The following is a 129165-nucleotide window of genomic DNA, read 5'->3' as shown; positions in this document are numbered from 1 at the left end:
AAACAAGCGAAATATTTAGCCCCGCTATGTAAGTTTTTATTTTTCTAGAATATTGATTCTATAGCAAATAATACAAGACCTTATAAGTTAAACAGAACTTAATAATCGTGGCATGCGTATGATAGAGAAAACAGCTCGGCTTTGCCTTTCTCAATTCTGATTTCTATGCTGCTTATCCACTGCCAATATTGAGGTGTGCACTGCTTTCGTAATACTCACCCCAAAGTTTCTGGCATCTTAGTTGCACTAATATTGATCTCACAAGGTCTAAATCTGCTTATGCCGATAAGTGACGGTAACTACACGACACAGACAGGCCCGGAGGACGCAGCTGGACGGCCCTGTGGAGGCCACTGAGGCCGACTCCCCCACCGACGGGGTCACCAACAAATGAAGAGGGGGGAGAAGAAAGTGGATGAAGAGGGGGGAGAGCCAGGTCCTGTGCACCTCGGGCGAGGCGTGGTGGGATCGGACAGGAAGCTCTCTGCACAGGCTTTCTGTAGACCCACACATGATCTGAGCAGAGCTCAGAAAACTTGGGGGTCTACCAAAACAAATGAAAATGGAGCTATTTACCTCTGGCTGCTCTAGAGATGGGCAGACCCTGTCTAAAGGTCATAGATTCAGACCCAGAAATGAGTAACAAAGCAAAGGGAAATACTACACGGTCTAAAAGGAATCCTTCAAAACCAACAGCAAAAGCACAGTGAGAAGAAAAAGTAACATTTCCTTCAACTCTTAACTTTATTTTTTTAATTTTTTTGTGGTACCGGGGATGGAACCCAGGGGCCTTCAACTTCCAGACTACACCTCCGACCTATTTTATATTTTATCTGGAAACAGAGTCTCACTAAGTTGCTGAGAGCCTCAGTAAGTAGCTGAGGCTGGCTTCACACCTATGCGATCCTCCTGTATCAGTCTCCCAAACGCGGGGATTACAAGCGTGCACCACCACTCCCGGCTCTAACTCTTAACATTTTTTTTCTTTTCTTTCTTTCTTTTTTTTTTTTTTTGGTGCTGGGGGTAGAACCCAGGGACTTTCTGCCTTCGAGCTACACTCCCAGACCTGTTTTCTATTTTATTTGGAAACAGGGTCTCACTAAGTTGCTGAGAGCCTCACTAAGTAGCTGAGGCTGGCTTCGAACCTGTACGGTCCTCCCGTCTCAGCCTCCCAAGCGTGGGGACGACAAGCGTGCGCCACCACACCCATCTTAACTTTAATATGAGATTAGTCATTACTTATTAAAGTTAGGTAAGATAACAGAGAAAAAAATTTTTAAAAAAGGGCAGCACGGTGGCCATTCGTGAGCTGACTCATACAGGGCGCCCATGAGACTGAGACCTGGCGGCCGCCTCTGCGGCTCCAGCCAGGCGCCGCTGCCCCTCACTAGGCACCGTGCAGCTCTGTGGTGCCCGAGAGTAGCTGCTAGAAACTGAGGGTCATGGGAAGAGTCCCCGTGTGCAGATGCGCATCTGCGTCCAGCGGAGCGCGACCAGTTATCGCTCCGGATGCGGGCCGGCGCCGAGCCCCTCTGTAAGCGCCGGCTGAGGTCTTGGTCAGCGCACAGATGTTGCTACTTTGAGTCATCCGTTAAGCTGGATGTAGCATCTTACTGGTTTCCCTGTTGATAAATGAGTTAAATATAATCTTCGACATATGTTCACTCATATCTCCATGAAGGCCACGATTACATCTTCTTTTAAAACTTATCCTTTTAAAAGGCTTTGATTTGAATATCCTAATGTAAAATAATTAGCCTAAAATGCTCCACATGGGAATGGGATATGAGCATGGGAATATCCACTACAGGAAGATGGGCACGTTGGGCACCGCTGTTCTTCGTCCAGGTACATTAAGTAGCAGATAACGGTCCCTGTGTTTCCGAAGCAGCAGCCCATTAAAAACTATTCTTGGGTTAGAACTGTGGTGACACGGCTTATAGCTTAAGTAAAGCAAAATGAGCTTCTGAACTTCAATTTAAAAATTAATTCAAGCCGGGCGTGGTGGCGCACGCTTGTAATCCCCGCGCTTGGGAGGCGGAGACAGGAGGATCGCGCAGGTTCGAAGCCAGCCGTGCTGGCGTAAGAGACCCTGTTTCAAAAATATAAAATAGGTCTGGGAGTGTAGCCCGGAGGAAGAAGGGCTTCCAGGAACCCCAGTACCACCAAAAAATAAATAAATAAATAAATAAATAAAAAAATAAAAATTAATTCAAAGATTATCATTTTGGAGGTTATATTCCAACCACGCAGGTAGAAATTCTGTCAAATAAACTTGACGCCTGCTCTCTGAGCGCCCACAGTTGGCTAGGTGCCAGGTACCGATGGGCACTGGCACTGGGAAGACAGAGATGGACATACAGGATGCCTGGCCCCGAGGCCCTGTCCACACAACCTGTGCGGACAAAGGCCACATGGGGGCTGAGAGAGGTACGCTCTGGCACAGCGGGCAGGTGATTGTAGATAGGCAAAGGTGAGCGCGGGGCACCCTCGCGCTGTGCCGGAGTGCGCAGAGGGCCCCAGGGTAGGGAGGCCCTGAGGAGGGGACAGGGCCAGGGAGTGTCCCAGACACTGAGAAGATACTGGCGAACACGACCCACAGGAACGAGCCCTGGGCGGCTTCCCTCCCCTCGCCCCAACCAACTGCCGACTTGGAGAAATGGAAACTCCAGAAGCCCAGGCATCTGAGGCTGACGGGTGCAAATTTGAGCTGCCATTCCAAAGCAACAGACTCGTGAACGCAAAACTTCACAAGTGATGGGGAAAGTGTATTAAGAAGTGAGTCAGCAATTACAACTGGCAAAACTTCACACACCCAAAATTTCTCAGTGGCTTCTTGTCCAACGGCATGACGAATATCGCCAACATTTGTAGTGCACACCTTAAAAAGGGAAAAGGCATGCCCATTATGCTTATCTTTTTGTCTTAACAAACTGTAAAACTAACAAGCAAGAATCTTGAGAGCAATTATCGCCCAAGCCGGGCAGCTGACGAGCCTCCCGCACCCGCTGCCCACACAGCGCCAGCTCGGTGCCTCCGCCGCGCTCAACACAGAAGACCCGCGAGGAGATGGCAAGTCCTAGGACTTCCTGGCTTCTAATTGATCTTGATACATATGCATTTGGTTAGCAACGGGCAGAGAGGCCCGAACGCCTCTGCACGGCAAATGAGGCTCACTGCCTTGCCCCGGCAGCGGGAGGGGACCAGAGCGGGCTGGGAAGGTGCGAGGCGGGCACTCCAGAGGGGACGATCTGCGGGAAGTGCCAAGCAGGGCGAAGGGGAGCTCAGGCGAGCAGAGTGTGGGGCAGACAAGAAGGGCCAGGCACACCCAGGACATGAAGGTCCCGCGTCTGGGCAGGGATCGCTCCCCGCAGCCAGCCACTCTCTCCGCCGGGTTCTGTCCTTTCCAACTTCAGGAGCTGTGGCGCTGTTCCACTCTTGCCTCGCAAGAGTGCGCTGGCCACGCTTCCCCAGATGTGACTGACCACTGAAGACGCGCACAGAGGCTTTGGGAGTCTGCTTTGAACTGTTCAACGGAGAGTTGTGAAACTATTATGCTCCTAACTTGAAAGAGCTTCCCGGCCGCACAGCTCTCAGAACCCGGGAGCAGCGGGCGCTCCGCCGTGCTCTGACTTAGCATCGACGCTATTTTGCAGATTATCTGGAAATAACGAGAACATCAGGTCACTTGAATCCTAGAACATCGACGTCACTTGCACCACTGACAAGAGAGAGTCCAAAAGCAAACACTGCCCAAACACCCGAAGCAAAACCAGAAAACACCTTCTGAATGTTGTCGAGTTATATGATCAACAGAAGTCCTGCCTAAAGCTCAAGTTACCCTTCGGCAGGTACCAAACGTGTGCCCAATCCATACACAGCTCAAGCACCCCGGCTCATTTTACCTTCCAAAGAGCCCCGGGCCATGGGTGTCATGTAGCCCATTTTCCAGATGAGGAAACTAACACTGAAGAGGGTTAGGACTGAAGATACGCGGTGGGGAGGCAGGCCACAGAGCACAGCAGGCTACCGCAGAGTCAAGAAACACACCCACAGAAACATCCAGATGCTGCAATCTGCAGACTCTAAAAGGAATCTCAAGTAGCTATTATAAATATGCTCAAGGGCTAAAAGGAAAAGACAGGCACAGCAAATGAGCAGATCAGGAATCTCATCAAAGAAATGGAAACAATAAGAAAAAAGCCAGTAATAACAGAGTAGCCTAGGTGGACTGACCTTCTACAGATAATAATTACCGAATCTTAACAAACAGAAAGAAGCCATTTGAAAGCAGAGGGGGAGAAACCCAAAGGCAGAAACTAGAGGGAACCGCCCTGAAAACATAACACCGCCACAGAAGAGATGTTCACCTAAGGACCACAGTCTGTGTATGGAAGCCGCTTAGGATTTTGGCTGACTGCTGAACTCTGTGTGCGGGGCTCCTAGAGGATCCTAGAGGACAGGAGCGGAAATTAAACACACCGAGTAGACTCCTCAGCCACTGCTCACCAAAGGGAGACAGTTTGCAGCTGAAGATCAGTCAAGGTAGCTGCCTGGTGGGACGAAATCACATCAGACGCACAGGAGACTCCAGAGGCCCCGCAGTGTCTCACTTGGAACGTCCAGGGTCCAGTCAAAAGTCACAACTCCCGCATTATCAGGAAAGGTGACCACAATACCAGTAGCCCGTGAAGGTCCACACCAAGGGCGGCCCAAATGTTGCAACCACCAGGAAAAGACCTTGAAGGAGCTATTTCAGGCCGGGGGTGGGGGATCTACCTGTAATCCCTCTGTGTGGGAGGCTGAGGCAGGAGGATCGCAGGTTCAAAGGCAGCCTCAGCAACCTAGTGAGACCCTGTTTCCAAATAAAAAATAAAATGCGGCTGGAGGTGTAACCCAGAAGTAGAATGCCTCTGGGTTCAATTTCTAGTACCACAAAAAAACAAAAAAGGGAACTATTTTACATATTTTTAAGGATTTAAAGGACAGATAGGAGTCAGACGTGGTGGCGCACGCTTGCAATCCCAGTGCTTGGGAGGCTGAAACAGGAGGATCGCAGCTTTACAGCCAGCCTCGTCAATTTAGAGAGCCCTCTGCAACTTAATGAGACCCTGTTTCCAAATCAATTGGGCTGAAGGTGTAGCTCAGAGGTGGAGTGCCCCTGGGTTCAATCCCTGGTACTACAAATAAATAAATAAATAAAAACAGATAGGGGCTCCCTATACCACAGAACTCAGCGTCTATAAAGATGACAGGAAAGATCAAAACAGAACTCTAAAGCTGTCAAGTACAATAACGGAAATTAAAAATGTGTAGATTGGTAATGACAAGTCGTCGAAATTAAGATAAGTAAAAATGATGAACTCTAAACGTCAGAGAGAGAAAGAAAAAGATTAAAGAAAATAAACAGAGCCTTAAAGACCTGTGGGACAATGTGAAGGTCAAGACTCCATGTAAAGCCGTGCATGGGGCACAGCCCAGGAGGAGCACAGGCTAGAGGGCAGCCTCTATGAGCACGGAGACACTCATCAACCCAGAGACCCTACCTCAAAATGAGAACAAAGTAGAGCCAGGCCTGGTGGCGTACACTTGTAACCCCCACGCTTCGGAGGCAGAGACAGGAGGATCACGCAGGTTCAAAGCCAGCCTCCCTGGCTCAAGAGACCCTGTTTCCAAATAAATATATAAAAAAAATAGGTGTCTGGGAGTGTAGCCCGGAGGTAGAAGGGTTTCCAGGAACCCCAGTACCACCAAAAAAGAAGAAGAAAGAAGAAAGAAGAAAGAAGGAAGAAGGAAGAAGAAGAAGAAGAAGAAGAAGAAGAAGAAGAAAGTAGATCTGGGGATGCAGTGGAGAGGTCCCTGGATTCAATCCCCAGCACTACAAAAAAAGAAAAGAAAAAGGAAGCCGGGCGTGGTGGCGCACGCTTGTAATCCCCGCGCTTGGGAGGCAGAGACAGGAGGATCGCGCAGGTTCGAAGCCAGCCGCGTGCGCTGGCTTAGGAGACCCTGTTTCCAAATACAAAATGTAAAAAGAGGTCTGGGAGTGTGGCCTGGAGGTAGAAGGGCTTCCAGGAAAAAAAAAAAAAAAAAAAAAAAAAAGAAAAAGGAAAAGGAAAAAAAGAAAAGACGTGTGCAGTCCAAGTCTTCCAGTAAAAGAATAGCCAAGAAAAAAGTAGTTAAAGGAACAACAGCCAGAAACATCCCAAATTGTGCAAAGGGTATTAGCACAATTAGCACAAATCCCAAAAGCTCAATAAACAGCAGGATAAACGCTCTGCTAAAATCCAAAGATAAAAGAGAGAGAAAAATCTCAAAGGCAGCCAGAGAAAAAAGGATATTGTGTATACAATAGGCGTGACAGCTGACTTCTATAAGAAACAAAGAGGCCAAAGGTGCAGAGTGATTTTCACCATGACAGCAGAAGAGAAAGCACACCTGTGAACCCATAATTCTACATCCAGGAAAACGATCACTCAAAACTGAAGGAAAATACAGACACTGCCAGATAGACGGAGACTGGGATTCCATCACTAGCTGACCTGTGCTATATAAAATACTGAGGGAAGCTCTTCAGGCTGAAAAACTCAGAGTCAGGAAAAGAAGGGGTAGTGATCATCAGAAACAAGAAACACGAGGTACAAAAGCTATTTTTCTCTTAATTTAACCTCTTCAAAAGATAGAGCCCTAAGAAGTCATGAAACTGCACTTCTGCATTCATAATGTGATATGTATGAAAACCCCAGCACAAAGGACAGAGCGAGCGGGCGAGAGGACGCTGTTACCAGCTCCTATGTTTCTAAAAACACTTACTAGAGAAATTAAAACACAGCCCTACAATAGCCCCACTTAACTGCGTACGCGACACACACCCAGAGTCCTGGCGTTCGGGGCAGACAGGAGGACCGCGGGCTGGAGACCAGCACGTCACAGCGAGGCCCTGTTGCTGGGTGGAGCTCAGAGGTACAGCGTCCCTGGGGTGCGATCCCTGCACAACCATAGATAAACAAAGAAATACATTCAATTAACACACAGAAAGAAGGAAAAATTGAGATGCAAAAACTGATAAAAAATAGAATGCAAATAGCGAAATGTCAGAAATAAGCCCAAGCATACCAGTAGTTAAGTATAAACGTACTGTACACTCCAATTAAAAGGCAGAAAGTACCAGAGTAAATACAGAAGCAAGACTCAGCTATTTACTGAGCTAAGACACTATAAACACAAATGCATTTGGGTTGATGGTAAGAGAATGTCATCAACAAACAGTAAACAGTCAGCAGCAGAACACTGGAGTAGCCGTATTACCACAGCGGACTGCAACATACAGATAGGAGCCGATGCCTAACAGAGGCATCCTTAAACGTACACCTTTAAATGCTCAAAATGGAGAATAAAGTAAGCTTTAAACGACTGTTTCCCCTTTATGAAGCTAGGAAAATACAAGCAATTGAATTTGAGAGCGCAGAAGAGGAAGAAAGTAGACAGTAGCAATCTCTAACAAAGAAAACAACCGGTGAACATCAGTAAGGCCAAAAACTGCTTGGACAACATGAAACTGATAAACCCAGAGCAAAGTCTCACTTAAGAACCCTAAGGGGGCAAAGTACCAACTGCTACACACAGGGCAGCACTACAGATCTTAGAGACGCACAAGGGCACACCGAAAGACAATCCAACTAATCGGGTCAAAACAGTCAACATACTGACGGGCAAGGAGGAAATACCAAAAACGAAGCCCTAGAGCTGAACCCAACCTGCTATCAAAAATACCTCACAAACAAAACTCTAGAATCAGAAATTTTACTGGTGAATTTGAATTACCTAAAAACTGTATGTGTGTGTGTATGTGTATATATATATATTTTTTGTACTGGGGATTGACGCTAGGAGCATTATATATATATATATATATATATATATATATATATATATATATATATATATGTCAAACCAGTATTTGGCTCTTTTGATTTTCATCGTTGCCTATTTCTTGTCAGAGATCTACTATTTAGTTTCTTCCTCTTCTATTTTCTTGAATTCCATTAATGAGCTATACCCCAACTCTTTTATTATTTTGAAAGAAGGCCTCTAATTATGGAGGGCCTCACTAAGCTGCTGAGGTTGACCTTAAACCTATAATCATCCTGCCTCCGCCTCCAAAGTACTGGGATAACAGGTATGCACCAGTAAGCTCAGCTTGAGCAAATATTTAAGGAGAAAAATAATTCCAATCATAAACAAAATCTCTCTGAAAACAGAAGAGGAAGCTGGGCGTGGTGGCGCACGCTTGTCATCCCAGTACTTGGGAGGCTGAGACAGGAGGATCTAGGTTTGCCGACAGCCTCAGCTACTCAGTGAGGCCCTCCGCAACTTAGTGAGAGACCCTGTTTCGAAATAAAGAATAAAAAATTGGGGTGTAGCTCAGAGGTAGAAAGTCCCTGGGTTCCATCCCTAGCACAGAGAGAGAGAGAGAGAGAGAGAGAGAGAGAGAGAGAGAGAGAGAAGAGAAGAGAAGAGAAGAGAAGAGGGAAGGAAGGAAGGAAATAGAAGAGGAGGGCATATTTTTCCAACTCATTTTTTGAGGCCAGAAAAACTGATTCCAAAACCTAACAAAGACATAACAGGAAAAGAAAATTGCCTGCAATACCCCTCTTGAATATAGATGTGAAATTCTTCCAACAAACTATTAACAAAAAATGGGGAAGGGGCCTCTTCCCAGTAGAATCCCAAGTAGATCATTAATCAGCACTAGGACCAGTGGTGGGATCTGCTGAGAGAGTACACTCTCCCTGCTGCAGGACAGGTCTCCTTAGCACTTCCAGAGGAACGAGCAGCACGCTGGAGAATGTGCAGGTTCCGCCCGTCTGCTAAGCAGTGGAAATCAGCACCAATGTGCGCAGCCCTGCCCTCCTGCCCCGGCACACGGAGAGCATTTCCGCAGCCTTCCTGCCTCGGCACAGTCTGCATCCAGTCCTGAGGGGACACAAGGCCACGCCGGGAACATTCTACAGAAGAACGGCCTCTGCCTCTCCAGTACGATACCGTCACACAGCTCAAAGACTCGGGGCTGCTCCAGGCTGGTGGGGCCACAGAGACGGCTGTGCAGCGAGGGCCCTGCGCAGTGGCAGCACTGAATATCAACTGTTCATAGGAGATATTTTTTATTTTAATTTGTTTTTTTGCGGGTCTGGGGATGGAATCCAGGGGCATTCGACCTCTGAGTTACACCCCCTGCCCTATTTTTTATTCTTTATTTTGAAACCGGGTCTCACTGAGTTGCAGAGGGCCTCGCTAAGTAGCTGAGGCTGTCCGCGAACCGCGGTCCTCCTGTCTCGGCCTCCCGAATGCTGGGATGACAAGCGCGCGCCACCGCGCCCGGCTTAATAGGTGCAATTAACAGAGCATCAGAGCTGAAGTCCCTGACTTTGATCATTGTGCTGTGCATGTGATGTAAAGAGAATTTTCTTGTTTCTAAGCCACACAGAAGTACTTAGATCTCCAATGACTCAGAAAAAAATATATATATATTTGTGTATATACATGTATATATGTATGTATGTACGTATGTATGTATATCCCTGTGGTACACAGGCATGTGTGTAAAGGGGAGGAAATGATGAACAGATGGAACGGAACACACTACTAGGTGAACTGGATGGAGGGTGCATAAGAGTTCACATTACTATTCTTGTGACTCTTCTGCAAGTTTGTAACTACAAAAAAAAAAAAAAAAGAAGTTGCCCAAGAAATTTTTTTTACAAAAGAACTCTCAGCCGGGTATAGGCTTGTAATCTCAGTAAGTGGGAGGCTGAGATGGGAGGATCGCAGGTTCTCAGCCAGCCTCAGCTACTTAGTGAGATTCACCACGTAGTGAGACCCTGTTTCAAAAATACGGAGTAAAAAATCGGGCTGGAGGCAGAATACCTCTGGGTTCCACCCCCAGTACTGAGAACAAAAAAAACCCTCTCAGCCAGGCCCACTGGTCTGTAATCCTAATGACTTAGGAAGCTGAGACAGGAGGATCTCAAGTTCAAGGCCAGATTCAGCAACTTAGCAAACTCTGTCTCAAAATAAAAAGGCATGGTTGTACACTCCTGTAATCCCAGTACTTAGGAGGCTGAGACAGGAGGTTGCCAGGTTCAAGGCTAGCCTCGCAACTCTTTAGAGAGGCTCTCAGCAACTTAGTGAGACCCTGTTTCAAAATAAAAATAAAAGGGCTGAGGGTGTGGCTCAGAGGTAGAATGTCCATCCCCAGTACCACCAATAAATAAATAAAGGTCTCAGACATCTTTATCTAAGTGCATAAACACACACAAGAAGAACAGAGGAAGGAAGGGGCTCCTGTCTCAGAAGCCTGTGGCGCCCAGCGTATGCGCGGCCTTGCTACGCCTACCGTAGGAAAAGACCACGGGCAGGTAACCAGCCACCGCTCGGTGGGGGATTTCAGACAGAGGAAAAAACCCTAATCAGAGAGTGTGCGTGTGTGTGTGTGTGGGGGGGAACCAGCCCCAAAAACAAGTACGGAAAAGGCATGTGTCTTCAAACTTAGAAGGCACATATTTCCGACCTGGTTCTCAGCAGAGGGGTGGAAAGTGATGGCTACTCTGACGAGGGCAGGCGCTCCGGTATCCAGGGCAACGGGCAGCAGGAGAGTGCCTGTGTCTCCTTCCACCCTGTCTCTCCTCCGCCACACCCCCTGACCTTATCACTGCCCGGGACAGAACATGCCGGGGATCATTAGGAGTCAGCGCACAGCCGGCCAGGCAGAGCCCGGCCCTGGAACACTGCACGGAATGGCGGCCTCTACGCAGTTGCCCAGCACCCAGTGTTCTTCACAGCACACCACCACAGCATTCCTCTTAAATAAATGCACAAATAAAAATGAGATTAAAAATAGGGACGACGGCGAAAAATGAGGAAGCCTTAATGTGAAAACGTGTTGCGAGGGAAAAATAGGCTTCTGACAATTAGTTATAATCTCAGAATGCTAATGGCCTCCCTGCAAGCAAGAGGAATTATAATTGGTCTCTGGTGGCCTGTTTATCCTGTCTAGATATAATTACAAGATACAGCTCTTGCAGTTTTTAACCAATCCATTCATCCAACAACTAACATTTGTTCAGTGCTGACTCTGGGCCGCGCACGGTGCTGGGTGCTGATGGTGAGCGCGGCCACCGCCCCACGTTCAGCTCGGCATCTCCAGAGAGGAGAGAACTTCACAACTCAATTGCTAAGTGACACGAGATACACACCAACCCTTCTGACTGCAAAAAGGAGAGTCACTGTGGCTGCACGGCGTCTGGAGGGGAGGCGCGTGCGGGGGGCGCCGGCGTCTGCCCCGGGAGCTGTGCCGCGTGACTGGGGCCGTGGCTCGTTCTCGACCGTGCCGATTACGGCTGCACGGCTGCCGGCTCAGTCAAGGGGCTGCGACCCCCGCGGAAGCCGCGGCCTAATGAAGAGGCATGTGCGGCCTGCGGCCTCCTGGGGACCGAGGGACCAGTGCTCCTGGCGCACACTTCTGAACGGCCACGCAGATACAGATGCGGCGACACTCACACAACGAGGGCCAAGAGCCCCAGCACAGCGAGCGTCTCTCTTCCCTGCTTGGCACCCAAGTGCCAAGCATGCACCTGGCTCTGGGGGCCATCCACGGAGCGGGGCTCTGAACCCGCTCTCCTGGAGGGCTCTAGCCACGGCTGGCCTCCCCCTCCTTGGCTGAGCAGCTCCCACCCCACCACACCTCCTTTCCCAGCCAACCAGAGCGGGCCCTGCAGGTCTGCAGCTCCTGGGGTGGCCCCTTGACCCAAAGCAGACACAGCCACACCAGAGAGCCACCTGCTGCCCACCAGGGCTCCCAGAGAAGAGAAGAAAGGAAGAATCCTCAGAAACACAGGGAGGACACAGACGTGGGCCTGGCCCGGGGCGGGCGGCGGGCCAAGACCCTCAGCTCTCAGGACCTCATCTGCGAGCTCGGCCATCAAGCCTTGGGACCAGCAACTCGCTTTGAATGAGACGAGATTTATGTGAACTCATTTGTTCTGCAAGTGATTTGTGGAGAGAGCTTTTGGAAGGTTGTTAGATTTTCCAAACAATTTGACAAAAAAAGGAGGAGGAGGAGGAGGAGGAGGAGGAGGAGGAGGAGGAGGAGGAGGAGGAGGAGGAGGAGGAGGAGAAGAAGGTTGCTGACAAGAATGGAGCGTTTGTGAACAAAATAAAAATCATGCAAAAATGCCATTAGCATTACTTTTCATGATGCTATCCGTCTTTAGGGATAAGATATTTGGTCGTCAGTTGTAACCTTAGAAACTCGCCTAAGTGCTGAATGAAAAGGAAGAGCTGGTTGGCCAAGTTCACCGCCCAGCTGCCGGGCACCCCAACTAAATGCTATTATCCAGGTTCAGTTTGCACAACAAATTTAATTTCTCATAGAGAAACCTGAAGTTTATAAAAGAACTCTGGAGAATTTGAATTTTAACAATCAATTACTCTTCAGCCTGATTCATCTTATAAACATATGGAATATGCAAAAATTAAATTAGTTTAAAAAGCCAGACCTTTAACGCATAGTTGAAGACAACTTTTACATAAATGAAGAATAATTGCCAAATGTTCTGAAGCTGCGGTATAATTTTTTAGCTCCACGAAATATGTTTTCACACTTGGAAAAAGAAAATAATTCCTCTTTCTAACGTTATTTTTTTCTAAGCAAAAAAACAACTATCCTCTACCTTTTATTTTTCTCATAATTATGGCTTGTGAGTTTTTAAATCCTTTATGTGCAGATTTTCCCTAAAATATTGTGATAATCCTGGAGCTGTGCACTTGTGTAATCACGACAGCGGGGCCGTGCCGTGCCCCCTCGTCGGCACGGGCTGCAGGGAGCGCGCCTGGAGGACACAGGCCACCCCTGGGCCGCAGAGGAGGCAGGCCAGGCGAGTGCTCAGGCCGGCAGGGCAACTGGACTGGCTCAGCAAGGCGAATCTGCAAGTGTGTTTTGCAGCCAGCAGGAAGTCAGGGTGGTACTGCCACTTAGCAGTGGGCACAGGGCCTCACACACCTGAGGGACCATGAGATTTCCTAGGAAATGCGGAGGACACGGAGCCCTCCAGCTATTCCTTTCTTTGTATATCTTTACCTGAGAGAAGCACCAACAATCTTGATATCATTTCCCAGGCTGCTACAAATATGTTGCCTATCTCTGTATTTTCACTGTGCCTCCTTTATTATTATTATTATTATTATTATTATTATTATTATTAATTTTGGTGGTACTGGGGTTCCTGGAAGCCCTTCTACCTCCAGGCCACACTCCCAGACCTATTTTTACATTTTTTTTTGGAAACAGGGTCTCCTAAGCCAGCGTGCACGGCTGGCTTCGAACCTGCGCGATCCTTCTGTCTCCGCCTCCCAAGCGCGGGGATTACAAGCGTGCGCCACCATGCCTGGCTTCATCATCATCATTATTATTATTATTACTTTCAGTACTGGGGATTGAACCCAGGAGCATTCTACCACGAAGCTACACTCCTTGTCCATTTTTTTATTTCTTATTTTGAGACAGGGTCTCGCTGAATTGCTCAGGATCTTGCTAAGTTGCTGAGGCTGGACTTGAACCTATGATCCTCCTATATCAGCCTCCTAATCAGTAACTCTTATTTGCTTGCCTATCTACTTTAGTCTTGCCCTAAATTATAAAACAGATGTGCTGGTCAATTAATTGCTGGGGGGGGGGACTACTGGGGATTGAACCCAGGGGCAGTCTACCTTCCTGCTATGCCCCAGTCCATTTTATTTTTTATTTGGAAACAGGATCTTGCTAGGTTAATAAGAGTCTCACTACTTGCAGAAGCTGTCCTCGAACCTGCGATCCTCCTGTCTCAGCCTCTCACGTACTGGGATTACACGGCATGTGTCATCACGCCCAGCTTAAATGTCTTTTAATTGTCTAAATACTACCCAAAATTACCTTAAATACCATGCTAGGTCCTTTACTTTAAAAAATAAGACCCATGCCGGGCGTGGTGGCGCATGCTTGTAATCCCCGCGCTTGGGAGGCTGAGACAGGAGGATCGCACAGGTTCGAAGTCAGCCTCAGCTACTTAGTGAGGCTCTCAGCAACTTAGTGAGACCCTGTTTCCATATAAAATATAAAAAAGGTCTGGGAGTATAGCCCGGAGGTAGAAAGCCTCTGGGTTCCACCCCCAGTACCACCAAAAAAAAAAAAAAAAAGAAGAAGACCCATGAGCCTCACAGGCTAAAGCACTGGCCTCCTGCTCATCAGAGCCTACGCCAGCTGCGCGGCTCCCCACGTCTCTCTGATTTCTAGAGTTTTGCCTTCTTAAAACTGGTGCTCTAAGAATTATCACTTCGACAACAGGCTCGGCGCTGCACGGCGAGCTTGCACTGGGCTAGGCTGACGTACTGGCTTTCCCGTTTATGGGAAGGTGTCGGCCCAAATCGAGCGTGCGATTCTGTGGTCCTGCGCAAGCCGTCCCAGCAGGCGTCACTCCACGGACAGACTTATGCTCACGGCTTCGGCTCTGCACCCGTCATCGCCGTCGGGGGCGGACAGCTCCAGCAGGTGGGACACGCCCTGTGTTCAATATCATGCTGGAAAATTAAGTCTTGTTCAAGAAGAGTCAAGAGAACTTCCTGACTGGATTTTCTAACCTAGAGGGGAAGGGCAGAAGGCTTAGCACACGGCAACAACGGCGGCCTCTGCCTTCCCAGGCCGCACACCAGCCCAGTGCCGCCCGCGCCTGCGGCACCTGGCCCCGCCGAGCAGCACCCACTCAATGGAGCCTCCTTCAGAGCAGCCCAGGTCTGACTCGTCTTGATGCTCCAGCACGTCCTCAGGTCTGCCATGTGAGGCACAGCACTTCTCACTCTGCTTAGACCTGCTGAATGAAGGGTGACAGTGCCTTCCCCTCCGCGGGCTCAGGAGCTAGAAACGTGGCCCCTCTCCCTGCTACTCTGCCAACGCTGGCGCGCCACCCCGACGCCCGAGCCACAGCAGAATGCTGCAGGCGGGACACCGGGGAGACGCTCCCGCGGAGAAGAGTCCCCGGCCGACGGAAGACAGGTGGAGGGCTCTAGTCCTTGGGCGTCACCACGAGCGAGCGAGCACTAGGGCCCGGAAGGTCGCAAGGAGCAGCCATCGTCAGGGAAGCCCACTCAGAGAGAAAGTCATGGCACACACGGCCCACTGCGCGATGGGCGGGAAGGCGGGTCCAGAGGTGGGCCAGAGGTGTGTAGACAGTCAGAGGTGACTCAGCAGCAGGCTGCGAGAGGGCAGGCCTGGACGACCGGGGCCAGGGAGACGACGGGACGCCAGAACTCCAACCAGCCTTGGGGAGGGGTCTGGGGAAGGGCATCCTGACGGGGATGACAGGGAGGCCAGGAGGGCTGCGCCCAGGCTGGCTACCTGCCAGAGGGAGGACAGGCGCTTCCCCACTGAGAAGGAGAGAGCCTCCATAATGGCCCCCATGTCGGGCTCTGATCAAGGGTCTGGCATGTGTCGGGAGCTGAGGATAGGAGGGGATACCCCGGAGAGACGGCCGCTGCTCTGCACAGATTCTCCCTGGGCCACAGTGGCAGATGAGACTGTGCAGTGAACCCTGGCACTGTGGGAAAACAAGACCGAAGGCAAAACCTGAAGAACCCCAGCCCGGGAGGACGGGCACAGGACGGGCTGGCGACGGGCAGAGCCCGGGAGGATGGGCACAGGACGGGCTGGCGACGGGCAGAGCCCAGGAGGACGGGCACAGGACGGGCTGGCGACGGGCAGAGCCCGGGAGGACGGGCACAGGACGGGCTGGCGACGGGCAGAGCCCGGGAGGACGGGCACAGGACGGGCTGGCGACGGGGCAGAGCCCGGGAGGACGGGCACAGGACGGGCTGGCGACGGGCCGAGCCCGGGAGGACGGGCACAGGATGGGCTGGCGACGGGCCCGGCCCAGGAGGCCTGCAGTGATGGGACCTAGAGCAATGCAGGCAAGCCCAGGGAAGAGGCGGGAGGAGGCCCTGACCCAGGCATCAGAGGGCTCACCCCAGACACCTGGTGCGCCTCACAGGTGCGCCTCGGGACCAGGACTGCCGCCCGGCCTGGCGGTCCCCGACACCTCCACCTGCTTGCCTGCACCTCGGTCCCTCATCCCAAGTCAAGACTGTGTTGAGGAGTGTCCTTCGCCATACTACAGGGCAAGGCAGAAAGACCAAAGGGCCCACCATGCTGGCCCCGGAGCTCGTGACAGTGGTCCTCACAGAGGGCGGTGTCGCCCCAGCACTGGGAAGGGCACACCTCGCCTGAGTGACGGGGTTCAGACTACTAGTGAACCAGCTGTCCTGAGAGGCAGGTGCCCGGCGGACCTGCCAGTGTGCACAGAACAAGCTGCGTGTGGACAGAGCTGGATGCCTGACCCACCGGGACCACGGGGCCGCCCGGCAGCCCGCACTGTGGGTCTGCAAGGTGAGCGTCTGTGGGCGTGGGAACAGGGATGGGGCGCTGGGAAGAGCAGGTGGGTCCGAATGGGCAGGCCCTGTGGGGCAATGGTGTGTTGGGAGGTCCAAAAGGAGTCGGGGCTCAGCCAAGGGCATTGAAGGGCCTGAGGGAGCTCAGGGAGCTGACTTCCTCACAGGAAAGGGGTGTGCACTTATGACAGAAACAGGAGGATGTGGCTCGGGTCTCACCAGACGTGGGGGGAAGAGGGAAGGATTCTGATGGCTCCAGGCTGTGGCTCAGGACACTGAATAGCGGGCGGCGGTCCCGCTCGCAGAGCTGGGGTGAAGACCGAGGCCTCTATTTTCTCAGGGATGTAAAGGTCACCTGTTTACGTTTCAGTGATGTAAAGGGCCACGAGGTGAGGGGTCTGAGAGCTGCCAAGGCCACATGAAGAGCACCTGGCCAGGGACAGCGAAGGGGCCGCCGCGCCGCCATCCAGGCACGAGAGGAACCCATAAACTTGCACTGGCACCAGTCAGTGCACAGCAGGCTCCCCCACAAGCTCGGCAGCCCGAGCCAGGCAGAGAGGGGGCCAGGCAGGCAAGCCAAGCCAGGGGCACTGCCAAAAGGGCAAACCCCAGAACCCCAGAGGTGACGCTGGGGTGCTCCTGAGAGGGGCACGAGGAGGGAGCGGCCAAGAAGAACAGGAAAAGCGGCGGCAGGCAGCTGTTGGGCTGTGCAGCCTCGGGCTCGGGGGCAAGCGGGCCAGGTCGGCGGCAGAGCCACGCAGGCAGGCGGGTGCTGGCCAGAGTGGGAGGCCAGCGGGCGGCAAGCAGCCACCGGGGTGGGGCGAGGAGGCGGAGGGCAGGCCGAGGCACCGAGGGCGGAAGGCACCAGCTGCCTCTTCAGCAAGCAGAGCAGGTCAGGCTCCGCAAGGACCCTGGAACGAAGGACCCACATTTCCTCCCTCTGCCCTTCCAGGAGAGAATGTATGTCAACAACAGATGACAGAGGTCAAGGAAACTGCAAATCCCCGGACACAGCTGAAGATCATTTTCACGAATGTCTCCGAAGAAAAAAGTCAACAGAGGAATAAAACTGCATCCTGTATGATCTTCACTGTATCTCTAGCACAAAAGAGGCGTGGAACGACACTAAGCATTGAATGAATTAACAAGACGAGGATGATGAAGACACAGAGGGAGCGTCTATGGCCCGCAGAGGGGCTTCCTTGGGCAGAAAACCTGTCCTGCTGTCTTTATCCCCAGGCACAAAGCGCCGTGCGTGGCTCCTGACGGGCACTCAGAGCGTGCCTCAGTGAATGAATGGATGGGAGAGATGGCGTGCACGGCATTATGATCAGACCATGTGGGAAATGCAAGCACCTAGAGAGGAGAATGCAGAAATGATCAAGATACCCGGGTTGGCAGAGCAGACATCAGGTGAGTTTTTCCTTATTTGAAAACTCCATTTAGCCCTGTCGCCCGTTTAACAGTTAAAAATGAGCGTCTGCTCCTTTAAAACACTGGATCAGGGAAGCAATACAAGCCAAAATGTTAGACGTTCTTGAAAATAATGATAATGAAAACATGGCATATCATTAAAAATTGAATACGTCTGCCCTTTGTGGAAAGCCCCCCCCCACACACACACAGGCACACACAGAAAGGTTTGCAAGGCTAGTCCTCATAGCAATTTAAAAGTGGCAAGATGAGAAATAACCCCGATGTCCAATAAACTATGCCCCCCAAGGACACTGCGGGCGAAGGGAGTGCCGGGAAAGCGAGGGGGGCCGGAGCCGTGGCGGGGCCACCGACAAGGACTGGACGGGATCTGCGAGCCGGGAGGCAAGGCAGACAAAACCTACAGCGTCGCAAGGACTGAAGCCGCCCGGGCCCCAGAGCCGGCCCGTGAACGACCCCAGGCCCCGCTCGGCGGCAAAGGGCCTCGCGCTAACACCCAGCGCGGCGCCAAACACAACAGAACACTTCTGCTTCTAGGTTTTTATATATAAGTGTTTAAGATGTTTACACTTGATTGCAAAGTCAAAACAAAATCTACCCGGACAGGGCTGATTCCCATTCCTATCCCTGCTGCCTGCTCTCTCCCTCCTCTCTAGGTAACCATTTCGTTTAGGTTTGGGCTCATTCTTTCCCAGTAATGCTCCTGGAAATTTTATTTATTTATTTATTATTTTTTCAGTGCTGGAGATTGAACCCAGGGATGTTCTACCTCTAACCTTATTTTTTTAATTATTATTTATTTTGAAACAAGCTCTCAATAAGTAGCTGAGGCTGACCGCAAACCTGTGATCCTCCTGTCTCAGACTCCCAAGTACTGAGATTACAAGTGTGTACACAGCTGGGGATTTTATTTTCACACATGCTAGTGCCTTTATAAAGCAAGATTTAAATTGCATAAGGTTTTTATTTATTTATTTATTTTGGTGGTACTGGGGTTCCTGGAAGCCCTTCTACCTCCGGGCTACGCTCCCAGACCTATTTTATATTTTTGAAACAGGGTCTCTTACGCCAGCGCCGCTGGCTTCGAACCTGCGCGATCCTCCTGTCTCCGCCTCCCAAGCGCGGGGATTACAAGCGTGCGCCACCACGCCCGGCGCATAAGGTTTTTAAAAAGACACAAATATAAAATCAAGGAAATAAACCCTATAATCCGAAATCTGACTTGGAAATATTGACATAAATTCATGAGAGATTTTATTTTAAGAAGAACTTGCTCCCTTACTAGAAGCAAAGAAAGACCTCGTAGTTATGAGCACCTACTCCCTTCTTATCATCTTATTATCATCCCCTATAAAGATAACCTGGACTTCCTGGAGAAACATCAATTCCAGGTAGAGGTGCACCATCAAAGTGTGCTGGGTCATACCAAGAAGATCTAGAGTCACCAGGCTTCGGAGGCTGAGACAGGAGAACCCCAGTTTGTGGACAACCTCAACTAATTAGTGAGGCCTTCTGCAACTTAGTGAAACCTTATTTCAAAATAAAGAATAAAAAAATTGGGCTGAGGGTATAGTTCTGAGGTAGAATGCCCCTGGGTTTCATCCCCAGTGCTGAAGAAAGAAAAGAAAAGAAAAGAAAAGAGAGAGAGAGAAAGAAAGAAAAAAAAAGAAAGAAAGAAGAAAAAGAAAGAAAGAAAGAAAGAAAGAAAGAAAGAAAGAAGGAAGGAAGGAAGGAAGGAAGGAAGGAAGGAAGGAAGGAAAACTCTAGAGTCAATTTGAAGAGCTCCCACTCATCAAAGCTGGAACAGAGTGTGTGTGTATGTTTTGCTGGGGATTGAACTCAGGAACATTCCACTCCGAGCTACACCCCTAGCCCTATTTTTTATTCTTTATTTTGAAACAGAGTCTCAGTAAGCAGCCCAGGCTGGCTTTGAACCTGTGGTCCTCCTCATTCAGCCTCCCAAGTACTTGGATTACAAGTGTTTGCCACCACAACTAGCTAGGTTGGGACAATTTGATCATCAAAAGAACAATGGCCAGCAGGGTGTGGTGATGCACACCTGTATTCCCAGTCTTGGGAGGCTGAGACAAGAGGATCACAAGTTTGAAACCAGCCTCAGCAACTTGGTGAGACCCTGTTTCAAAATAAAATATAAAATAGGGCTGGGGATGTAGCCTGGAGGTAGAATGTCCCTGGATTCAATCCCTAGTAACACACACACACACACACACACACACACACACACACACCCATAAAGTGAGGCCCTCTGCAACTTAATGAGACCCTGTTTCAAAATAAAAAATAAAACAGAGGTGTAACTCAAAGATAGAATGTCTCTTGGTTCAATCCCCAACACCACAACACAAATAAACAAAACCCACCTAATTTGTAGCCTTTATAGAATAATAGGACACCAACTAATTATTCTGGAAACTGGAAAATAATGAGAAAAATAAAGCATTTATCTTGTGTTTCTACAAAGAGATATTTTCGGGGTTAACCAAATAGCTGGTTGGGAAGGTTGTTCACAGAAGATTTCTAGCCACTAAGCCCAGAAGAAGCAAAGGGATTCGAGCATCGGGATTGTACGGCCTTCACTGCGCCGCTGGGTCCTGGCGAGGACATCAACGGCGGCTCCCAGGGGAGCGGGGAGCTTCCCACGAGAGGGCCAGACCGTCAGCACCCGCCCACACCCAGGAGCCAGACTTGACATCAGAAAAGAGACCCATCCAGCGCATCTGTGTGTCCCGACTAAGGTAGCCCGAAAACACAGGCCCATCTGCAAAGCCTCCCCCACGGAAACTAAGACACTCTTGTTTAATAAGCCGCTAGTGTGGAGCCAGTTTATAGAAAATACCTGGAATAGAAGGGTATCTTGACATCAGAGTTGCAACCAGCCAGACTAAAATGGAAGAAATTCTACAGGACTAACCTCATTTCCTTAATCATCAGTAACAAGGAGAAGGGTGAGGGGCGACTGTGAGCAACTCAGAGATGTAGAAGAGGGGCCAGCCAGTCAGGACGCGGACCGTCTGTATTCCGATGCAAACACACCTGCAAGAACCACAATGATGGGAAATTCGAGACAATCTGACCAATGACTAGATATTACATGATATAAATAATTATTGATAATTTTAAAATTATATTAATGGTACTGTCATTATATTTTTTAAAAAGGGTTTTTATTTCTCTGAGAGCCACACTAAAGTCTTTGCAGCTGCAGCGACAGTGTATCTTGAATGGCTTTTATCTGGGATGAATTTTATCCGGCTAAGAGAAATGAAAAATGACTGGTCAAGTGTTAATGATGGCTGCGGCGCGAGGGAGAGGGGCATTCATTTTAATATTCTCTCTACTGCTACGTATGTTTGAAAATTTCCATAATAAAACCTAAAACAATCAAAGAACTCTCCCGCCGACAGGAAGGAGCGCTGCCTCTCTTCCTGCAGGAAGAGAGGAATGGGCACGAGCACACCTTTTGTTCCTGCGTCAATTACCTCCAAGAAGCTGTTTTCTGAATTATGAGTATCAGCTAAAATAAAGCTAAAGGGAATTTGCTAGAGATACCTTGAGATGACAATTTTCAAACCTGATTATCGGGATCGGTGAGGTCCCTCGCCACAACAGGTATGAAGTGCTCAGAGAACACGGAATACCGCTGGAAAGTCGGGTCTGTTTTCCCGCAAAAAAGCGGCAAGGGGAGGGCTCTGCTCCATCCGCTGGGGCCGCACCGTGGGCTCTACAGCAGTGGGAAACAGAAGGACTACATTAAGAACAAGCCAAGTGTCTTAGATAGTATATGCTGCTAGTTTTTAGCTTTTCTTACTAAAATACTTCATCAAGCAAATTAGACAAATGCAGTTTAAAAATCATTTCCCATTTAGACTATTTATGCTGCAGACAGGCTTAAAAAGCTAATAAGCTATACGGCAATATAAAAACATAAAAAGAAGAGAGAATGACAACTCTATTATAAGAAGCCATATATAAATCGAGGAAGGAGCAAGACGCCTGTGTGCTGGGCCGGCGTCCAAAAGCCATTACGACTAATGGCTTCTACGCCAGGCCTAGGGGTTGCGCTTATTTAAATTCCAGCCGGAATGTATACATTATAAATAATTCCTTCATAAATACACTCCCCCGCAATCCACGCACCCCAATTATTTCTAAGGCAAAGCATTAAACAAAAGCGCGGCTCGGGCGCCAACACGCCACATTAAATCTAACACAAACGTGCGCTTGCTGCGGCCCTGTAAGTAAATGGTGATTCGTTTACAGAGAGAATCCACTTAAAGACTCAAAACATCCACTTGGGTCTTTTTAAAAGGGTTGTGTCATATTCACATGAATATTTTAAACTAATACGGGGGCTACACGGAAGGCTCATTTTTCTATTTTCAGATAAAATGATCAAACTCTAAGGCCCGCGACTCTCGAAACTTGCGCCACTCATTCCAGGCGCGAGAGGGGCGCGGAGGGGCCGCAGTAGGCCCACCGCCCATTCATCTGGCTCGGCTCCCCGGGCGGGTGGGGGTGGGGAGGCGGGCCAGGCCGCGCCGTCTGCCGCACAGCACAGCAATGTGCTTGTCCTCCAGAATAGCAATCATGGAGCGGCAGGAAGAGAAAGGAAAATCAAGATGAGCCCACAGAGATCAGAGGTGAGAGAAACTAATGGCTGGCCCGTTCTCGTCCAAAGGACCGCTTTTGATTTGGTATTTCTTAGCAACCGATAGTCTGGCAAAACTCAAGGAATACAAAAGGCCTAACTGCCAGGGCAAATGGCGTTCGTCATCATTAGTCATTGTAATTTTCTAAAAATAAGGACAATGTGAGTCATTTTCAAATAAGACACCCATTCTTTATGACAAAATCCATTCATGGTCAGGTATGGCTTAAAGTTGATTGATTAATAAACAGATTTTTTTTTACATTTAGCTACCACTGGCTATATATCTTACAAACATACAGGTAAAAAATATATATAAAATTATCTACCACTTCTACAAACCTGCATCTTCTGACAGTCGGACTACAACCTCCACTACTACCGTCAAGAAGTCTTCCTCGTCGTCCCGGAAGTTATCAAGCAGTCCTCTGGCGATCCTCTGACACTGGAGACAAGAAACGAAGGCACGCCGTCCCGGGAGAAGGAGGCCGCGTTCCAGGCGCCGTGCGAAGACCAGGCAGCGCACCACGGAGCAAAGGGCAGGCAGCAGCCTGTCCAGGAGGAGGACAGCGACCGCCAAGAACCCTCCGGAGCAGGCGCTCCAGTGCGGGTCAGCACCTGCACTGGACGAGGACCCACGGCCAGCGATGTGGGACCCATATCTCCCCATCTGGCAGTCATGAGTGTGAAAGTCTCCACCTTCTTTTTGGCTGGTTGTTCCTCAAGCCTCCCGTGATAACAGGAGGGATTAAGCAGCCACAAACGCAGAAGGCCGAGGCCAGGAGGGCACCGGCCTTGCTCAGGGATGGAGGAGGAGGGACTACAGATCCCCGCTGTCTAGGAGGAACCAGGGGTGGCAGCCCACGCCGGGATCCCAGGACTTTGGAGGCGGAGAAGGGAGGAGTGCAGGTTTGAGGCCGGCCTAAACAACTTGGGAGACACTCGACAACCCAGCAAGATCCTGCTCCAAACTAAAAAAATTATATAAAGGGTTGGGGGGGGGTGTTGCTCAATCTTCAGTACCAATGAATAAATAAATCATGGCTAGGGGTGTAGCTCGGTGGTAGAACCCCACCAGATTCGATCTTTAAAGAGAGGCTGGGCGTGGTGGGCACGCTTGTAATCCCAGTACCTGGGGGGCTGAGACAGGAGAATTGCAGGTTCACGACCAGCCTCAGCTGCTTAGTGAGACTCTGCAAATTAGCGAGACCCTGTTTCAAAATGAAGAATAAAAAAATAGGGCTGAGGGTATAGCTCAGAGGTAGAATGCCCCTGGGTTCCATCCCCAGTGCTGAAGAAAGAAAGAAAGAAAGAAAGAAAGAAAGAAAGAAAGAAAGAAAGAAAGAAAGAAAGAAAGAAAGAAAGAGGGAGGAAGGCTTCCTTGAAATGTCACATGCTTACAATCCCAGTACTTGAGAGGTTGAGACAGGAGAATCACAGATTCAAGGCTAGCACCAGCAACTTAGCACAACCTATTCAAACTAAAAAATAAAAAGGGCTGGAGGTACAGCTCAAAAGTAGAATGCTCCTGGGTTCAATCCCTGGTACGGAGGGAGGGAGGGAGGGAGGGAGGGAGGGAAGGTCTGGATTAAATTTTTAAAAATCCAGACACTGCCCCACATTTTATTTTTACCTCCCCATCGTTCAGCGCTGATTACCTACAAAAGCCATACAATGAGAAGAAGGATGGTGCTTACTTTGAGGGCGCAAGAAAAGCTGCAGGTGGGCCTGGCCATGCGACCACAAGCCTGCTGTCATGGCCGCAGCCGCCCAAGGCAGGGCTCGGCCCTAGGCACAGGCCTTGGCTGCAGAGGAGCCTGCAGCTGAGGAGCCAAGGGCACCAGGGCAGCTCCCCGCGGGGTGGCAGGAACGGAGGCACTGCATGGCACTCCAGAGAGCGGAGGCCCTGGCGCTCAGAAGGAGATGCTCCGTCGTGGAAGGGCCTCTGGGCGAAGTGTCCAGGTCTCAGCTGAGGCTCAGCCTAACAGCAAGCTGAATGGCTCCTCACCAGTGGCAGCCATCACGTGCAGAGGCTGCTGACAGAGTGGACCCACGAGCCCAGGCGGCCAGCGTGGATGGTGCTGCCCTTGGGCTCCCCGGGGTTGGGCCATCAAACCCAGACTCCATCACCAGCAGATCTGGGCCACAAGAAATGATAAAGGAAACTCTTCCAGAGGAAGAAAGAGTCAGCAGATCGAAATCTGAATCTACATAAAGGGACAAAGAGCTCGGCAAGGTGACACACACCCTAATCCCAGCAATGTGGGAGGCTGAGGCAGGAGGATCAGAAGTTTACGTCCAGCCCGGGCAACCAAGCATGTGCTGTCCCTCACCTCCACCCACCAGCCCAGCAGCATTCCCTGCCCCGGAGGTGTGCCAGCCAAAACTGTCGAGACACCACCGAAGGACCTTGGGGGGGCAGCGCTGCCCTGGTCCAAAGCCGCTCGTTAGGAGAGGTTGGGTAAAGGTAATACGGAAAATCCTTTTACCACCCTTTACAACTGTTCTGTAAATCTAAACATATCTCAAAACAAGAATTTTAAAGATAAAACAAAGACTGAAAAATAAGCCACACTGAGATAAGGACACAACCACTGGCAAGGACAGGCATAAAGACATACCCAGTGCTGGTGAAGAAGCGGAGCCCGGGGGCCCCAGACAGCACGGTAGGAACACAGGGCCCCAGAGACCCGGAAGGGAGCCGGCAGCTCCTCACACAGCCGGACACCCTTACCATTCAACCCGGCAATTCCACTCTTAGGTATTTACCCAGATGAAACGAAAATACACGTCCCTACAAAGAGGTCTGAGAATGCTCACGGCCAGTGTTCTTCCTGACAGCCACAAAATGGGAACACCCAGCACCCTGATCCTGGGAAGTGCCCACAGAACCCAGGACACCTGTGCCTGGAATCCTCTCGAAATAAAAGGGACACACTGCTGGTCGTCAGAGGACACTTTCTAATGCCTTTTGCTGAGGGAAAGAGGCGGACAGGTAAGACTATATGCTGTATGACTCCATTTATATGAAACTCGAGGAAAGGAAAATCTGAAAACATCAGAAGCCAGGTCAGCGGCGTCTGGGCCCAGGGCGGGGGGGGGGGTCCCACAAACAGGAAGCCCTGCTGAGCGACAGGAACCTGAAGATTCGACGTGGTCATGGCTGCATGGGTACGCGCGTTTCTAAACCCACCAACTGGACACTTACAGCGGTGGATTGTATTGCATGAAAAATAATGCCTCAAAAACCGTCTCAGCAAAGACAAGAACTGAGGGGAAAGGGCCAGTGTCCGGCAGCCCCGTGGCCAGCGTGTTAAGAGGAGCCAGGGTTCCCAAGCTCCCTCGGAGCAAGAGGGAGGGCCCAGCCTGCTCGTGTCCACTTCCCCCAGCAGCTGACACTCCAAGACCCACCTGCGTCATGGGCCACGTCAGCATCAAGAGACTCGGCCAATGTCAAAACCCACCTTGATACATAGCGAAAAGGGACTAGAGAGATGAAATTCTCAGAGGCAGTCCCCTGGCCCGCACACTACAGGAAGAAATCCATCAATGCAAGCCTGTCCACGGAGAGACTTACACCCCCCTGGGGATGGAAGTTCGAGATCTGGCAGCCAGGAGGCTTGGGAAAGTCGAAACAGACACTACAGAGAAAGCTGCTGATTACATTTCACTGGACCACGTTCATGTCAGCCTCCCCTGGGAAATCAAGCAACTAAGATCCCCAATCTGCTTCTAGGGCTGTAGAAGGGATAGACAAATCTGCACCTGGCTTCAAGTGGTCACAAGGGACCTGCCCTCTTACGGAAGGAGAGGGCCCCTGAAGCAGGGCAGCCTCTGCTGCGAACACAGAGGCAAAGGACTAAAGGCACACAAATCGGTGCTTTGCAATCAACACTCTGGGAAACCTGCTGCTTCACGGCGCTTTAACCTGGAGAGATGTCTCACGGTGGATGGGCAGAGTCCAGAAGCATCGGCCTCAAAACCTGTCACCATCTGTGAAGTTAGTGAGATGAAAGAGGAGAGGGGGCCTCCAGGGACACCACCCAGGCCTGCCGCAGAATCCCACCAGACGGATCAGCGAGTGAGTCAGGACACGCGCAGCCCGGCACCTGGCGCACCAGCAGCCCGCAGACTGTCCAGCACCACAGGGAAAGCAAAGGACTGCCGACAGCCGGACGGCTGCCAACAGGGATGCTCAAGAAACAGGACATGGCTACACGGTGACACACGGGCCACCATTTCTAGTTACTTTTCATTTTGAGTACTGGGGATGGAGTCTAGGGGCATCTACCTGCGAGCTGCACCCCCAGCCCCGTTTTATTTTTATTTTGAAACAGAGTCTCGCTAAATTGCTAAGGCTGGCCCTAAACCTGCAGTCCCCGTCTCGGCCTCCCAAGTACTGGGATTACAGGCGTGTACCACCATGCCCAACTCAATGCAAACACTTTTAAAGGTACCTCTAGATATATATTAAATTCAAAGTTGTCCACGACAAAGTCAATGAAAAACCAAGATATAGTATGAGTCTATTTCTTACCTAAACTGTACGTATGTGTATTTATATTTAGAGAGAAGGCTAGAAGCAAATACCGAGTTGTTCCCATCCACTACCGAGACTGAGGAAGGAACAGAGGGAAATTCTCACCTTACAGTCCTGATATTATGAAATGTGTCGATGGCATGTGTTATTTTTCAAAATATTTTTTAGACATAAAGAAAGAAGTGAGGCGTGGTGGTGCATGCCTGTGATCCCAGCACCTGAGAGGCTGAAACCAGAGGATCACAGGTTTGAGACCAGCCTCAGCAATTTAGTGAGACTCTCAGCGACCTAGTAAGACCATGTTTCAAAAACAGAAAATGAAAATGGCTGGGGCTGTATCTTGTGGGTAGAAGGCCTCTGCATTCAGCCTCTAGTGCCAAAAGGGAGAAGGGAGGAGAAGGAGGCAATGAAGACTTGATTTTGCATGGCAATGTAAGCAATGTTCCCTGGCGATGTCACCAAGGACGGAGCCCTCAGGTCTTCGTTCACCTTCCCTTTGCCCAAACATCCAACTCTAGGCCTGCGTGGAGCTTAGCTGGCCACAGACCTAGTGAGGAGCTCAGGGTACCGAATGAGCGAGGTCCAGGTCCTGTCTCAGGAGCTTACAGGGCAGGCCAAAGTGGGCAAGAAGGCTGACAACGACCACCTTGAGAACAGCCAAGAGGCACCTGAGGCTACTGCAGACACAGGGAAGGACATGGCGTGCGGCAGGTGCACGGAGTCGGGCAGAGGTTCAGGGAGCACGCCGGAGCCAGACAGCGAGGCTCAGGCTTGCGGTGGGCGCGAGCCATACACAACCCCGGACATGCCTGGACAGTTAAGGCATATTCACACTCCCTGTTCTTTCCACTCAAGTTTTCTATAGACCCAAACTGCTCTTATAAGTTAAGCCTATTATTTTTAATATGCTTTTATTGGAGGATGATGGTGTCACATCATAATGTAGAGCATTTTGACAGTGACGCACATGCACCCGCACTTGGTGCCCCCAGCTCCCTCCCCTCTCCCCTTCCTCCTACAGAGGACTGAGGTTGACGTTGCTCTGTGCACATCTGTACACAGAGCCCATGGCAGTGACTCCTTCAGTGAACCTCACTCTCCCCCCTCCCCGTAGCCCTCCTCCCTGGCTCCACGGAGGCTTCTCCTCCCTTGTCTGGAGCCCCTCTGGTATCCCCATTGCCCTAGCTCCTGCATATTAGGGGACACCTATGACCCTTCGCTCTGTGACTGGCTGATCTCAATCAGCATAATGTTCCTTCCACTTCTTGCAAATGACGTCATTTTGTTCTTCTTTATTGCTGAGTAGAATTCCACTATGCGGATATCCCACAATTTTGTAATCTATCCATCTGTTGATGGACACCTAGATTGGTTTCCTAATTTGGCTGTAGTGAATGATGCTGCTATGAACATGGGCATGCATGTGTTACTGTAGTTCTCTGGTTTCAATCTTTTTGGAAAGATACCCAGAAGTGGTATAGACAGATCATATGGTGGATCCATTTCCAGTTTTCTGAGAAATCTCCACAATGATCTCCATAGCAGCTGAACTCATTTGCAATCTCAGCAACAGTGTAGAAGGGTTCCAATTTCCCCACATCTTCACCTACATTTATTATTTCTTGACTTCTTGATGACTGCCACTCTGATGGGGGGTTAGAGGGAAGCTCAGCATAGTTTTGATTTGCATTTCTCTGATTGCTAGTGATGCTGAGCATTTTTTCATGTATTTATTGCCCATTCGTATTTCTTTTGTGAAGTATCTATTCAATTCAATTGCCCATTTCTTGATTGGGTTATTTTAAGTGTAAAAGTCTTTTAAGTTCTTTGTATATTTGAAATATTAGTCTTCTATCAGAGGAATAACTGGCAGAGCTCTTCTCCCATTCTGTAGGCTTTCTCTTTAGACTCTTGATTGCTTCCTCTGATAAGCAAAAAAATTTTACTTTAATGCCATCCCATTTATTAATTCTTGTAATTTCCTGAACTTTAGAGGTCTTGCTGAGGAAGTTTCTACCTCTGCCTACATGGTGGAGTGTTGAACCTAAGCCTTCCTCTAGTAGCTTCAAAGTATCTGGTCTAACATCCAGATCTTTGATCCATCTTAAGTTGACGCCTGTGCAGGGTGAGAGGCAAGGATTTAGTTCCATTTTTCTACAATTGAATAACCAGTTTTCCCAATACCACTTGTTAAAGAGGCTGTCTTTTCTCCAATGTATGTGTCTGGCACCTTTGTCGAAAATCAATGGGCTGTAAGTGTGTGGATTTGTTTCTGTATCCTCTATTCTGTTCTATTGGTCTATGTGTCTGTTTTTGTGCCAATACCATGCTGTTTTTATTACTTTAGCTCTGTAGTGTAAGTCTATTATATTTTTTTTAAAAAAAGGAAGCGAAATAAAGGCTTCTTCCAGACAAAAAAAGGCAGAGAGAATTCCTGCACGGCAGTCTTGCACAAGCAAGCAGTGTTAGCGGAAGTCCTTGAGGCGAAAGGACATCTCCTGGAAATGGCCATTTCACAAAAAGAAATAAAAAGCACAAAAAAGATGGCAAATATAAAGAATATTCTTCTCATTACCTGCTGCTTTAAAAGCAAATACAGCGGCCAGGAGCTGTGGGATCTGCAACATGGGCAGGAGGAGGATGTGGGAAAGCAGCACGGAAGCTGAGAGGAGATGGCGTGGCGGTGCTGCTTTACTTTCTGATGCTGTTTTTTGCATTATATGTAAACGGTGTAACTTTAATACATGTTGCAATAAATGAAAGAAATATACCATAATCCCTAGAAAAACTAATAAAATTTTAAAGAGGGCCTGGCATGGTGGTGCATACTTGTAATCCCAGTACATCGGAGACTGAGACAGGAGGATCACAGGTTCAAGGTCAGTCTCTGCTACTTAGTGAGGCCCTCTGCAGCTTAGTGAGACCCTGCTTCCATGGAAAAAATAAAATAGGGCTGAGGTGTGTAGCTCAGAGGTAGAGTGACTCTGGGTTCAATCCCTGGTAACACACACACACACACACACACACACACACACACACACACACTAAAGAGATATAATGAAGCCAATAGTAAAAAATAAGATAGATTTTTAAGAATTATTTTGAAAAGCAGGAAAAAGGAAAAACAAGAACAGTTGAGATAAGAAGAAAATAAATAAAGCCAGGCGTGGTGGCACACACTTGTAATCCCGGTACTTGGGATGCGGTACTTGGGAGGCAGAGACAGAAAACCCAGGCTCTCAGCCAGCCTCAGCTGCTTAGTGAGGCCCTCTGCAGCTCAGTGAGATCGTGTTTCAAAACAAAGAACAAAAAACAGGGCTGGGATGTAGCTCACAGGTAGAATGTCCCTGGGTTCCATCCCCAGTGCCAAGAAAAAAACAGAATAAAAAATTGGGCTGGGAATGTAGCTCGGAGGTAAAATGCCCCTGAGTTCAATCCCCAGCACCACAATACATACATACATACATAAACATAGGTTAAAAGTAGGCAAAAATATATATATCATACAAATATTAATCAAAAGAAAGATGGAAAATATATATTCATATCAGAAAAAGAACGCTTCACAAAAAAAAAATGTTACTGGGGATAAAGAAAGATATTATACGATGATTAAGGGTTCAATTTATTCAAGAAGACAGAACAATACTAAGTGTGTATGTACCCTACATTAAAGCTTCAAAATACATAAAAACTGAAAGGAAAAACAGATAAATCCACCATTATAGTTGAGGATGCCAACATTTCTCTCTCAGTAATTGTTGAGAACAAGTAGAAAGAAAATAAGTAAGAACACAGAAGTTCTGAATAATGTTTTCAACCAACTCCCCCTAAATGATATCGACACGATACCCTGCCCACACACATTGGAATGCACATTCTTTTCACGTGAACATGGACTGGTCCACCGAGGCGCAACATACTCTGGGCTGTAAAACAAGTTTAAAGAAGATAAATAGCAAAGTATGGACTCTGAGCCCAAGAGAATTCAAGCAGCAGTCAATGAGAGCGAGAGATCAGGAAAATCTTCAAATGCTGGAAAATCACGCACCATACGTTAAGCAACTCGCTGAGCAAAGGAGAAGTCACCGTGGGCAAGAAAGCACACTTGCTGGTGAGGAGTACAAATGTCACCTGCCCCGGCTTGAGGACACAGCCAGCGCAGTGCTTAGGTCCGGGTCTCAAATGTCCCGTGAGCACGCGCGTGTGCTCCTCAGCCTGCGCTGCCGTGCAGATGTGGAGGCAGAGTCTGATGGAGAAAGTGAGGCCGATCCCTTTTACGTCTGGCCGACCACGCAGAAGGCAGCTCGGCTCCCCCATTAACCCCACCATGATCCGTATCATCACAGGCTCAGGAGCAATGGAGCCAGCCCACCGTGGACTGCGCCCTCTGAAACATAAGCCCAAAGCAACCTTTCTTTCTTTTAAGTGGATCATCTCAGACAGTCTGTCACAGTGATGGAAAGCTAACCTAAGAGGAAATTTCACAACATAAAATGAAGGCTGATAAAAAAAAAAAAAAAGGAGCTAAGTCTCCTTCACAGGAAGTAAGAAAAAAAACAGCAATTAAATTTAAAAAAAAAAAAACCCAGGGAAGAAATAATACAAATCAGAGCAGAAACTACAGAATAAGAAAATAAACATATAATACAGAGAATCAAAGCCAAAACCTGATTCTTTGAAATAACTAATGAAATTGAAAGCCTTCTGGAAAGAATTATCTAGGGAGTAAAAGCAAATGGGGCCACACTACAGATCTCACAGACAATAAGAAGAAGATTGCTGTGTTTCAACACATCATAAAGTAACAGATTCAAGCAATGATTAGTTGTGGTCACCAAAATCATTAGAAAAAAGGTGGGTGGGGAATTTTATAATATGAAAGGATCGAACACCTGAGCCCACGGCTCAATATTAACATCTCTAAGCACAAGAGGACCAGACGCTGCTTCCTAATGTTTAGTAATAAGTACACAAAATATCACATGAAATTTTTTTAAAAAGCAGAATCCAATCGAATCGCCAGACATAATTTTCAGTTTACAGAAAAGACAGAACAAAACATTCCATGAGGATAATGACCACCATGTCCAGAATGTGGAAAAGTTACAAGACGAATGACTCTTTAAACAAATAAATGGTGTGGGAAGATAAAAGAGAGAACTATTGCAGATTAGAAGAGATTTAAAATGAACAGGGAAAAGCCTGCCAACAAAAAGAGACTGCGGAGACATCTCTGCCCAGCGAGATGGTGGACCTCATTTGGGACTTGATGCAGACAGCCGACCGCAGAAAGGCTTTCTGGAGATTATCAGGGAAAATTGGACATAGCATGGTAGGCTGGAAGACATTACTGTTAATTTTGGTGAGTATGATAATGATACTGAACTTAGACTTAAGTCCCTAAATGGATAGAATGATGTTTCTGATTTCCTTTAAAAGGTGTCACTAAAAATACGTACAAAACCTCGACAAAGAAAATGGTCAGATTTGGGGGGACGTTAAAGAAAACCTAAACAAAAGGAAAGTCATGCCACATTTATGAACTGGAAGTCTTAATATTATAATGAGGGCAACATCCTCCAAACTGAGTATGTGCCGTTAAAAGATGCACACTTATGTGCCCGGTGCCTCTGAAAGATTGTTCATCTTAGCAAAAATACTAATAATCAAAACACCTGACCCTCTCTAATAACAGTAGACAGACAAAAGTCAGCATATTCCAAAAATACCATTACAAAAGGAACAAACACAAGCTACCTGTAAAGTTCGCAAATTAAAATCTCCTATGTGCCAGGCGTGGTGGGCACACTTGTAATCCCCGCGCTTGGGAGGCGGAGACAGGAGGATCGCGCTGGTTCGGAGCCAGCAGCGCTGGCTTAAGAGACCCTGTTTCCAAATAAAAAAATATAAAATAGGTCTGGGAGTGTAGTCCAGAGGTAGAAGGTCTTCCAGGAACCCCAGTACCACCAAACAAAAATAAAATAAATAAATAAATAAACAAACAAAATAAAATCTCCTATGTAATTTCACATATATTAAATTCAGAAAATTAAAATCAAACTAGATTATTTGGAAGTAGATACTAGACAGAAAATTAAGCATAATAATCAGGATAATGGTTATTGCTGGGCATGGTGGTACACACCTATCATCTCAATACTTGGGAGGCTGAGACAGGAGGACTGCAGGTCCAGGGACAGCCTCAGCAAGCAGTGAGCCTCTCAGTAACCTGGCCAAGCTCCGTTTCAAAACAAAAACATTTTTTAAAAGGCTGATCATCTAGCTTGGAGGTAGAACGCCCCTCGGTTCAATCCTTAGCAGAAAAAAAAACAAAAAAACAAGATAGTGGTTACTGCTTGGTAAGGAGGAATGGGTTATGAGGGGTGGTCCCGGGGTGCTGATAATATACAGTTGTTCAAGTACATGATTGCAGGAGTATTAGCTTCATAAAATTGCTTAGCCTTCGTGTATGTTACCTAACTTTCTATACATGTGTTACATTTCACACAAGAAAGTGAAGTTTTAAAGTTGCAAAAACAGAGATTTCCCAGGCGTGGTGGTGCACACTTGTAATCCCAGTACTTAGGAGGCTGAGGCAGGAGGACTGCAGGTTTGTAGCCAACCTCAGCTACTTAGTGAGGTCCTCTGCAATTTAGTGAGGTCCTGTATCTAAATAAAAATAGAGTTGGGGGTGTAGCTCAGAGGCAGAATGCTCCTGGGTTCAATCCCTAGTAATAGAAAGAAAGAAAGAAAGAAAGAAAGAAAGAAAGAAAGAAAGAAAGAAAGAAAGAGAGAAAGAGAGAAAGAGAGAAAGAGAGAAAAGAAAAGAAAAGAAAAGAAAGGAAAAGAAAAGAAGAGAAAAAGGAGACTTTTAATGGAGAAAAAACCATTTGGTAATTTCAGTAGCGATAATACAATCATCATATAAAATTTAGGCCTCAGGATGATTCAAAATTTCTTAGTAAATCAAATTTATTTTACAAACAAATAACTTGTATTCTTCAAATATGTCAGTAAGAAGAGGTAAAGAAAGGCCGAGAAGTTTAGATGTTAAGGGAGACTAGAGTCACACAAAACCTAAGTGTAATACATGATGTTGTGTTAGATTCTGGACCTAAAAGACAGATAAAAAGAAAAGCAACACAAAGGACCTTAAAATAGGAAGAGTAGCTGGTTTCTATTCAACCTACATATTAGATATGAGTATTCCATCAGCTAAAATCTCCAAATATGCTAACTGTACTGTGATTACAAGTGAATGGTGAATGTCCTTGTTCATAGAAAAATACACACTGAAGCAATTCAAGGAAGAGCAGCCGGGCGCGGTGGGCGCACTTGTAATCTCAGCGCTTGGGAAGGGTGGGCACGCTTGTCATCCCCGCGCTCGGGAGGCTGAGACAGGAGCATCGCGCGGGTTCGAAGCCAGCCTCAGCTACTTAGTGAGGCTCTCAGCAACTCAGTGAGACCCTGTTTTCCAAATAAAGTATAAAATAGGTCTGGGAGGATAGCCCGGAGGTAAAAAAATCCCCCGAGTTCCACCCCCAGTGCCACAAAGAAAAAAAAGAAGGAAAAGGAAGATGAGGTTTATGACTTACTCTCAAATGGCTGTGATAAAAATAAAAAAAAAGAAGAAAATAATGAAGCTGACAGGGCAAAATGTTAACTGGTAAATCTGAGAGAGGGCACAGGAGAGTCCTTGCTACTGTTCTTGAAATGTCTGGGTGGGATTTTTTTCCCCCTACTGGGGATGGAACCCAGGGGCATTCTACCTCTGGGCGACACCCTCAGCCCTATTTTTTTATTCTTTATTTTGAAATAGGGTCTCACTGAGTTGCAAAGGGCCTCACTAAGTGAGGCTGTCTGCAAACTGTGATCCTCCTGTCTCAGCCTCCCAAATGCTGGGATTACAAGTGTATGCCACCACACCCAGCTTGTGTGGAATTATTTTTTTAAATGTAAAATAATCTCTTAAAAAAAACTAGAAATGTCAAGTTTCTTAAGCCAATATGTGGGGGCTACTAAAAATATAAAACAAGAAAGGAAGAAATAAAACTGCTATTTTCTGCAAACAACATCACTGGTATAGAAAACCCAGGAAATAGAGTAAAATTAATAAATGAACTTAGCATAATCAAGAAGACAAAATTAATTTAATTTTCATATATCAGCAGCAATTAGAAAGCTTAAGAAATTACACAATTCACATTAGCGTAAAAATCACCTAGAACCAAATCTAACAAGATATAGGTCTCTACGACAAAAAACTGTGTGCTAGAGCTTCTCAGTTCCGTGTGCGCGCACGTGTGTATACACACACATTCGAGCACACACACATCCACAGAAACTGAAGAAAATCCTTAAAAATAGGCTGCAAAGACTAAGTATTTTGAAGATTGCAACTGTTCACCATTTGGCTGACAGATGCAATCTGATTCCAATGAAAATCCTGGTAGGTTTTTCCCCTAGAAATTGATAACGCTGCTGCTAAAAAGTATTTGAAAATGCAAAGCGCCAAGAGCAGCAGGGGGATGTTGGGGAAGAGCCAAGGAGCAGGACTGCCCCGACGCCACGCCTCGCCACGCGCAGGGCTCAACACCGCGCAGCCGCCAGAGCCGGAGGCAGGCTGGAGAGGCCAGACGTGGACACGTGACTAGAAAGCACACCAGCAGCGCAGAGCGGACACAAGGCGCTTCCAACACCGGCACGGGCCCGCTCGGTGCCACCGGAAACAGACCTCATCCTACCTCACACACACGGATGAAAAGCGGAGGCTGCAGATCCGGATGGGCAAGATGAGGTGGTACCACCTGGGGAAGAGAGCATCGGAGGGAGAGCAGCCGGAGAGCAGCCGGAGGCCGCGGGGAGGCAAGCGCTGCCTTCCCGGGGCGTGAGGAGCACCACACTCCCCGAAAAAGCGGATGCACTGTGAACTACACTGAAATCACGAATGGGCTCTGCCACTTCCCTATCTGCAAAACAGGAAGGGCGATCGGTACCCTGTGTGCGTCGCTGTGCGCGCTCTGCGTCTCGCTAGGTGAAAGGGCCTGTCCTGGAAGAGAAGCGGCTTCACAGAGGGAAAGGAGGAGGGGGAGGGAGGGGAAGGTGTGGACGGAGGGTCCCCTCGACAGGAGGACAGCAGAGGGCAGAGTCCGAGGCTGCCACCGCTCCAGCACGTGGAAGCCATCCGGGATGGAGGGGAGGGAGGCAGCGGGGAGCGGCAGGACAAGGGCCGAGTGGCCTGTGGATGGAGGGAGAGGTCTTCAGCTTCTGCTCTCTACAGGGACACTGCTGGAAGCCGGCAGGTGGGTGCACACAGGGCTGGCCCACCGCAGGCTGCTCCCCCAGGCACCTCTCCACGCCCCTCCCCGCGCAGTGCCTTGGGCCTTCCTTCCCAAGCTGTGGAGGCAGCCCACTTGCAGTCCCCACCATTCAAACACCATTGAATGCATCCCTCCCTCCTCCCTGGCTTACCGAGGGGCCTGCCGGGGGGCCTCAGACAGAACACAGGCGTCCGGGAGGCTCATCCTTGAGGCAGCCACCCACGGCGGCCGGCCGGGGAGAGCCCAGCCGAGGGCTGTGCGCATGCTGCGAGCGGAGGGCTGGGTGGTTACGGGTTGAAGACGCTGTCACTGAAGGCATAGTTCGCCAGGCGCACCAGCAGGGCAGGTTACCCTGGCCAGGGAAGTCCAAGAAAGCCATCACCCGCATGCTTTCCGTCGTACAGCAGTCTTCAAGTCCACCTAGAGGGAAAGAGGCAAACTTTGAAGAGCACACTCACAGCCGGCGCGGTGGGCACGCTTGGCATCCCAGCACTCGGGAGGCTGAGACCGGAGGATCGCGGCTCGGGGCCAGCCTCAGCTACTTAGTGAGGCCCTCTGCAACTCAGTGAGACCCGGTTTCAAAATAAAGAATATTAAAAAAAAAAAAAAACTAGATAGGGGGTGTAGCTCAGGGGTCAAATGCCCCTGGGTTCCATCCCCAGACCCGGAAAAAAAAAAGAAAAATCACACTCCTGCCAGGAGCTTGGGTGTTCACCTCTAATCCTAGCTATTTGAAAAGTTGAGGCATGAGGGTTGCAGGTTCAAGGCCAGCCTGGGCAACTTAGTGAGACCCTGTCACAAAATTAAAAAAAAAAAATCTTCTTAAGGTTTTTTTTTTTTTTGGTACTGGGGGTGGAACCCAGGGGCTTTCTACCTCCGGGCTATACTCCCAGACCTATTTTATACTTTATTTGGAAACAGGGTCTCACTGAGTTGCTGAGAGCCTCACTCAGTAGCTGAGGCTGGCTTCGAACCTCTGATCCTCCCGTCTCAGCCTCCCGAGTGCGGGGATGACACGTGTGCGCCCCCCGCCCGGCCTCTTCTTAAGTTTTGGGATGCAGCTCAGCAGTGAGCACCAGAGCCCAGTCTCCAGCCCACTAATTGATTAGCTAAATGAATATACAAACACTGCCATTTCTATGCTGGTTTTCTCAGGCACCTGTCAGATGGAAAGGTGATGTAGAAAACTGGTAGCAAGAAGAGGGGACGATGCTGTGACTCTCCCTGGCCGTGGAGTCGAGAAGGCTTTGGAACTGGTTTGGAAAAGTTTGGAGATGCCGGCTAGAAAAGCTTTACAGCGCTGTGCGAGGCGCACAGGAGACCAGAGAGCCAGCGGGAACGCGGCGGCCTTGGTCCCGGTGTTTCGGAGGGAGGGAGAGGAGACACTACTGGGAACTGGACCACAGACCCCATGCTCTGTTCTAGCAGTGAGCCTGACGACACTCTGTCCGTGTCCTGAGACTGTGTGAAGCTGAACTTAAAGTCAGTGGACTAATTAATCTGGCAGAGGACATTTCAGGCACAGTAACGTTTAGGTGGTGGCATGGATATTGCTGGTGACTTTTATGTAGGTTTACAGTGAGAATCAGGAGTCAAAAGACAGCAGAAAGATTTGAAAAACTTGTAGTCTGGACAGAAAAGCAGGAGTGGGGCCAAGGAAGGCATGACTGCAGAAGAGCTTAGTACTACTAAAGACAGGTGAGCACCTTGCCCAGAGCCACAGGAAAAGTGCCTGGAGGTCACCTCCAGAACTGGCCAGACCCCGCCCGTCACCAGCTCAGGGTGCAAAGGTAACTGCTTCCCAGGGCCGCAGCCAGGAGCGGAGCTGCTTCCCTGCCTGCCCCTCTGCCACGACGTCCGAGAGAGGTGGAGCCAACCCACCATGGAGGGAAAGGAACCTCTGGACTGTGAGCCAGAGACAAACCTGTCCTCCCTGACGCTGGCTTCCTCTGCTATTTTGGTCACAGTGACGCAGAGCTAACCAGAGCAAACACGTAATGAATACATTCCATTTAAAGCCAGGCTTTTCACCACGGGAGCGCGTAGCCAAGTGTGGAGTTAACTTCCTCTTTCTACCCACTCTACGAAACACACCAGCTAATCCCGGGCATACTAAAGTCATAGCTAAGAGGCTGCTCTCGGAATGGCAGTGGTCAGAGGAATGGCTGAGACAATCATAAAAGTATAAACGCTGCCTGTGCTTTGAGAGCCTGCAGTGGGTTAGGGCGGGGAAGCATCTCCAGATAGGATTAAGTTCCCACACCACTCAACCAAACACAGACCACTGTCACCCTCGCTTTACAGACGAGATGCCAATCCTCGGGCAGTTAGGTAACTTTCCTCCGCCATCCATCTGGTCTGTCCTAACCAGGAGGAGGCTCGCGCAGTCATCCCAGAGGAGCTGCGCTCACAGAGTGAGTTACGTGCGCTCCCAAACCCGCTCATGCCAGCTGTCCTTCTGACTCTTATTAAATAACTTGGTGGAATATTGTGTAAAGCAATGACATGTGACTGTCAAAACAAAGTTGTACCCCTGAATATTCCTTCAAATTCTTCAGAAAGACTCAACAAAGATGAATGACTAAAATACAGCTGTCAAATTAGGTGTGGGTAAAACAAACGGAAAATGTTGTCAACACAAGGATTTACACTCGTGTGTCTAGCACAAATCTCCCAGAGGAGGCCCTGAAGCTGGAGGTGCAGATGAGGCCTTAGGGTGTGGTCTGCAGCAGGGAAAAGGCCATCTGCTTAGACAAGGGCTTGTCTCAGATCACATCCGCATACAAATATGCATTTTATAAACATTGGGACACATGGGCATCTTTCTCTAAGAATCCTTACTACGGTCTTTTTTTTTTTCCTATTAAGCAGACATCTCCTCGTTCCATCCTTCCTGGAAGAGTGGCACCCACCAACAGTAATAAAGGCAGGGAGGGAGTTGCCTGGGCTTGAAATCCAATCACCAAGAAGACTCCTGTTTCGAGAGAACCTGGCTGGAGTCTGTGCTCAATGGAGACAAACGCACAGGGCAGCACACACTTCCCTGCGCCCCACCCAAGCCTTCCATCTCTGACCTAAAAGAAGAAGGATGAAGAAGCAGGCCGCCAAAGGCCTCCCCGAGGCCGGTTTTGGCAAGAGAACTGCAGCCAGAGTTAGTTCCGGAAAGATCAATCGGCGCTAGCTAGAGGTGTAAATACAACCTGCTATTCTTTGCGCTGAAAATTAGATAGCTGTGCCAGTAGCACTACTGGTGTGAAAAAGCAGAGGGGTCCTACCTGGCAGACAGGAAAGCCACGTCATTTTAGGCAGTAATTGATAAGAGTTTAAAATAGAGATGACAAGCTGGTGCGCAGATGCTTACTTTTCTCCAAAACAACAACCCTATTTTTCTCAACTAATTCGTTCGAGCTAGTAATAAGAACTTATTAAAAATTTACACCATAAAATAGCTTCTCGGAGAATTTTAATAGAGAATTATAAAAAGAATCATACATTTGTAGAAAAACATATGTGCCGAAATCAAAATACGTGGATTCTCTGCAGGAGAACCAGCCAAGCCCAGTGACCACAGCTGGGTGCCGTACGCGTCTGCAGCGCCTGCTCCCAGGGGTCCACTGGAGCCTCACCCCACAGCTAAGCAGAGAGCCCCCGCAGACGCACCCCAGAGTAGACTCGGAAACAGAAGGCACACCCAAGCGGTGGCTCTGAGCTGCTGGGCCTCGGAAGGCTGCGGGGCTGGAAGAGACCCATAGCCAGGCACCCTCGGGCCCTGTCATCCGGAGCAGAGGCCTCGGGGCCCACAGTGTGCTCACAGGTCAAAAACTACCTTGCAGCCAGGCATGCTGGTACCCGCCTGTAATCCCAGGACTTGGGAAGCCTGGACAAGAGGGCGGCGGGATGGGGGACAGCCTCGGCAAGCAGTGAGACTCGCAGCAACCACTGGGTCTCACGAGAGACCCTACTTCAAATTAAAAATAAAATAAGGCTGGGGATGTAACTTGGAGGGAGAATGCCCCTGGGTTCAATCCCAAATACAAAGAAAAAACCAAAAAACTAACTTGCTGTTAAAAGGTAATGGAAAATATCCGAAAACTCTGCAAGAAAACTTATTTAATCAGGAACTAAAGACTTTGGCAATTAGTCCCTCGAAAGAATAGCTGTTATGGGGAATATTAGCGATCCTACTGTACTAACTATATAAAACAAGGTAATAACAGCTATGAGCCATAAAGCACTTGGTAATAAGTAAGTCTTATTGGTTCTTTTCTGAGCTAGGAACCGTGCTAAGGGCCTTGGTGAGGCAGTAGTTTGTTAGCTTGTGACATCAAGCACATCATTCTCACATTTCTGTGGAGAAAACCGAAGCTCAGAGAGGTGAAGAAAGTTGCCAGAGGCCAAACCCCTGGACAACCGCAGTCAGACTCCCGACACTGCACTGTGTAGACTGCCTTTCAACTTTCAAAGGACCCCCTCCTACCTCCCTCTGGACCTCGGGCATGGTGCCCTTCCCACAGTTCTTCAAATGCACGGACGGCTCCATTGCAGGATCCTTCACTTGTTGGTCCCGTGGCCCGGGCATCTTCACTCCCACTCTGGCTGGAGCCATTGCGCACCCCAGAAGGCCAGCCTCCCGCTCTGCCTCTCCTGGAGCTGCGGGCTCTTCCTTTCCGACATGGCCACAGGGTGCTGTGATACATCATGGCTGTCCCCACGGCTCCGGGAGCCCTACCGCACCCCAGCCCCCGGGGTAGTGCCTGACAGTAGTAGGTGCTCTCCAAAGAGAGGTTAAAAGAAGGAATGACACCACCACAGGAAACCATGGAAACCAGTCCTAATAAGTGAATGTCGCAATATGGACCCATCATATCAAGAAGCAGGAAGGAGGAAGAGGGCCTTGTGAAAACAGGACCAACGATGCCCTGTGCATATGTGGGTGCCACGATGAATGTCACTATCACAGACAATGACAAAGCAACAATTGGCATTTTAAAAAGAAAATTCTGAAATAAACTTTTCTAATAACTATGCTTAGAATGAGTAAAAATTTTAAAACTGACATCATAGTGAAGGAACAGGAAAACGAGGTAGGAGGAAATGCATCCCCCAAAATGGAGTAGACATTAAAATAGCATAATGAATATCTCAGTAACCAGCTTGAACGGTAGTTCAGACACAGCTGAAGAGAAAGTTAGCGAGCTGGAAGACTGATCTGGCCCCTCCACCAGACAGAACCCTGCACAGGGAGAGAGAGACGGAGAATGTGGGACGGCAACGGGGCGGTGGAGAAGAGCACACGGAGCTCCAAGAGCGAGCAACAGGAAGCCCAAGGAGACGGCTGAAACAGGAAGGGCCACACGCTAAGAGCTGGTGGCCAATAGAGACCAAAGTTCAATTTGCAGCACAAATGCTGAGCTGCATATTTAGTAACAAATTTATACCCAGATGTCTTGCAGAATACCAAAGCAAAGAAAACAGAAATTAAAGATGAGGTCCCAGCTTTCTCACTGAAAATACACTGTAACATCTGACACATGAGTTCTTTGAAAATATCAGCTCCTGATAATATTGTAATTAAACATATGTATGGTAATTTTAAAAGCAGCAGAGAAAAAACAAACTTCACATTACTGAATAATGGTGTGTGCGTGCATGCGTGTGTGCATGCGTGCGTGCGTGTGTGTGTGTGTGACAGAGCTCAATGGCATACACAGGCATTCTCCCTCTGAACTACTGGAAAGAACTCTACTCAGTAGAGCTCGGAGGTTTCCTACCTCTGAGCTACACCCCCAATTCTATTTTTTATTTTGAAACAAGGTCTCACAAAGCTACTGACTACCTAGTGTCCCTCCGGTCTCAGCCGCCCTGGTACTATGATTATAGGCAGTACAGACCCAGGTCAGCTAAGAATAATGATTTCAATGACTTCTGACTCTTCAACAGAAACAGAGAAGAAACAAAAGACAGGGAAATTCTATTATTAAAGGAATAAAAGAAAAAACTGTCAGCCTAGAACTCAATATCCAGTGAACTAGCCTTCAAGAATGAAAATGAATTAACGATCTCATCAGATTAGAAACAAAAATTTAAAAGTCTACTTCCAACACACCTTTTTCTTTAGCTAACACAGCAGCCAACATAGACTGTGCCAATTAGTAAAAGCAGCTCTGTGGGCCGAGGGGGTCAGGCCATTTAGAACCCTTCACGGGGACACAAATCATTAGAAATGGTAAACGGAGAAAAAATGCTTGCCTCTTCATTTTTTAAGATATATGTGATCGTTTTTAAGCAAAAAATGATAACCTTATGTTATGGGTTTTATAACATATATAGAGGTGCTATATATTAGAAACTACAATATCAAGTAGGGAGGGGGTCAATAATGGAAGGATACAACTTAAGATTTCAACATTTTATCTAAAGTGGAATTATATTCACTTTTAGATTCTTTCTCCTTCAAACATGGACCGTGTCATGTACTGTCTGGCACACAGCAGACACTTAATAAATATCGTTTCTATAGAAATAAGTCTCTCTGAGCCTCTGGTCGCCAGGATTGATTTCAGGAGAACCCAGCGCCGCACAGAGAGGTGAGAAATCTAGCTTTCACAAAACAAACCTCAGATGCTACTTCTGGTCTAAAGCCACAGAGCTACTCTTAAAACATGAGTTACCAGCCGGGCGTGGGGGCGCACGCTTGTAATCCCAGCATTTGGGAGGCTGAGAATGGAGGATCAAGGTTCGCGGACAGCCTCAGCTATTTAGTGAGGCCCTTCGCAACTCAGTGAGACCCGGTTTCAAAATAAAGAATAAAAAATAGGGCTGGGGGGGTGCAGCTCGGAGGTCAAATGCCCCTGGGTTCCATCCCCAGACACCCCCCCCAAAAAAAAAAACATGAGTTACCAATGCCACCAACTCGCTTCTGTTTGAAAAAAGTCATAATAAGAGAGACAGTCCATCTCAGGAGAGAGAGAAGACAGGTCAAAAATCTCACATAACTGCTAACATAAATTAATGAATCCTAACATTGGATATACATGAATTCATCAAAAGTGTCCAATCGACCTAATAATGAATAGAGTAGGATTAAACTTTGATAATTCGCATTAAGCATGTAAAGAGAGACAGAGAGAAAGAAAACGTGTATAAAATCCATCTGAAATGGTAAGAAACCTGAATTACAGAGACTTTTGTTTTCAGAAGCAGAGTAATAATTTTAGTTCTAGACAGGACCGCGAGTCTAGTCATCACCTTATACCTGGGGGCGTCTGCACGAGCAGACGGGCGCTCTGAGCGCAGCTCCAGCCCCAGCCGCCAGCCCTGCTGAAGTGCGCAGCCTGGTCGCTGGCCTCAGGGTGTGGACAGATCGGGGCCGCATCTCCCTGTCTGTGGCATTTGGAAGATCCGCTGAATGTGATCAAGCCACACAACGAAAACGTTATTCCCTTCTCAGTTCTCTAATTAAATCAAAGAAAGTTTCTTTTTAGTACTAGCATGTCTTGAACATTTCCCTAAGACTGGCGATCGGCTTTTTTTTTTTTGGTGGTATTGGGGATTGAACCCAGGGCATTTTACCTCTGAGGTACCTCTATTTTATTTTTTTTAAAAGATGGTCTCAACAGGTTGATGAGAGTCTCAGTACTTGCTGAGGCTGTCTTCAAACCTGCGATCCTCCTGTCTCAGTCTCCCAAGTGCTGGGATTACAAGCGTGCGCCACCGTGCCCAGCTACAATCCACTTTTTAATACAAAGTGGATCTCCATTCAGAATCTTTGTGGGCAACTGTGTCTACCTAGAATTTAATACTGCTATTTTATTTTTGTTTTATGACACTTTGCTTATGTTTCATTTAGATTAACCAAGTAAAGTTTCCAAAAATAGCTTTAAATTAGGTACTTGATATAAAGAAAAACACAGGTGACACACTGATAAAGTAAAAATAAGAAAAGTGGCCCACAGATGACTGATTTCTGGTAAGTCTGGATTGGTGCAATCCAAGGAGAATATTTTAATACTAATGCTAAGTTCCTAATACAAAGAAGAGTCCCTCTTAGTTCAAGTGCTGAAAATCAATCTTTTTTCACATAAATAAACATTTGCCATGTTTAGGTCAGCATCCTGGACCCTCCCAAAATTTGACGATCCTACTTGAGAACATGTTAATGAGATCACTACTATTCACTATTTATTAGTGAACAGTCTTGATGGGACTCCTTAAAAGCACCAGGTTTACTAACATGTGAGACCCTTTCCTCAAGGCCAGGAGAACAAGCCAGCCTGGGCGCCACGTCAGTTGTGCCTACCGTGATTAATAACCCCTGCCCGTGAAGTTTTAATGCTTTTTTTTTTTAATTAAGTCTTCAAAGACAAACTAAATCAATCGACAGCTGATGAGCTCCATAATAACAGAGCAACCTCCGCGCCGCCAACGTCCTGGGCCAACATGACTTGCGGCGGAGCTGTCCTGTGCCTGAGGACGCTCAAGCGGGTCCTGGGCTTCTGCCCCCGCCTGTGCCAGGGCACCCCTCCCCAAGCTCTGACAACCACCACCGCCTCCAGACACCGAGGGAGGTGTGCAGGAGGGAGATGGCAGAGGCCCCCAACCGAGAAACACCTTAAACAGCGCCAGGGCTGCTCCTGGCTGGCGGGACGGCTGGCTGCTGGCCCCATCTCCCACGCGGTCCCCGGCCTCCAGCGCGCGGGCCCTTTTCCAGCCACTCAACACACGTTGCTGAATCGATCGGCCAATCAATGGTAGAAGGAGCGGATGAGCTACTTTTCTGTGTCCCCTGACAATGGAAGTCACACAAAACAAATCCTGCTCACGAAAGGATTTTCTGGAATTGGCACGCTAACGCGCTAAGATGGTGCGCGGTCTCACAGCCGTGGACAAGACGCGGGTCGGGGTTTACTTGGTGGCGGCAGCAGCTGCGGTCAATGGTCCTGGGACCCAACAAGTCTAGGCCACACAGAAACCTTGGGGATCTGCAGCATTCCAGTCAGGAGTGAAGAATGAAGCGCCACATAAATAAATCCTCGTTCGGATGGTTTTCATTGTACTTTTTGCATGTGGGGAGGAAAAAGTTGCCAACTCCATCCGTGAAAGCTTAATATAACGCAGAAAAGCAAAGTTCTCTGGAGAAAATCGTTTCTTTTAATAACCTCATGCTTCCTCGGCCCAATTTAAAGCACAAAATAAACTAATATTGATTGTGTTTGGAGTTCACTGCCATCGATGCTGTGATAAACCGCCACATATTAGGTTCACTGGAACATCACGGACTCTGCCAAAAAGGATTAATAATTAAAACTAGCATGATCCACTGGGGAGGGCTCGGCAGGAGCGCGGCCATGCTCTGCGGGCCTGTGGGCCTTCCGTGTCCCACTGTGCGGTGCCCTGTCCCTGTGCTACACACAAGCGAACTGCCCGGTGGCCCTGAGCCGTGCTGAAACCCTGCAGTGAGTGGCCTGCATGGGGAGGCCCGAGATTACAGCTCCGCTTAACAGCTAAGACACGAGAAACTCACTCTACCCGACCCAGACCAGCGTGGCTCTGGGCCCACGTAACCAAGGCCAGGGTCGGTCCCCTTCCCCAAGGCCCTGCCCGCCGTGCAGCGGGCGGCCACCCCTGGTGCCCGGTGGTAAATAAGGACTCTCCTCTGGGTCAAGTCCCACCAGAAAAATATTTCTGAACTCTACAATGTAGAAAATGGATTTGCCCTCTTCTGTGCTAAATAGTTACTTAAGAGTTATCTACCAAAACTAATGAATACTACCTGTATCTTCATCATTTAAAACAGGTTGGGACATAAAATAAATGAGACGAGGCTGCGGCCAGACACCGTGAGCCCTTGAGCTCTCGCCGGGCGTCAGTCCCTTTTGCAAGACGCCAATCTGTCTTAGGCCGAGGACAAATTAATATTTTAAGCCTCGTGTTAGGTGAATGTGCTTTAATGTCAGGTAAATAGCATCTCAGAGCAAGAAAGAAAAGACCTTTACAGGTTATTTTGCAGGAAGAATGAAAAGATCAGCAGGAGAACAGAAGGCCTGTTAATAGCAAGCCCGCCCTGACCATACCCTCTTCCCTCAGGGGTAGCATGAACAGGCAGGGGCCCTGCTCCAAAGCTCCAGGAACAAAGGCCACCGCAAACGGAACATCCCACAACACCATGGTGAAAGCCAGGGGTGCCGGTGTAAACAAACCCCTGGCCGGGAGAGAAGGGGAGAGAGAGCCTGCCCAGGGCAGGGGTAACACCTGAGCTGGGCCTTGGAGAGCCAGTAAGCCTGGCCCTGTGGGAAGAGAGAGGACTTGGGGGAGGATGAAGGGCATGCCAGACAAAGGCGAGTCCCCAGAGGCACCAGCTCCGGCCGAGCTGCCACACTGCGATTGGCTTTAGGTGGAAGGGGAGAGGAACACGCAGGATAAGCCACCCCGCGAGGTGCCACTGTGGGCCAGACACGAGGCGCGGGAGCTGGGGGCCCAACGTGACGGCACGTCCGTCCCAGCCAGCATTTTCATTAAGAATTCGTTCTCCGGGCATTCCCAGTATTTACGATTCTCCATTCAACATGTCGTCCTGTCACTATAACTCTGTGTGAGATATGACACCCTGGGCCAGACCAATTATCCACACGATCCAATATTCTGTCGCTGGCGTGGCACAAGGGGATGCTGGGGAAGAGGGTGATAGACGCGGTCCACCACAGCTACGCCTGGCTCAAAACATTACGACTGCCGGGCAGTCGCCAAGAAGCTGGAGAGCCTTATTTATGCAAAATTTGTACTTATTTTTTTTTAAAAAAGAATGTATTAATGTAGAACTTAAATAAATAATTAATTTTTTAGAGGATCGCACGAACTTTTTCTTCTTTGCAGGACTGGGAGTTTAGCTCAGGGGTATTCTACCTGAGTGACACCTCCAGCTCCCTTTTATTTTTTGTTTTTAAACAGGGTCTTGCTAAATTGCTGAGGCTGGCCTCAAATCCGTGTTCCTCCTGTCTCAGCCTCCCAAGTACTGGGATTATAGGCACATACCACCACACCTGGCCATGGCCACTTCTTAGAGAACAGTGATTCTTTGGGAGGCTTTAACCTGATTTTAGGGGAACCTGAGTAAACCGTTTCCTAAGATGTTACCTAGAGTGGTTGTGTTCTTCTCACTAACAGGTTTACAAGTACTAATGCAAACTTCTAAATTAACACTCTTTCTACACGCTAAACTAGACAGACCAAAACCATCTAAAAGATAAAGAGTACAGCCTGACCCCCGCGGCCTGCAGGTCCTTGTGGACTTAACTAAACTTCCAGGGCTGGGCGCAGGCAAACTTGCTCTATATAAATGTCACTCTCTACAGGACCCGCAGGGTTATTAGCTCTCATCTGAGCAGCACTGTCCAATGCGTAGTTTTCTACTGCCAATCTTTGAGGGCTACTGATGGTTATTACCAGCACTCCGCAATGGGCTGGCTGGAAAGACCAGCTTAATTCATGAGCAGCCGTCCTTTCTACACCATGCGCGCATGGAAATTCCTCTTTGATTTGTGACTTTAATCGCAGCTTCCAAAACCTGTCGTTATTTATGACCCTGACTTTTACACTGACGGTCAATGGGAAACGTTTACTCAGGTTACCTGAGAGGCGAGGGCTCCGTCTTCCAAAGTCGCCCACACGCTCTGCGTGGCCGGTCAAGACCTCCGTTCTGCTGCCCACCCACCAGGGAGGGACAGAGGAGAGGCGAGGATGGCGGCTGGCACTGGACTGATGGATGGAACGGTATCATGTAAAACATGCAGTGACGTCCCCAGTCAGCCTTGAAGTAGCTTCAAAGAGAAAAAGAAAAAGAGTACAGAAGAAACCCAACAATCTGGCACGAGTGTGTGTGTGTGTGGGGGGGGGGGGGTTCTATTTTCCTGTTCTTCAAAATATTTGAACCAATCAAGCAGTGCTGACCTAAAGCCCCTTCTCTGCCGGCCCCCGGTGAGCCCGCTGGGCCTTCGGCTGGAGAAGCAGCCGCCTGCAGACACACGGAGTCCTTCACGCTTCCGGGCCACCCCACACTCTGCTTCTTGGTTGTTAAAATAACTTCTTTAAACAAAAAACAAAACAAAAAAAAACAAAGAATAACTTATGCAAGTGTGCAAATAAGTTTGCCACCTGGTGACTCTACATAAACCGCACCTGCCTGTGTAACCAGAACTCAAACGAGAGAGAGAATTTCACCAGCACCCCAAAACCACCTCAGGCTCCCCCTCCACCTGCCCCCCAGTGCAGCCACTCCGCTGCCTCCAACAGCCCAGGGCAGCTGCGCTGGTCTCGAGCTCTGTATAAACCCAACCGCACAGCGCACTCAGGAGCCTGGCTTCCTTCACAGCTTACAGAATCCGTCTGCACCGTTGAGGAGAGCTGTCCGTCACCACCTCACGGCTGGGCAGCTGTCCACGGCGTGGACACGCCACGATTGGCGATCCGCGCTACTCGTGGACATGCCACAACTTATGATCCGTTCTGCTCACGATGGTATTTGAAAGGTTCCAGTTCCTCACACAAAGAACAGTGCTACGGTGCACGTGTCTTTGAGAACATACTCTCATTTTGTTGGGCATAGAACAGAAATGGAATTGCTGAATCATTCATACTTCTTTCTTTTAAGGTTTTCAGAGTAAATACAAAAGGTGCAACTGTGTTCTGGAACCTTCTATCCATGAACAGAGCCCCTCCGACCCAGCTCCTTCCTCACGGAAGGGTGTGCTTTCTCCTGCTCAGCTGCGAGCCCCAAGAGGACTATTCTCCAAAGTGTCCAGTGCTCGGCCAGACCCTGGAAAGCAGCAGGTGCTCAATAAACCACCACGGAGCAACAGGCCGTGTGGCCTCGCCTGCCTCCGCTTCCCAACCAATTCCCATGGCTTCTGCTCGCCAGCTGTGCTGAGCGATTCCTGAGGTCGCTCAAGATCCGTCGAATCCCATGGCCAGGCCAGGCATGGGGGGCACGCTTGTAATCCTAGGACCTGAGAGACTGACAGCAAGGCTGCAGGTTCGCCGCCAGCTTCAGAAACTTGGTGAGGCCCTCTGCAACTTAGCGAGAAGCTGGTTCAAAAGAAAAAAATAAAATCGGGCTGGGGTGTGGCTCGGAAGTAGAATGCCCCTGGATCAATCCCCAGTACCACACACACACGGAAAAAAAATGGGCCACTTTCAGTCCCATCTTCCCTAACCGCTTTGGGACACGTGACATGGCCACCCTTAACGAGACCTTATCCCAAGGGCCTCTGGGATGCTTATCTCTATGCTAACCACTAGGAGCTCCTGCCCTTGCCTTCCCTCCTCTGATACTGGCCAGCAGCAGCTCTCAGTCACTCCCCGGTCAAGCCACGCCCACCACTAGGGCCTGTCTACTCATCTAGTCCTAACAGTGGTCCAGAACCCCCGAGGGGCTTTCCAGGAGCCAGGCAGTGCCACCAGGCTCTCCTGCTAGCTCAGATGGAGACAGGAGCCCACCAACTACCCCACTGCTCGAAGCAGGCTTCCTGGGCACTGCCTGGTACCCCTCACTAGGCTGGCCACAGGGAGTGATGGGTGCCACCCACTCTAAAGACAGTGACAGCACCTGGCCATGCCCGGGTCCAGTGCTGCCACTGGGCACCCCAGGGGCTCCTGACCCTGTCCAGGTGGAGGGGAGCAGAACAGCCAAATTCCCACAGGGAGGTCTCTGAGCTGACTCTTCCTTCACTATTAGAAAGAGCGACCCCACCCCTTCCCTGCCTTGCGGTGACTGCCTTGGTTGGGACCCCGTCTTCTGGCCTAGATTTCAGGAACACACACACCTGGCATTCTGTCTCTGCTTGTTTCTCTACCAGCCCATCCCGTCTTGAAAGCATAACTCAAATCTAGCCATTGCAGGGGGTTAAAATTCCCCCGTGGCTCCCATGACTCCTTTAACACAAGGCAAATGCTTCAGGACCGGGGGCTAGCTTAGTGGTAAGAGGGTTTGCCCAGCTAGTGTGAGTTCCTGGGTTTGAGCCTCAGCACTGCAAAAGAGAAAAGAAAAAAAAAAGAAAGAAAGAAAGAAAGGAGAGAAAAGAAAAAAAGGCCAGCACTTCACTCCACCTTGAGATGAACTCAAGGGCCATCAGTGGATGGCCCTACCCATTTCTCCCACCTCCGGCATCTGTCAGACAGGCAGCCCGCTGCTAGTCCTTGACAGGAAGAGCTATACCCCACGCCTCCCGGCTCTTCACCTGAAAACCTCTATCTTCACTCAAGTCCCAACTCAAGAGCTCCTCCCGGAGCTGCCGGGTCGCCTCCTCTGGCACTCAGCGGAGACGGCACCTGCAGCTGGGCGCTCTGTGGGCGCTGCCACCCTCACCTTCACCGCACCCTCCGCAGCCCAGAGCCACCTCTCTCACTCCGTGCCCCTGCTCGGGGCCTGTGCTCACCGCTGGCCCACGCCCCAAGAAGCCGGGGCTGCCTCTTGCCTGTGTACCTTGAACGTCGCACCTGACGAGTAGCACGTCTTTTTTTTTTTTTTTTTTTTTTTTTTTTTTGGTGTACTGGGGGTGGAACTCAGAGGCTTTCTACCTCCAGGCTATACTCCCAGACCTATTTTATATTTTATTTGGAAACAGGGTCTCACTAAGTTGCTGAGAGCATAAGTAGCTGAGGCTGGCTTTGAACCTGCATGATCCTCCCAAGCACGGGGATTACAAGTGTGCGCCACCACACCAGGCTAGAACATCCTTTTCTTATAGGTATATTTTCTTGGTGCCTTGTAATTCTACACAATATATATATATATATATATATATATATATATATATACACATCTATCACTTTTAATAGATTCTTAATAAACGTCAGTCCTGCTGGGCATGGTGGCGCATGCTTGTAATCCCAGTACTCGGGATGCTGAGACAGCAGGATCACAGGTTCCCAGCCAATCTCAGCCACTCAGTGAGGCCCTCTGCGACTTAGCAAGACCCTGTTTCAAAATAAAGAATAAAATTAGGGTTAGGAGCCAAACGCCGTGGCGCAGGCCTCTAATCCCAGTACTTGGGAGTCTGAGACAAGAGGATCACAGGTTTGAGAACAGCCTCGGCAAACAGACTTCCATCAATCTAGTGAGACCCGGTTTCCAAATAAAAATAAGGCTGGAGGTGTGGATTGGAAGTAGAATGCCCCTGGGTTCCATCCCCAGTACCAAAAATAAGTAAGTAAATAAGCATCCGTTCCATGAATGGATGCGGGCATGTGTGAGCGCAGGAGTGAAAAACGAGCCCCCCCCAAAGGCCGCTGGCCACGTGAATTCTACAGCTAGAGACTGCTTTAAATCCTGCCCTACCACTCACTCGCTCTGTTATTTTGGGCAAGTTATTAGCCTCTCTGTGTCCCTTGTGAGCCTGCTCTGAGGGAGAATGGGATTAAAAATATCTGCTTCAGAGGATTTTGTATTTCAGTTATAATATGAGAAGTGCTCAGAATAGAGCTTAGTTCTGAAGACTAAGTCCGTCAATAGTCCTAAAGAAATGGCAGCTTGTGCGCCCTGCCTGGGCTGCCCTAGAAATGTGAGTCCCAGCACAATGCCAGGGACTCCCTCCTGCCTCCTGGTTAGCCCTAAGCTCCTCACCCGCCCCAGAGAAGGCGCTCAAAAGTCTGCTTCTGCGTACAGAATGCTTGGTACGCCCACAGCCCCCTTCAGCCTAACCCGACTCCAAAGTCACTGCCCTCCTCCCCACCGTGCCGTCTCTCCTGCCGTGTCCCGGGCACGCTGCATCTGCGCCATCTCTAAGGGCCACCAACCCTCTCAGCTGGACACCGGGCGTGCCCAAGCCTTCCTCGCGCCTCCATCCTGCGCCTCCCGCAGGCCTGGCACTGCTAAGTGCTGGAAGACTAGACTCGGAGCCAAACACGGGCCCTCACCTCCGACTCCTCCCCGTCAGGAGTAAAACTAATTGGCATTTTCAAGGTCAAGATCATTTTCTCTTTCATTCGATAGTTTTAGCTTGATGATACGATTTTATTTTCATTTTGTGACGAAGAAAGCCATTTACACTCCTTTCCGTTAACAATTCCAGGGAATTTCTGATGTTCGTCTGTTGGCCTCGCAGGAAATAGAAAATACAAGGGACAGGATGGGAGGGGTCCTATGTCCACAGCCCTGCCCTGTCGTCCCAAGAGGAAGCTTCTGTCCCCAACAAGCGCAGGAAAGGTGAGCCGGTGTGTGGGCAACTCGTCCAGCTTCTCAGCATGCAGGGAGGGTCCCCACCGACAAGGGCCTGGGGAAGGGCTGGTTCAGCTCATCCGCGGACAGAGGCCACGGAATGAACGCAAGTTTGAATTAAAGTTGGGGTCAGCAAATCACCACTCATGGGCCGAATTCAGTCTGCTACCTGTGTTTGTGAATAAAGCTTTACCAGGACACAGCTGTGCCCATTCGTTGATGTGTGGTTACAACTGCTACCAAGCTACATTCGCAGAGCTGAGAGGCTGCATCAGAGTTCAAGCCCAAAAAGCCTAAAATTGTTACTACCTGAGTCTGAATAGAAAAAAATCTGTACCTCTCCAGTTTAGAAAATAATCTGGTATTTAAGCCGGGCGTGGTGGCGCACGCTTGTAATCCCCGCGCTTGGAAGGCTGAGACAGGAGGATCGCACAGGCTCGAAGCCAGCCTCAGCTACTTAGTGAGGCTCTCAGCAACTCAGTGAGACCTTGTTTCCAAATAAAGTATAAAATAGTCTGGGAGTATAGCCCCTGGGTTCCACCCCCCCCAAAAAAAAATACCCACCAATAACCTGGTATTTAAATTTTGCTCTATTTCTCAAGCATTAGAATACTCAACTAGTGAGCCGGACGTGGTGGCGCACGCTTGTAATCCTAGTACTTGAGAGGCTGAGGCAGGAGGATCGCAGCTTCATGGCCAGCTTCAGCTATTTAGTGGGGCTTTCTGCAAATTAATAAGACCTTGTTTCAAAATAAAGAATAAAAAAGAGGCCTGGGGTGTAGCTTGGAGGTAGACTGTCCCTGGGTTCCATCTCCAGTACTGAATTTTTTTTTTTTTTTTTTTTTTTTTTTTTGTGGTACTGGGAATGGAACCCAGGGGCCTTCTACCTTCGGGCTATACTTCCAGACCTATTTTATTTTTTATTTGGAAACAGGGTCTCTTAAACCAGGTTAGGCTGGCTTCGAACCTGTGCGATCCTCCTGTCTCAGCCTCCCAAGCGCGGGGATTACAAGCGTGCGCCACCATGCCCAGCTTGAAAAAAAATTTTTTAAATACTCAACTAGTTCCTATTCCTGTTAGAATTATTTAACTTGACACAGGGACATTTTTATGGGGGAAAAAAAAAACTGGCAATCTTAGGTCCAGGTTTACACTGCTGTGAGAGAAAAGCCCGGTGGTTTGGTTCAGGGCTAAATTAGTACCGTGTCTCCGCTCTGGGGGCACGGAGCTGAGTTGCAGACCTTGAAAAGGGCATTTTTACAAATGTGGAAGGAAGCTGGCAGCTGAGGCGGGCTGCCTTCTGCTGGGGAAGACGGCTTGACTCAAGGCTGAGCACACGCTGCTCCAGCGTTAGGGTTCCACCAGTCTCCACTCCACTGGCTTCGCTGCCCCGTCTTCACCAGAGGTCAAGATATCTTTGTTGGCACCTGGCTTTCTCGTAAATACAAGTATACCCTTTCCCAAGCTCTTTCACAGATATCTCCTGAAAACTACACATTTGAAAAAAAAAAATGCACCATCCCCCCAATGCTAATGTATATTCGAGCCAGTCTTTTGGAGCTGAATGCATCTTATGATGCCTCTGCGTCAAAGTCAGAATGGACACCCGCTTCCAACCCCCCTGCAGAGGCCTGATCGTATGTGACGCCTGCGTCTCCTCTGTTTAAACCTTTTTCTACAGAAACTTTCCAAGGTATGCAGAAAGAAGACGGCACCCAGCAGCCTGCGTCCACGCGCCAGCACTCAAGTCATTTCTGCCCATTGATCCCTTCTCCCAGCTGTTTATGATTTGTTGTGGTATCTGAAAGCAGATTTCACACATCAACTCATTTCACTCATGAATGCTTATCTGTTTCTGTTAGAGTCCTTTGCCTTTGCAAAAAAAAAAAAAAAAAAAAAAAAGCAAAAACATGACACCATTATCACAGCCAATCAAATTAAGAATTTCTTTTCTGTTTGTTTGTTTTTGATACTGGGGAGCCCAGGGGCATTCTACCACTGAACCAGATCTTTATTATTTTGAAACAGGATCTAACTAAATGACCATAGACAGGTCTCAAGCTACACTCCTCCAGTCTAAGCCTCCCAAGTACTGGGATTGCTGGCGTGCTCCACCACGCCTGGCTAATAATGCTCAATGCTATCTACAACTGCCAGCCCAAGTCCCATGCTCCCCAACCAAGTCACTAATGTCTTTTAGAGAGAGGCTGTTTCAACTAAGTATCCAGACATGGCCACTGTGTCAGTCAGCTTTCCTTTTTTCCTAAGGAAAAAAAATACCATGACTTGGGAGGAAAGATGGATCTCAGCTCAGCTGGCTGGTTTCCGAGACTGCGGCCCCTCCAGTCAGCTGGTCCCAAAGCTGAAATATCATGGCAGAAGGGAGTGGCAGGAGAAAGATGGTCACCTCATGACGGCCACAGAGGGGGGGAGGGAGGGGAGGTCCCTGAGATGTGGTCCCCAAGAGCTGTCTCAGCCCCTCACAGTCTCCACCACCTCCCAAGAGTCCATTCAGATGACCAGCCTCTGCGTGGAGGGATCCACGATGCGCTTAGGGCCCCCATGGACTAACTGATCACGTCCTAAAAGCCTACTTCCAAACCTTGCTGTTTGGGACCTCGTCTGCAACACAGGCGCCCGGGAGGGCGGAGGGCAACCCGATCCCCATCCCTAACAACCACACACTATGTTTTGTTGACAGGTCTCTTAGGTTTCTACATCTGCAAGACTGCTCTTAATTCTTTGGCTCACCCATCATTGGCATAGTTTTAATGGGCCAGCAAACTTCACCAGCAGTAACATTTCTGCACCCTCCACATACTCTAAGTGACCGCAGACATTCACCGGCCTGCAGACCCTCAGACAGGCCCTGAGTTCCATCTTCTGCATGTGAAACTCCATGAAAACCAATATGCCGGCCAGCACCCACACTTCCTGCTCTCCAGAGAAGGAATTTAGATTGCTTCAGCAAGCCAATTCTCACAAATTAAATCTTTTCTCTGCTGCGATGGCCCCAAGACTCTGAATGATTTAAAAAACAAGGCACCCATTTGTTATGCCTTCTTTTTTAAATTAGCCAAACTTAATAAAGAATCACAAAGTAAATCAGACAAGCCTTGGAATCCATTATAGTTACCAATAACAACATCAATTGAGCACCTAGGTCAGGCAGGACGTTGGGTTATAATAAAGGATGACCTGTGTCCCTGCCCAAAGGGACTAGCAGTCTAATCCAAGAAGTATTGCACTGTTTATACAAAAATGCCCAAGGAGACAAGAGACAAAGTACCACACAAACTGACATCCATGTCCCAATCGCTGGCTTAAGAATACTGGAGCCAGGCACCGGGGCGTGCGTCTACCGTCTCGGCTATTTAGAAGGAGGAGGCAGGGGATCACCTGTGTCCAGGAATTTGAGACCAGCTGAGAAAGACCCCATCTCCAATAACAAACAAACAAACAAACAACAAGAGAACATTAGGAAGGGATCTCTGTGAGACTGATCTGCATGTGGCATAAAGAGCAAGAAGGTACAGAATTTGCCAGTCATACCGCACTGGACAAGCTGTTTAACCTCTGATCCTCAGGTAGGACAATCCAGCCTCGCTCACAGAGTAGCAGTTCTTAATACTCAACCAGAAAGTCTTATACCAAAGCCCGTAAGTGATGATGACCGTGACCGTAAAGTCAGTAAAATTACTGACTATGGTATGCACTGTGCCTGGCACTAGGCTAAAATGTTTGATGTGTACTACGTCATCTAGCCCTCATGCCAGTCCTAGGGTGCATTTCTAGTCTATGCCATTTTCCAGACAGACGAATTAAACAAAAGTGGGTGAACAATACATCCAAGCTAACGGAGCTTGGAAGCCAGGAAGGACTTGGGCATTCTCAGTATCAATCGTGGTGTGATAATGCTCCCCGAAGACCCCTGCACTGAGGTATAAGGTAAGACCAGAGCAGCATAAATTGAGTGGGGAGGCCCTCCTATTAAGGCTATCAGATTAACTCTGTTACAACGCCATAAGGCACAGCACCTCTCCCTGCCCAAACAACACGCCCAGGAGACTCCCCAAACCGTCCCACCCAGAAAATGGTTCTGTTCAGAAATGTAATAGTGGCTTCCTTCCTTACTGGAGCAACTCCTCAGCCATCTGCTGAAGAGTATTTAAGCCTTTTTTATTACAAGCCTCAAACAGCCAATATTTGTTCAAAGAGAGCTAAAGCAAAATCATAACTTTTCCTATATAATCTCTTCCTTCCTTTCTGTACATGTAAATATCTAACACAGACTGAAGGAAGCTAGCCACCAGCAAAGACGTTCCCTCCCCTGAGGCCGCCGTGCTGTGAGAGGGAAAGGGTACCCAGGAGAGAACTGAGGCCCGGGACCCCTGCTCCCCTGCACCTCCCGCCTACCCAGAGTCCCAGCTGCGACCGCATGAAGCTGGGGCAACCAGTTGCCCAGTCAACCCACAGAACTGTAAGGAATAACAAAATGCTATTTACTGGCCTAAGCCCTTGAGCTTTGGGTTGGTTGTTCAAACTGAAACAGCTCGAAATGGCTTTTCCAGCTAGGTCAAACATTAAATCTATGAATGAGGGGCACCTTGATGGCAGCCCAACAATGTTTATCAGTGAAAATGGCACATTCCTGCCATCTGAGGATGCCCATTAGCTGCAACATTCAGGTCCGTAAACCCAGGGCTTAATTGTACCTGCCCCAGAACATTAAATATTAATAATGATCATAAGAAGAAGAAGAATGACAGCCGATATTTGTTGAGTGTTTATTACATACAAGGCCTTATGTTAAACCATTTTGTGTGGAGGGGGGGTTACTGGGGATGAAACCCAGGGGCATTCTACCTCTGAGCTACACCCCCAGCCTTGTTTTTTATTCTTTATTTTGAAACAGGGTCTCACTGAGTTGCAAAGGGCCTCACTAAGTAGCTGAGGCTGGCCTTGAACCACGATCCTCCTGTCTCAGCCTCCCAAAGGCTGGGATCACAAGCATGCGCCACCATGCCCGGCTTTGTTAAACCCTTTTTTCATTCAATTTTCACAAAAGCCCTTTAAGGTGGGCTGCTAGTCTGCCCATTTTACAGATGAGGTCACTGAGGCTTACACGAATGCAGTGACTTGCCCAGGATCACACTGCTAGTGAATACTGGCACAAGATTTCTGCCCCTTGCCACCTGACTCCACAGCCTGAGGTCTTTTTATTTACTGATTATTTATTTTGTGGTGCTGGGGATTGAGCCCAGCGGCATTCTATCTCTGAGCTACACCCCAATTTCATCTTTTAATCTGGAAACGGGGTCTCACTGAGGCTGGCTCGCACCTGAGATCCTCTTGCCTCAGCCTACCAAGTACTGGGATTTCAAGAGGGTATCAGGGTACCAGGCAGAGCCTGAGCCCTTCACCACTGACTTCTACTGGCCCTGCCATGCTAATTTACTAAAGCTGCCCCCTCTAACACAGGTAAATGTGTAAATGGCTTAACACAAACGGCACCACAAACATCAATGCTTATCATTAGGAGATGTGCACACGGAGATGGGAAGAGGAAAGGAAGGTCCCAACGTGACTGGGACATGGGACAACCTGAGGAGCCCTGGGCTACACTGGCCATCTTGTGCCTCCCGTCTTCGCCAACAAGCACCCCAGGCCTGGTAATTCTGTGTGCCTGGTCTGTTTGCTCGGCCCCTGGACAGTCTTTTCTAGTCCACTGTTCTAAGTACAGAACCCAACACAGGGCCTGGATCACATAAGTGCTCAAGAAAAGTTACCTTGAGTGGGCAGGAACTACCTCGGTCACCCCAAAATTGGAACTCGCACGTCCAAGCCTGACATCCCCCCCCCCCCGCTATGAGCACTTAAAAATGATTCCAAAGATAAGGGCAGGAAAGACGCCAGAGAAGGGTCCCATCCAAACATGGGGAGGGGGGGATGGAACAGGGAGCGCTTAGTCCATGCACGCCCCGCAGCCTGACCCCCAACTCGAGCCTCCTCTTCCGAGGCGGCGGGGGCCGGCCGACCCCAGATCTGCCCCTCCCGCGGCTCCGGGGCGGCCAGAGGCGGAGGAGCCACAAAGTGACAGAAGTCTAAGTTCCCCAAGAACAAGCGGAGTCCCGACCCGGGGGCAGGCTCCCCACCTCCGCTCGCGGGCGACGGGCTCGCCACGGCGGCAGCAGCTGGGGGTCGGGCCGCCGGGGTCCAGCGGTGCAGGCCCGGCCGGGGGCTCCCGGCCCGCGCACCCCCAGCCCTGCGAGGGGCACCTGAGCGGGGCGGGACGGCCCGCCTGCTACTCACAGTCGTCTAAGTCATCCCGCAAGTCCACAAAGTACCGGGGGCTCTCTGAAAACCAAGAGACACACGAGGGCTTACGCGGGGCGGCGGCGCTCCGAGACCCGCGGAGGAGAGCGGGGCCGCCCCTCGTCCCGGAGCCCGGCCCGCTCACCCGCCATCTTGGGACGGCGAGGGGCGGGAGTGGGCGTGGCCTCGCCGATTGGCCCCGCCCCTGGCGTGCCGGTTGGCCGCGCCGCCTGGCCCCGCCCACGTCCCCGCCCCGTCCGCCCCGCCTGGCCACGCCCCCACGGCGAAGGTGGCTGCCGAGGTGGGCGGGGAGGTCAGGTGACCCGGCCGGCGTCCCAAGATGGCGGCGGCGGTGGCGCTCCCGAGGCCCCGGCGGCGTCCCGGCTGCTGAGGCGGCTCCGCGCGGCCGGCTGCGGGCAGGCCGGGCCGAGGGCCGGCGGCAGGGCGGCCGCCGCCTCTACGTGCCCCGCGGCTGGGGCTGGGGCTGGGCCGGGCGGCGGGGCGCCGGGGGATGCCCGCGCTGGGCCGGGCCTCTCCCTCCTAACTTAGGGCGGCGGCGGGCCCGCACCCCTGGCTCCCGGGCCATGGCGCTCAGGGAGCTCAAAGTGTGCCTGCTGGGGGTGAGTGGCGGCGGGCCGGGCCCGGGGGGCCGCGGGAGGCCGGGCGGGCGGGCGGGCGGGGACCCCGGCGCCCATGGAACCTCGCCCCGCCCAGCTCCCGGGACCCTCCCTGCCGGCCCGCCACTTTTCTGGACCCTGCTGGGCCCAGGCCAGAAGCCGGAGGGACCCTCCCCGGAGCCCCCCATGGGCCCCAGAGTGCAGGCGGCCCTCCCTGCTGCCCCTCAGGGCTAGGCGGGGAGCCGCTCCCCAGAAGTTTCCTCCCAACTCATCAAGGTTCAAGTTGGGACTTGGCCAAGTCTCCCAAAGTAACATCCGTGACAGGTCCTTGAGGTTTTTACCAGCAGCACCGGCCTCCTTTCGCGTCCCCGGGCCCGTTTTGGAACTCGTGGGACACCTTTGACACTTGGTGCAGAGTTAACTTTTGCAAAAGCTAACTTTGCAAAAGTTAACTCTCTTCCTGTGGAGAGGTGTTAGATCAGGAAGCCCCAAAGACAGGTTTGAAGCTTCAGCTTCCTGTCTTGTCAGGGCATTTTGGCCCTCTTAGGTTGAAGCCATCCTCCCTGAGTTTCTGTTTTAAAGAGTAAAAGGAATTCCAGTATCTAGTCCTTTTTGGCCCTTCCCTCCCCCCATAGAGTGGAGCAGGGATTCATGGGATTACTCAGAACTGCTCCAGGAGCTCAGTTAAGTGTTAAAAAAGTAAAAAAATGAACATGCTTGTCCATCTTCACACGAAGCAGAAACGTTAGATCTTTCAGAGAATCCTAGGTTGTTTTTTTTTTTAACTGCAAAAACTTACCATGATACATTTTGAAATCTCCTAATTACTCACTGAGTTTTTATGACCTCTTTTGTGTCCCCTAACCTTGGGAAATTTGCACATCTAGAATGATTTTTCCAAGATCATTTTTGGCATCTGCAAGCAAATTCACTTTTTCTCAGTCACCTGTCTCATTCTCTTTCAGGATACGGGTGTAGGCAAATCAAGTATCGTGTGGCGGTTTGTGGAAGACAGTTTTGATCCCAACATCAACCCAACAATAGGGTAAGAGATGAAGTTTAATAAGCAGCTAAAGTTGGACTGAAAGTCCTTCCAGACAAAAAGCATGCTACAGGTGTAGCCCTGCCTTCTGGCACTCAGGGAATTCTGAGTAACTGGTTCCTTCCAAGCTTGAAAGACTGCAGTGATGTTTGGAATACGTTAGGAAAATTACCTTCATACTTGGGGGGCATAAACTTCAAAGTGAAAACGAGAATTGTAGTCTTATTAAAATAAACATAGAAGCATTAGTCTAAAAATATGTACAGCAATTCCACCTTGAAACAAGCCTTGGTACTGTTGCTTCAGGCATGTTAATTAAAAGATGGATGATTTTAGTTTTTCTTGAGAAGTAGAATGGGGTCCAAACCCTTCTCATACATTTCTACACTGGTAGTAATAATGAATTAATAAATTAATGTTGAGATAGAAGTTTTCTTTTCAGGTCTCTGGTGTTTGGCATCGCTGAATTAACTGTAGATTTTTTTTTCTCTGTAAAGAAAGTGTTTTCATATTTTTAAGTGTTACCAAGAAGTTGTGTTTTATAGTTGTGGGTTTTGTTTCTGGGTTTGGATTGGGTTTGGGGGTTTTGTTTTATTTTGCAGTTCTAGGGATTAGACCCAAGGGTGTTCTAACCACCGAGGCACATCTTCCGCCCCTTTTATTTTTTGAGACAAGATCTAGGTTGGCCTGAAATTTGGGATCTCTTGCCTCGGCGTCTTGAATCACTGGAGTCACAGTATGAGTCACAAGTCCAGCTGGTTTAAAGGGTTTAACCTTACAGGAGGCCAGTAAAGCTAAGTAGCTGCTGTTCTCAGTGTTTATATCAAAGTCTCTTCAATCAGACGGTTTCCTCTACTTAGAGAAAATTCTGTGGTATTTATCATTAGGATAGAATATGGTTTCCTGCTCTACAGATTATTCTCTGTCGTACAGAGAAATACTTTACAGCCTATGAAGGAAGTCGCTGTAGACACTCTCCTGAGAGACCCTGCGTTCCCATTGTCGGCTCACGTGCTCCATGTTTTCTGTATCTTCTTTGTTCAACTCTTGCGCGTTCCCTACAAATGTGAGGGCAGCAGATGAAATCCACTCCCCTCTGCGACTGACCTGTCTCTGCGTACCCTTCAGACAGGAGCCGGGCACGTCCACCTGGCAGCGTGACCTCATCCTCCTCAGGGCACGCTGCTCCCTGCGCGGGAGAGGGGCTGACGGGAGGGACAGCAACCAGGCAGAACTGGAACCCAGAGCCCACAAGATTCCCAGGCGCCCGCTGTGGCTAGTCCTGCGGGGGAGAGCGCGTGAGCGAAGGCACGGCTCTCCCGAGGCCTGTGGTGCTTCCACCCCCATAACCAGCAGCTCCCAGGGTGCCAGTCACTGGTGGGCCCGAGCCCTGCCCCTGCCCCCAGCACAGTCTTGGCCCAGGCGGCCCTGGAGAGGAGAGCCACAGCTTTCTCCTCGCCTCCTTGCTGCTTTTCCCTCAGCCTCGGAGAGCGCCTTCCTCCCTCATGACCGACCCACTCACACCCAGGAGCTAGAGTCCCACCTCTCCATCTCCTTCCTCCCCGCCCTGCCTTCTTGTCGCAGCCTGTGAACATGGCCCTTGTCCACCTCAGTGACTCCTGGAAGAGACGCTGCTGCTCCCACTGTCCCTCAGGTCCATCCCCCAGCCGCCAGAACTGCCCTGTCTAGGTACTCACCGCCTTCTCACCAAACCTGCAGCTTTTTTTTCTAAAGCTGTGTTTCAGGTGCTAGCCTGGTGCTGGTGACTTGGGCCAAGTGTCAGTCAACTATGGTCCTTTTTTTTTTTTTTTAAATACTGGGGGTGGAACCCAGGGACTTTGCTACCTCCAGGCTACACTCCCAGACCTATTTTATACTTTATTTGGAAACAGGGTGTCACTGAGTTGCTGAGAGCCTCACTAAGTAGATGAGGCTGGCTTCGAACCTGTGCGATCCTCCTGTCTCAGCCTCTCAAGCACGGGGATTACAAGTGTGTGCCACCAGCCTGGCTGTGGTCCTTTTTTCTGGGGCCTGCATTTGTAAATAAAACTTTATTGAGCCAAGAATGGTGCTTACCTGTAATCCCAGTACTTGAGAGGCTGAAACAGAAAGAACGCAGGTTAGAAGCCACCCTCCACAACTTAGTGAGACCCTGTTTCAAAAGATGGAGCTGAGAGGTAGAATGCCCCTAAGTTCAATCCCTAGTACCACACACACACACACAAAACCCTTATTGAAACAGCCGTGCCCATTTGTGCATTTGTTCCATGCTCTCTTGCTATTTTCAGGCTATAATGATCAAGTCAAATAGTTGTGACAAGGACCTCATGGCCCACAAAGCCATATTGACTGGTACTTTTCAGAACAACTTTGCTGAGCCCTCATCTAGACAGACTGAGCTCCTACCTTCCTGGAGACGGACTTCGTATGTCGTGTACAAGAAGTGATTACTCAGCCGTTTTCTGTGTTGCAGTGGAGAAGCGCAGAGCAGGGGCCTGGCCTTGTACTGGGGACGGGGAGTGGGCCCAGGAAGCTGGGGAGAAGCCCTGACCCTAAGTATTGAAAGATGACACATTATACCTCAGCACGAAGTTTTAAATGAGTGTTTGAAGGGCAGAAGCGGAGCATTTGGTGGTGAGGGGCCGTGAGTGATGGTGAGCCAGGGCGGGCCTGGGGCAGAGGGGCCACGGAGGAGCGGCCAGGAGGCTGGAGCGGCAGGACAGAAAGCAGAGCCAGAGGGGTGCCAGGAGGCTGGCGAGGCAGCAGGGACCAGGCCCGGGAGATGACACATCCCAGTCCCGAGGCTCCTCCCTCTCTGTGCGCCTTTACCTGGGTCATGTGACCAGAGTCCCCTTCTCTGGCCCTTTTCCTTGGTCCATATCTGACTTGGGGTTTGATCCTTGCCCCCTGCACAGCCCAGTGTGTCCCTTCTTCATAAGTGCCTCGCTCTTGCATTTGTGTTCTCCCCTAACTGTCAGAGTGTATCTGTGGAGGAGAGCCTGGCCCCAAAGAACCGTCTTGTCCTGAACGTGGATTAGGGCTCAACGTGTGCTGCCGGGAAGAAGTTCCTTGCGGCAGCTGAGCTACTCCATGGCAGTCTTCTGGTTGTTGGGAAATTTCAGGGAGTCCACACATGATGGGGCTAGGAAGTGACAAGCGTCTGTGGTTATGGGACTCCAGTCACATCGTGCTTTCATCCCTTGCGGTACGTGGAGAGAGGTGAGGTTGCTGCCAATCGCCTCTCATGAGCTGTGGTCACCTGCAGGAGCCCGCTGTTCCTCAAGGGAGCTGGGCTGGAGGGGTGGTTGACAGCCACTGCTATGCATGGGGGAAAGTCCCACACCAGTAGCACAGTTCTCTAAGGACCAACCTGTAGGGGCCACCTGTAGTTCACCACCGGACCTGTGCCCCCAGGTGGCCCAGACACCTAGGGACTGTACGTGTTTATGACTGCGTTTATAAATACCTATGGGTGGCTTGGACCTCTGCTCCTCTTCCCATGGGCCCAGGGGAATGTCCTCAGCTACTCGAGCCAGCAACATAGGCATCCTGAAGGCCCCTCCTCACTCACTGTCCCCTGTCCCCCCAGCAGCAAGTCACTAGCCCCATCCAGGCCCTTCCCCGTCAGTGGGACAGATATCCTGGAACCTCCCTGCACTGCAGCCCTACCACTTGTTAGCCAGTTAACCTGGCTGGCGGACCCCCTCCGCGGTTCTTCATCCTAAAAGTAAGGGTCACTCTAGGACCGCCCCACGCTGTGAGGAGACTGACAGGAGGCAGTGTGTTTAAAACGCTTAGCAATGCCAGGGGCGTTGGGGCTCAATAAATGGTGGCTGTTATTTTTTAAATATGTAAGACTTCTTTATTATTTCAGAGCAATATGTATGTGGTTTTTAAAATGTGAGCCGGCGTCACAGGACCCTTAAGCTAAGCGTGATAGTCCCCAGTGCGCCCGCCATTCCCCGGAGGCGAGGCAGCCCGCTGCCCTGGCCCGCGCGGTCTCTCCCGCTCTTTCCCCCAGACGTTTGCACACGGACGTACTGGTAGTTCTAGGTGCTGCTCTGCAGCCCCCCACCCCCCACCGGCCTTAGGCATTAGCTACTCTTTTTTTTTTTTTTTTTTTTTTGGAATGTGAGAATTTAGCCCTCCTTCTCTTCCCACCATCTACCTGTCCTCCCCCCCTCCCCCCAACACACACACACCTTTCCTTTGAAGTTCTGTCGTGAGCTACAGTGTGATGTAGAGTTCTGGATGTAGACCTCAGGCCAGGCTGTCTGCCTTCACCTCCTGGCTCTGTGCATTTAGGAAGTTATTTAACCTCTTTATGACTAAATGTGCACATTCAGGAATACTTCAAGATCATTGTGAAAATTGAGTTGCAACACCTAAAAATTACGGGGCATAGTCCTTCACGTATGGTGAGCACTTGCTACTTCTTAGCAGTTGTTTGTTGGTGCTGGCTTGTGGCACTGGGGGTTGGACCAGCTGGTGAGCAGCACCCGGCTGCATCTCACCGTCCGTTCTCCTCTGCTTGTCTCTGTGCTCCTGGGGTTGAACCCCGGGCGCTCTCCCTCTGAACTATACCCCCACTCCATTTTCTTTGTTATGCTTTTTATTTTTGAGGCAGGGTCTCTTTGCCTTGCTGAGGCTTGTTTCAAACTTGTGATCCTCCTGCCTTAGCCCCCCAAGTAGCTGGGAGAACAGGTGTGCTCCACCACACCTGATTAGCAATTGATTTTTTTAATAACAATAATTTCTCTACCACTATGCTTTTTAATTTATATAAATAGAATATATGAGTATATGTGTGTGTGGAGAGAGAGAGAGAAGCTGCTTTCACATATTGTAAGATTCATTTATGTTATTTCATATTTCATTCATTTCTTTCTTTTGAGAGGTATATTGGGCATTAAACTCAGGGGCATTCTATCTCCAAGTGGCACCTATAGCCCCTTTTACTTTTTGTTTTCTAACAGTCTTGCTGACAGTCTCAGTAAATTGCTGAGTCTAGTCTTGAACCTGCAATCCTCCTTTCTCAGCTTCCTAAACACTGAGATTACAGATGTGTGACACCGCGCCCACTTTCTACTCATTTTGTCGCCATATAACAGATAGCCATTGGGTGTCTGCCGCACTGTTTTATCCAGTTGTTTCTCATTTGGGGCTATTACCTACAATTCCGTTAGGATCATTCCTGTAGATCTCTTTTGTGTCTGTCTGTCTGTCTGTCTGTCTGTCTGTCTGTATTAATGTCTTGGGGGTATGTTTATGTATATACACATACATCTGGCAGTAAAACTGCTGGGCCACAGGGAATATGTGTGTTCAGGTGTAATAGTTTCCTCCGCTGTATTGTACACCCAGCAGGCGTGCATGGAAGTGCCAGGTGCCCCGTCCTCCACAGCACTTGATGTAATCGATTAGCTCTCTCCCAAGCATGTGGTGGTATCTCACACCATTGAACACTTGCTTACACACTTACTAGTTGTCTGTAGACTAACTTTTGTTAAGTGCCTATTCACAGATCGCGCTCGCTTTTCCACTGGAGTGCCGGGCGTGTCCTCAGGTTTGCAGGTGCAGCTGTCTGTCTTCGTTTACTAGTCACTCATGAAGGCCTCCTAAAATGAGTTGGGAATGTCTTCTCTTCTGTGTTGTGGAAGACTTTGTAGAATTGGATTATTTCTTCCTTGAAGATTTGGTAGAATTGATAAAACCATCTGAGCAGAGAGGGTTTTTGTCAGAGCCGATTCCTTTAATAAATTTGGGACTATTCAGATACCTATTTCTTCTTGAGTAAGCTTGGATGTTTGTGTCTTTTAAGAAATTTGTCCATTGGAGCTCTTTTTTAAAAATTGGCATTAAAATTATAATATCCCCGGTTGTTTGTTTTGTGTGTTTGTTTTGTGGTACCCGTGATGGAACCCAGGGGCATTGCACCTCTGAGCTACACCCCCAGTCCTATTTTTTAGTATTTTTATTTTTTGAAACAGGGTCTCACTGAGTTGCGAAAGGCCTCACTAAATAGCTGAGGCTGTCCTCGAACCAAGATCCTCAGGTCTCCACCTCCCGAATGCTGGGATTACAAGCGTGCGCCACCACGACCGGCGCACTATACTAATAGATCTATACTAATAGCCCCTCCTCCATTCTCGGGAGGGTGAGGAGGGACTGGGGATTGGACCCAGGGGTGCTCTACCACTAAGCCATACCCTGACCCCTTTTATTTTTATTTTGAGCCAGGATCCCCCCAAGTCACCCAGGGTGACCTAGGGTCCTCTTGCCTCAGCCTCCCAGTCAGTTGGATTATATGCTCAAGGCACGGAGCCCAGCCCTCTTCCATCCTTGATATTAGTCTTGTGCGTTTTCTCTTTCCCCATCTGGCCAACTATAAGTTTTTTTATTTTATTGGCCTTCACAAAGTACCAGTTTGAGTTGCATTAATATTTTTCTACTTTATTGATTTTTGCTTTTTCCCTTTTTTTTCTTTCTTTTGCTTCCCTTGGCTTAATTTGTTCTTTCCTAGTTTGTAAGGTAGAAACTTAGGCCATTAATTTTTAAGGTCTTTTTTTGTTACATAGGCATTTAGAGCCATACGTTCCTCTGAAATACTGCTTTAGTTGAATCTCAGAGATTTAGGTGTATTATATTTTCTTTTTCTTGCTTTTTTTTTTTGTGGTACTGGAGTTTCTGGAAGCCCTTCTACCTCCGGGCTACACTCCCAGACCTGTTTTATATTTTTATTTGAAGACAGGGTCTCTTAAGCCAGCGCAATCCTCCTGTCTCCGCCTCCCGAGCGCTGGATTACAAGCATTACAAGCGTGCGCCACCACGCCCGGCTAGATTATATTTTCATTTAAATCTATTTCTGATTTCCCTTTTGACGTCTGTGACTACTGGTTGCTTAGAAATGTGTTTTCTTTTCTTTTTCTTTTTTTTTTTTTTCCAGTACTGTGGGTGGAACCCAGAGGCATTCTACCATTGAGCTACACCCCAGCCCTATTTTTTTTTAATTTTGAAGCAGGGTCTCACTGACTTGCAAAGGGCCTCACTAAGTAGCTGAGGCTGGCCTGGAACTGTGATCCTCCTGTCTCAGCCTCCCAAATGCTGGGATTACAAGCATGCACCACCACAGCCAGCTGAAATGTGCTTTCTAACGTTCAGCTTGAGGGGATTTTCCAGAAATTCTTCAATTACTCCTTTCTAGTTTAAATTTGTTTTGGCCAGACCTTTCGCACTGGGCATTTGCTTGATGGCCAAGAACATGATCCGGCGGTCTGCAGTCCCTTGTGCACTAGGGAAGAGTGTGCTCTACTGCTGCCCCGGAATACTCTCCGCCTGTCAAATAAGGCAGCTTGCTTAATCGTGTTTTCATCAATGTCCTTACCAGATTTTCCTCTCTTACTGCGGTTAAAGGAGTGTTTAAAGCAACCTCAAGTGAAGATTTGTGCGCATCTCTTTTTGGTGTACTCTGTTCTTGCCTCGCGTGTTTCGAAGCCTATCATGAGTATAAATGCGTATGGCCTTGTGTTTTCTTGACGACTCTGCCTTTGATCATCATGAACTATCCCTCTTTTCTCTGCTTACGAGTGCTAGCTGAAGGCTCAGGCCCTCAACACTGTTTGCATATTTAATCTATTTACACCTGTATGTGTAAGGTGGGTTTTGTTGTTGTTCCTAATCTGATAGTGTCCATCTTTTGCCTTGAGCCCACACTTTGTACTGCAGTTGATACCCGCCACATGTTGAAATCCAAATTCAGATATTCAGCTTGAATGTCTGTATATACTAGCTACATTTCAGTCCCTATCATAAAAATTTCCGTCATATAACACTGGCATAGACCATTTTTCTTAATTATAACTGGTCGGCATGGTTTGGTTTATGTCTACCATCTTGCTATATTTTTCTCTTGGCCCCATGTTAATGATTCTATTTTATTTCCACTATTGTCCTGTTGGGGCTATCTGTTTTTTATTATATTTGTGATTTTGCTAAGATTTGCAATCAATGAAGATATTTCTTCAACTACAGTTTACATTTAAATGACATATGATTTCACATACAATGTAAGAAGCCTAGAAGAATGTACTTGCATTCCCCTTCCTGCCTTCCTTGCCATAGCATGAGGCCCCTAGAGGAGTGTGCTTTCATGTTGTCCTACAGTGTGAGGCCCCTAGAAGAGTGTATTTTCATGTTGTAATACAGTATGAGGCCCCTAGAAGAGTGTATTTTCATGCAGTCGTACAGTGAGACACCTAGAAGGTGTGCTTTCATACTGTCCTACAGTGTGAGGCCCCTAGAAGAGTGTACTTTCATGCTGTCATATAGTTTGAGGTCCCTAATAGAGTATACTTTTATGTTGTCCTACAGTGTGAGGCCCCTAGAAGAGTGTATTTTCATTTCTACAGTGTGAGACCTATTTTCATGCTGTCCTACCATGTGAGGCCCCTAGAGGAGTGTACTTTCATGCAGTCCTACAGTGAGACACCTAGAAGGTGTACTTTCATCCTGTCCTACTGTGTGAGGCCCCTAGAAGAGTGTACTACAGTGTTGGCTCCTAAAAGAGTGTACTTTGCGCCCCTAGAGGAGTGTACTTTCATGATGTCCTGCAGTGTGGGCCCCTAGAGGAGTGTACCTCCTCCCCTCCCTGTCATCATCGTTATATTTTACTTCTGCAAGTTAGACCATAATATACTTTTTTGCCCTAGTGGTTTTTAAATAGAAAATTAGTCTTTTTTCTCCCATCTTTGAGCCTGCGTTACAATTTCCATATCTTTGTAATAAGCCATGATGTCCAGTGGTATGAGTTTTCTGTTATTCAAGTATGTTCATGACCTGCTCATTTCCACACAAACACTGAAAACCATAGTGTCTTTCTCCATCCTCCAGCACACCAACCCACACTGTGTTTTTACTGGCATTGTGTTAAATTTATAGATCAGTTTGGAGAGAAGTGACATTTTTATAAAGTTGGATCTTCTAATATATGAGCATAGATTATCTTTTCTCTTATTAGGATTATTTCCTTTCAGTATTTTTTCCACTTCTCTGTGCAGTGGGCTTGCACATCTTCATTAGATTACTGTTTGCTTTTAATTCCGTTGTACGCTGTTGATGTGGCAAATGATACTGTTCTGAAATTCTCGTTTCTTGATTATATAGAAATGGCGTTTTGGTTGTGCTGTTATCAAATGCCCTTCACTTACTAACTCACAGAACAGTGAATATGTGGGTTCTCTTGTGGTCTCGTGTGGACACTTTGGTGTCATCTGGGATTACATGGTTTTTTCTGTTATTGTTAATTTTTAAGCTTTTTCTTTCTTGTCTTATTGGATCCAGTGGGATCTCCGTAACAGTGTTGAGAGTTACGGTGAGATTGCACATTCCGATCTTCCTCTTGGTTTGTGGGAAAGCTCTCAGTCTTATACCATTAAAATGTTGGCTGGGGCGTTTTGCACATATCCCTCATTTCTTTTTTTTTCCTTTCTTTCTTTCTTTTTTCTGCGGGTCTGGGGATAGAACCCAGGGACATTTGATCTCCAAGCTACACCACCTGCCCTTTTTTTTTTTTTTTTTTTTTTGTCTTTATTTTGAAACGGGGTCTCACTAAATTGCGAAAGGCCTCACCAAGTACCTGAGACCCTCCGGTCTCACCCTCCCGAATGCTGGGATTACTAGCGTGGCCACCACGCCCAGCAACATACCCCTTGTTTATTATTACACGTGCCCCCTTTCCTTTGTTCACTGGAAAATGTTTTCAACTTGAACAGTGTTGAATCTATCCAAAGATGTTTCTGTGTGTTCCGTGTGCATTGTGCTATTAATGTAAGTTTCAGCGCTGACTGTCATAAGGTAGATCCACTTAGGTGTGGCCTGTGGTTTTTATAGCGCCTCGCCTTTGGTGGCTTTAGGGTGCTGTGTGTGTTTATACATGAGGTCGTCTCAGCGCCCCTTCTGGATGTAGTTTCAGGTTTGTATCAAGATTGTAGCTGTCTTATACAGCTGGCTGCCAGTCTTCCATGGAAAGGGATTTTTTTTTAACTGCTCTTTTCCTTCCTGAAACAATTAGTAAGATTCATCAGTGTTGCCATCCAGGCTTAGCATTCTTCTTGTGTAATAAAACTTAAGTAGGAGTGGGTTTCTTTCGCAGGTGTGAGGTTGTTCTCACTCGGGCTGTCTATTCTGCTTGTATGGGTTTTGACAGACCGGGATGTGTCTGAGGACTTGACTCTTCCAGTGCGTTGGCGTCCGGAGGCCAAGGCTGCATGTTGCGTCCCTCTTCGTCTCCGACAGCAGTCCTGCGGCTGACCAGGCTGGCGGCGCCTGCGTCGTTGGCTCTGCTCTTGTCTTTGACGTCCGTGGCCTTCCGGGTGCTGCTCCTTTTGCATCCTCTCAGACGGGGATCTTTATCACGGAATTTCAGTTACATCCTACGTATTTAACAATCTTGCCAGGCATGGAGGAACATACCTGTGACCCCAGTACTTGGGAGACTGAAACAGGAGAATTACGGGATTGAGGCTAGTCTCAGAAACTTTATTTATTTATTTATTTATTTATTTATTTATTTATTTATTTATTGGTGGTGCTGGGGCTCCTGGAAGCCCTTCTCCCTCCAGGCTACACTCCCAGACCTATTTTATATTTTTTATTTGGAAACAGGGTCTCTTAAGCCCGCACGGCTGACTTCGAACCTGTGTGATCCTCCTGTCTCCGCCTCCCAAGCGCGGGGATTACAAGCGTGCGCCACCTCGCCCGGCTAGTCTCAGAAATTTAGCACGGCCCTGTTTCAAAATAAAAAGGGCTGGGGGTATAGCTCTAAGGTGAAATGCCCTTGATTCAATCCTCAGTACCCAAAATAAAATAATTAATTAAAAAATTATTTATGGCTTTTGCTAAACTTAGCAAGTTTTGTTTCTTTTTGCGATGCTTGAGATTGAATCCAGGGACATTCTACCACTGAGCCCTTTTGATTTTTATTTGAGACAGGCTTTGGACTTGTGCTCTTCCTGCCTCGGCCTTGCAGGTCATTGGACCGCAGGCACGCGCCATCACACCTGGCTTAGCAAGTTTTTCTATTTCATCATTTCATTATTGTTCAATTCAGAATATTTTCAGTTTTTATTAGGATTTTATTTTTGGCCCAAGTATTATTTAGATTCCTGTTTCTCATTTCCAAATATAGGAATAATTTCCAGTTGGCTTTTTTAAATCTTTGACGTAATTGTCTTAAGGCGGGAGGACATATTTTTATCATTTAAGTTACTTAAAATCTGAGACAGCCTGTTATGCAGTGCAGCATTTAATTAATTTTGGTAAGTGTTCCCTGTTTATTTAAAAAGATTATAGACCCTGCTAGATGCTGTGTTCTGTAAGTGAAATTAAGTTAAGATTATTAATCATGTTCATTTTCTCTGTTATCCTTGCTAGTTTTTTTGGTCTGCCTGACTTTATCAGTTACTAAGAAAAATGGGTTAAAATCTGCTGCCACGGTTGTGAATTTGTCAATTTCTCCTTATCATTCTGTCAGTTTGGGTTTATCTGTTCTGCAGCTACATTAGGTACCTACAAATTTAGAATTTTCTGTCTTACTGATAAAGTAAACCTGTAACATTTTGAAATGTTCTTTTAGCTCTGAGGAAGTGCTCTGCTTTGAAGTCTAATTCATCTTATTTCTTGCATGGTGCAGCCTCCCCGCCTTTGGTTTCAGCCTTCCTGCATCGTTAAGGTGGCTCTTGTCCAAGCAGCTTCCAGTCTGACAAAGTGCACTCTGTCCCCGCCGCCCCAGTCAGAGGGCGGGGTCCCCCTCGCCTCGGAGCTTTGTGCATCCCCCCAAGAAGCAACCGTGGTTTTGATTCCAATCATATCGGTGATTTACCTATTCTTGAATTTCACATAAACAAAGGAATACAGATAGTCTTCATTGACTGATTCTTCTCCATGAAGTGTTCTGCAGATTCAACCCTGTTGCATGTACCATAGTCCTTTTTTTCAACTGGGGTGTGATGTTTTCTTAAAGACCCTAATTTGCTTCTCTGGCTCCTGGTAGTAGACTTTCTAGGTTTCCAGCATGAATATAGATGCTGTGAACATTCTTTTGCAACTCTTTTTGAGGGCACAGATTAGCTTCTCATTTCCTTTGGGTAAATAAGAGTAGAACAATATCTCCTGTGGGTTTGTTGTTTGTTTGCTTGTTTTTGTTTTATTTTTAATACTGAGGACTGAACCCAGGGGCATTCTACCTCCGAGCTACACCCGCAGCCCTATTTCTTATCCTTTATTTTGAAACAGGGTCTCACTAAGTTGAGGAGGGCCTAAGTGATTGAGGCTGTTGGCCAACTGCGATCCTCAGGTCTCAGCCTCCCGAAGGCTGGGGTTACAAGTGCGTGCCTCCACGCCCAGCCTCTTCTGTGGTTTTAATCCACACATCCCAGATGAATAATAATGTTAGGCATCTTTGCATATGTTAATTTCTGCCATTTATATCTATATGAAGCCACTCTTCACGTCTCTTGCCTGCTTTTGAGTTGTGTTTGTCTTATTTCTTACTAACTGGAGAGTTTTGTGCCATCCAGTAACACATTTGCCTTCCGTTTCCTCGGTCGGCCTTCTGATGAGCCACAGTCCGGTGCTCTTGGTGTCCTCGTGGCTGCCTGCCTTCGCCTAGTGCCTCTGTGTCCTGTCATACCTGTCTGCCCTACAGTCTTATCTGAAAGGTATTTTTCTTCTGTAATCTTCCTGATTTCAACTTCACATTTAGTTCTTTGATCCGTCTCAAGTTAATTTCTTCCTTGTGTGAGGTAGAAGTAAAGTGCATTGTCTTCCCATGAATGTACCCATCCTCCTGGCATCACGCTGAATCACTTCCTCCCACAGTAACACTGGAGTCAGAATTATACCATTTGACTGGTTGGGTGGGTAGGTGGGTGGGTTGGTTAGGGTTTTTATTTTTTAACATGGTCTCTCCATTTACTTAGATCTTTATTTTCTCTTGTTGTTGTGTTGTAGTTTTTAATGTAGAAGAGATTGATTGATTGATTGATTGATTTGTATGGGAATTGAACCCAGGGACATTCTACCTCCCCAGCCCTTTCGGAGCATGGTAGCTTTTCACCTCCAGCTACATTCCCTATTTTTTATTTTTATTTTTTATTTATTTATTTTATTTTTTGCAGGTATGGGGATGTAACCCAGGGGCATTCGACCTCCGAGCCACACCCCCTGCTCTATTTTTTATTCTTTATTTTGAAACGGTCTCACTGAGTTGCAGAGGGCCTCACTAAGTAGCTGAGGCTGGCCGCAAACCACGATCCTCCAGTCTCAGCCTCCCGAATGCGGGGATTGCAAGCGTGCGCCCCCATACCTGGCTCTATTTTTTTTTTTTTTAAATAGGGTCTCACTAAGCCGGGCGTGGTGGCACACACTTGTCATCCCTGCGCTTGGGAGGATCGCACGGTTCGAAGCCAGCCTCGGCTACTTAGTGAGGCTCTCAGCAACTTAGTGAGACCCTGTTTCCAAATAAAATATAAACAAAGGTCTGGGAGAGTAGCCCCGAGGTAGAAAGCCTCTGGGTTCCACCCCCAGCACCCCCAAAAATAAATAAATAAATAAATAGAGTCTCACTAAATAGCTAAAGGTTTTACTAAACTGCCAAGATTGGCTCAAACTTGTCATCCTCCTGTCTCAGCCTCCCTAGTACTGTATACACGCCTGTAATCCAGTACTTGGGAGACTGAAACAGCAGGAGGATCAGAGGTTCAAAACCAGCCTCACCCGGGCCTGGTGGTGGACGCTTGTAATCCCCACACTTGGGAGGCAGAGACAGGAGGATCGTGCAGGTTCAAAGCCAGCCGCGCTGGTTTAAAAGACCCTGTTTCCAAATTTTAAAAAATATTTTTAAAAAAAATAGGTCTGGGAGTGTAGCCAGGAGGTAGAAGAGTCCCATCCCCAGTACCACTTAAAAAAAAAAAACCCACAAAATTACAGGCATGCTACTACCACACCCAGCTTTTTTTTATATAGGTGTTTGTTATCCATATGTAAAATAACATTGATTTTTGTGTATTGACTTGGTGTACTTTTAATCCTGTTAATTTCATTTATTCAGTGTAGTAACTATCTTAAAATTCCTTAAGATTTTTTATATATATTAAATTGTCTAAAAATGAAGACAGTTTTTCTTTCTTGTTTCCTTTGTTTATTTGGTTAGTTTTGGCTTTGTTTTTATTGTGCCTTGCTTCACTGACTAGGACTTTTGGTATTGTATTGGAAAACCGAGTGCAGAGAGCCAGCATCCTGGCCTTTCTGTTCCTCTTTTGCTGGGAGTCTCAAAGGGTCTTGCGCCAGGCGCGGTGGCGCACGCTTGTAATCTCAGTCCTTGGGAGGCTGAGACAGGAGATCGTGGTTCGCAGCCAGCCTCGGCTACTTAGTGAGGCCCTCTGCAACTCAGTGAGACCCTGTTTCAAATTAAAGAATGAAAAATAGGGCTGGGATGTAGCTCAGAGATGGAATGCCCTAGTACCCCCTTAAAAAAAAAGAATGAGTCTTGTATTTTGTCCTGGTATTTTATTGCATCTGTTTAGGTGATAATATTGGGGTTTTTCCTCATCTATTAAGGCATAGATTAGTGGTGTATTTGTATATTGTATGTAACAAATTATCTCAGTACTTAGCTGCTTGAACCAGTTTTTAACACACATTTTCTATGGCTCAGGAATCCAAGCAGTCTCACTGGTGTGATTCTGAGCCTCTTCCCAGGGCTGCCTCTTTATCATCACAGAGTACAGCTGACTTCCCAGGCGAGGAGGAGGACAGGAACCCTGCGACCTGTTCTCTAGTCATCTACCAAGTCGTGTTCACTACAAAGGAGTTGCGGAGCCATGCCAAATCAGGGTAGGGGATGAGCTCCACTCTTAAAGGTGAGAGGCTCTCCCCTTTCTCCCTCCCCTCTCACTCACAGGCGCGCGCGCACGCACACACACACACGCATGCGCGCTCATGAGTGAGCCACCACAAATGGAATTTTAAAAGTTTAACTTTTCCTGCAGCATAAACCTACAATCTAATAGTCCACGTCAGACAAACCCAAACTTCGGAACACTTGTGTCTCCACTCTGTTCTCAGGATCATTTAGGTTCAGATGATCCAAGCAGGGCGTGGTGGCACACACCTGCAGCCCAGTACTCGGGAGGCTAAGACAGGAGGAGCGCAGGTTCAGGACCAGCCTCAGCAGTTAGTGAGGTGCTCAGCAAATTCAGAAGAGCTTGTTTCCAAAAAAAATAAATAAAGCAAGGGTTGGGAGTATAGCTCGGAGGTAAAATGCCCCTTTCTTCAACTCTTTCTCTTCAACCTATCTGGTTGTTTTTTGTTTTGTTTTATTCATTTCAGATACTGTCCTTAGTTCTAAAATTCTATATCCAGTAAAAGTTTTCTTCAAAAGTCAAAGTAAAGCAGGGCATGATGGTGCATGCCTTTAATCCCAGTACTTGGGAGGCAGAGATAGGAGAATCACAGGTTCACAACCAGTTTCAGCAGCTTAGTGAAACTCTTATTTCAAAATAAATAATAAAATAGGGCTGGGGGTATAGCTCAGAGATAGAATGCCTTGGGTTCAATCCCCAATACCACAAAAAAAAAAAAAGTGAAGTGCTTAGAATTTGTGTACAACAGACCTATATCGAATACTAAAGAAAATTCTAAAAAATAGTAATAACAGTGTATTAGCTTATAAGAGCTATAGGTGTGTTGTTGTGTTTGTTACATATGAATAAGTAAAATATTAAAGTTACAAAGGCTCGCTGAGTGGGAAGGGTATACCTGGAGTTAGATTTGTCAAATTCTTGTGTTGTTCATAAATAGCATAATATTTTAAAATAGACTGAAATTTTAAAGTTGCATATTATAATCTCTAGAGAAACCACTGAAAAAATAAACAAGGAATTATAGCTATAAGTTTAATGATGAGATAAGTAGGTTAAAATATGTATACACCTAAGCCGGACATGGTGGCTCATGCTTGTAATCCCCGCTCTTGGAAGGCAGAGACAGAAGGATCCTGCAGGTTTGAAGCCAGCCTCACTGGCTTAAGATATATATATATATATACCTCATTCAAAGAAGGCAGACAGAAAAGGAGTAACAAACAATCAAATCGGGAGCGGTTGGGGGTGCAGCAGGGTAGAGCTGCCTATCGTGCAGGAGGCCCTGTGTTCAGTCCTCAACAATACAAATAAAAACAGCAACAATAATACAACCTGCCATGTAGATAATTTCATCTGCTGTTGTCTGATTTCTAGCACTTTGATTTTATAGACTCCACAGTTTGCCCAGAGTAGGGGCAAAAAAAATAACTAGAAATGGGCATGAAGTAACTTTTTGGGGTTATAGAAATGTTATATATCTTACTTATGTCATAGTTACATGGTAATATGAAACTTCAACATTTGTCTTAATGAAGGCTTACCCCTACAGATACTTGTAAATCAGTTACACTTTGATAAAATATATACAGTTTTGGCCGGGCGTGGTGGCGCACGCTTGTAATCCCCGCACTTGGGAGGCGGAGACAGGAGGATCGCGCTGGTTCGGAGCCAGCCTCACTGGCTTAAGAGACTGTTTCCACATAAAAATGTTAAAAAATAGGTCTGGGAGTGTAGCCCGTGGGAGTGTATACCGGAGGTAGAAGGGCTTCCAGGAACCCCAGTACCACCAAAAAAAAAAAATTATATATATATATATATATATATATATATATATACAGTTTTGTAAAGCCATCATTTAATCGGCTTTTCATCACTGTAACAAAAATACCAGAGATAAATGACTTGTGAAAAGAAAAGGTTTGTTGCCGGCCCACAGTTCTGCAAGTTTTAGCCCATGCGAGGCAGCAGGTCAGAGTGGGAATGAGTGGGAGCAAAAGTCCACTCACCTCAGAGCCAGGAAGCCAGAAGAGAGAAGAAGGGCCGGAGCCTCCTGGTGCCCTTTGCCCTGAGGCCCTCCCCTGGGCTCCACCTCGAAGGGTCACAGCACCCTGGTAGTGCCTCACTGGGGCCGAGCACTTAGCATATGGGCCTTTAGGAACACCTGTGGAGCTTCTCTGTGGATGACTGGGGTAAAGAAAGGCTGAGTAGCTCGCCTAGGGGCATGCAGTGGGCAGAACTCTATGGCCGGGTAGCCCGAAGCTCACATTCCCTCCGGTAGCAGGGGCACAGCAGCTCTACTGCCAAGACTTTGCCCTATAGATAAGCACTTATAAATTCTAAACAACAGGCTAATAAATGCACGAGGTTGATTCTTGCTGATTAGAGGAGCTGATAATGTGAATTATAGTGCAGTTAGTCAAAATAATACAATAAAGGAAAAATCCAACTTGAGAAAACTTTATATCAATTATCTCCTAGGTGTCTTTTTTTCTTTTTTTTTTTTTTTTTTTTTTTTTTTCGTGGTACTGGGTGTGGAACCCAGGGGCTTTCTACCTCCGGGCTACACTTATTTTCTATTTTATTGGGAAACAGGGTCTCACTAAGTTGCTGAGAGCCTCACTGAACAGCTAAGGCTGGCTTTGAACCTGCGCGATCCTTCCGCCTCAGCCTCCCAAGCGCGGGGATGACAAGTGTGCGCCACCACGCCCGGCTCTCCTGGGTGTCTTGTAGAGTGAAAAACAATCGCGGGCTTGGAATGTATGTTATTATCTATGTTAAAAAAAAATCGAAAGCATGGACTATCTCTTACTATCTATGTTTTAAAAAATTAGAGGGTTGGAGTATCTGTTACTATCTATGTTTTTAAAAAATCAAAGACTTGGAGTATATTTTACTATGCCTAAAAACTAAAGTGGTTACAGGAGAGACTACATGTACATGTGCTTTCTGAGCCCAAAGCATTTCAGAAAGAAATGGATGAGATCAGACTTGGAGTATATATTACTGTCTGTGTTTAAAAACTAAGGCTCACTCCTGTGTATACATGCACTTTATGAACCCCACGTATTTCAGAAAGAAACAGGTGACATCAGGCTTCCAGGGAGAAGGATTAGTTCGCTAAAGGGTGAGGAGGGAGACACTTCTGTTTGTACCTATTTTGCCTACCTGGGATAATGAAGCCTGTGGTGTAGATTAAGTGGTAACAGTTAAACGTGGAAGAGCCTGGAGTAGTCCCTGGGTAGCTGCTGAGCTCATGGGAGCCTGCCTCAGACTCGCTGAGCGGCCTCCCTTACCCAGCAGCCCCCTGGGCTCTTGCCCCTTCCTGCCTGGCAAGCCCGCCCTGTCTTCCTCCCGGGCCGCTCCAGGGGCCACTCACCTCGCTTCCCTTCCTCACAGCCCTTCTCTGTCCAGCGCCCTCGTCTTGTCTGCGCTCTCACGTGCTTGGTATTCCCCAGTTCTTGCTACACACGTCTCTGCTTCTGCCCTGTAAGGTCCTTAAAAGCAGAGAGCCATCTCATGAACCTGTAGAAAGTCTGTGATGGACCCTCGATTATAAGAGGGCAGAGGCCATTTAGAAGAACACACTATGCAGGGTCTTGTTCATCCTTAGACCTGGCTGTCTAAGAGATGAGAGTTTAAAAGAAGGGTTAAAGATATGTGTGAGTATGAAACACACTTTGGCAATTGGATTTATGAGTAGTCTTGAGACTTGTGGCCTTTTTTCTATGGGGGTGGCTACTGGGAATTGAACCCAAGGATGTTCTATCGCTGACTTATACCCTCAGCCCTCTTATTTTATTTTATTGTGGTACTGGGGTAGAATCCAGGGGCTTTTCTACCTCCGGGCTATACTCCCAGACCTATTTTACATTTTATTTGGAAACAGGGTCTCACTAAGTTGCTGAGAGCCTCACTAAGTAGCTGAGACTGGCTTTGAACCTGTGCAATCCTCCTGTCTGAGCCTCCCAAGCTCTGGGATTACAAGCGTGCACCACCACGCCCAGCTTATTTTATTATTTTGAAACAGGGTCTCAGCAAGTTACCATACACTGGCCTCAAACCTGTGGTCCTCTTCTTCCCAAGAACCAGGGTTACAGGCATGTTGCACCACGCCCAGCTGACGTCTGGCTTTAAAGACACCCTAACATGGACAAAAGGGCCCTTGTGTTAGGCTGGCCCTGCGAGCACCTGTCAGGTCCCTAGCACCATCCAAAACCTTTGTGTCTCTATCAGAGGAACTCTGAGGTTTTGTGGACAGTTGGTCTTTTTATGTCTGAATCTTGGTGTGTTTGATGGTGTGTGTGTCAGTATATATAACCTAGAGAGCCAGATGTTGTTTGTGTGGTGTATATAAAGTGCTTGGAAGTTAGGGTCTTTTGTTAATTTTAAAATCCACTGAATTATTCATCCTTAGAAGGCACTATATACCATTATGGGCAAGATAGCCTCCCATGTGCCAGCTAAAGAAAAGGGCTCCTGTTAGAGGTCTGGGATGTGATGTCATAGCACATCTGTGTTCCAAGAGAACTATACAAGTTACTGCAGTCAAAGAAAAGAAATTTTTAAAACACCTTGTTGCAAGTATTTTCATTGGGAGCACATACTCTGACCAAAGATCGTGACTACTTAGTGTACATGAAAGTCATATTTTCAGAATGTCATGAAAAATGGAGACGTATATGGAAGGCATTCTAGCTTTAGGAAATAATGCTCGTAGGGATTTTAGATTAAAGAGGTAATAAGATCTGCCTAGGCAGACTGAAGAGAGACAGTTTAGTAGTGAAAAATAAGGTTATCAGACAAGTAAATGGCAGGCTGGAAAGTAAAAATGTATCATTGAATGGCAGGGAGCCATTGCCTGGCTTTCAAAAAGCAAGATATTAAAGTTATCATACCCTCCGCATCATTTAACTTGAACGTTGAAGGACCGGTGGTGGAGTTTGAGCGACAGTGGAGGGAAAGATTGTAGTAGTTCTGCACGAAGATTAGGGTCCAATTTATGAATTTATTTCAGGAGTTGAGGTTCAAGTGTAGATTAAATATAAAATGAAGAACCAGACAGCACTACCACAAAATTGGATGCAAGTAACAAGGACAAGCATAGTTGCAGACTGGTTTCCATTCTGTGGACGGCAGACACGGTGCTCTGTGACGAGACCCCGGCCCGGGTATTGTGGGGACCGGCACTGAGCCCTCGCTCGCCGCGGTGCGTGTGATGGAGCGCTGCCGTGGAGTTAGACTGAAGTCAGGCAGCCGTGGAGAGCACCGTCCTCCGCAGCTAGGACTGTGCGGAGGCAAGGCGTTTCGTTGTTGAATGTGTAGGAGGCGTCCGCCGCCGGCCCCCAGAGCTCAGTGGGGCCACTTGAGAGGCACAGCAGGCAGCGGCCCCTGCCCCTTAGTCGGGCCTCGCCCCGCGGGAGAGCCAAACCCAGATGCCCAGGGGAGAAGGGCTGTTCGCACGTGCGAGGTCAGGAGCCGGGTCTCCGCACACACCATGCTCATACAGAACAGTGGGTTCCTGCGGCTGTCCCCGCGCGGGTCGCAGCCCTTCCGGCCCTCCCCGCCTCCCCGCCCGCCGTGCCTTCCTCTCCCAGCCTCCCTCTGCTTTCACAGCCTCCCTGCTCTTCTCTGCTCCCTCTGGCTTGCGCACATGAGAGGACACATCAGTGCTTGTGCTCTGGAGTCGGCTTCACTCCCCACTGCGCTCCAGTGCGTTCACTTCCTGCAGATGGCGCGACCCCTCCTTAGGCCGGGCGAACTCCGTCGTGTGTGGACCGTGTTTTCTTTATCAAGTCGTCTGCTGATGGATTCCACGCTGAATTCATAACTTGGCAATTGTGAATTGTATCTCATAAAGTATGTTGACTTAAATCTCTGGGTAAATACCAAGGAGTCCGGCGGCTGGGTCATACAGTAGTTCTGTTTTGTTGAAGATACCCGGTGGTTCAGAGGGTTGGGTGTGGACCTCTCAGCCACGCTGCTCCGTCGTGCAGGCGCAGGCGCGCCTTCCAGTGCCAGACCTCGTGATGGGGGCGCACGGTGTGCTTCGCTTGTTGCTGGTTGGCCAAGGCGGGTGCCGGGCCTCACACTACAGGGTGGTGGGTGCCACCATCGCCTACAGCTGCCGCCCTGTCCACACCTGCGCCCGTGATAAGCCTCCTCTCATAAAGGGAAGTAGTTGGCAGGTGGATTGGACTGTAGTGAGTTCTGATCCTGTAATGAAACGTTTCCTTTCACCATTGCCCCTTTGCCAGGTTCTGTTCTGCCTGACGCACACTCTGGGCCTCCGGATGGCACAGGGCATGTGCTGGGCGCGCTGGCTGGTTGGGCGCCTGATGTCACTCTTCTGGGTGACCGCCACAGCCCTCACTGATGCGGAGTTAAGCTGCAAGCTCTCAGGACTAATTGCAAAGTCTAAACTAAAACATTTCCCGGAGCTGCCTCTAAATAATAATGTATTACCTTGTATAAATATGGTGCTCTACAATTTACAAAACACTTTCACACACATCATCTCATTTAATCTTCACAATAAACAATGCTTTTGGAATGCTTAGATCTTTGCTAAGTGAGAGGTCGTGCCGCACACCCTGATTTAATCTGTGAGTCACGAGAAGTTCCTGATACAATAAGCAGGCAGCAGTGCTGTGTGCAGCGGACCCCTGAGGAGGCAGGAGTGAGGTTCCGCACATCCGTACCTAATAAGCAGCGCCTGCTGGGTAACGTGGCCTCGCCTCCCGCCTCGCTCGTCCTTCCTCTCGGCGGTCACCAATTTGGAGCCCACTTCCTGCCCTAGATTCACGTCAGTATCGCCAGCAATGTGTTGTGTCAGAATTGAAAGTTTAAAAATTCAGGATTCTGATACTTCTCTAAGTCCAGCGATACTTCCACAGAGTCACTGTATTTCAGCTTGCACTTTCTTGAAAATTATGTTACTTGAATCTCAACAAAAACATCTCAAGCTCTCAGCATGTCTGAAAGCGCCTAGCCATGGGATTCGTTTTCTTGATGGAGAGAGTAGCATCACAGTTCAGGAGCACCGCCTGCCCTGGGCCCAGGGGTTATGACCCGGTAGGTTCTGCACATTGGCCTGGGGTGCTATGGGAGGCCGCCTGGGGGCGGGCGAGGTGGTGTTGGAGCCAGGCCCTTGCAGGGCAGAGCCCCCAGAGCGTCTAGGCTCTTGCTTTGCACCACCATGGCGCCTCAGAAAATGTACAGGCTCTGGGTCTTACTTCAGATCCCCCCAAAGTGTGGGGTCCACAGAGTAATGGGAACCCCTGCCTCCAAAGCTCCTCGGGCAGAGCCCCTTCCCCAGCATGAGTGCTGTGACCTGGACCATGATGCCGCACCCCGTGGAGAGCTGGGCCAAGCTCAGCCGAGACGCCTGTTTAGTAGTAGAACGCAGTGGTCATCAAGACAAATCAGGCCGCCTTAGCACAGCTGTCATTTCTCCACCGCCTTCCTGTGCTTTCTTGGCCATCTTAATTGTACTGGCTTCCGCGTTAAACTAGCTCTTACTTGGCTGTTTGGGGGGATGAGGGTGTGGTTGGGGTTTGGGGAGGACAAACCCAAACGGCCTCATAGTGTGCATACTCCTGGACACAGTGGTCTTTAGAAGGTATTCTCGTGAAAACCTCTAAGTCACAGCTTGTACGTTTTCCAAGGGAGGCTGATGCCTGGATCGCCGATGGGCCTCGGTCCTTTTGCTGAGGCACTTAGGTCATCAGAAGCCCAGGAACGCATCCTCCTTTGTGCTGGGCAGATGTGCTTAACGCTCCATTTTACTTGGGCCGAGAATGTGCAGCCGGCATCCGAGCAGCTCGTGAATACCCCAGAGAGGACAGGGCAGGATGTAGGGCGGGCTGGGAGTTTGAGCGTTGAGTCTAAGTGATGTTTCCGACTGGGGCTGGAAACGTGCTTTAAATAATTGTATTCTGATCATTTAGGTCTCTCTTTATAGGGCATCTTTTATGACCAAGACTGTCCAGTACCAAAATGAGCTCCATAAATTCCTAATCTGGGATACAGCTGGACAAGAACGAGTAAGTCACGCTTTAATTTACTATGTGTTTTTCTGAGGCCCAAACCAGATTAAAGCTGCGACTGAGCCATCAGCGCCCCTGTCATTTCGCGCCACGCACTTCTCTGTGCGCCAGAGACACACTTGTTTCCATTTGTGCGGACCAGCCTCCTTCTTTTCAATTAGAGCCACAAAGTCCACTGATGGGGAAAGTGATAATGGGCACTGAGGGCGTTTTTATACTTTTTAGTGTCTTAAAGTAAATGCTGACTAACAGGCATGATAAAATTCTGCCTGGGCATTGTGTATAATTTGGGGCTCCCTCCTCTAGTAAAGACATAAAAGAATTAGCACTGGAAAGGGAGAGTTAAGCACAACTCATTTACAGCTGCCTTTTAAAAGCTAAAGAGGGAACTTTACAGCTTATAAAGTTTGAGATTTAAGTGAAATGGATGAGCTAACACAGTGCCTTGCAATAGGTACTTAATAAATGCCTGATGATAAAATTGACCACGGTGGTTCCGAGCCCGAGGAAGAGCCTGAGCCGGAGGGGCCAGCGCAGCAGCTGTCGGCCGAAGAGGATTCAGGGGAGCCCGCCCAGCCAGGAGGGAGCGGGAGCTTGGCAGACGTGAGCCTGCTGCCTGTGCCCTGCTGCTAAATCCTGCTGGGGTGCCTCTGGTGGCACCCCATTATTCAGCGCCGTTTAGTTTTGTTTTCAAACAGTACTATCAAACCAGAGCATCAGATGGAAGCACAGCACTATCTTAGGCTCTTAAAAGTGCCCCAGAAGTAATCAGGAAAATAGCCTGTCATCACAGCCTTATCCACGACGACACAGGTGCTGTGCATGGTGTGAATCCACAGGAATCAGCACAGACACACGGAGGGAGACCAAGCCAGCCATTACTGCTTCCCAGATGTGGGCATGTGCAGCGTACAGATCTAATGTCTTAAGTGTGCTTGTTTGGTTTCTTCTGCTCTTCGGCTGGATGTTACGCTCCCACCCAGTCGCTCATCTGAGACGTGGCTGTCTGTGCTTTTCCTTTCCCTTCTCTGTCTCCCATGCCGGTGCTGCCCATCTGGAGCGGGCAGCTAAGCTGGACCTCTGCTAGCCCTCACTCTTCTGTCCTTGAGATGGTTGCTTGGCACAGAGTCCTCCTGCATAGATCTACACGCGCAGCCCTGGGGTCCGTCCTATGGCCAGTGGCTCCTGGGCTCTTCCTACTGGTGATAGATGTGCCCTTCAACTAACTGCCGAGTTTCAGTTCCACCTCTTGGCTATCTGATGGTACAGCAGAGCCCTCATCATGAGGAGGCACGCTGGAATCCAGGCTCATTGTACTTGCATCAGAGCCTGGCCGAGACACGGCGAGGTGGAAATGGCCCGAGAGCGGGCGGCCTCCCTTGCTTTAGTTGCCCACCTGCCTTGTGCTTCCAGTTGGTTCTCCAACAGGAATAGCTAGGAGCTGAGTCCACTCACCCCGAGCTGGACAGGAGATGATCATGGCCACTTGAGGGCAGGAGGCCCCACTAGGGAGGCTGCTGGAAGGAGCCCACCTCATGAGCACCAGCTCCAGCCCATGTTTCCGGGGCAGGAGCACAGGCTCAAGGAAAGCTAAATCCGACCACTCAGCACAGATTGTTGAAGTATGGGGAGGATGGAGCAAGACGCATCTGTGAGCATGATCCGAGTCCAGGGTACCCGTCGGTCCTGCGCAGGGCCATCGAGACCCAGATGTGCCAGCACAGCCAGCCTCTCCATTTTCACTTCCTCCTAGCCCTCTGGCATGCCGCCCAGCTTCAAGCCCTCTTGCCCTTTCCCACCATTTGCCTGGAGAACTTAGTCTTCAGAACACCCCCAATGTCACTTCCTAAAGCGGCTCCTAACTGGCCTCAGATGAGTAACCACATTGCCCTCCGTCCATATTGCTAAAGCCAAACGTGGACTCCTCCCTGCACTCCGTTGGTGCGGCCTGACAGCTCCGTCATCTAGGTAGCCTCCAACGCGATCGGTTCAGCCCTCCATGTCCACGGCCAGCAGCCCGCTGCCTGCTCACTGCTCCCTGCCTTCCCTCTCCAGCCCTAACTCCTGCCACTTCTCCCAGCTCCCAGAGTCCAGGAGCCACACCTGACCCCACTGTCTTCCTATTAATACCTCAGTGACCGGCCACGACTCCCCTCTTCTAGCCACTTCCTGGAGAGGTACGGAGCGCACATGCCCTGCTCTGCCCTCGCCTGAGCGTCTTCCCCGACCCTAGGTGTGAGGTCACATGTCACCTTGGCGTTCTCCCTGTCCCTCACCTAGCAGGCCCAGTCCATCTCCACCAGCACCATTCGTCCCCAGGGCCTGCTCACCATCACTGACAGCCCTTCCCACAGGCTGTGAACCTTGAGAACCAGGGCCGCAGCAGCTTGCTGGCTGCTGTATTCCCGTCCCCAGCTCATGCTCAGATACTGGTGGGAAGAGCCCACAGAGGAATCTTCATATCCTAAGCAGTCTTTGCTGGCTCTCATCCTGAGATTGTTGCCTGCTCCCTTCCTGGTCTGCCTGCCACTAGAATGGGAGCCCCTGGGGGGCAGGGACTGCCTTCCTGGCTCTGCTCCGGGCTCAGTGGGCTCAGTCCCCTGAGTGGCTGCTCGACTTGGGCCCAGGTAAGGTCAGGCCCCCGCTGCCTTCATGTGCAAGCAGCACAGCCTCGAGCTGTCATTTCCTGGTGTTGGCATGGCTACTATTTAGTTCCCTGTAGATAAGAGATTCAGAATGGGACCAAAAATTGTGAAGAGAACCCTCTTTGATGAACTATTCAAACATCCTTGCCATTTGACTGAGCAGCTCACCATACGTGTATTGACAGATCACTTATCTTTCTGATGGCCAGGTTACAGCTGATTGCAAAGTGATTTTATTAGGTCAAGGAAAGTGATTGGGGTTTTTTCAAATGTTATGAAGCCCTTGGCCATAGGGATCTTTTTGAATGAAAAAAATACTGACCAAGTACTGATATGAGTACTTCAGATGATAATGGATTGGGTGCCCAAAGGTTCAGTGGCCCAGGAGTAACTGATCGGGTCCTCAAATAACTTTGTAATTTTTAATTTTAATTTGACTTTAAATTCTTTTAAGTTTTAGCTGGGCATGGTGGCGCACGCTTGTAATCCCAGCATTTGGGAGGCTGAGACCGGAGGATCATAGTTCGAGGACAGCCTCAGCTACTTAGTGAGGCCCTCCACAACTCAGTGAGACCCTGTTTCAAAATAAAGAACAAAAAATAGGACGGGGGTGTAGCTTGGAGGTCGAATGCCCCTGGGTTCATCCCCAGACCCGCGAAAAAAGGAAAAAAAAGTATTAAGTTTTGATTTTGATAATTTAATTCTACCATTTTTATGGTTGGGCTATGCAGATATGAAATGAAAGACATTACACTGTGCTGGCTTGAAGTTACCAGTCAACTTTGTTTCGGTGTTCATAAAAAAAAAAAAAAAAAACTAGCTCCAGGCTGTAAAAAGAAACCTGTGTTTTCAGTTACAAGCTAAAATAAAATTTATTTTAATAATTGTAAACTGATTTTCTTTAGACAAGCCTTTGTGATTTCTTTTTGTCCCTACTATTTGCAAACCTAAATGGGTTCCTCTTCTCCCCTTCCCCCAGTCACCCTTCGTTAAGGAAGATTCCTGCAGTCGTACTGAGACAGACGCGGCACAGACCTAAGTGCGCACCATGACTGTTTACCACAGCTACACCGTAAAGTAGGAAGCACTCCACGCGCTTCCATCTGTGCGTGACTGTCTGAAAGGGACCTTTAAGCAGCTTGGAGCAGGCGCACTCTAGACCCAAAGAGACACTTCCCTGCATCTTAGTGTGGCTTCTCCAGATGGCTATTTCTGGGGGCAAAAATACCAGAAAAGCACACTCATTTATTGTCCCAGAAGTTATCTAAAGAATTGTTCTTACATTAAGAATCTGGAACAAGTATAGATACTTAGGGTCATCTAGAGCTGGCTTCAACATACTGTGACTTGTGAACCAAGTCCACCCCGCTGCCTGTTTTTGTAAATAAAGTTTTATTGGAGCCTAACAACACTTGTTTGTTTACATGTTGTCTTTGGCTACTTCACTACAGTTGTGGAGTTGAGTAGTTGCTAGAGAAAACGCAGATGGCCCACAAAGCCCCTTGCCAGAAAGAGTTTGCTGTCCCCTGATCTGGAGCCAGGCTTGGAGCACAGGAGCGCTCGGTGTCTTTTGAGTCTATATGCTTGCCGCTTCCTTCTTAAACCAAAAGAATTCCAACATAACAGAAAATGGCTTATAACAGACCAACTCTCCGACATGCAATAATTTATATATAAACTCTGGGTGTGAAACTTTGAAAAAATAACTATTTTGAAGGCTCCTCAGAGCAACCAAAAGCTGTCAGGCTGTGTCGGGCGTAGTCCACACCTGCTCAGCTTTTCCCTACTTAGTACTTTCTGGGCCACATAGCAAAGAAGCCTTTTTAGCAGTGGTATTTGAGAACACTTCAGGGGCTAAAGCATCTGGGGAAAGAGGAGACAGCCCAGAAAAGATGGTTTCCAGAGGGAGGGAAGCCCCAGCATCTGCTTAGAGATCCCCCTCAGGTCCTTAGTTGGCCCCCAGGTTGTACACATACAGAAAGCACATATGGAACCCAAAAGAAATCAGCACCGGCAGGGTGGCGAGACTGAGCAGAGATTTTAGCTGCTGGCCTTTGCCGCAGAGCTGGAGTTTGGAGTTTGAATTCAGTCCTGCTGTGTTAGGGATTGCTAGACGCCTGGGCCGCGCCATTGGGACTTCAGAAGGGTCGTGCCTTAGGACGAGAGACCACGTCCTGGGACTAAGGGCAAACTCAGATAGACTCACCCCACCAAGCTGCGAACCGGTCTCATGAGGTTAGCCAGGAACTCGGCAGTCTGCGGAGAACATGTTTGGTGCCCAGCCATGCTGTCCTGTGTGCAACCAGAGACACACGGGAAGGCCAGAAAGAAGGCAAGGACACGCCAACCCCAGGGACCCTCGTCAGGACCTGCAGACACGGAATTAAAGCACACGCTTAAATATCAAAGGCAGGCGTGGTGGTGCATGCTTGTAATCCCTGCCCTTGGGAGGCTGAGACAGGAAGATTACAGGTTCGAAGCCAGGCTCAGCAACTTAGCGAGACCCTGTTTCCAAATAAAATATAAAATAGGTCTGGGAGTGTAGCCCAGAGGTAGAAAGCCTCTGGGTTCCATCCCCATTACCACCAAAATTAAAATTAAATAAATAAATATGCTCAAAGATTTAAAGAAAAATAGTCTTTAAAAATCTCACACAAAATGGCACAAAAAATGAAGTGAAAATAATACAGCTGCAAACCATAATATCTAATATGAAAAATTCAGTTGATTGGAGATAGAAAAAATTAATCAGAAGAATGGGGTGGGGGAAATAAAGCATAGGAAATACAATCCCATAGGGACAGACTAATGTGCATGCGCTGGAGACCCGGAAGGGGAAAAGCAGATAGGAGGACAGAGGAAGATACTTCGGGAAGCCGTGCCAAAGTCTTCCCAAGTGTAGTAGGCTCCAGCACCAGCGCACAGATCCAAGAAGCTCAGCAGAAGCCACATCTAGGTACATCACAGTCAAACTGCTGAAAACCAAAGATAAAGAGAAACTCTGGAAAGCAGCCAGAGATAAAAGAAGCCTTCCGAGCAGGAAAAAGACAGTAGGGATGGTGGGCGCTTCTCACAGAAGCAGGGGACCAGGAGCCAGTGAGACAGAACAGTCAGTTGCTCAAAGTGTCTTGCAAATAAGACGTCTTCAGAGTGAAAGGGCGTGACACCGGCTGCTAACTCAGACCCCTGGGCACAAGGGAGGAGCCCTGGAAGCAGTAAATAGGAGAATACCACTCTTCTCAACTCCGAAAGACAGCTGGCTACTTAATTCAAAAGTTTAATGTTGGGTTGTATAATTTATAGCCTATTTAGATATAAGATGTTTGACAACAGCTTAGCATGGAATATGAAATAAAAGGAATTAGACACCGTGTTCTGATCTTTTATATAAAATGATACATTTTAAACTCTAGAAAAATGTATACTGTAGTTAACAAGACCAAGAAAATATAGCTAAGGGGTCATGGTGACTAATGCCTATAATCCCAGTATTTTGGAGGTTGGGACAAGAGGATTGCAAGTTCAAGGCCAGTCTCAGCAGCTATACCCCAGCCCTATTTTCTGTTTTTTATTTTGATTTTGTGTGTGTGTGTGTGTGTGTGTGTGTGGTATTGGGGGTGGAACCCAGGGGCTTTTCTACCTCCAGGCTCTACTCCCCGACCTATGTTATATTTTATTTGGAAACAGGGTCTCACTAAATTGCTGAGAGCCTCACTTGGTAGCTGAGGCTGACTTCAAGCCTATGCGATCCTCCTGTCTCAGCCTCCCAAGCAAGGGGATTACAAGTGTGCACCACCATGCGCGGTTCTTTGTTCTTTATTTTGAAACAGGGTCTCACTAAATTGCAGAGGGCCTTGCTAAGTAGCTGAAGCTGTCCACAAACCTGCAATCCTCCTGTCTCAGCCTCTCAAGTACTGAAATTACAAGCATGCGCCACCAAGCCTGGCTCTTGACTTTTTTTTTTTTTTTAGATGGAAGGCTTGGTGATGTGTTTTATTTTTTTAATCTTTTTATTGGTGCATTGTATTCATACATCATAATGGGGCAAAAAAACTTGTGTGGACATGTATGTACACATTGCCCATTTAGCCCCTACCCAATTCCCATCCCATTCCCTCCCCATCCCTCCTTCCCATGCTTGGCTTAGTGGTTTACTTCGATATATTTAAGTACATTGTGTGCTTTAGAGAATTTCCTTCTTCCCCCCTCTCATCCCCTCATTTAGGTTGTCTTGTTTGCTCCTCTATAGGATTTCCATTTTCATCTAGAGCTCCTCTTATGGCCCATTTCTCCTTAGCTTTCACGTATTAGGAAAAGCATACAATTATTTTTTTTTAACTGACTAATCTCGCTTAGCATAATGTCCTCCAGTTCCATCCATTTCCCTGAAAATGATGTAATTGTGGGGTTTTTTATGGCTGAGTAAAATTCATTGTGTACATATCCCACAGTTTTGTAATCTGTTCATCTGTTGGTGGACATCTTGGCTGGCTTCATAGTTTGGCAGTGGTGAATTGTGCAGCTGTGAACATAGATACACATGTATCTATGTGTTTGGTTTTGACTTTATTTTGATACAGGGTCTCACTAAGTTGCCAAGGGCCTCACTCCTGCGAACTTGCAATCCTCCTGCCTCAGTCTTCCAAGTACTGGGATTACAAGCATGTACCACCACACCCAACTTCAACGGAGCTTTCTCCTTACAGCTTTTAGTTTTGTTTTCTTCTCTCTGAAACTTAGCATAGCATTTTATTGAAATTTAGCAGGTTTTCATCTCAGAGCCAGGTATTTTTTTCACGGTGACAAGTTTCTCTGCGTGGATACCTGTGTCTGCCATTTAGTTTGCATCTCCTTCCAACTTGCATAGGCCTTGATCATTTATTCGCCAGTTCTTGATTTCCTACAGGTACCAGCCCCAAGATAAAATAGCATGCTAGCAGACATGCCCGCGTGCCCCGCACAGCTGGCGGATAGTAATCATTTCGCTTCCCTCCCAAAGTTCAAGTTATCGTGAAGTTTATGAGCCAGAAGGTCTGGCTCGGGGAAGCAGCACCGGTCCACAGGCGGTACGTGGCCTCAGCCTCAGAGGCGCCCTGTGCCAGGCCTCACAGTTGGCGCGGGAGGTGGCCGAGAGTCTAGGTCAGAGCCTTAGGCCGGCTCCCGCACTGCAGGGAGCACGCCGGCGGCCATCTTGACCCGGAGCGAGGCGCAGTGCTGCCGGTACTGGTGGTTCTTTCCCTCTGTCCTCCCTGTTGTTTGCGGCGGGTGGGTAGGAGCAGCACAGGCAAGGTTAAATTTGAAGAAGGGAAGTAAGACCAGTGCCCAGCATTTGGGAAACGCCACATGGATGGCTATGTCAGAGCAAGTTGCAGACTGGCTCAAGTAGTGCATACAGATGTGTGCTCGCGTCTAGGACAATCAGCGTCTAGATCACAGGGTGATCTCACCGGCCCCGATGCAGCCGCTTCTCTGGAGAACTGTTTCCAGCGTTATTTTTATCTCCCTGATAGTTTGGGAAGCCAAAGTTTAAAAGACTATCGAACAAATGAATTTGGGAATTAGAACATTGAGTTCAATTAAAAAGCCTTTTTAGCTGAATCAACTGTTTATAGCACCATATTTAATTCCTATAAAACTGTATTCTAAACTATCTTCTGAGAGACATTTCAGTGTTACATTAAAAGTTTTTTGCCTTTGGTAATTACTGGTTCATTTGCCTCAAAGCATTATGTCATCTTCTTTGGCTTAAGAGAAAGATTACCTTTTGTACAGGGATAATGGGCTTAAAAGTCTAGTGTTTTTTTTAAAGCCATTTAACCAGTTTTTCTAATTTTCTTGTTTATTTTCCCCGCCTCTGCAGTTCCGTGCCTTAGCGCCAATGTACTACCGAGGGTCGGCCGCAGCCATCATCGTGTATGACATCACAAAAGAAGTAAGGCAGTTTCGGCTTTCCTTGGAATAGTTTGGAAACTCTTAGTTGCTCAGATCTCCAGTTGTCCTTCTGTGTTACAGGAGACATTCTCAACCCTGAAGAACTGGGTGAAAGAGCTTCGACAGCACGGCCCACCCAACATTGTAGTCGCCATCGCAGGGAATAAGTGTGATCTCATCGATGTCAGGTAAGCTATAGACCAGCAGATCGCAGCCCCGAGTGTGTGTCCTTCTCTTAATGAGAAGTACCCAGCGAAGAGCCTTGCTTCTATTTATCACTGACACTGAAAAATTCCCCTTTGTTGTGATTGGAGTCCTGAGGTTTCAAACTAAAATTAAGATTTCAGGCATTCAGAGCTAATTATATTATGTATATAGACAGGTGTGCAATTTACCTAAACAGTGGTCGCATCACACTTGACGTTATCTGAGATCAGCGCAGCCCCAGGCTCCCGTAAGGCGGGTGCTAGGCGCGGGACGCATCTCTCTGCAGTTTCCCTGCCGCGGCCATGATCCCCAGCGCGAGGCCCTACTTTAACGGGGCAGGGTGGGCAGCCTGGCCTCCCTGACCACTGCATCAGCCACGTTTCTAGCGCGCGAGTTCGCAGAGGTGGTGTCAGGACTCAGACGGCACCTTTGGGGACCGCTTTTGTCCTCGTGAGTCTGGCTAATTACCGGGTAGGTGGGAAGAGCATGAAGGTCTCCGTGGGCAGAATCTCTCATCTGCACTTGTTGCCTTCCAGAGAAGTCATGGAGCGAGACGCCAAGGACTACGCTGACTCCATTCATGCGATTTTCGTAGAGACCAGTGCAAAAAATGCCATAAACATAAATGAACTCTTTATAGAAATTAGTAAGTATCTGCATGCCTTATGGGTCTCTTCTGTGCAACCGCAGACAGAATTACCTTCCTGGTTACAGTTCCCACCGTATTCTGAGTAGTCTCTGATCCTGTTCTCGTGAAATGAGATTCCGAGTATCAGGAATGGCCGGCTTTCCTGTCAGGGTGTAATTGCCGGAGAGCCACTGGCTGATAACTGCAGCCCTCCTGGAAGGGCCGCCGCCACTAAATAAATAACGCTCAGGGCACCGAGGTCACGCAGGCGGCCCGCGCTCCCGCTCTCTCTTTAAATGCGTTTCAATTAGTCATCCAGAGTCATCGAAAATGAGCAAAATAAATAAAAGGAAATGAATGCAGGTGGAATTCCACCGTAAGAAAACCCTCAAAAATTAATGCTAGCCAAGGGAAAGCTAAGACCTCCCTCCCACCTCCCCTTCCCCTTCTGGAGCATCCTGTGATGGGGCTAGCTGGGAGGGGCTGCCACGTGCCCTTGGGATCCTCTGCAGATTGTACCTATGTTTATTCATTTCATTCAAATTCATCAAAATATTTATTGGAAACTGTTCCAGGCTCAGGGGAGAGAGCGTGAAGAAGATAGACACAGCCCTGCGCACTTGGAGTGCGCGTTCCGCTGATGGGGGGCAGGGAAGAGGCACCAGAGAAATAGGATCATTCCAGATGATAATAAGAGATATGAAGAAAATCATTTAGGGGGAAGTGAAAGAGGAGCTGTAAAGGGTCAAGGAAGGCCTCTCTGAGGAGGCCGTATCGGCTGAGACCTGATAGAACAGGCCTTGCCGACAGGCAGGGATCCTGCTAACACCAGCGCCTCCAGGTGGACGCAGCAGCCTCTCCCTGAGAACACTGGACACGTCCACTAGGCCCCTTCCTGGGATTGGGGTCCCAGCTGGCTGGAGCTGGAGGGCTCTTGGCCTTTGACGAGGAGGCCGTGCACCCGGTACCCGGCAGGCTGCAGAACACAGCACCGCGCGGGTCGTGGGGGCCGGAAACCCGGCTCTGCTCTGGACCTGTGGCTGTGCTGGGTCGGGCCTCGGGATGCTGCTGCTGCTAGTTTCGAGGTTTGAGGGGTGGTTCTGTTTTTGTTCTATTTTTTTGTTTTTCTTTTGCTATCTCTTGTTTTTTCAGAGATCGGGAATTTTATGTAATACATACCATTGTTTAGATTTTACCACAGTTCAGACCTTTACAGGGTACTTTGTGGGTGCACCTGACAGCCAGTGGCCCCACCCCTTTATTTCAAGGTTAAAAGATATGGTGTTAATTGTTGCCTTGATGTGTAGATAGCAGGTACCCAAGAGCTTTCTTTTATTTTATTTTTTTCATAATCCAGAGGCATTCTACCTTCGAGCTACACTCCCAGCCCTATTTTATTTCTTATTTTGAAACAAGGTCTCTCTAAGTTGTGGTTGGCCTCACTAAATAGCTTGAGACTAGCTGCAAACCTACGATCCTCCTGTCTCAGCCTCTCAAATACTGGGATTACAGGCGTGTACCACCATCCCAGCTCCCAGGAGCATTCTTTTTTTTTTTTTTTTTTTGGTGGTACTGGGGTTCCTGGAAGCCCTTCTACCTCCGGGCTACACTCCCAGACCTATTTTTTAACTTTATGTGGAAACAGGGTCTCTTAAGCCAATGAGGCTGGCTCCGAACCAGCGCGATCCTCCTGTCTCTGCCTCCCAAGCGCAGGGATTACAAGCGTGCACCACCACGCCCGGCCAGGAGCATTCTTGAAAGGCAACATAAGTCCAATCTGGAGGGTGTTTTTTTTCCCACTTATTTTTTGTGTATAGTGCTGGGGATTGAACATACAGGCATTCTACCTCTGAGCTGTACCCTAGATTAAATTTATTTTTATTTGGAAATAGGGTCTCACTAAATTGCTTAGGCTGGCTTCAAACCTGCAATCCTCCTGTCTCAGCCTCCCAAGTACTAGGGTTTATAGGTGTGTACCACCACACCCAGCTTTGGAATTTTTAATACGTCTAGCTAAATATGTATAGGATGTCAGGTGTTAAAAACTATTTTTAAGTGTTCTTTACTATATAGCAGTATTAAAAATAAGAAGATAGAGCCAGGCTCAATAGTGCACTTCTTTAACTCCAGCTACCTGAATGACTGAGGCAGGAGGGTTGCAAGTTCAAGGTCAGCCTGGGCAACTTAGCCAGACCTTGTCTCAAAATAAAAAAGAAAAGTGACTGGGGATGTAGCTCAGTGGTACAGTGCCCCTGAGTTCAATCCCCACTACCAGAAATAAAAATAAATAAGAGCCAGACACAGCAGCGCATACCTGTAATCCCAGTTCTTGGGACACTGAGACAGGAGGATCACAGGTTCAAAGCCAGCCTTAGCAACTTAGGCTCTCAGCAACCTAGCAAGACCTTGTTCCCAAATAAATAAAACTGGATTGGAAGTGTAGCTTAGAGGTAGAATGCCTCTGAGTTCAATTCCTAGCACCACGGACGGACCGGCGGATGGATGGATGGATGGATGGATGGATGGATGGATGGATGGATGGATGGAGTCATAGACCCCATAAACAAGGAACACTGCTTTATAAAAACTTAGTATGGCCAGAGGTGTGGCTCTGATAGAACATTTGCCTCACGTGTGAAGCCCTGGCTTCCATGCCTAGCACCACCAAGAGAGAAAAGACCTAGGATGTCTGTTCCTATTTTAACTGTGAAAACTAAGAGATAAATATTCACAAAGATTGGGAAAACTGACAGCTGGAAATCAGGTGTATTTTATCTATGTCTATAGACACACGTGCCTGTCTTATACACACACACACACACACACACACACGCACGCACGCACACACACACGCACGCTCATGCGTTATAGGGGCTGGGAATTGTGCCCAGGGCACTTTGCTGCAGAGCTGCTTCCCCAGCGTTTTTGTAGGGAGGAGGTATTGGGGATGGAACCCAGGGCGGTCCACCACTGAGCTCTAGCCCAGCCCATTGTTGTTTTTATTTTGAAATATTGACTTGCTAAGTTGAGACTGGTCTCAAACCCGTGATCCTTCTGTCTCCGCCCCCCAAGTACTGAAATTACAGGTGTGTACCTCAACACCTGGCCTATTTTAATTTATTTCATTTCATTTTAAGACAGGATCTTACTAAGTTGCCCAGGCTGACCTTGAACTTGGAATTCTCGTGCATCAGCGTACCAAGTTTTTGGAATTACAGGCATGTGCCGTGATGCCTGGCTGTACTATATATATATATATATATATTTTTTTTTTTTTTTTTTTTGTGGTGGTACTGGAAGTGGAACCCAGAGGCTTTCTACCTCCAGGCTATACTCCCAGACCAATTTTATATTTTATTTGGAAACAGGGTCTCACTAAGTAGCTGAGGTTGGCTTCGAACCTGTGCGATCCTCCTGTCTCAGCCTCCCAAGTGCTGGGATTACAAGCGTGCGCCACCACGCCCGGCTATACTTTATATTTTTTAAAACATACACTACCCTTTTGTGTCTGGCCTCTCTGGTTCCATGTTATGCTTTGGGCTCACCTGTGTCAGCATGTACAGCTGTAGGAGATGTGTTCTCAGGGCGGCTGTGTATCAGTCAGAGCTGGGAGCCAGGGAAGTGGGGACTCACCATGTAATTATGCATTTTGCTGTTAATAGGCAATCTAGAGAGTTGTTTCCAATTTAGAGCTCTTACAAAACAGTCATTCTCTGAATATGCCGGTCATGTCCTGTGGTGAACATCTGTACACCTTTTGTTAGGTACCTTTATGCTCATGAGAAAAGTTGGTGGGTCGTTGGGTTTTCGTGTGTTGGGTATGACTTTACTGCCAGTTCCAGAGTGGCATTGAGGCGTTGGCGCTCACAGCAGTGGTGCGTGAGACTCGTCTTCTGTATCCATTGGGCAGCGCGTGGTCTGCGTTTTCTTGATAGTGATGAAGCTCCGTACCTGTCCAGATGTGTGTGCGCTCCTGCGCCAGCTGGGCACCCTCCTCTGGGAAGGGCCGAGTCTGGCTCGGCTCCTCTCGCCTCCTGCCTCCTTGGCATTTCATTTCTGTGAATATGTGTTAGAAACGTCTACTTTGCGGCTTGACCTCTTGTTTTTCAGTCAGTCCTTCTGTGAACTGAAGTTTTTCATCTTAATCTATTCTGGTTTGTCCTTTTTTTTTTTTTTTTTTTATGGCCAGCATAAGATTTTTACTTCCTTTCTAAGAAGCCACTGCCTTATCCCCAGGTCATGAAGATATTCTCTGCTTTCTTCCAAAAGTAATTCATTGTTTAAAAAAAAAAAAAGTCACATTTCACAGTTGCTGCTGTGATTCCAGCTATATTTGAGTTTCCTTTTATTGGGAAGAACATAAAGATAAGCAGCTTCAGTCAAACTTTTCAATAGATTTGTCATTTATTCACAAGAGCGTTTATAGGCCTTTGGAAGGTTGCAGGACACTTGGTATAGACAGCAATCAGGCTGCGTGGTGCTCACGTGAATCCTGGAGGCCCACCCACCGCTCACAGCCACGGGCCTGAGAGTGGCCGCAGATTCCCTCTGCCTTGTCAGTGTCAGGCGATGTCCCTGTCCATTCATTCCATGTTCGGAAAATATCTTTGCACCAGGTACTGAACCACATAAGTACTGGGAACCCTGAGATGGAAAAACTGGATCTCGTCCCCAGAAAGGCATAAGGTGTCATTAGAGGGGTCAGGTCATGTAGACAGGAGTGTCGTGGCACACTTCTGGTGCCTGATGGACTCCATTGTCTGAGCAGTGGGGAGAGGTAGGGAGTGGGAGGGCGCGGTGAAAGGCTTCGTACAGGAAGCAGCCCTTGAGTCATCAGCCAGGTAGGTGGACGGGTGATTTAAGGCTTCTCTCAGAATTGACAGTACGCTTCACGGAGCAGTAAAGTGAAACCTGTTCATCCTCATGCGTTGTTGGTGGGGGATAAAGCGGCACAGCCTCTTCAGAGAGCAATTTGGCAGCACCTGTCAGAATCGGAATTGCATGTCCTCTTACATGTGTGCTGGACAGGCACTGGGAATCCAGTACGTGTGTCAGCCACGGGCCCAGGAACAGAAGGGCATGGCCTCGCTCCTCCAGTCCCGTCCGCTTATCCTGCACACGCCACGTACACTATTGTTAATAACGTCAAAATAGGGGGATAAGCTACCCATTAGCAGACGAATAGGCAGGTAAATTATGCGTTCGCACAGTCCATTATTGTAGAGCTATTAGCAGAAGCAGCAGCTCGCTCTGCTGAGATGGAACAATCCCCAAGATATATTAACTGAGGACGGCAGGGAGGGAGCTGTGGACGCTCTCTGCATTCCTGCCTCCAGGAGGGGACGGGAGCGAGGCATACCCGCGAGGCATACCCGCGAGCCTATGTGCACCCGGCTCCGCAAGGTCACTCTGGTGGCCCCAGCCATGAGGTGGATGGATAGGCATGCTCTGATTGAATTTTTTTCAAACCAGATTGTTTTTAACATTTTTTTTTTTTTGAAACAGGGTCTCTTAAGCCAGCATATGGCTGGCTGCTGGCTTTGAACCCGCGCGAGCCTCCTGTCTCCGCCTCCCAAGCGCAGGGATTACAAGCGTGCGCCACCACGCCTGGCTTAACGTATAATTTTTAATTGAAATTTTGTACTAGGGAGCTCTGGCTATAGAGTGCTTGCCTAGTGTGCATGAAGCCCTGGGTTCAATGCCCAGCACCACACACCCCCAAAATTTGTTGTTATTACTGAATGTTGGATGGTACTCTAGTTTGGGTCCCAGAACAAAAACAGGACATTTGTGTAAAAAGTGGTGACATCTGCAAAAAGTCTAGAGTTAATGGCAATATGGCAGTGTGAGTGCTTCATGTCAGCTGCTGTCCCGTGGCGATGTCGGCCCCGGCTGGGAGAGACTACAGGAAGTGCGCCTGTGCGAGCACCAGCAGTCCTGTGGCCGTTAAAAGTTTCCCCTTTTTTTTTTAACTTTAATGAAACCTGCCAAATCGCATCTACAAAACTGTGTGTCTGAGGATGAACAGATTTGGAAACTGGAAGCTCATTCCTTCCCTTCCTCCCATCGGTAGGTCGAAGAATTCCGTCCACTGACACCAGCCCGCCATCTGGCGGTAAGGGCTTCAAGCTCCGGCGACAGCCATCCGAGCCGAAGCGGAGCTGCTGCTGATGGCCTCAGCCTCTGGCTTGGCGGTGACGTAGGTGGTCCCGAGAGCTGCAGCAGGGCTGGGGCGCCAGGCCCGCTAGCCGCCCCAAGACTTCTTCGTGCACAAAGGACTCCAGGCGCCGGCCAGCGCTGACCCTCCCTGAGGACTGCAGCAGCTTATCTCGGTCTGTGGACGTCTGTCCTGTCAAGGACCTGTGGCCAAGGGCTGCATCTTTGGCTCTTGGCCTTGCTGAAGACCATCCATCTAATCGTATGGACGGTGGGATTAAATTGCTGAGTAATTTTGTAATCAGGATTTATGTAACATTTGTAAAGGGAAAATTAGCACTTTGATGGTTCTTGAGGGAAGAAAAGTGGAGATTCTCACTTCCCTGGTTCCCCATCCCGCTGTGAGAGGGAGTTGTGTCGTTTACAGTGCGTAGGGACCGCAGGTGGAGGCGGGGCAGTGATCGCCTGAAGCTCCGGTGGTTGTTGCTGGGGTGGATGGAGGCGGTCTTATCTTTGCCATCTCCAAAGCACTTTGGGTTGAGTGTGTGGACCGAGGGTACAGGCGGCCAGAGAACACCGGGCGGCACCTGCCAGCTCACCTGCCGGGCCTCTGGCCCGTTGTGTGCATAGCATCAGACACGTTATTGGCACCTCTTTAAATGAGTTCTTATGATCAGTGTGGTGGTGGTACAGCTCCTCTCTGGAATAAACGTTCTATGCTGATTAGCAGAGGCTTAAGAAAGAGAAGGTAACAGTGTGAATGCTGTTGACTTTTTATTTAACCTTCGTATTTTGGTGGGGAGAACAAATACCTGTCGCTTAGCATATGTAAAGTTGTAGTCTATATTTATGAGACCATTGCTTGACGATTATAAATTATGTAAATACGTTAATAAATTCTGAGTTTTGCCCAGCACTCCTTGCAATCTTGCACCAGTCTCTTATGCCCACCCAGCCTTCGGGCTGTGCCCGGGAGACTTGGGGCACACACAGACAGACCCCGGCTTGCCACCCGTCCATCCTCTGCCTTCCCTCCACCCACCCCTCTTCTCCACAGTCCATCTGGAAACCATGATAAAAACAGAGACGGAGGCCGCTCTAACAAGCCTGACCAGTCCTCACGCCAGGGTCATAGAGTGAGCTCAAGCCCCGTCACCTGCCCAGGAGCAGTCTCTCCTAGCGTTCACAGTGACCTCAGACCAGGTGTTTTAAGAGCCCGTCCTCGTTAACAATCCAGCTTATTTTTCCGTTTCCTTTGTTTTCCCCTGCCTCTGTTAGTGGCTAACACGCTCTTCCCCTCGGGGAGCCTAATGAGGTTTTTAATATGATCTAAAAATAAAGCCCTGAAGTGAAGTTGCTGGAAATGTGCTCCTGGTCTCGTTCGGCACCCTTCCAGCCTGAGTATTGTGAGGGACGGAAATCCACAGGAGCGAGTAGGAAACGAGCAGCTGGGGTTTCCAGCTGAACTGGGCTTTCAGAGCTATCCTTAAACTGGACAGTCAAAACTTTTGAAAATAAGTGTCATTTCTTTGCAGCCCCCACTTGATATGGAGAGCTTCAGATGGGGAAATGAGGACTCGGATGAAGTAAAAGCCTTTTCCCTTTTCCCTGTAGTATAGCTCACCCATTTGACATTGTTTTGTTCCTATGAAATCATAAAGAATGTACTTAGTGAAAATTCTAACACAGATTTGGGTAAAATGCATGTGGCACTCTCTCTCCATAGCATTTTGCCTGTGACCCAGCACTAAACTAGCAAACTGTTAGAGACAGCATGTGATTCCTAGAGCTGGGATCCTCAGCCCTGAAGGTGGCTTGATTCTATTTCACATACATCCACCGGATCCAGGGCACCCAGCTACCTCCCTGGTCTGTCCATACCATTCTTGCTGCTGGGCCTCCATCTCCATGACAACAAGATAAAAACAAGGGTCACTGGACTCCTTGCAGAAGAGACACGGCACACGCAGCCTCTTCTGTCCTCTTTCACCAAAAGATGAGGCAGATCTATGACCTTCATGCTGCTTCCACCAGCCCTGCCGGGCATTGCTGGTGATGCTATGGCGTCTCCAAGCTCGGGGAAGGGCAGGGTCTTCCCGGCCTCGTGAGCACCTCTGATCTTACAGTGAGGTTCTGCTGCGTGTCGCCTGCCTCGAGGCCGCCTGTGCAGCCCTTCGCAGCTGGCTTCTGACTGCTCCTGTTGCTGCGCGTGTAGAGGGTGATTCTACTCGGCCACGGCCACGTAGCGCTCTGGAGGGAGGAGCACCAAGGAGCCCCTGCTCCTGTGTTTTGAGGCCTCTCCTCCTGTCCCTCAGTTTCATCAGTCTGCCCAACAAATGGACAGAGCGCTTTTCCTCTTGTAGTGTCTTTATATTGCGTAGTAACAGCAGGAACAGATTTCCATCTCAGATACATAACCCTTACTCAGCGAGAACAGGGAAAATGGCCTCCACTTGTTTGTTTCCTCCCGACATGCAAAGTTGAGCATTAAAGTCAGGCCCAATGCTTTCATTTGAACATGTTTTGGATTAACCTGACTCTGCCGTGATCTAACACATATTTCATAGATGCCTTCCTTCTTCTGAGAAAAGGCTAAGCTTTCATAGGAATTGAGACACAGCCCATCTAGAAAAATCTTTTGGTTCCTTTATGACACGGGGCCATTTTTTAAAACTTTGGGGACTTCACAGAAGAGAAAAATCATTAATTAGCTGAAAGTGCGTATTGATTCCTTTTAGAGAAATTGGAGTAAGCTCTTTGCAGGTGTCCAATCCTAGAAACCTTTGGTCTCTAGATCTCTCCTTTTACATAAGTGTTTTTCTGATTCTGTGATAACTAATTAACTATCATGTGATTAAAAGAACATAAAGTAAGAGTATGATTAAGTGTCCTTCATGTTAAACTCTGGAAGAAGTGATTGGGGAGAAGTGCCTACTGCAAGCCCTTCTGATTCCGAGCGAGATCTCCATCACCTGCTTCTCAGCCACGGTGAGGACAAGGTCTACACAGAGCGGCCAGAAGACTCCTTTAAAATAATATCCATCCTGTTCCCCGTTTCTGACGTCACTTCAGGTGCCCGCCTCCCCTTCCCGGATGCCATCCCACACCTGCGGGGCCGGGCCCCTCGGGGGCTCCATCTCCTCCTCCGAGGGGCCACTGTTCATGAGTCTATCCCTTCTCCTTAGGTTTAGATAGATGAAGAAAGAGAAAACCACATTATATTTGGAACTTGCCTCCGGGTCTTCTGTTTCTTGACTGGAGGAGGAAGCGGGCATAAGGGAGCTCGCAGACCTCGGGGCGATGGGAAAAGTCGTCGAGCTGACCGGTCCACGGCGTTCTCGGAACTGCCGAGCCAGAACAGCCCGTCTTGGGGGCCTTGTTTGGCTGTGTCCGTGGCTTTGTGTGTACGGGGGTGGGTCAGAGTTGGCACGCGAGCCCCGGAGCCCCAAGAGGCGCCGGTTTGTTGCCGTGTGCATTCCTTGTGTTCTAGGAGCGAGTTGCAGGAGAGGCTGATGGATTCTGCTTAGCATCTTTGCATCTTTCCACTTGCTCTCAGAGCACACTGAGGACATGACGCATGAGCCTGAGGAGGGTAAGGTGCAGGCACACGAGGTGTCGTTTATCTAACAGATGAGCCCCACACGTACAGTTGCCTCTGCCAGGGTTTGTGGAAGCAATAACAGAAAACCCTTTCCTTCCAGAGGGAAGCCACTAGAAATCCATATGCTTTGATGCATGTACTAGGTATCTGCTTTAGGACCCTGGGGCTCGTGACAGCCCACAAACACAGCCTGGCTGTCCTCAGTCAGCCCACCAGGTTGTAAATGTCTGTCCTGATTCTCCAGTGGCAGCTGCAAGCCACACGCTCTCAACCTGTGAAAATCTTGATCACTTAGGGTTTGTTTTAAAGAAACGTGCAGCAATTTCTGTTTAGAGTTTGACTTCAAGAGGTCCTATAACGTTACTCTTAATAGCTGATAGCTTTTGAAGGAAGAAATGGAATGTACCTTCAGGGATCAAGCTCCTAACAGTATACCTGCCCCCAGTCAGTAGCCAATCAAAAAGGTGTAAAAATGATCCAAGGTGATCTTTAGGATATCCTGCGGTACCCTGGTTAAATAAATAAAGCGTGGTGGCGCACACCCGTAATCTCAGCGCTTGGGAGGCTGAGACGGCCGGATTTCAGGTTGGATGACAACTTCAGCAACATAGTGAGACTTTCAGGAACTTAGCAAGACCCTGCTTCAAAATAAAAATAAAATAGGGCTGGGTATCTAGCTTGGAGGTAGAATACCTGGGTTCGAGCCCCAATACCTCCAGAAAAAGAAAAAGAAATAGTCCAAGCAACAAACTATCTAGGAGATAAACAGGATACTGTATCGTTTCAGAAAAGAACGGTGGGGGTAGAATTCAGCCTAGCACTTTAAGAAACGACCTCTGCAGATTTCTTTTGACTGTGGAGTTGCTTGTCCGGACTTCCAGTAATAGAAAACCAGGCAATTTGATTATCCCATTTGCAAGAAATGTTAATGGAATTCTGGGGCATTTGTCCTGTTTTATGTGCAAATGAAAGTCTAAAAAATATTAGAAGGGTCTTACATTTTCCAGGAGCCTCTATTTTTTTTTTGTCTTCCGAGAGGGATGACAAGCGAGAGAGGCCCGTCGCGATGAAGCTTCATTAGACATCACAAGGGAAGCAAATAAATGGAGCCGAGAAGCACCGTGTTCCCCGGCGCATCCTTCAGGCTCCGCTCAGCATATAGGAAGATGATTTACTCTCCAGGTCTAGAAGGCCTCCCAGGCGCATACATCAAGTTTAATTTGATGGTCTGCACCCTCAGAAGTAACAAATATCTGTGTTCTTTCAGAGCCTAATCAGGTATGGATCGGCTAGAGTATTTTTGGCTCCAAAACAAAAGGATTCAGAAGTTTAATTTTAAAAAATCCCATAAGCCTTCCCTCTCTTCCTCTTGTCATGTTGGACATTTTTTTGATGTGAAGATTAGGATAGAGCATCAGCAGATGATGAAATTAAAACCCGAGATGTCTCATGATTTTTTTTAAGTGTTTAATCTGTGGCAAGTTCATCTTTAGAGCTGTGTGGTGCCCAAAGCCTCATCAAAATGCCTTCAATTGCAACAAACAAAACCCTGGTAGCTTTCCATGAACTGGAACGCAAGCGACAAGTTCTCTCTCTCAATTAATGCAAAGTGCTAAGGTGGGAGAACTTTTTTTTCTTTTTTCTTTTTTCTTTTTGTATATGATAGTGGGGTTTGAATTCAGCAGCATTTTTCCCCCCAAGGTACACCACCACCCCCCACCGCCATCCTATTTTTCATTTTTATTTTGAATCTGGGTCTCTTTAGCTTGATCAGAGTCTCGCGACTTGCTGAGGTTGTCCTCCTCCTGTTCCAGCCTCCCAAGTACGCCACCACACCCAGCTAGTAATAACTTTTCAAAAGACCTTTATGTTGTTGTTTTGAAACAGTACCAGGCATTGAATCCAGGGCACTCTACCACTGAGCCCCAGCCCTTTTTACTTTGTATTTTGAGACAAGGTCTTTCTAAATTGCTTAGACTAGACTTAAATTGGCCTCAGCCTCCCAAGTAGCTGGGATTACAAGTATGTGCTATCAGGCCAAGCCTCTGAACGAGTCCTCTTTAACTGACAGTTTTAAACTGCAGACCTTAATGCCCCTTTTTTTTTTTTTTTCTTTCCTTTTCTTGTAGCACCGGGAATAGAACCCGGGGGCATTCTACCTCTGAGCTATACCTCTAGCCCTTCCTTTTTTCTTTGTTTTGAAACAGGGCCTTGCTAGGTTGCTGAGAATCTCCCGACTGTCCTCAAAGCTGTAATCCTTCCGTCTCAGCCTCCCAGACACGGGGATTACAAGTGCACGCCACCATGTCCAGCTTAACGTACCCTTTTTAATCACACAGCAGAAACAAAACATGGCAGTTTTACTGATGCTACTTGATCCAGAAACTCTCTAGCATTTAGAGAAGCTAATTGTTCAGTGCAGGACTTTAGAGGAAGTCATCTTTAAAATAGCATCTTGTACGACGGGGCCAGCAATCTCTACTCACGGATGACGTTGTCAAGAAAACTGCAGAAGCATCTAAAGTCGCGTTGTTTAAGAGCTGGGTGCACCTTTTCCCCGGGGACAATTGAGAGCTGGCACGGGTGGTCTGCACCCATGCCCACCACCGTATTTAGTTTGGGGGCTTCATTGTTGTGTTTTGTTTTTTGTAGAACCGGGGAATTGAACCTAGGGTCATCCTACCTCCGAGCTGCACACCCAGCCCTATTTCTTATTCTTCATTTTTTTGAAACAGGGTCTCACTAAGTTGCAGAGGGCCTCACTACGTAGCTGAGGCTGGTTGTGAACCTGCGATCCTCCCGTCTCGGCCTCCCCTTTGGGGCTTCATTAATACCACTCGCCGCTGTTATTTTCCATTAAACTTACACTTGGATAATCAGTTTTACCGCCAAAAAATGTTGAGAGCAGCACTTAAGCCTTTCGGCCTCCGTTTACCTTGTATATGAAGTTACTGCATAGTTTATGAAACTTTTTCTTAACACGGATCATGCACAGGGTGTCAGAGGGACCCATCAATCAGTGTAGGAGAAAATTACCAGCAGCCAGCTAGTCAGGGCAGCTGATTGGCGGCTCTATTTTTAACCCATTTGTTGTCCTGTGTACACAGACCTCTTATTTCCCTGGAAAAGCGGGGTTTTTTTTTTTTTTTCTTTTTTGACTTGTCTAGCTCAGTCTTTCATGTCACTTATCAGTCATTATATATTCATCAATCATTTCTCTGACCTTAAGACTTGACATCTCTCCTTCTCTGATTAAAGCCGACTTCTTGCCTTACGTCCCTGGTTCTTACTTTCAGTGCCCCCCCCCCTTAGAGACACCACCGCCTGCTCCGCACACTGACACGCCTTCACGTGTGGCGGGCCGCCCGCCCTGTGGCTGGGGAGGTGAGCTCCCGGGCGGTGGGAGCTGCACGGGCGGGCTCTCGGCCCAGGACCCCGGGACCTGCAGAAAGGGGGGACATCACTAGCTCTCAGTAGGAACACGACTGATTGGCAGAAGGGTTATCATCACTGGAGTCAGATTTGGCCGCGTTTGTAGTCGAACAACTGTTAAAGTCCAACTGTTAAAGTCTACAAGAGAAGCAGCTGTAGAGGTGAACCTAGACAGTTAAAAGAATAGCTGAGCTGTCAGGCCAGCGGTTCTAATTTTTCCTAAGAATGTCCTACCTTTGGAGACCTGATGCAAGAAGTCAGATATCTGTGCCTTTTTAGAATAGCAGCTGTCACGGGGGGGGGGGGGGGGGGGATCCAGTTGCTTACAGTTTTGGCCCAAGCGCGTAGCCGGGTTTCGCATTGCATGACACCTCCCTGGTTACCTGTGCTGAGGTTCCCTGGTGCCGGTTTGCCAAGCTCATCTGGATGTTTGAAGACTTTATTTTGCAATCGTAACCTTAGGCTGGACCTGAGTCTGTAACCACCTGATGTCTGTGTTGTTCGTAGATGCTAACAAAAGAAAACTCAACCTTTGGCTTCTTTTTTTTTTTTTTTTTTTTTTTTTTTGTCGTTAGGGTTTTGCTTTTTCTATTATTGCTGGCCATAGACAGTTTGAAAATGAAAGCAAACTGGGTGTACTTTCTATCAATATTCTGTTTAGCTTGGATATTCTATAATACACTTTTTATAGAGTATGACATGCTAAATCACTCTAAAATTTGTTGTAAGACGGGTGTAAACATTTGTTAATAAAATGCTACGTTTACAAATACATGTTCGCTTTTGGGTAGTTTCTTGTTGCAGTCGTATCTAACACACGTTTTTTGGTGCTGGGGATCGAACCCAGGGCATTCTGCCTCCAAGCTACTATACCCCCAGCCCTTTTAATTTTTTATTTTCAATCAAATTCTCACTAAATTGCCAAGGGCCTCCCCAAATTGCTCAGGCTGCCTCAAATCCACCATCCTCCTGTCTTCATCTCCCAGGTCCTGGGATTCCAGATGTTCACTATCATGCCTGGCTCTGTTACACTTTTTGTTGTTGTTGTTGTTGTTGTACTGGGGTTTGAACCCAGGGGCATTCTACCTCTCAGCTGTACCCCTGACTTCTTTTTTTATTTTGAAACAAGGTCTCAGCTGGGTGTGGTACCACACTGTCATCCCAGTACTTGAGATGCTGAGACAGGAGGTTTGCAAGTTTGAAGCTGGACTCAGCTGCTTAGCGAGACCCTGTTTCAAAATAAAGCATAAAAAATAGGACTGAGGATGTAGTTCAGAGGTGGAATGCCCCTGGGTTCAATCCCCAGTACCACACACACAAAAAAAATTAATTAAATAAGCTGGGCGTGGTGGCTCAGGTTTGCAATCCCGGTACCTAGGAGGCCGAGACGGTAGGATCATAGATTTGCAGCCAGCCTCAGCAACTTAGGCCCTCTGCAACTTGGTGAGACCCCGTTTCAAAATAGAAAGTAAAGAGCCGGGTGTGATGGCGCACACTTGTAATCCCAATACTTGGGAGGCTGAGACAGGAGGATTTCAGGTTCGAAGCCAACCTCAGCAGCTTAATGAGGCTCTCAACAACTTAGACCCTGTTTCCAAATAAAATATAAAAATAGGTCTGGGGGGTATAGCCTAGAGGTAGAAGGCCCCCGGGTTCCACCCCCAGTATCACAAAAGATAAAAATAAAAACAAAGAAAAATCAAAGCCGGGCGTGGTGGCCCACGCTTGTAATCCCAGCACTTGAGAGGCTGAGACCAGAGGCTAGCAGTTCGCAGACAGCCTCAGCTGCTTAGTGAGGCCCTTTTACAACTCAGTGAGACCCTGGTTTTTGTTTGTTTCCTTTGTTTTGTTTTGGTGGTATTGAGGTTCCTGGAAACCCTTCTACCTCCAGGCTACACTCCCAGACCTATTTTTTATATTTTTACTTGGAAACAGTCTCTTAGACCAGCGAGGCTGGCTTCGAACCTGCGCAATCCTCCTGTCTCTGCCTCCCAAGCGCGGGGATTATATGTGTGCACCACCACACCTGGAGAGACCCTGTTTTATTTATTTATTTATTTATTTATTTATTTATTTATTTATTTATTTTGGTGGTACTGGGGTTCCTGGAAGCCCTTCTACCTCCGGGCTACACTCCCAGACCTATTTTATTTTTGGAAACAGGGTCTCTTAAGCCAGCACTGCTGGCTTTGAACCTGCGCGATCCGCAGGGATTAAAAGCGTGCGCCACCACGCTCGGCTTGAGACCCTGTTTTAAAATAAAGCATAAAAAATAGGGCTAGGGGTGTAGCTCAGAGGTTAGAATGGACCTAGTACCACAAAAAAAAAAAAAAAAAATCAGGCTGTAGGTATGTAGCTTGGAGGTAAAATGCCCCTGGGTTCAATCCCCAGTACCTAAAAGTAAAATAAAATAGGGCTGGGGGTATAGCTCAGAGATAAAATGCTCCTGGGTTTGTTTCCCAGCACTATTCCCCCCCCCAAAAAAAAGAAAGAGACTCACTAAGTTGCTGAGGCTAGCCTTGAAAACGATCCTCCCCTCTCAGCCTCCAAAGTGCTGAGAATGGCAGACCTGCACCCCCACTCCCAGCTTTGTCATACATTCTCAACTAAATATTCTAAAATCCTTTTAAAGTGGTTTCTGGAAACAACAGTCCCAGAACATTGATGGCTGGGCTCGTTGGTGAGTAGCAGGTCTGTGTACCAGTGTGAGAGCCCCCCAGCCTGCTGCGTGTGAGCCTCCTTAGCCCTCTCCTCTGCCTCTGCAAACGTGTAGTAATGAGGAGGAGGAGCAGAGCCCCGCAGCCCCGCAAAGCCACCTTGTGCACTGGAAAAAGGGCAGCGGAGTCAGGGGACTTGGTTTCTGTAAGGAGAGCTCCTGCGCCGGGCGTGGTGGCGCACACTTGTCATCCCAGCATTCGGGAGGCTGAGACAGGAGGATCGCAGTTCGCGGACAGCTTCAGCTATTTAGGCCCTCTGCAACTCAGTGAGACCCGGTTTCAAAATGAAGAATAAAAAAGGGGGCTGGAGGTACAGCTCAGAGGTAGAATGCCCCTGGGTACCACAAAAAAAAAGAAGAAGAAGAAGAAGAAGAAGAAGAAGAAGAAGAAGAAGAAGAAGAAGAAGAAGAAGAAGAGGAGGAGGAGGAGGAGGAAGAGGAGGAGGAAGAGGAGGAGGAAGAGGAGGAGGAAGAGGAGGAGGAAGAGGAGGAGGAAGAAGAGGAAGAGGAAGAAGAAGAAGAAGAAGAAGAAGAAGAAGAAGAAGAAGAAGAAGAAGAAGAAGAAGAAGAAGAAGAAGAAGAAGAAGAAGAAGAAGAGTCTTCTCACATCTTCCACTGCTGGGGGATTGTACTGAGTGCACCACGTTCCCTAGAACACCAGCCGTTGTTCACATAAGTCAGCTTCAAGTGCTCCGATTTTTCCCTTGCTTACCCCTCTTGGGCGGACGCAGGTTGCCTCTGTCCTGCAGCTGTGCCAAGGGCACCAGCGTGAGGGAGAGGCTTTGAGACTTGTAGTCGTGGGCTGGAGCCTCAGCTTAGCCTCTTTGGGCTGGGTGGCCCTAGCAAGGTCCTGCACCTGCTGACCTGTGCCCATCTGAAGAGCTTAGCGCATGTGGCAGTTACGGTGGGCACCCGGAGGGCCAGCATTTAGCTCGTTTGAAAGAAGAGGAAGCTGGGCGTGGGGGCATCTGTCACCCCAGGACTTGGGGAGCTGAGACAGAGGACCTCAGCAACTTAGCAAGGCCTGTGTCAGAAATAAAGTAGGGCTAGGGGTATGGTCAGAGGTGCAGTGCCCCTGGATTCAATTCTCAGCAACACACACTCACACACACTCACACACACACACACACACACACACTACACAAAAAGAAGAGTAAGCACTCACAAATTTGGTTTTGAAGCTAGCTCAGTAATCCCCTCCTGACTCAATTAAAATAACTATTAGCCAGGCGTGGTGGCACACCCTTGTAATCCCCTTGGGAGGCTAAGACAAGAGGATCATATACAGGTTCGAAGCCAGCCTCCCTGACTTAAGATACCCTGTTTCCAAATAAAAATATAAAATAGGTCTGGGAGTGTAGCCCAGAGAAGGGTTCCATCCCCAGTACCACCAAAATAAATAAATAAAAATAACTTAGGTATCGGTTTGGTGGTCTGCTATTTTGTTTCATGCGTGCGTGCACACGTGTGTGTGTGTGTGTGTGTGTGTGTGTGTGTGTGTGTGTGTTTATTGGGATTGATCTCAGGGGCATTTTACTTCTGAGCTATACCCCAGCTCCTTTTACTTTTTTGTCGTTTTGTTTTTGTGGTACTAGGGATGGAACCCAGGGGCCTTCTACCTCTGGCCTACACTCCCAGACCTATTTTATATTTTATTTGGAAACAGGGTCTCCTAAGCCAGCTGAGGCTGGCTTCGAACCTGCAGGATCCTCCTGCCTCTGCCTCCCAAGCGCGGGGATTGCAAGCGTGCGCCACCATGCCCGGCTTATTTTTTTGTTTTGAAAACAGAGTGTCACTAGGTTGCTGAGAGTCTGGCTAAGTTGCTGCAGCTGATCCGGAACCTACAGTCCTCCTGGCTCAGCCTCCTAAGTACTGGACTTACAGGCATGTTCCACCACGCCCGGCTGCTTTCTACATTTTTTAAGGTATGTACTAAATATGCCATAATTCTTGTGTATAGCTCAGTTTCACAAAGGTTACCCATAGGATCAGCCCTCAAATTAAAAAAAAATAGGACATTCTCCATATCCCAAGCCAAGGCTCATGTCCCCTCAGTGCCCTGTTTTGGTGGTGGGACTAGGGATGGAACTTAGGAGCATTCTACCTCCAAGCTATACCTCTAGCCCTATTTTATCTATCAGGGTGGAAGGTTACTGGGGATTGAACCCAGGAGCATTCTACCTCTGAACTACACCACCAGCCCTATTTTATTTTTTACTTTGAAGCAGGGTCTCCAGCCGGGTGCAGTGGCACACGCTAGTAATCCCAGCATTTGGGAGGCTGAGACAGGAGGATCATGGTTCAAGGCCAGCCTCAGCTACTTAGCAAAGTCTTTTGCAACTCAATGAGACCCTGTTTCAAAATAAAGAATAAAAAACTAGGGCTAGGGCCAGGGCGTGGTGGCGCAAGCTTGAAATCCCCGGGTTGCGAGGCGGAGACAGGAGGATCGCTCAGGTTCGAAGCCAGCGGTGCTGGCTTAAGAGACCCTGTTTCCACATAAAAAAGTATAAAATAGCCGGGCGTGGCGGCGCACGCTTGTAATCCCCGCGCTTGGGAGGTGGAGACAGGAGGATCGCGCAGGTTCGAAGCCAGCCGCTCTGGCGTAAGAGACCCTGTTTCAAAAATATAAAATAGGTCTGGGAGTGTAGCCCAGAGGTAGAAGGGCTTCCAAGAACCCCAGTACCACGAAAAAAAAAAAAAAAAAAAAGTTGGTCTGGGAGTGTAGCCCGTGGTAGTGTAGCCGGAGGTAGAAGGGCTTCCAGGAACCCCAGTACCACCAAAAAAAAAAAAAAAAAAAAAAAAAAAAATAGGGCTAGGAATATAGCTCAGAAGTAAAATGTCCATGGGTTCCATCCCCAGTACCGCAAAAAGAAAAAAAAGGGGGGGAGGGTCTCAGTAAGCTGAGGGGGCCTCACTAAGTTGCTGAGGCTGGCTTCAAACCTGCGATCCTTGTGCCTCAGCCTCCTGGGTGCTGGGATTACAAACATGCACCACCACACCCGGCTCCACTGTGAGGCTGGCCACAAGCCTCAGGTCCTCCTGTCTGGCCTCCCAAGGCCCTGTCCTGTTTTCTAACATCACAAATGATTTCTCATATACATGCCGTAATGTACACATATGGTGTGCACTTGTGGGCCTGGCTTCATTCACGCAGTGTGGCATGTAACATTTACATTTGCGTTCATACTGAAACTAGACAATGCTTTGGTCTAAGTAAGCCGTGATTATTTTCATCTATTCTATCTCAAGAATCACTGGCTTAGACGGGCGCGGTGGGCACGCTTGTAATCCCCGTCCTTGGGAGGCGGAGACAGGAGGATTGCGCAGGTTCGAAGCCAGCCTCAGCTGGCTTAAGAGACCCTGTTTCCAAATAAAATATAAAATAGGTCTGGGAGTATAGCCCAGAGGTAGAAGGCCCCTGGGTTCCATCCCCAATCACTGGCTTGTTCGCAGATGTTTGCCGGGGATGCGTGCACTGCGGTGAACCCCCACCCGCAGGGTCTCAGAGGTGCGGTGGCGCAGCTTCCTCACCAACACCTGAAGTGGTCTCTGCTGTGAGTGAAGAAGTCCAAGCTGTTCACAGGAGTCACCTCCCAGGAGAGACGCTTGGGTAATAGGTCTTTTTTTTCTTCTTCTTTCCACCTTATATGTACATCTGTATGGGTGTGTGTGTGTGTGTGTGTGTGTGTGTGTGTGTGTGTGTGTTTTACTGAGGATTGAACCCCAGGCATTCTATCTCTAAGCTATACCCCCAGTCCTTTTTATTTCTTATTTTTGAAATAAATAGAAACTTTATTTATTTCTCACTAGGTTGATGAGAGTCTCACTACTTGCTGAGGCTGTCCTCAAACATCCTGTCTCAGCCTCCCAAGTACTGGGATGACAGGTGTGGGCTCAACTGTAACGAGACTCACATCTGTACTTTACATTCTTTTACCTTGAGTATGTGGGTGTGTTTTTTATTTCATGAAAAAAAAACATCAACAACTTCTGTACCCTAAAATGAGGTTTGACTCAATACATTCATTAACATTGTATCTGTCAACCGGGGGCGTGGTGGCGCACGCTTGTAATCCCCCAGCCTTGCTGGCTTAAGAGACCCTGTTTCCAAATAAAAATATAAAATAGGTCTGGGAGTGTAGCCCGAGAAAGAAGGGTTCCATCCCCAGTACCACCAAAAAAAAAAAAATATATATATATATATATATATGCATCTCTCTTATTTTTCTTCTTTAAAACACACATACACACACACACTGGGCATGGTGGCGCTTGGGAGGCTGAGACAGGAGGATCGCACAGGTTCGAAGCCAGCCTCAGCTAATGAGTGAGGCTTTCAGCAACTTAGTGAGACCCTGTTTCCAAATAAAATATAAAAATAGGTCTGGGAGTGTAGCCTGGAGGTAGAAAGTCCCTGGGTTCCACCCTCCACAAAAATAAAAAATAAAACACACATATACACACACACCAATTCAGTCAGTAAAAAGCCTAAAGGCAGATTTGGGCAAGCGTGTAAAACTTCAGAACACACATTCGCTTCAGTCTGCGGTCTCAAATACATCTTTTCAAGCCGCCCTACATACCCTTGGAAGAAAGGGATAGGATTAGGCTAAGTAAAGATATGCCGAGGAAAATGTTAATCCAGGCGTAGTGGTGCACGCCCGTAAACCTTGGAGTTGGGCTTGGGAGGCTGAGGAGGATCCCAGCCTGAAGCCAGCCTCCGCAACTTAGCAGGGCCTCCAGCAACTGAGCAAGACCCCATTTCCAAATAAAACGTAACATAGGGCTGGGGCATGTAGCTCAAAGGTAGATTGCCCCTGGGCTCAATCCCCGATACCACACACACACACACACACACACACACACACACACACACACTATCAGGTAGTCTGTGGACTACCAAAGTGTTACAGCAGGAGCCAGTCTCATTTACAAATATCAAGAAAAAGAATGAGCCCACACCTGGCAAACCAAAGACAGAGACAGCGAGCGTGCCCGACACGAGCGACGAGCGGAATGGTTTACCCTGCGCCTGTCCTTTCTCCACAGGCAGCTGAGAGCTGAGAACTCGGTTGTGGTTTCCAAGTAACCTTCAGGTTACTGCAGAGCTTTTTTTCCACTAGAATTTAAGAAGCAGGTTTCCACTGAGATGGTAAGCTATACGAGGCAGAACCTTTGAAGTCTATCAGTTATTTGTCTCCTATAATACTAGCCAAAACATGAGTCTCCCCTGAAAATGTCAGTGTTGGTTGGGAATCCCAAGTATCTTCAGTATTCTAGAATTTGCTCACGGGGAGTATTAGCACGATTTCTTTATAACCCCGGTGGAACCTGTGAGCCAAAAGGGTGGCGTAGGGGGGCATTATAGCTAATATCTTGTCAAAATAAATCTCTCTGTTAGTTAGAGTTTTCATCAGACCTTTAGTCACTCAGAGTCTTTTTGTTGTCAGCATCTCCCAGGAAACAATGTGAGAATCTGGAGACCCCGCCTAGAGAACTGCGCGTGAAGATGCTGTAATCTCAGACGCCATGGTTAATGGGATGGGACACGGAACAAGGGATCACGCTTCTCTTTATTAATATTCAGCGTAGACTGGGGCTGCAGACCTCTGCTAGAGAGAATATATGGAAAAATAAAATAGGAAAGCTACCAGGGTTCCACTCCATTAGATAAAGGGCGGTTTTAAGAAGAAAATTGTGGAGTTGTGAATGTTAATTTGAGGCTAATGCACGGTGCGAGGGTATACTATTATTAACAATCAAATTGCTGTCAGCTGCTCAAATGACAGGGTCAGGTCACCTCTTGTTTGCATATAAATGAGAGCACATAATTTTTTTTAAAAAGCAAACACCGCTGCGGAGTGACACGAGCAACCAGACTGTCCTCTACCAACAAGGTGTCTTGCTTGTTCTGAGTCCGCCATTGCTGTCCAGATGCTAGAATCATGAAACATCCCACCCGGAATGTTTGGCTTGAATTTGTTTCTACATGTCCTTCCCACATGATAATCCCGTGTTCGCGAGTTGGGCTCCCTGTTGGATTTTCTTTCCCATTCTTAAATTATTTCTGGATACAGTAGGAAACAGGAGCGTTGGTGGCCCAGAGAGAGTTTTTCACTAAATGGCCTGTCCATGACAACCTTGTGGCGGCTGAAAGAACAGCAAGACCTGAAGCCACTGACGGCGCATGTCTGAAGACGAGGATGAAGTGGCCCCAACTCTCCCCGCCCCCCGTCCCAACCACCCTGCAGACAACAGAAACCAACTGAGCCCACCCGAGGGGCACTGAGCCTTCGCCACATTGAAATGCCATGCAGGGGTCCGTGGTCCTGAAATCGGGACGAGGACGTCCCAAGAAATGGAATAAAAGTGCGCGTACTCGCTAGGCCCTGCAACGCAGGACGCAAGGCCATGTTCCGAAGGGAGGGCCCCACGGCCGGCTGGAGGGCAGCTAGTGTTCCGTTGAGTCACCAAAAGCACTTGAACCTTGCCTCCGCTGGAGTCGGTGTGGCTTTGTTTGCTAAATGGTAACGACGCGGACTTTCTGCGGCTGCTGTGAATCATGGCCAACCTTCAAGCTCTGCAAGTCCACGTCATCACTGAGCCCTGAATACATGAGTTCTATTACTCGCCCTAGCACACAACTGCTTCTAACAGGACCCTGGACATTCAGTCCCTACTTTGGGAGCTTTTGTTTTGTTTTTTTGTTTTTTACCGTGGGTCCATTAGGGACTTCTTCACTGTTTCTCTATAAAGACCCACACAATATAAAAGCTTGTCTTCGTTTTTCCCTAATGCTGTGGTTGAAAAGGAACACACCCACATGTGCTTGTGGATACATACACATGAGCCCCAGAGGCAGAGAAGACAACTGACTTGAATTACAAAGTAAAATGAGAAAAAGATAAAAAGGTTCCCCGTAGCCCCTTCTGCAGGAGAATAACAGGCTCAGAGAGAGGGGTTCGGCGGGAGACCTCAGGCTCAGTGAGGGGAGCTGGCTACCCGGAAGGGGCAAGGGCTGCTGCGGAGCCCGGCAGCCTGCGAAGCTCACAGCCATGGCGCCGAGCAGAGAGCCCAGGGTCTCCTCCCTCCTCTCCCGCCACTTTCTACAGCTGATCTACCTTCACTTATTACTTGTATTGTCAAACGTGAAAACAGCCCTGCCACCCCAAAGCCCTCTGTCTGAGGCTCGGAGGAATAAGTGAGTAAATGAAAAATCAGGACAGGGTTTTATGACTACAGATGCACACCAGGCATTATCGCCACACAAAGAAATCAGGACCCCAGAGGAGAATTAGCTTCTGAGGAATAAAGGAAGGGGAGACAGTTCTTCCGTGACCCCCTTTCCCACAGGAGGAAATAACAGATGGTATTTACTGACTACATTTGTCTGTTCCCAGTTGCTACAAATTAAGAATCATCTGCTTTCAGTTAATAACATTTAAAGATTGGAGAAGAAGTGATGTCTTTAAGGAGTTCGAAAATGATGAAAAAACAGTTATTACGCTGGGCGTTGGCGGTCCGTGCCTGTAATCCCTGTACTTGGGAGTCTGAGATAGGAGGACCATAGGTACAAAGCTGGTCTCTGCAACTTAGTGAGACCCTGTTTCAAAGTAAAATAATAAAAATAGGGCTGGGGTGTAGCTCAGAGGTAGAATACCTCTGTACCAATCCCCAGGACTTAAAAAAAATGCTAGTGTACTGGGATGTGGGGATGTACCCAGCCTGGCCGTGCAAGAAACCCGTATTCAAACAACAAATAAGCCCACCCTGTGGGGGCTCTAGGATCGAGGAGCAGAAGTGCTCACACATCAGGGAACCTCCAGGCTGGACACAAGGTTCATCCCAGTACTGCACCAAAAAAAAAAAAAAAAAAAGCATAATTGTGACAGCCACTTGTGGACCTTTCTCTAGCCAGGCACTTTGATTGTTGACTGTTTGTTTTGTGGTACTAGGGGTTGAAGCCAGGGGTGTTCTTACCTCTGAGCTATACACCAGCCCTTTTAATTTTTTTTGTTTTGAATCAAGGTCTTGCTAGGTTGCTAAGAGTCTCGCTAAGTTGCTGAGGCGAGTCTCAAACCTGCAATCCTACTGTCTCAGCCTCCCAAGGACTGGAATTATAAGCATGTGACAGTATACTCCCATAATCCCAGTCTTTGGGAGGCTGAGATAGGTGGGTCGTAGGATTGAGGCCAGCCTCAGCCATTTAACAAGACTGTTAGCAATGATTTGAAAATAAAAAATAAAAAGAACTGGGGGGTATAGCTCAGAGGTAGGATGTTCCTGGGTTCAATCTCTTGTACAAAAAAATCCCAGAGAGCTGGGCATGGTGGCCCATGCTTGTAATCCCAGTACTTGAAGGCTGAGACAGGAAGATTGCAAGTTCGTGACCAGCCTCAGCTACTTAGCAAGGCCCTCTGCAACTTAGTGAGACCCTGTTCCAAAATAAAGAATTATGCCGGGCGTGGTGGTCTACACTTGTAATCCCAGCATTTGGGAGGCTAAGACAGGAGGATCGTGGTTCGCGGACAGCCTCGGCTACTTAGTGAGGCCCTTTGGAACTCAGTGAGACCCTATTTCAAAATAAACAATAAGAAATAGGGCTGGGGTGTAGCTCAGAGGTAGAATGCCCATGGGTTCTATCCTTGGTACCACAAAAAATAAATAAACAAAATAGAGAATTAAAAAATAGAGCTGGGGATGTAGCTCAGAGAAAGAATGCCCCTGGGTTTGATTCCCAGCACCAAAAAAACAAAAATAAAAATATCTCAGAGCAGGAAGCAGGAAGATGGGAACTGGGAACAGAGGAACATTCACGGGCGCCCCCCCCCCCCCCGCCCCACAGACCCTGCCTGTCTCTCTCTCCTCTGTCTCTCCCTCCCTCCCTCTTGTGGGCCAGTCTGTCCATCTGTCTGAAGTCAGGGAACACGGACTTTCTTTCTCCAGCGAAGCCAGGAAGCTGCCCACAGCCTCTGCTCCCCCAGGGAGACCTTGGGGGCGGTACTGTCAGAAGGACAGTGGAGGCCCGCAACTCGAAACCCGCTGACAGAGCCCGCAGAGTTTTCAATCAGATCACTGAAAATAGTCTTCTAATGACGCTCGGGCTCGCTGGTTGCATAATCTCTTTGAAGTTTTTACGTATTGTTGCTTTTTCTTTGGAGAGGCTTGGGGACAGGCACACAGAGACAATTGGACCCAGGCAGAGCCTCGCTCCAGGTCCTCCTGCTTGGCTGGGTCCCCAGGCCGTCTCCAGGCCGGACAAGGGGAGGGGGCGGGTTGTGCTGTCTGGATCCCCAGTGCTTGAACCTCAACACCCACCCCGAGCGAAAGTCGCACAGTGGAAAATCACCAGGGCTGGGGGGGAGGGGAGAGAAAGAGGCTGGCTCACTATCCTGCACACACATGGATGCACAAAGGAACACACACACACACACACACACACACCCCGTCCCCTGGTCCCCAACACACTGAAAGTGATCTGCGGGAACCCTGCAAACTGCCCCACAGTTAAGGCTGGGCTTTCTCACTGGCTCATCAAACATTTATCATGTAGTCCTGCCTCTCACTGCCTGGGGGGACAAGGAGGTAAATATGCCGTCCTTACCCCTAAGGAATGTAGAATCTAATTATCTTCTAGAGATCCTTTGGGGATCTGCTTAATAAATCAATAGGAATGATTTGTAATTAGAATATCAATTATTTGTATGCAAATGTGGCCTTCTGGGTGCTCGGGGACAAGTCCTAAGGATTGAAAAAGACTCTCTCCCTCTGCCACCCCCGCCCCCCGCCCTGCTCCAATTCTTAATTACATTATTTCCTTCATTCATCAAACATTTATTGAGCACCTTTTCCATGCCAGGCACAGAGATGGAGGACCAGGAATGAGGGCCTGGTTGCTCACAGTTGGTAATAAAGAACAAAGGGGTTTCAGGCCATGGGGAGAGCTTTCCCCTCTGGGCGCAGAGGTGTGTAAAAGCTTCGATTTTTCTGCAGCCCTGAAAACTTCCCGACAGCCACCAAGGTCGTTGAGACCCTCAGCTGAGAAAGAAGCCTCTCCCAGGTGCCTGGTCTGAGTCTGGAGGGGCCGCCCTCCCCTGGGCAGGATGGTTCCTGCGACTGCTTCTCTTTTGCAAAGGCATGGGGTGTCTGACTGTGGATTGGTTCCACCTGCTGGGTCTCTGAGGGTAGTTTTATTGTATCTGGTACTGGGGATTGAACCTAGGGACATTTCACCTTTGAGCTATATACCTCCAGCCCTATTTTATTTCTATTTTGAAACAGGGTCTTGCTAAATTGTAGAGGTTGGCCTGGAACCTGTCATCCTCCTGTCTCGGCTTCCCAAGTACTGGGATTATAGGTGTGTACCCCCAGGCCTGGTTTCTGCAGGTTATTTTTCTTTTTTTCTTTAACAAATCCCATACACGCGCTTGTAATCCCAGCATTTGGAAGGCGGAGACTGGAGGATTATGGTTTGTAGACAGCCTCAGCTACTTAGTGAGGCCCTCCACAACTTTAGTAAGACTCTGTTTCAAAATAAAGAATAAAAAATAGGGCTGGGGGTGTAGCTCGGGGGTCGAATGCCCCTGGGTTCCATCCCGAGACACCCCCCCCCCAACACACACACATAAATCCGGTGCACAAACTTGTCTTGATACCTCAGTCCTTGGCAACCCCGAGTCTTCATTCATCCCTTCACCCTTTATTTCTTCACTACTCCACCTATTGGGCTACAAACCCTTGCTGTGTGTGGCAGGTGGGAGCTGAATCAAGCAAAGATGGGCTTTCCTGGCATCTGCTTCCTATGACGAGGTACAATAGAAGAAATAACATTTTACGTAGAAAGGAGATGCACGTTGGCAAAGGAAGGGTCAAAATGGGCTCGCTCAGGACGTTCCTGCGGTGATTAAAGCCTGAGAGACCTTCATCTCCTGTGCGCCTCCAGGAAGAGCCCCCAAAAGAGTTACGCTTTTGGTTAAAATAGCCTCACATCCTAACCTGCAGCTCTGCTTCCTCCAGAGCAGTCCTGGCCCAAAGGAATTCTTACCTTTTTTGAACCAGGCAGCCTCAGAGAAGAGGCCACTATCCCAGTCACTTGGCCAGCTCATCTCTAGGAAGCCCTATAAAAAAGGTGTAAGCCGGGCGTCTTGGTGCACGCCTGTAATCCCAGCACTTGGGAGGCTGAGACCAGAGGATCGCGGTTCGTGGACAGCCTCAGCTACTTAGGCCCTTTGCAACTCAGTGAGACCCTGTTTCAAAATGAAGAATAAAAAATAAGGCTGGGCTGTAGCTCAGAGGTAGAATGTTCCATTCCCAAAACTGCAAAAAAAAAAAAGTAAAATAAAATAATAAAAATAAAAAGGTAAGTTCTGAGGAATTCTTTGCTATTTTGGAACCATTTTTTAAGCCATTTGGGGCCATTTGGGGAGCAGTTCTTGGCCTCTCTTCCTGGACTGCTCTCATGCCAAGATGGCCCACATTTCCCTTGACCAGATTCTTTACTTTAATTAAAACCTTGGCCGGGCGTGGTGGCGCACGCTTGTAATCCCCGCGCTTGGAAGGCGGAGACAGGAGGAATTGCGCAGGTTCGAAGCCAGCCGCACTGGCCTAAGAGACCCTGTTTCCAAATAAAAACTATAAAATAGGTCTGGGAGTGTAGCCCGGAGGTAGAAGGGTTTCCAGGAACCCCAGTACCACCAAAAAAAAAAAAAAAAAAAAAAAAAACCCAAAACCAAACCAAAATGAAAAAACCTCTGCCTTTATTGTTAGGGTTTGAATGGTGGGGGTTCTTTTTCTTACTAAACTAAGGTTGGTTGAATAGAAAAATTAAAACTAACAGGCAGCTCAGTGCAGCTTTAACAAATCTTTATTACAAAATTAGTAGGAAATAGATCAGTAGGAAATAGAGAAGAGAAAGAAAAAGCAGCGTGCTGACCCGCATGCTGGGGAGCCCAAAAATGGAACTCCGGCCCCTTTTGGGGACCCCAACCTTTAAATAGATTTTGTGTTGGTATCTGTCTCATCAGCGTTACCAAGGCAATGGGCTAGTTACTTATTCCTTAGCCAGGTGATGCCTCTTTGTCTCCGGACAGTACACTTACTAAGTGCAAGGGTCAAGAATCTACCTGGCCCTCGGCTCTATTGTACTGGGCAGTATTGGTTGCTCGTCAACTAGGGTGCTTTGAAGCCGCACACAAAGTTTACCTTTCCTATGCCCAGGCCGGATCCCAGAGGAGAGGAGGGAAACAGAGGCACCGGTTGTCTCTATTGTAGTTTTAGGGCTAAAGGCTTCAGTTGACTCCAAGGCTTTTACTATAGGTTAATGATTAGAATGAAGGGCAAAGACAGAGAGGAGCTCTGCCTTGTGATCGCTGCCGCCCCCCTCCCTGCCTGAGCGCCTGCACAACCCCTAGGCTCTCACTATATTTTACACTTTGGAAATTATCAAAGCAATTTTCCAATACCAGCACATTAATACATTTTGATGCCTCGTCCCAATTCGGGTACATTCCCCCCCTCTGTCTAGTAACTTCCTGACACCTGTCAGGCCAAAGGTAAATGTAAGAAATATGTGTTTATTTGTACAATTCTTATTAACAGTTAACATGAGCTCAATCCCCATCTATCTTTCCCCTGTTTTCACTACATGCATGTGCCCCTTAGCAAAGGAATAAGGACCCCGAGTCAGTCTGGCTTCTTCCGGCTGAACAGGGGTGACCTAAAGGAGGGACCCCAGCTTTAGGGTAACATGCGTGCAGGTTGGTGGTGAGGCGTCAGATGGGTGAGTATGTCTCTATGGCCGTCCAAAGGGCTTCGATCGATGTTCCTCCTGTTTGCAATACCATCTGAAGTCTGAAAGCTTCAAGCCTATGAGACAACACTCACAATACAGTTTAGCAGGCACGGCCCCAAAAGCAAAATGACAAAGAGAAAAAGGCGAGTTCATTCCTGTAACTGTTCTCTGATAAGTAACCTTGAGGCCAGTTTTAAAGAATTATCTCTCCCCAGTGCATCTGATGGAAAGTTTTAAGCATTTTTCATTGCAGACTTTAGGGTCTCTAGATTTAATTGTCTGAAGTACTCCTCTAGCCCTTACTATCCACAGTACACTCCCGCTCCGAGCTCCAGCACCTCCCTCTTGGGAATAAACAAGCGGTAGGCTTATTAGAAACCTCCTCCTCTTAACTATTAAAACCATCTTCACATATGCAAACAAACGTACCACAAACACTTTACAACTTGCTTTAACCCTCTGATTTTTATTCTGGTCCTTTCTTTCCCATCTGGGACAATCTTAGGATAAACTTTACTTCATACAAAATGTGTTCTTATTCTCACAAAATTTCCTTCCTTTGTATCCATCGGAAACTTTACACCTGCACACTTATTGCATCTGTCTTTTGTTCTTACATATAAGTAAACCAAAAAAAAAATACTATTTTATAATGTTGTTCATATACCAGCAATTTAAGAAAACCCCATTTAAAAGACTGAAGTGTAGCCAGGCGTGGTGGCGCATGCTTGTAATCCCCGCGCTCGGGAGGCGGAGACAAGAGGATCGCGCAGGTTCGAAGCCAGCCACGCTGGCCTAAGAGACCCTGTTTCCAAATAAAAATATAAAATAGGTCTGGGAGTGTAGCATGGAGGTAGAAGGGCTTCCAGGAACCCCAGTACCACCAAAAAAAACAAAAACAAAAACAAAAAAACTGAAGTGTAACTTTAAACTTTATGAAGTTAAGAGCACTTTAAAGCATTGCATTTTACATTTTCCTAACTTAATAATTGAATTATAGATCACCATGGAAAATTAAGACATTAGGTAAATATCACTAGTGCCTTAAAACCTTAATTTTGCAAGAGGAATAAAATTAAATGCATATCATGTTCGATCACATACCTTGATATTCACATCTCACAGAGTTCTAATTGGACAGCTTTTTAGAAGTTACCATTTTAGCTAAGATTGGTTGAAATTAAAAAAAAAAAAAAAAACTTTGAGCAGTAACTTTAGTGCAGCCAGAGAAAGAAAAAAAAAAAAAAAAAAAACCAGTTGGTTTCCTGACATCGTATCTTTTTAACAGAGGAGCTGAAATCCCTAGTTTAACAGAGAATGGGAGAATTGGAGGTCACTCTGGAAGTCCCAGGCTGAGTATTGGGTAAAAAAAATTGTTTGGGGACTGGCCTGATAAGCCCCACACCCTAGCAGGACTTTTGGACCTTGGGCGGGAAAGAAGGATTTTGACAAATCTGGCCTCTGCCTGAGATCTCACTGTGATCACCTAAGGCGCTTTAGTCTTACCTCAGGTGGTGGGAGTTGGGAGGAATCGCTGGGAACCTAGGTCTGGGGAGCCCCAGTTCCCTCTGGAACTGGGGGCGCTCAGCCATTTAATGGTCCCCCTTTGCACCATGAGCCAGGCCTTGGAGGGCCTTTTTGGACTCCTGGTTGAGGGCATTTGCTGCAGAGATGCCCTTGCTTTCCACCCTTAAAACAGACTCGGGCCCAGGCTTCTGTGCTCAGCCGGAATTCTTTCACGGCTTTTGCCCTTCTGTCTCTCCCTTTTCAAATCCCTGTTAAACGGAATTGGCAGCCTGCAGTCTGAGGATGGCCTCCCCTTCTACCAGGTAAAGAATTAAGTAAGAATGCCAGCGCCTACTGTTTGAGTTAGTGATAGAGCTTTAAGCTCCGCGTATGGAAGATGGAACTCTAAACTCCCTTCCCAGGTGGTAGAAGGAGGCCAGTAGGCAGAACCAATTGGAGGCTAACCTGGCAGCGCTAAGACCCTGAGGATCCCAGGCTGCTTAAGCATGACTAGGATGGTCCGGCTTTACTGTGGGGGGCTTGAGTGCTGAAAAAACTTTGCGTTTGGGGATCAAACTTTTCTCTGTTTTTGGAGAACGCATGTGAGTGGAAACCTGCCTTCCGCCTTGGATTACTGGGACCTCATCTAAGAGAGAGAGGGCGTGAGTGGAGAGTGCACGGAAGTCCGCCCTCCTCCCTTGCGCCCCTCCGGAACTGAGTGTCCCAGCCCGGGCATCAAGCTAGGCTGCCTGCGCTGATGGAGCAGTGAGTGTGGCCTCACAGTCCACCAGAAGGGCACCGTAGGCTTGGGGTTTTGTCACTCTTCCTCCTGCCCTACCTCTGAACCTTCTTCCCTTTGAGTCCCTTTTCTCTATCTGGATGAGGTTTCCCAGATGAAAATATTGTCGTTCTCAAAGATCTTAATAATTTGCTTCTCTGAAAATATTCTCCAACTTTGACGGGCCTAAGAATCTCAAGGTCCGGGGTGGCCCTTTCTCCTTAGCTTCCTCCCCTGACGGCTTTCTTATGTCAACGGAGCTGTATCTGCCTGCTGCCTGCAACAAGACAATGCTTACCTGGCTGTTATCTGGCTGAGACTATCGGCTCTCTGGCTCTTTTTTTGTTTGCCTTGAGTTCTCAGAGAAGCTTAGCCCTTCTGGCTTCTAACAGCTGCTAGGAGTTTGGGGCTGCTGGGGCACATGAACTACCAGGGTTTACAGACCAACGGGGTGCACATGGGCCACCCTGCAAATGGTTGGGAACTATGTCTGTCTACTGAATGCAGCTTGCAAGGTGTGGCCCTAGAGGCCAGCAGGCTTGCCTGGCTTATCTCCTTACTGCCAGTTCCTAGCCGCAGCTGCAGCTGCAGCAGGAGAAAAAGGGGGCGGGGGGAGCTCACTGCCCTTTAGAAATGGGTGCTGGCTGGCTGGCTGGCGTCTCCTGTTTGGGAATTTTTCTGGAGGTGGGCTATGGGCATTTCTTTTTAGATTTAATTTTGTACAGGGCTTTTAAAAGAGTGTCCCATCTTTGATGTGGGCAGAATGGACGGGCACTCATTGGGCCTAACAAGACAATAGTGGGTTTCCTTGAAGCCTCAATAAGGACCAAGCACTGGCCCTGCTCCCCTTATGTGGGCTTAGGCAGTGAGGATCTTACCCCTGAAGGGTGCGGATCCCAGATCGTGTACTGGCCACAACTAAGCCTTTGAGGAAGTCAGGAGTGTACTAGTATTGGGAAGAGGTTTTAAAATGTATTAATGTATCAGTATTGGGAAAGATTTCCAATTTTGAAAATATATCTCCTGAATACTAAAAAAAAAAAAAAAAAAAAAAAAAAAAAAGCCAGTAGGGGCAGGAAGAAGGGACTTTTAATTTACATTTGTAAAAGAGAAGGAAGAAAGCGGGAGCCAGACAGGGGTTTCTTTACATTTCTAAAGAAAAGGAAAGCTGGAGCCAGGAAAAAGGTTTCTTTACATTTCTAAAAGAGAAACAATTTCACACATGTTGGGAGATGAAACAAAAGGTAGAGGCTTGTGTTTGGAGACAGGACTGCTCCCCACTCCCAGCCCAAATCCGGCTGGAGAGATAGCAGAAACAGGACAGGGCTAGAGATATGGGCTAGTCTAGATCAAAGGACCTGCCACGGACTTAGGATAAGAACTTAGCATACTGGGCTTCTGTGGTATTTTCGTTCGAATTGCCCCCCTGTGTCCTGCTCCGCACAGGGCTGTAACTATCTCTGTATTTCTATCTTTTTAATAAACTTCTTTCAATCTTCAGCAACTGTCCAAGCTACGCATATTTATTCTTAGCTTAGGACAAGAATCCACGGTTTTTCTGTTTTTGTGTTTGTGTGGTTGTGGTGGGGGATTACTTCTCCCTTCACACACCAAACACATTTCATCTGCCACAAGGAGGAGGTTCAAAGTCCCTTCTTGTCCCCTACACTATTTAAAGGGGTTTCTTCATGGAAGGGATTTGACCGTGGGCTAGTTTCTTGGCCGGGGGGGTCTCCATGAACCAGAATTGCCTCTCAGATGCCGGATGGTCACGGTCATTCTCGGGGAACTCCTTATCGCTCCAGGAAGGTACATACCTTTTGGGTGCAGTGATACTAGGACCACCGGCGAGATGCCCTGGAAGTCACTTTCAGAGATGCCGTGACGCAAAAGCTGCTCTGTAGCTCTTTTAAAGCTTGACAGCTCTACAGCTGGAGCTAAAGCTGCTGTGGCCCACCGACCCACTGGACAGAGAGTCCCGTGAAAATTACTGAGCCACGTGCCCCACGTTGGGCGCCACCAATATTACGGTTTGAATGGTGGGGGTTCTTTTTCTTACTAAACTAAGGTTGGTTGAATAGAAAAATTAAAACTAACAGGCAGCTCAGTGCAGCTCTCACAAATCCTTATAACAAAGTTAGTAGGAAATAGATCAGTAGGAAATAGAGAAGAGAAAGAAAAAGCAGCATGCTGACCACATGCTGGGGAGCCCGAAAATGGAACTCCGGCCCCTTTTGGGGACCCCAACCTTTAAATAGATTTTGTGTTGGTATCTTTCTCATCAGCGTAAATTATAATTTACATATAAATTTATATATAATTTTTATAATTATAAATATATATATATATATATATATATATATATATATATATATATATATATATTACAGCTGGGCACGATTGCGCGTACTTGTAATGCCAGTATTTGGGAGGCTCAGACAGAAGGATTGTAGATTTGAGGACAGCCTCAACAAACTTAGCGACGAGTCCCTCTGCAATTTAGTGAGACCCTGTTTCAAAAATAAAAAAGTAGAGCCGAGCATGGTGGTGCACGCTTGTAATCCCATTACCTGGGAGGCTGAGGCAGGAGGATCGCAGGTTTGTGGCCAGCCTCAGCTACTCAGTGAGGCCTTCTGTAACTTAGTGAGACCTTGTTTCAAACAAAAGAATAAAAAAAAGTATGTCTGAGGGTGTAGTTCAGAGGTAGAATGCCCCGGGTTCCACTCCCAGTTTTGCCAAATATAAATAAATAAATAGTGCAATAAAATAGGGTTAGGGCCAGGTGTGATGGTACGCAACTCTAATCTCAGTACCTGGGAGGCTGAGCAATTTAGCCAGGCTCTTAGCAATTTATCAAGACCCCATTTCCAAATAAAAGATAAAAATAGGGCCCCTGTGAGCTCTTGATGCTTACTCCTTGGTCCTCACCCTGTCCTGAGGGGTGTCTGTCATCCCCACGTGACTAGTGAGAAGCCCAGGTGCTGAAGGGTGGCCTGAGGAGCCTTCTGTGTTAGGCGACAGAGGCTAGATTTTCTTTTTCCTTGTAGTACTCGGGGCTGAACCTATGCTAAGCATGTGCTAAGCATGTGCTGTACTGCTGAGCTATAGCCCCAGCCTTCTGTGATATTTTTATACAGAGGAGTAACACATCCATGTGTCTGTCAGTCTGTCTGTCTCTCTACCATCACCCTGCACACCTGACTCTGCCTCTGCTTAGTGTTCAGGATCAGATGAGACTGAGGACCTTCAGGATAGTGTTGTCATACATGTATTCTATATATGTTTATTTCTGAATATAGTATATTATGTATAAATTATTTTAATACATATAATTATAATTTGATATATTATTTTAATATATTAATATCACACATATAAGTACATATATATACATACATATATACACACACTCTGTGTGTGTGTGTGTGTGTGTGTGTGTGTGTGTGTGTGTGGTACTGGGGATGGAACCCAGTTCTACCTCTGAGATACACCCCCAGCCCTATTTTTTATTCCTTATTTTGAAACAGTGTCTCACTGAGTTGCAGAGGGCCTCACTAAGTAGCTGAGGCTGCCCACGAACCGCAATCCTCGTGTCTCAGCCTCCCAAATGCTGGGATGACAAGCGTGCGCCACCACGCCCGGCTTTATTTTTTATTTTAAAAAAGGGTCTTGCAATGTTGATGAGGGCCTCTCTAAGTTGCCGAGTCTGACCTCGAACCTGTGGTCGTCCTGTCTCAGCCTCCCAAGCCCCGAGATCACCGGCATGCTCTGCCATGCTCAGCTTCACACGGAAGATTCTGCAGCGATACGACCACTAAGTGTGCAACAGGTGAAATACATACACAAAGTCACAGAGAAAGTCAATTAAAAGGTGATTTACACCTGAGATGAATGAGTGAGTGGATCAACGAGTGGCTGGCGAGCTGGTGATTGCGACCAGGAGGGCTAGGAAGAATGACAGCCAGGGTTGGTGGCATCCCCCAAAGAGGAGACAGACTAAAGACAAGTAGGGCGGAGGTATCACAGCTCCTGGGCCCCCGTCTCCTCCCGTGCTGGAGTTCTGTGTCTTCTGTTTGACCAGCTCCGACGGCTTCAGGGCCCTACGCCGAGCACCATCCAGGAGGTTAACAATTCAGTTAAAAAAAGAAAAAGCCGGGCGGGGAGGCGCACGCTTGTAATCCCATCATTCAGAGGCTGAGACAGGAGGATTGTGGTTCACGGCCAGCCTCAGCTACTTAGGGAGGCCCTTTGCAACTCAGCAAGACCCTGTTTCAAATTAAAGAATAAAAATATAGGGCTGGGGGTATTGCTTCGAGGTGGAATGCCCCTGGGTTTCATCCCCAGACCCGCAAAAAAAAAAAAAAAAAAAAAAAAAGTCAATCTTTAAAGAGTCTGTATACCCAACCCCAATTTCCTGTATGGTTACATTGGCACAGCACACTGATCACAGCTAATGGACCACTGTTAATATGAGTAATATGTGATGTCAACTCGACTCCATATTTTACACGGATTTCCTTAGCACCCCTTCCCCATGTCTCTTTTGTGTTCCAGTATGCCATTTAGCTGCCACATGCCCTCAGGCTCCTCTGGGCTGTGACAGTCCCTCAGATGTCCCTTGTTTTTGGTGACCTTGGCAGTTTGAGGAGTCCTAGCCAGGTGTCTTGCAGGACTTCCTTCACTTTAGGTCTTTATTGTGATTTTTTTCTTTTTAATTTTGTGTGTGTGTGTGTGTGTGTGTGTGGTACTGGGGGTGGAGCCTAGGGGCCTTCTACCTCCAGGCTATACTCCCAGACCTATTTTATACTTTATTTGGAAACAGGGTCTCACTAAGTTGCTGAGAGCCTCACTAAGTAGCTGAGGCTGTCCATGAACCACGATCCTCCTGTCTCAGCCTCCCAAATGCTGGGATTACAAGTGTATGCCACCACACCTGGATTTTTTTTCTCTTTTCTTGTAGTACTAGGGATTGAGTTCGGAGGTATTCTATCTCTGAGCTACACCTCCAGCCCTGTTTTATTTCATTTTATTATGGTATTGGGGATTGAACCCAGGGATATTCTACCTATGAGATACACCCCCAAGTCCTATTTTTTATTCTTTATTTTGAAACAGGGTCCCACTAAGTTGTGGAGGGCCTCACTAAATAGCTGAGGCTGCCCTCAGACCTGTGATTATCCTGTCCTAGC

The 129165-nt window shown here is 48.1% G+C and overlaps 1 protein-coding gene across 1 annotated transcript; it reads left to right on the top strand.

The window, feature by feature from the left end:
- Nucleotides 1–59545: 59545 nt before the first annotated feature.
- RAB22A (RAB22A, member RAS oncogene family) lies at nt 59546–99168 on the top strand (the record flags this gene model as incomplete). Its single annotated transcript, XM_080716690.1, has 7 exons — nt 59546–59581; nt 60544–60623; nt 83502–83583; nt 92092–92163; nt 92244–92350; nt 92906–93015; nt 99071–99168. The coding sequence occupies 7 exons, from the start codon at nt 59546–59548 to the stop codon at nt 99166–99168; spliced, it is 585 nt and encodes a 194-aa protein (XP_080572816.1).
- Between the last annotated feature and the right edge of the window lie 29997 nt (nt 99169–129165).

Source organism: Muscardinus avellanarius (assembly GCF_963383645.1).
Source record: "Muscardinus avellanarius genome assembly, chromosome: 19".
Classification (NCBI taxonomy): Eukaryota; Metazoa; Chordata; class Mammalia; order Rodentia; family Gliridae; genus Muscardinus; species Muscardinus avellanarius.
Note: the sequence above shows the minus strand (reverse complement) of the source record. Positions and strands in the feature narration are given on the sequence as shown.